Source organism: Salmo trutta, chromosome 5, assembly GCF_901001165.1.
Source record: "Salmo trutta chromosome 5, fSalTru1.1, whole genome shotgun sequence".
NCBI lineage: Eukaryota > Metazoa > Chordata > Actinopteri > Salmoniformes > Salmonidae > Salmo > Salmo trutta.
The window spans coordinates 41,421,442-41,539,689 of record NC_042961.1 but is presented as its reverse complement, the minus strand read 5'-3'; the positions used below and the strand labels follow the sequence as shown (position 1 = coordinate 41,539,689).

Below are 118,248 nucleotides of genomic sequence, written 5' to 3'. Positions count from 1 at the left end.
TCACTTAGAAATGTCCTTGTTTTTGAAAGAAAAAATAATTGTCCATTAAAATAACATCAAAATGATCAGAAATACACCATAGACATTGTTAATGTTGTAAATGACTATTGTAGCTGGAAACTGCAGCATTTTATGGAATATCTACATTGGCGTACTGTAACGTTGTCGTCGGGAATGGAGGACCAAAACGCAGCAGGAATGTGGATGCTCATCTTGATATTTATTTTTAATAAAAGAGAACGCCAAAATAACAAAAACGAAGAACTCAAAACAACAAAAGTCGTCAGGCACACTCAGCAAAACAACAATCTCCCACAAACAATTAACCAAACACATATAGGACTCTCAATCAGAGGTAACTAGAAAACACCTGCCTCCAATTGAGAGTCCAACCCCAATAAACTAGACAAATAAATACAAAAGACTAGAGACCACAGAAATACAAACCTAGAACATAACCCCAAAAACCTGGAAATAATAAATCAAACACCTTACTACATAAAACACCACCCCGAACCACATAAATATAATACCCTCTGCCACGTCCTGACCAAACTACAATAACCCTTATACTGGTCAGGACGTGACACTTACAGAGGCCCATTATCAGGAACCTACACTTCTGTGTTCCAATGGCACGTTGTGTTAGTTAATCCAAGTTGATTATTTTAAAGGCTAATTGATCATTAGAAAACCCTTTTGCAATTAGGTTAGCACAGCTGAAAACTGTTGTCTGATTAAAGAATCAATAAAACTGGCCTTTTTTTAGACAAGTTGAGTATCTGGAGCATCAGCAATTGTGGATTCGATTACAGGCTCAAAATGGCCAGAAACAAAGAACTTTCTTCTGAAACTCGTCAGTCTATTCTTGTTCTGAGAAATTAAGGCTATTCCATGTGATAAATTGACAAGAAACTGAAGATCTCATACAACGCTGTGTACTACTCCCTTTCACAGAACAGCGCAAATTGGCTCGAACCAGAATAGAAAGAGTGGGAGGCCCCGGTGCACAACTGAGCAAGAGGACAAGTACATTAGTGTCTAGTTTAAGAAACAGACACCTCACAAGTCCTCAACGGGCAGCTTCATTAAATAGTACCCGCAAAACACCAGTCTCAACGTCAATAGTGAAGAGGCAACTCCGGGATGCTGGCCTTCTAGGCAGAGTTTCAAAGAAAAAGCCATATCTAAGATTTGCCCATCTTAATCTATTTTTATTGGCCAAAGAACAGACAGCCTACCCGACCGCTCAAAGGCGTTCACATGGTCCTAAATGTTACGCACGCCTCTAGAAAGAGGGAACGCAACACCCTGCTACAACTTAACTCTCCGTGTTGTGAAAAAGGTAGGGAAGTGTAGGTGTGAGCAAGGATGACAAATAGGCAGAGAATACCGTTAACAGGGAATTTATTCCTTCACGTGGTAAGGTTGGGGAAAAGGGGCTGGACGGAACCAAAGCAAAGAAACTAAATATCAAAGCCCCCTCTCCTACCTTACCTGCCTACCCACTACTTACCTAACTAGCACCACCTGGTGCACTAACCAAAATACAGGGGATGGTCCACCCAGGTCTTTCCTAGTGTGTATAGACAATAAATTACTACGGGTATATGTATGCCCGCAGGCCTCTTGCCTAAGCACTCCCTAGGTGCCTTCCCCTTCCCCCCTGGGAACAAATGAAACAGAATATGCCAAATGTCTTCACAACAAACTGAGAAAAAAACTTAACTCAGGACATTAAAGAAGCTCTCGCTGAGCAACAAACTAACACAGAAAATGTACAACCAGCTCTCACAGCAACAACTTCACAGTACATACCAAATGTCTTAGCAACAACCAACATGCTATAACTCTTAGCCATTAGCTCTGTGTCTCCCAGCAAATATCTCTCTGCAATCATCTCTGTTTCTCCTCTGAGCAACAGCACACTGGCTTATATAGCTTTAGGTGGGGTTGTTAATTGGAGACAGCTGCGTCCTGACGAGGGGGCGGGGTCAGCTCTCCAATCAGCAATGGGGCCGACCAATCAGCTGCTTGGAGAATTTCAAACACACTCACAAATATACAAACTATAACACAGAAACTGGGGAACGTAACACTAAAGCACAACGTTGCCTCGTTTTGTAACACATTACAATGATAAAACTGGGAGGGACAAAAATTCAATTTCAGACATGTCCCCCCTGTCCCCATTGAAAGTTGCGCCCTTGACACATTAAGTTGTTGTATATGTACAAAATATTTGAAGTTTTAACTGTCCTTTTAGATGGTTGAAAGGATAGTGATAACACATTGGAAATTAAACAAACTTCTGGCTGTCTTTTTAAGTGGGTGAATAAAGGTTGAATTTTCAATGATCAACATCTCAACCAAATATTACCCACATTTCCACGTTGAAATGATATGGTGTACCCAGTGGGTAGTTACTTTGTGTTGTGACATACAGATCACATTTTTCACTTTTACAGTGTTTTTTTTGTGTGCAAAAATGACATAAAACTCAAAATCAGAATGTTGACTGCACTGGGCTTTTAAGCAGTCATGAAGTAGTGAGAATACGCAGTTGGAATTGAGAAAGAGTAAGTGCTGTACTGAAAATCTGCAAGAACGATGCTCTGAAACCATAGCAACCCACAAGGCTGAAGTGTCAAACTGCAGTAAACTGCAATTGAGCACCAGTGGGAGTGACCATGCTGAACCCATTTGTTTCAAACAGACACATTACCAGACAGTTTCACAATGTGCCTACTGAAAAAAAAAAGCCCAACTGCCTTCCCCATGGTCTCGCATAAAGTCGTAGGTTTGCCTGACCAATATAGAGATGGATTATGAATGAGACACCGTATTGCTGAATAAGTAGCTATAGAATTAGACCGCTTGAAATGACGTGCAGCTTATAAAGGCCTCAATAAGCCTTCATAAAGTCTTCATAACACGACATAAATGTGTCAGAAATCATCTATAACCCTATGTCATGCTCTACAAAGGGTTAATAAATGTGGCATAACTGTGTGACATAACCACCAATGTCAAATGTGACATAACCCACTATATCAAAAATGACATAAACCTGTGTTTTACAAAGGGTGACATAAGCACTGCTTAATAAAGGTTTTATAAATCATATTAAATTGAGGCGTCACAAAGTATTTATAACCTTGTCATGCATCTTGGTAGAGCATTGCAACATCAGGATAGAGGGTTCTATTCCCAGGACCACCCATACATACAAATGTTTGCACACATGACTGGAAGTTGCTTTGGATAAAAGTGTCTGTTAAATTGTATATATGATATTATATTCCTCTAAAACATTTCAAGGATGGCCCAACCTATTTCCCTCTTAGGTGCATAGCAAATAATGGACCGGACCTCAACTTCCCCCAAAATGCTGTGCTGCAGTATGAAAACAATCACAGGAAGGTACTTCATTGTTACCTAGAAATAATTTGATATTGACCTTTAAGTTTACATCCTTTTTTGTACTTAATCAATTTAAGGGATTCTGTATACATGTAACGCCCTGGCCATAGAGAGGGGTTTTTGTTCTTTATTTTGGTTAGGCCAGGGTGTTACATTGGGTGGGCGTTCTATGTTCTTTTTTCTAGGTTGATTTGTTTCGTTGATTTTGGCCGTCTGTGGCTCCCAATCAGGCACAGCTGTAGTTCGTTGTTGCTGATTGGGAGTCACACATAAGTAGCCTGTTTTTCCTTTTGGGTTGGTGGGTGATTGTTTTCTGTTTTGTTCATGTAGGACCAGACAGGACTGTTTGCTGTCGTTTCTGTCGAGTATTTTGTTTATAGTGGTTCATTTGATTAAATCTTTAAAATGAATACACATCCTCCGCTGCATCTTGGTTTTCTTACGACTACAGCCCTTACAATACATTTTGAATTATTGTTGGAAAATAATAACAGGGTGGAAAGTCTTCATAAATTTCGCTTTGTGGATTAAAGATTTTGCAAGATTTATTACTACATTGGTCAGATATTCCATATTTTAATATTTTATAATAGCACCATATATTATATAATTTCTTGAAAGCTCAATCTCTGGTAGCCAAACCAGTCTTAAAGTGCAGCCCAGAATTTTTGGGTGAAGGTACAGAAGAAGAATATATGGTCCATAGATTCGATTTCAGTAGTACAAAATACGCTCAAGTTTTGATCAAGGTTGAAAGGAAGCCTTAGAAATTCACTGTCTGGATAAATATTATTGAGAATTTGAATGTGCACTTCTTTAGCTTTTGGGGGAATTGGAAAGCTAAGGTAATTATTTCTCAATTTATTTAATGATGCTTTATCAAACATACAAAGGATAAAGTTGTAATTTTCTAATAAACTTGTCATGACAACCTTTCTCAAGGATATTAGTGTATTTGCTTAAAAGAGAAGGCAGATGTGGTCTTACTAAGTTACTCATAACTATGTTGCTAATTAACAAAATAAGGGCCATAGCATTAAGGTATTTCCTGTACTGCAAAGTAGGGGGTAAAAAAGAGCTAAAGTTGTAAATTAAAATCAGTTTATTGTTGGGGTGCGATTCGTCAAGCCTATTGGTTTTAATGATGTTTGATGACTTGCTCCCGACATTTGTAATGCTGGGGTATGTGAGATACGCGGTGAGATCGTGCCCAAGTCGTTGCAATGTCGCAAGTGTCAAGTGGTTGCAGACGTGTAAAGTGGTTGCGGAGACACTGGAAATAGTTGAAGAACCGAATGGAGATGAGGAAGACATGGGAGTGGATGCACCGCAGAGTGATGAGAATGTTCAGCAGTTGAGGGATATATTTTGTTGTGTTTATTGTACAGGTGAAAATGATGAGTGTTTTTCACTCTTCCCCCTATTTGGGCTACCGAATGGTACAGCGGTCTAAGGCACTGCCTCTCAGTGCTAGAGGCATCCCTACAGACCCTGGTTTGATTCCAGGCTGTATCACAACCGGCCGTGATTGGGAGCCTCATAGGGCGGCGCACAACTGCCCCAGCGTTGTCCGGGTTAGGGTTTGGCCGGTGTAGGCCGTCATTGTAAATAAGTACTTGTTCTTAACTGACTTGCCTAGTTAAATAAAGGTTAAATATATTTTTTTAATTTTTTTTTAGCAATTTCCCTTTTTGCGTTTCTCAGTTTTCACCCCACACAGTAGGTGGCGACAAAATAACATTAAAGGATATAGTCCGCTGTAAAACCTCACCGAAGAAGAAGGAGGACGAGGGAGGAGGAGTACAGTCGTGGCCAAAAGTTTTGAGAATGACACAAATATTAATTTCCACAAAGTTTGCTGCTTCAGTGACTTTAGATATTTTTTGTCAGATATTACTATGGAATACTGAAGTATAATTACAAGCATTTCATAAGTGTCAAAGGCTTTTATTGACAATTACATGAAGTTGATGCAAAGAGTCAATATTTGCAGTGTTGACCCTTCTTTTTCAAGACCTCTGCAATCCACCCTGGCATGCTGTCAATTAACTTCTGTGCCACATCCTGACTGATGGCAGCCCATTCTTACATAATCAATGCTTGGAGTTTGTCAGAATTTGTGGGGTTTTGTTTGTCCACCCGCCTCTTGAGGATTGACCACAAGTTCTCAATGGGATTAAGGTCTGGGGAGTTTCCTGGCCATGGACCCAAAATATCGATGTTTTGTTCCCCGAGCCACTTAGTTATAACTTTTGCCTTATGGCAAGGTGCTCCATCATGCTGGAAAAGCCATTGTTCGTCACCAATGTCACGACTTCCGCCGAAGTCGGTTCCTCTCCTTGTTCGGGCGGCGTTCGGCGGTCGACATCACCGGTCTTCTAGCCATCGCCAATCCACCTTTCATTTTCCATTTGTTTTGTCTTGTTTTCCCACACACCTGGTTTACATTTTGTCTCATTACTTGTCGTGTATTTAACCCTCTGTTCCCCCCCATGTCTGTGTGTGAAATTGTTTGTTGAAGTTGGCACGCTTCCGGCTGGTTTGCGCCGGGTTTTGTTTTATACCTGTGCTTTCTGGCAGCCTGTACTTTGTACTTGGGTTTTTTTGTACTTTGTGCTGCCTCACTTGTTCGTTGGGCATTTGTTTTGGGATGCGGTTGCGTTCTGTGCAAATGATTGCCTAAGTAAAGTGCTTTGTCTACTCATCTCTGCTCTCCTGCGCCTGACTTCTATGCACCACTACACTCACTCCTTGACAACCAAACTGTTCCTGGATGGTTGGGAGAAGTTGTCCTTGGAGGATGTGTTGGTACCATTATTTATTCATGGCTGTGTTCTTAGGCAAAATTGTGAGTGAGCCCACTCCCTTGGCTGAGAAGCAACCCCACACATGAATGGTCTCAGGATGCTTTACTGTTGGCATGACACAGGACTGATGGTAGCGCTCACCTTGTCTTCTCCGGACAAGCTTTTTTTTCCGGATGCCCCAAACAATCGGAAAGGGGATTCATCAGAGAAAATGACTTTACCCCAGTCCTCAGCAGTCCAATCCCTGTACCTTTTGCAGAATATCAGTCTGTCCCTGATGTTTTTCCTGGAGTGAAGTGGCTTCTTTGCTGCCCTTCTTGACACCAGGCCATCCTCCAAAAGTCTTTGCCTCACTGTGCGTGCAGATGCACTCACACCTGCCTGCTGCCATTCCTGAGCAAGCTCTGTACTGGTGGTGCCCCGATCCCGCAGCTGAATCAACTTTAGGAGACGGTCCTGGTGCTTGCTGGACTTTCTTGGGTGCCCTGAAGCCTTCTTCACAACAATTGAACCGCTCTCCTTGAAGTTCTTGATGATCTGATAAATGGTTGATTTAGGTGCAATCTTATTGGCAGCAATATTCTTGCCTGTGAAGCCCTTTTTGTGCAAAGCAATGATGATGGCACGTGTTTCCTCGGAGGTAACCATGGTTGACAGAGGAAGAACAATGATTCAAAGCACTACCCTCCTTTTGAAGCTTCCAGTCTGTTATTCAAACTCAATCAGCATGACAGAGTGATCTCCAGCCTTGTCCTCGTCAACACTCACACCTGTGTTAATGAGATAATCACTGACATGATGTCAGCTGGTCCTTTTGTGGCAGGGCTGAAATGCAGTGAAAATGTTTTTTGGGTGATTCAGCTCATTTGCATTGCAAAGAGGGTCTTTGCAATTAATTGCAATTCATCTGATCACTCTTCATAACATTCTGGAGTATATGCAAATTGCCATCATACAAACTGAGGCAGCAGGCTTTGTGAAAATTTATATTTGTGTCATTCTCAAAACTTTTGGCTACGACTGTACAGGGTCACAGTTTCTTAACCAATAGGCGCTACATCTCAAGACTTTCGGGAACGCTTCCGAAACAGACCAGGCCTGGGTTGTAGTGTTTGAGAAGTCAATGAAAGAAGTGTAAAATGATTGCTGATTTTCTCGAAATCTAAAGGCACAACCTAGATTCAAGCCAATGTCTTAAGTAGTTGAACATGTTGTTACTCCAACCTCGTGAAAGTGACAAACTGACACGTTTTAATTTCCGTCAAAACAACTTTATATAGGAGTGCCTTTGATTGACTGCCAGCACATGGGCAGTTCGGCGTCAGACGACCGTTAGACCCGATGACGTGTTTCTACGCATGGGCTTTGATAGCCAACGTCGCCATGATCTCGCCAACAAGTGTGATCGGGGATTTCTATTGGAGAAGCAGTTTTGGTCTGTACTGTTTGACAGGGTCGTCCCTAGTTACCACAGCCACAAAGACGTAATTATGGCTAAATCCCGCTAATTTATCTTCCTAAAATCAGATTGTAAACCTAGCCCTAAACACACTGCTAACCTTATGCATAACTCGAACTTTAAATAAACCAAAAGCAATTTGTTGTTGTCATGAATTTGTACGATATAGCCACTTTGTGGCTGGGGTAACTATCGACATCAAAAGGACAGTAGCTAGCTAGACCTATGTGGAGCTAGCCACAATAATGGAATTTGCGGTTCCCCTTCAAAATAAAAGTAAGTAATTGAAAGTGATGCAAATGGTTACAAATAGTGGTATCATGACATATTTGGACTAGACAATGCTAAACAAGATTGTAATGTTGTTATATACATTCAACAAAAGACAATAATTAGTTCATTTGACAAAAAAAGTCACATCAGTTGAAATCTCACTGTATTATACTTCAGAATTGGGGTCATCCTTATATTTCACTCTGCAGCCTTGCCTATAGATTGTGAATCAATAAAATTGAGTATCAGTCTACTCAGTGACACCCACAGTAGACAACTAAGAAGAGATTACACAAATATTAGCGTTGTAGCTCTTATTGCTGGACTCTAACCGTGGGAAATCACCTCCCCATTCAGCCTATTGTGCGTATTGACATTCATATTGCACTGTAAAGCCTTATCTATGGATTGTGGATCAATAAAATGGGCTATAGGTTTACTCAGTAACACCCACAGTAGACAACTGTGAAGAGATTACACAAATATTAGCATCAAAGCTCTTATTGCGGGACTTTGACTGTGGGAAATAACCTCCCGTCAGACTATCGTGAATATTTACATTCACATTGTACTTTACAGCCTTACCAATGTATTGTGGATAAATGAAATGGGCTATCAGTCTACTCAGTGACAACCACAGAACACAAATGAGAAGAGATTACACAAATTGTTTCTTGAAATAAATACTGATTAAACATTATTTCTGTTGCAATTTGTCATTATTCAGAATTGTGTTCTCTGGGTGTCACTGAGTAGGACTTCTAATAAGACAAAGGACAAGTAGTAATCACTTGTATTTTCTCACAAATGACAATTTGGAGAGATGGGCTATATGGGCCATGAATCTGTCCAAAACCCAAGTATAAAAAGCAAACCTTTTGATTGATTGCGACCAAGGCGGGTTTAAGAAAATTGTTTGAAGACAATGCATACTTGGGGTAATATAAACCTATAACAACATGATTTTACTAAGATACTGCCCGTCAAAAATATTTTATTTGTTAGGCCAAGAGATTGACCTGATTTATTTTATGTCATGGCTGGCCAAGCTTGGGCTGATTTTAATGTGTAAAATACACAACTGGCTCATTATCATAAGGTTAATCTAGGTTGTTCTATGGGGTTCCATATGTGCCAATACTGTATTGTATAATGCATTTGCTGATGTCTATTGTTTTGTCGCTTGCTATTCACCATGTACAGGTTGATGCCATTTGCTATTATGCACAGATTGATCACATTGTCTATTGCTTCGTTTCATGCTATAGCTTCCTGACCTGTCCCATTGTCGACTGCTGTTGTCGATCGCTTGTTCCAGACGTTCAAGACCCCAGTGGCGTGTATTGATGGAAGCCAAGGGAAGCCAGGCTTCCCCAAAAAATGTAGTAAGAAAAAAAACAAAATAATTTATCTTTTGTCTGTTTCATATTTTTTCTTCAATTCACAAGAGGCTGAATGTATCTCACCGGAGAAAGCATCCGAGTGAGTGAAACAGCGCCCCTCTGTCTCAGTATGTGTTGCCCATCTATCTGATGCTGTCTTGTCAAAAAGAGTGACATTTTTGCCACCCGTAGCATTGAATGTAAGGGAAGCCAGTAAGCATTTGGCCTCCCTTGATAATTTCAAATAATAATAAAATAATAGCCAACCAGCGTTGAGCTAAACTGAGCGAGCTCAACTGTGAATGGTCCTGGTGCATCAACAACAACAAAAAATGTCAAGGGAAGACAGTTTGGATTTAGCCTCACACCAATCACATAACATCAAAAGCCAAACGTCATTGATTGAAAAACTTGAATTGTTGCATCTTGTTGTGTTGTTGTCCTCTGGTGGCTAGCTAGCTAAAATTGACCCTTCCTTAAATTAGCCATGGATGAAGATAGGGATTTGGACTTATAATGGTGATTCTGATCCAACCATAATTTTATACATTGTGCCCCTGGCCTGAGAGGATGGAAGTTCAATATGTAGCTAGATGTAGCTAGTAAGCTAATGTTAACTAGCTAGCTTATCGTTGCCCATGAAAGGAAGTTAGGCTAACGAGCAACCAGTTTTAGCCATGTAGCCTAGGACAACAAAAACGAATAGTGTGTACTGTATGACAGAGTCATAGACCGTTTCGGCAACATGAAAGAGAGGAGGATGGCATTGGCATTTGTGCATGCATTTCTCTACAAGTAGTGTGAGTCAACATGTTTTTCTACTTGCACATAAATCAGTACCATGGATAGCCACATCATATTTAGCTTACGTTGATTGGACTAAATAGTTTTGGGTATCTTTTAATGGTGCTGGAATAGTGGACGCAGCTCCTGTTTTCTTTGCTAGTTGCGGTAACTCTCCGTGGTTCTAAATCAATAGTTAATTAAACATGAATTATTATCTCCTAGATGTAAAGTACCCTGTTTGGGGACCTTTGTGCTTCTGGTACCTGTTCCGATTTACATTTTTGCTTATAAATCGATCTGTGGACACTGTATTGAGCGCTAGCCCTGGTTCCCACACAGAGTATATTTTCTGAGCCTGTGATATCTGAAACACTTGAGGCTGGAATGTCCCTCTTCCCATTTCATTCGCTCATCCGACTGTCCATCAACACCTGGCTGAACCCTACATCACAGCCACTGACAAAGCGCATGCCTGCAATAGTTAAATCGTAGCGCAGCAGGAGAGAGTGTTTTCATCATGGTAGCACATTCAGAGAACGATTTATAGCCATTAATCTAAAATAATTCATAGATTTTAAACAAAAAACACTTTCTGTGTGTTATACATGGACATAAACTCAGCAAAAAAAGAAACTTTTTCAGGACCCTGTCTTTCAAAGATAATTCGTAAAAATCCAAATAACTTCACAGATCTTCATTGTAAAGGGTTTAAACACTGTTTCCCATGCTTGTTCAATGAACCATAAACAATTAATGAACATGCACCTGTGGAACAGTCGTTAAGACACTAACAGCTTACAGACGGTAGGCAATTAAGGTCACAGTTATGAAAACTTAGGACACTAAAGAGGCCTTTCTACTGACTCTGAAAAACACCAGGGTCTCTGCACATCTGCGTGAACGTGCCTCATGCTGCAAGGAGGCATGAGGACTGCAGATGTGGCCAGGGCAATAAATTGCAATGTCCGTACTGTGAGACGCCTAAGACAGCGCTACAGGGAGACAGGACGGACAGTTGATCGTCCTCGCAGTGGCAGACCACGTGTAACCACACCTGCACAGGATCGGTACATCCGAACATCACACCTGCGGGACAGGTACAGGATGGCAACAACAACTGCCCAAGTTACACCAGGAACGCACAATCCCTCCATCAGTGCTCAGACTGTCCGCAATAGGCTGAGAGAGGCTGGACTGAGGGCTTGTAGGCCTGTTGTAAAGCAGGTCCTCACCAGACATTACCGGCAACAGCGTCGCCTATGGGCACAAACCCACCGTCGCTGGACCAGACAGGACTGGCAAAAAGTGCTCTTCACTGACGAGTCACGGTTTTGTCTTACCAGGGGTGATTGTCGGATTCGCGTTTATCATTGAAGGAATGAGCGTTACACAGAGGCCTGTACTTTAGAGCGGGATCGATTTGGAGGTGAGGGTCCGTCATGGTCTGGGGCAGTGTGTCACAGCACCATCGGACTGAGCTTATTGTCATTGCAGGCAATCTCAAAGCTGTGCGTTACAGGGAAGACATCCTCCTCCCTCATGTGGTACCCTTCCTGCAGGCTCATCCTGACATGACCCTCCAGCATGACAATGCCACCAGCCATACTGCTCATTCTGTGCGTAATTTCCTGCAAGACATGAATGTCAGTGTTCTGCCATGGCCAGCGAAAAGCCCGGATCTCAATCCTATTGAGCACGTCTGGGACCTGTTGGATCGGAGGGTGAGGGCTAGGGCCATTCCCCCCAGAAATGTCCGGGAACTTGCAGGTGCCTTAGTGGAAGAGTAGGGTAACATCTCACAGTAAGAACTGGCAAATCTGGTACAGTCCATGAGGAGGAGATGCACTGCAGTACTTAATGCAGCTGGTGGCCACACCAGATACTGACTGTTACTTTTGATTTTGACCCCCCCCTTTGTTCAGGGACACATTATTCAATTTCTGTTAGTCACATGTCTGTGGAACTTGTTCAGTTTATGTCTCAGTTGTTGAATCTTGTTATGTTCATACAAATATTTACACATGTTAAGTTTGCTGAAAATAAACGCAGTTGATAGTGAGAGGACATTTCTTCATAACGAGTTCAGGAAGCCAAGCTAGATCTCTGTGAGACATTCACAGTGATGGGGGCAGACATTTTCATTAAGAGAGACCTTTAGAAAATATGCACAGTCTCCAACACTAAACATACAAATATGAATTTTGCAGTCATAAGGAAGGTGAAATCTTATAGTTAGTCATTTTATAATTTGATTATACTATATTTCGAAAGCATATAAGTAATTTCATGCCTTATTCCTACAGTTTGGTTGAATAGGAAATACATATGAAATGTTATTGTTGTCTCATGATAAATAATTTATTTTGGAGATTACATAGATTACATTTAGTTACATTTAACTGGTTTTAACTTGCTTGACCATGCTGTAGACCATGTAACTGTTTGTTACATGCAATATGCTTTGTGGACTTCACCGGACAGATTTTGCTCAGGTTTTGTGATGAAACAAAGATGTGGTTGAATTTATTCTGCCACTGTTTCTTCTTATTTGCTCGGCCTTAGGCCTATCACAGTGACAAGGCATATGAACTAACAGGTTATAAAGCAAACAACGCAATTATTACAGCACATTGGTTGTAATGAGGCTGTAATGTGGCTTTTTTTAGGTTGTAATATGGCATTTTTTCCCCCCGGGGCTTGGCTTCCCAGTGATCTTACCCTTCTAATTGCCTTAATTTTGTGGCTAGAGTCAAAAACTTTCTGTGGCACACATCAGAGTCAAATACTTTCTATAGAACAAACTTCACGTCAGGACAGGCAACCGAAATGACTAATTAATGTATGTGTGTTTGTTATATTAAACATAGAGGAGGGAGTCAAATGTAGGCAAGCAATAAACATCTCAGTACAACTACTAGTCTAATAAGACATGGGAGAGATGACGAATTTTGGCAAACACATTTATTTATAGACTAATACACTTGAAACAAATAGCCAAACCCGACAACTGAAGACGTTACTAGTGCCTCCCCGCCATCATAAACAAGTAACAGAATCGATCTTCTCAGTACCTGTTAGTGTATTAAGCTGACACAGACCAGAATCATTATTTTATGTGGGTTCCTTTACTTGCATATTGGTTGACCTCCTGCTACAGCGTTGTGAACGTATGACAGGTATTGCTTGCAGTTGCATGCATGTTACAAAGGTTTAAGCTAAACATTTAACAAATAGATAAATCAGCTATTTTGCTTACTGTTGAAGAATGATAAATAGCCAGACTTGTCGCGTTTTACTGTAAAGCTAATATTGCATGCATTGGGACTGCTGGTGTTTTATTTCTAATGATCAGGCTTGCATTGTATACATTCATACAACTATAACACCCATTCATATTATTAAATGACTCTGATGTTCAAGATAGCTTGGTTTTATATTCAACTCATGCATTGATAACTAATATTGCTAGGCGATATGATGCAATATAACTAGATTAGAAGGCCTAGGCTACTTCATCCTAATGTAAGCTAAATGCATTGGACACAAAACAATCACTGGCATATTGTAAAGGATAACTTGTCCAATTTAATTATTTGCATGCATGTAAAACAATAATATATTACATTAAATGAATACACTATTGTAATATTATTCATGCCTTTCTCTCCTTGAAGGGAATTAGACAGATGAACTACAGCCCCCAGATGCCCAAGCTTCAAAACCAAAACTTTGGGGAATGGCGAGACGTCAACACTTGTCATTTTTTATAAATATTAACACTTATTGGTTTTCCTGTATCTGTGCATGAATCCTTAGAACACAGTCCATTGTACAAAATAAGTCATCCCCAAGTGGGGGACATATGAAGGAGATGAACCTCCAACATTGTTGTCTCAATTGTTAGACCATGGATAGTTGAACAAGGTGTTCGTGCTGGGCAGGAATAAAAACTTGCACACACTCCAGTACCCTGGGACACAAATCGCCCACATCTTTATTTTAGAATGAGCTGACAATTCTGCATGATAGAAGTAGATCCACACTTTATTCTCTATCTAACATAGGGATGTTGCACACTGCTGAAAGAACTCCCGACTAAACTCACTGCTCCGATTCGAGTGCTGGTTCAAGTTGTGAGAACCACAACTACCTTTATTCATGTGCAATGGTTCTGTAAACAGTTTTGCATATTCATAGGCTTGATCAAGTTGTCACCGATTTATTTTTAATTGATAATTGAAAAAAGTGTCTTCATATGCAATGGTGCAACAAGCTGGGAGGGGAAAATGACAACAAGAAAGTTAGCAAACAGACACTGCATGCATGTATTTACTGATCACATAAGAATGCATAAATAACCTGGCTGGCTGGCTAGCAAGCCTAGATTGAACCAAACACAGCCAACTGCATTTCCTACGTTTTTACTCAGATGTTAAAACATCGTACCTCCAAACCAGTCGGACACGACTGTTATGTACTGCCAAGCCGATGCCATGGAGTGAAATGAACACATCAGTTGCCAGCTGTCCTTGAAAAAAATGATTTGCTAGATTTGTCTTTAGCTGGCTAGCAAATTCACGAATTCAGGATTATAAAACTGTTAAGTGTCTTCACAATTGACACAATGCTAACCTTAAAGATCGCCTGCTAGCTAGCTATCAAGTCAGACTTAGCTTGGCTAGTGGGCTGATAAATGTCACCAGTGATTCAACATGTTAATTCAAAATTAGAAAGTAATTTGTTGAACTTTAACATAATTTGGTGAATAAATAGACGTAATAATTACATTTCACAAGGTTATTCCAAGTGTGAACTTCTGTCCATCGTTAATTTTAATTTACATTTTTGTGTCGCAATAAGTTATGGGATACGGGTCCCAGGCGAAGGGTTTCGACCTGAAAGAATACAGCCAAAGACAGAACAGTATGAAGATAAGCAAAAATTGAAATCCCCGATCTAAACTCATGCGTAAAAACACGTCATCAGGTCTAACGGTAAACTGCGCATGTGTAGGCTGTCAACTCAAAGGCAGTACTTTGATATAAAGTTGTTTTTGACAGTGAGGGCTTTTGCATAGGTGCTTTTTTTTGCGATTTTTGTGGTACAGAAAAAAAAAGCCCTGAATGTAAATTAACGTTATTAACTGGTTCCCATGCTTTTAAAATAAAGGTCCTGTTCTGGAACAGTATAGATCACTTTTGTTTTTCGGTTCGGGTGCTGTTCCTCAAATAATTTCTTTATTTTCATGTTTTTGGTTCTGTTCCCTGAATCGGTTCCAACCCTACACTTAAGACATTGGCTCGAATCTACAAAGCGAACTATAAAATATGGTTCATGTGTGCTTTGTTTTCCAGATCTCCCAAGTATCCTTGTAGAACTTCCGGTAAAGTAAGCACATACTTATGTTTACAGAAATATATGGAGATCAATGAAACTCTGGAAAATCATCTGAACACGTGCATACTATGATTGACAGTCCATGCTGTAGGATGGTTCATGAAGTATATTTTTCATTGTGTCGACCTAACTTTTTCAATGCATTTGTCCTTAGGAATGCAGTCTTTTTTTGTGTACCCCACACGGTCCCCACGTGTTTACCCAAGAGGGTTTCATCTACAATAGGTTAAAGATGGGTAGATGCGCGTGAGGGCCCCCACCGACCCAGAGGACTGGGTCATCTCCCTCTCCAAGGCCAACAACAGTAAGGACTTTAATCAGGTCGACACTAGCAAGGACAGACGGTATTCCAGGGCGCGTTCTCGGAGCATGCGCAGAACAGCTGGCAGGGATATTCATGGTCATTTTCAAACTTTCCTTGTCCCAGTCTGTAATCTCCACATGTCAAGCTGACCACCATCATTCCTGTTCCCAAAAACCTCCCTGTAGCACTCAAATCTGTAATCATGAAGTGCTTTGAAAGGCTGGATATGGCACACATCAACTCCCTCATCCCAGACACCCTAGACTCTAATTTGCATACTGCTCCAACAGATCCATAGATGACACAATCTCAATTGCACTCCACACTGCCCTCGCCCACTAAGATAAGAGGAATACCTATGTGGGAATGCTGTTCACTGACTACAGCACAGCGTTCAAAACCATTGTCCCCTCCAAGCTCGTCACCAAGCTTAGGACCCTGGTACTGAACACCTCCCTCTGCAACTGGGTCCTGGACTTCCTGACGGCTGACTCCAGGTAGTGAGGGTAGGCAACATCACCTCCGCCACTCTGACCCTCAACACGGGGTGTGTGCTTAGTCCCCCTGTTCACCCACAACTGCATGGCCACTCACGACTCCAACACCATCATTAAGTTTGCTAACGACACAACATGGTAGGCCTGATCACCGGCGGCGATGGGACAGCCTACAGGGAGGAGGTCAGTGACCTGGCAGTGTGGAGGCAGGACAACAACCTCTCAGTGTCAGTAAGACCAAGGAGCTGATCGTGGGCTACAGGAAACGGAGGGCCCAGCACGCCCCTATCCACACTGATGGGGCTGCAGTGGAGCTGGTTGAGCGGTTCAAGTTTCTCGGTGTACAAATCACGTACACTTGATATGGCAACAGCACCGCTCTCGATCGCATGGCGCTACAAAGGGTGGTGCAGAAAGCCCAGTACATCACTGGGGCTGAGCTCCCTGCCATCCAAGACCTCTATTTCAGGCGGTGTGAAAGGAAGATCCGGAAGATCATGTAACTCAGTAAAATCTTTGAACTTGTTGCATGTTGCATTTATATTTCTGTTCAGTATATACACCTCGTTCAACTATTCATGGTTTACAATTGAGTCCACAATGAGTTGAGGTGTTAGTGAAGGGCTGGAACAAATACCTGTAAACTCCTGTCCTGTGTAAAAACAACAACTGGTAGTTGTCAGGACTAAATTTTCCCTCATGTACTAAACAAGCTTTTGAGGTTCCTCCCCTTGTTTTGTCCCCCACTTGGGGATGACTTATTTTGTACAATGGACTGTGTTCTAAAGACTCATGCACAGATACAGGAAAGCCAATCAGTTAATATTTCTTCCAATTACAAGTCTTGTCTCCCCACGGTTCTGGTGTTGAGGCTTGGGCAACTGGGGGCTGCAGTTCATCTGTCTAATCCCCTGCAAGGAGAGAAAGGCATTAATAACATTAGAATGGTGTATTCATTTCATTTAATATATACTGAACAAAAATATAAAAGCAACAAGTTCATAGATGGACATCAGTCAATTTAAATAATGTCATTAGGCCCTAATATATGGATTTCACATGACTGGGCAGGGGCTCAGCCATAGGTGGGCCTGGGAGGGCATAGACCCACCCACTGGGGAGCCAGACCCAGCCAATCAGAATGAGTTTTTCCCACAAAAAGTCTTTATTACAGACAGAAATACTCCTCCGTTTCATTAGTTGCCTGGGTGGCTGGTCTCAGATGATCCCGCAGGTGAAGAAGCCGGATGTGGAGGTCCAGAACTGGCGTGGTTACACGTGGTCAGCAGTTGTGAAGCCGGTCGGATGTACTGCCAAATTCTCTAAAACGATGTTGGAGGTGGCTTATGCTAGAGAAATGAACATTAAATTATCTGGCAACAGCTCTGTTGGACATTCCTGCACTCAGCATGCCAATTGCATGATCCCTCAAAAATGATTCCTTTTATTGTCCCCAGCACTAGGTGCACCTGTAACAATTATGCTGTTTAATCAGCTGTTTAATCAGCTTCTTGATATGCCACACCTGTCAGGTGGGTGGATTATCTTGGCAAAGGAGAAATGCTCACTAAACAGGGATGTAAACACATTTGTGTGCAACATTTTAGAGAAATAAGCCTTTTGTGCATATGTAATATTTCTAGGATCTTTTATTTCAGCTCATGAAACCAACACTTTACATGTTGCGTTTATATTGTTGTTCAGTATATATTCCTGTTTGATATGCATGCATATACACTGAGTGTACAAAACACTAAGAACACCTTTGTAATATTGAGTTGCCTTCAATGAAGGACTTTTATTTTAAAAACGAACAACAAACTCCCCTATTGTGGCTAGCTTCACATAGGTGCTAGCACTATCACCTTCAAACTACTTAGCACGTTCAGATACTTGTCATTGTATAAAGAAAGAGACGACCATGGCGAATTGTGACTATTTACAAACTCAGCTAACATCTGTTTTGAACTCGCTCGTTAAAATTGCGGTCGTAGAACTACTGCGAATTGTAGAGGATAGCGCCGTTGAACTTCGTCTGGAGGTGTCCAAGAGTAAATTTGAGAACGAAGCACTGAAAATTGAGAACGAATCTAACAAAAATAAGTTACAGAGTTTGGAAGCAGAACTGTGGACAGCGGGAAATCGACCATGTTCAATATGTTATCGTTGTGTTGGTATTCCAGCTCGCGGTAAAGGTAGTTCAATTTGCTAACATAGCTAACGTTAGTTTATTCGCTTGCAATGATGGAGGTGTTACAAACTGGACAGTGCATGGATAAGCAAGATACAGTATCTAGCTAGTTAACGTTCGCTTGCTAATGGTGTTTCTTCTGTTTGTGGCCCAGGTGGATGCGTCAGTACCAAAAGAGATAGAGATGCTGCTGGTCCTCCTAATTCTTCAGAGGACAATGCATCATCATGGCTGCAACAATCTGCTCATACCATGGAAGAGGTACAGTAGCTAGCTGTCTAACCTATATTGCTACCTAGCAAATATCATAAAAGCAGTCTGTTACCTAATATATTTAGCTAGTTAGATGCTAGCCCTTGATCATTATTCTGTTCTATTACACATAAGTCGGACGAAGGCGTGTTATGTACAGTTTTGTTAAGAGTTTATGAGCCCGACACTCAATCTGAACATTGAGACGCATTGCTTGCGGTACTGTTACGGTTTTAGAAGCACAAGGACCTTATTTTTCATATCAGATAGAAATAATTTCCAATAAACATAAGGTTAAATTGATACACACCTTTTTCTAGGGTTATCTCCATATTACAGCGTGTGTTTATGAAAGACAGAGCGACCGCCTGTGCTAATTAGCTGTCTAGCGTTCTCTGAACACCTGTGTGTAACGGGAAAAGGCCGCTAGAAATTCACGTTTATAAGAGTACATCTAGCCCAAGAGTAAATCTTGGACTACGTAGATGCATCATTTGCATCCATGTGCATATTCTTTCATGGTCTGTATGCAAACATGTGGGACTTCATTCCACTCTACTTGATTCAGACTACAGCGGCCATGGAGCGGGATGGGATTCACATCGTTGTCATTAAGAACGAAGCTGGGCATGATGGCACACATCGGAAGAAAGACACACAGGCTGGAAGTTCAACAGAAGGTAACAATTCATATTTGTCTCACGTAGAAAGTATTGTTACATCAGATTGTATCAGGCCCCATTGTCGACGATTTGAAATGATGTACTTCAAACTGTCCTACACCTCATTTACAAAGCTTGTGTCTGTTTGCAGGTGAGCAGCCGTGTCCCAAAGTGGACATGGTGTACGGCAAGGAGTGGAGCCAAAGCCTGTGGCGAGACAGAGATGCTGTCAAGGAGGACTCTGCAGGACCATCGGTGACCCAGCGACAGGTCAGTTCTCTTTCTAAGGCAGAGGTCCTTATCTGATAAAGGCATGTAGGCTTTACATACAGAAGCTGTTGACACGGTTGGGAGTGTCCGATTGAGACCTACAGCCACAGAATTAGATTAGAAAATGTTCCTCTACGTCTTCAGTGCAAAATGTGATGACGCAAGTGCATCATATGATAACACTTTTAGATATTAACTTCACCGCTGGCATGCAAAATCATTTGGGGACCATTTCAACAGTGGACTAATGAAACAATACCACACGGTTCTTTTGAGTAAAATATCCCAATTAAGTAGATAAGTCTCTCATACCTTCTCTTGCTACTTCACTTGACTGAGTTCACATTCCAATCGCAACAGACTAAGAGCCTTTGGCAATGAATGGGAAAGAAAACGAAAGGATGTAACGCAAACTCAGAGTTGACAGAAGTGAACTTTGGAGGAGTATGATGGCAAGAACAGTAGGGATGTAATAATTCACTTAAGTGTACAGGTCCCCGGTTCAAATGTTTTAAGAGGAGCCAAACCGATTGAACATTGTGAATCACCGGTTCACTAATGATTTTTAGTCATTGTTATATTCTGAAAATATCTCTTATCTGTTGTGACTGAATTGATGCTTCCTCTCCTTCGGTTCAGTAGCCTATGAACTTTTTATGCTTGTAAACGTATGACTGTCAGATAACAACTGTGCGCACAGTTCGGGAGACAGCTGCTCGAGCCAACGAGAGGTAGGCCTATCCCTGTACCAATGGGCTATTCATACATCTGCGTGGCATCTTTAACATTCAGACGCTTATAAAATGTCTTTCACAATGTCAAATCATAGGCTTTATTAGTTGAGTGACAAGCAATGTCATTTGCTTGTCACTAAACTAATTGTAACTCAACTAATTGTTACCAAATGCACTGTAGAAAATTGTGTTTTACCGGAGTTGTGTGGCCTAGGGGCGTGGACGCAACTCACTTCCAACTGCAGATTGGGGCTTTAGATCAGATTTTATTTAGATTACTCCGGTTCACCTTAAGAAATAGTATTGGTAGTTTTTTTTACCTGAACAGGGTAAGACGGCAACATTTTTTGGAGCTGCGCATGGTCTCATTCATTGGTCAAAGTATACAATTCCAAACGGTCTAACCATTCGAGTTTGAGACCCCGTAAAATCCAAAGCTTTGTTATATTAATTGGCTAAATGCCAGGCTAATTTCTAAAGATAAATATTGTCATAGGACTAGCTCACAATATTTTTTTATCCGTAAAAATTAGAAGTTAATCAATGGGTGATGGTGATTTCAGATTTAAAAAGTGGGGGGACAAAAAGCATAAATTGCCCACACCCCTAATCTGATGCTCAGTCTGCCCTATGGCTCAGGGGCAGTGCTATCTGGGATCCTTGGGATGTCCCTACCCTAATTTTGTTATTATTCTTTTAATAAAAAGTTAACTGTACAATCTGCTTCCTGCTGTTTAGGGAAAGGCAAGATCTATTTCTAAAAAAAATAAGCTCACTTTAATTCTTAGCTTTTTAATTAACTAGCCCATCAGTATGTTTTTTTTAAACTTTAAATCCTAGTCAATCCAAAAGCCCAGATTTTTATAGGTGGGAACCCGATCAATGGGAGAACCATTCAATTAATAAATAAATTGAGTGTACAAAACATTACGAACACCTGCTCTTTCCATGACAGCTTTCACCTGGTGAGTCTATGATCCTTTATTGATGTCACCGGTTAAATCCACTTCAATCAGTGTAGATGAAGGGGAGGAGACGGGTTAAAGAAGGATTTTTAAGCCTTCAGACAATTGAGACATGGATTGTGTGTGTTTGCCATTCAGAGGGTGAAGGGGCAAGACAAAATATTTAAGTGCCTTTGAACGGGGCATGGTAGTACATCCCAGGCACACCAGTTTGTGTGTCAAGAACTGCAACGCTGCTGGGTTTTTCATGCTCAACAGTTTCCCGTGTGTATCAAGAATGGTCCACCACCCAAAGGACATCCAACCAACTTGACACAACTGTGGGAAGTATTGGAGTCAACATGGGCCAGCATTGTTGTGGAACACTTTCGAGACCTTGTAGAGCCCATGACCTGACAAATTGAGGCTGTTCTTAGGGCAAAAGGGGTGGGTGAGTGCAACTCAATATTAAGGTGTTCCTAATGTTTTTTACACTGTGTATGTAGTCCATCAGATTTTTTTGTTGTTGTTGCAAGAATTAGAGAACAACATATATTTAATCTTGGCCAACCAGGGCATTTCGTGAGGCAACAAAGTCAGATTGCAGCTCTAACAACGCCTGGTCTACAGTTGGGGCAATGACATACATTACAGTATAGTCTGCATGTAGATTAATATTACAAGTTAACAGACCAATATTATTTCTATAAATAGTAAAGAACATGTCCCAGTACCGAACCCTGTAGTACACCTTCGTTAATATCCAGGAACTTAGACGTAACACCATCAGAAATCAGTGTTCTGTCTGACAATTCTCAAACCACTTGCAAGAAGCCAGATACAGGCCTATTTTAGTCAACCTCTGAATTAAATTGTGATGGTCAACCGTGTCAAAGGCTTTCGAACGGTCTATAAATAAGGCAGCACAATGGTTTTTATGATCTAAGCAATTGAACACATCTAAAACAAGAGTAGCAGCTGAAACTGTTTTATGTCCAGGTCTAAAACCAGACTGGTGCACATTAACCATAACCCTAACCATTTTTAAAGTTAAACTTCAATGGGGTAGGGATGTCCCAGGGATCCCAGATAGCACGGATCTGTGGCTCAGCTCCGGTACTGACACACATTCTCTTTATTTGTTTTATTTCTAACACGCTGATTGAAAAACATAGCTCTCTCTCCACAGTGGCTTACACCTGGGCAGTCAAGTTCTGTGGACTTACGAAATCTGCGCCGGCGCCGAAGAGTAAGAACTCAACCGCATCCGCAAAGGAGAGGGACCTACCTCAGGTACACCCCCGAGCAAAGGGCCAAGATTGCGCGGATGTGCATGGAGGTGGGTGCACAGATGGCCGCAGCCATGATGTCTGAGGAATTGGGACGACGCATCAGCCCCAACACTGTGAGGTCCATGAGGATCAGCTACGAACAGACGGTCGAAAGCATGGGCGTCCAGAAAGTGGAAGACCTACCCCATTTGAGGCCATTCAGAACAGACATGTTTGATGAGGAGATTACTCGCTTCGTAATGGTGAGGAGAAGAGCTGGAGGTCAGGTTAGCCCGTCCATGCTGATGGTAGCCACGCGAGACATTGTGATGCGCAGAAACCCGGAGATGCTGGCAGAGAATGGCGGTCATATCCTAATCAGCACAAATTGGGCCCGTTGTTGGCTCCGGCGGTTGGCAGGAAATAGAATCACGTCAAAGAGGTAGTGAAGATATTGCAGGAGTCCTCTACTGTTAGGACAGTGTTTTTACATGAATGAGAATTCCTCATGTTTGTGTGTTGAAGTTAAGGAAGATGTGTAACATTCCATGTTGACTGGTGTCCGGTGTGATGGTGTGGTTAGGAGAATCTGCATGCAGCATGTAACCGGATGCCATTGTGCTGTGTTCTCAGAAGTTGGTGTTGGGAGTTCATATCTTTAGTATTTACATTTTCTGAATATTCAAACTTTTTGAAGCGAACTATTCAGATCAATGCTTTTCATATATTTCATAAGGGGATGGATGGGTTTGGTGTTATAACAATGGTATGTAACTTGGCTAATGTCTTGTATGAGGTAACCACATACGGTTTTGTTAGCTTTTTATATTGATGTGTATTGTGTATATTGATGTGTGTAGTGTATATTGATGTGTGTGTGTATAGTGTAATTGATGTTATCATGCAGGGCTCACCTGCAAAAGAGACCATGGTATCAGTATGACTCCCTGTTTAAATAAAGGTTAAATTAAATCAACTGTATTAGAAGTTTTTGAAAATAAATATATATATACACCTCACAATCCTTAGTGCCTCTTATGTTTTATTCATTTAGTACCTTAGCGTGTGTGAGCGAGAATGTGTTTATGCGATTGTGCTACCACTACAGAGAAGCATCGGCATGTGCCATGAAAAAAGTAACAAATGAAAGCTGTAACATGTAATATGTCAAACACACAGGTCAAGACTGTTTCGGCTCAGAAAAGGCGGAGTGTATGTGTAAAGAAGTCGGTCATAGAAGATGAACCTGCTGACTCATCAGATGCTGGTACCCAGGTACATCAAAATGGACCTCTTTCAATTATTTGTGGTATAAAATAGCTGCTTGTTGCACTCAGTGTGAGAGGAAAAATGATGCTTCTGATCAGTCAAGCCCTGAGAGAGGCTGATTACTCCATCAGAATCAAGTACATTTACATATACCTGGAATTTGACTTAGTGAATAGGTGCTGCCAGCAATGGACAATGTACAAACAGAATACAGACAGTCGACATACAGAATATACAGTAAACGTAAAGCTGATTTACAGTGAGGATATACAATTTACAGAGGGGATGGATATCTTTATATGCAGAGGAAGGGATGCTACCATTACACACACATAGTGTTGTGTACATAGTGCAAATGCAGTATAGTGCAGTTATTAGTATGAGGTAATTAATGGAAAGGTGCAGTGTTGGGCTCAAATGCGTTGTATCAGGTACAACTTCAGTATATGGAAATGTGTAGACAGTGTGACAAACGTACCTCTTGGTCTTTCTCCACAGCACCAGAACACCACTGAATCCTGTGATGTGGAGAAAAGTTGTGCATTTGGAAGTTTTGAACCAGAAAGTTGTTTGAACTTTGAAGAAAACCACTTCTTGACTTCACCAGTCAACATCATGGTCCCGAAATGTGTGAAGCTACCAGGTGCAGCAGCTGTCATGGACACCCAATTAGACAAGTCCAAGGACTTTGACAACATGAACAACTCCGGAAGAAAGAAGAGAGGGAGAAAAAATGGCCCTTGTAAAGGCAATGTAAATTACTGTTTTGTATGTGGAGAGCCTCAATCGAAGATCTCCCGCCACTTGAAACAGCACGAGAAGGAAAATGTTGAAATTGCTTATGTCTTAAGTCTTGACATAGCTTCAAGACAGCGGAAAGTGTTGCTGGAGAAACTGAGGAACAAGGGAAATTTCCAACACAACACTAACGTCGTAAACAAGGGATCCGGGTGTCTCAAAGTAAAAAGGAAACCCAAACCGAATAGTGGCGCGAAGAGATTTGAACCTTGTCTTTACTGTAAAGGGATGTTCATTTGGCAAGATGTGCGAAGGCACATGGGAAGATGCCCTTGTAGACCTGAGGGTGGAGATAAAAACCAAGAGCATCATTATGGCAAGAAGCGGTTCCTACAGAGCTGCTACACTGGACGAGTGAGCAGCATGTTTAATAAAATCGATGTGCAGCTCACGCCTGACGGGGGCGATTAACTAGCACTTGTATTTTGCCTTGCCACGCTGGCTAAGCCCTCGTGTGGGTGCTGTCAAGCATGCTAGGCATCAACAGCCAATCCATTAGGGTCTAGAAGCTATAGTGAGCTTCAATTGGTCAATCGCGCTGCGTAATCAATCAAATGTATTTATTAAGCCCTTTTTTTATATATCAGCAGATGTCACAAAGTGCTATACAGAAACCCTACCTAAAACCCCAAATAGCAAGAAATGCAGAAGCACGGTGGCTAGGAAAAACTCCCTAGAAAGGCAGGAACCTAGGAAGAAACCTAGAGAGGAACCAGGCTCTGAGGGGTGGCCAGTCCTCTTTTGTCTGTGCCGGGTGGCGATTATAACAGTACATAGTCATTAAGGCCAGATTGTTCTCCAAAATGTTCAAACGTTCATAGATGACCAGCGGGGTCAGATAATAATCACAGTGGTTGTAGAGGGTGCAACAGGTCAGTATATTAGCAGTAAATGTCACTTGACTTTTCATAGCTGGGCATTCAGAGGTTGAAATAGCAGGTGCGGTAGAGAGAGGGAGAGGTGAAAACAGGAGGTCTGGGACAAGGTAGCACGTCCGGTGAACAGGTCAGGGTTCCATAGCCGCAGGCAGAACAGTTGAAACTGGAGCAGCAGCACGACCAGGTGGACTGGGGACAGCAAGGAGTCATCAGGCCAGGTAGTCCTGAGGCATGGTCCTAGGGCTCAGGTTCTCCAGGAGGGGAAGGAGAGGGAGAATTAGAGGGAGCATACTTAAATTCACACAAGACAAGAGAATAATACCAGATATAACAGACTGACCCTAGCCCCCCGGCACATAGAGTATTGCAGCATAGATACTGGAGGCTGAGACGGGGTCAGGAGTCACTGTGGCCCTGTCCGATGATACCCCCAGACAGGGCCAACCAGGCAGGATATAACCCAACCCACTTTGCCAAAGCACAGCCCCCACACCACTAGAGGGATATCTTCAACCACCAACGTACTATCCTGAGACAAGGCCGAGTATAGCCCACAAAGATCTCCCCTGCACGAGCCCGAGGAGACGACAAACGGGACAGGAAGATCACGTCAGTGACTCAACCCACCTAGGGATGGCATGGAAGAGCACTAATAAGCCAGTGACTCAGCCCCCGTAATAGGGTCAGAGGCAGAGAATCCCAATGGAGAGGGGAACGGGCCAGACTACACTCAATCATAGGACCTACTGAAGAGATGAGTCTTCAATAAAGACAAAGGTCGTGACTGGGTCTGCGTCTCACATGGATAGGTAGACCATTCCATAAAAATGTATCTCAATAGGAGAAAGCCCTGCCTCCAGCTGTTTGCTTAGAAATTCTAGGGACAATAAGAAGGCCTGCGTCTTGTGACCGTAGCATATGTGTAGGTATGTACGGCAGGACCAAACCTTGAAATCAGCCTTAGCCTGAGTATTCAAAGAGTTTTTGCTTAAAGTTCAGCTTTCCCCAACTAAGGTCCCGCTCTGTTCACGCTCCCTTGCCCATGCTCACATTGCCCAACGCTCCCTGCCCAATTTCACTTCTCTTCCACTGAAAATGATTGGCTTACCGTAGTTTAATTGTCCACATTGTCTTTAGTTAAAAGGTACCGTGAGAGCGTTTGATGAAGTGGCTCAAGCTTTCTCCAGGATACATTCTGTAGCAGCTAAATGCCTACAATGACGGTCTGCTTTCGTTACACCAACGCTACCCAGTATAGCAGCTCTGTTAGGGGCTGAACTCAAATCGCTAAGCTCATAAACCAGGTTGCAACCATAATGTCTAATACTCTATAAATGATCCCAACACTGTTCAGAGTGGACTGTCAGATTTTTGTTTTGTCCTGTTCTTTTATAGAATTTCCTGATTTAGCCTCGGTTTAAATTCTCCTCTCTAGGAAATGCGACAGAACGAGATTTGGTGTGTGTGTGTGTGTGTGTGTGTGTGTGTGTGTTTGAACATGGGAAGCGTTTGTACTTTCACCCTGCCAAAACATTAGTCACTCACCTTTCTAGATAAGGTGTTGTCTTGAAGTAGCTTAGACTAGCTAGCAAGCTTTCCAACTTCTTTCGCCAATTAGCTTCAGCCGGCAGGTGTGCGACCGTGGCAGTTGGTTTGAATTTGGTTAGCCTATCTGTGAGGCTAGCAGGAGTTAAAGTTCTCAGTCACTGCTGGTTTGGAGATGACATAGCCTAATACAGACAGAAGCATGTCTGTTCTACAAAATGTATTCCCAAATAAATGTATTCTCAAATATTTTATTTTCTCTGTTACGCTGTGTGCACCGAACTGACACGCATGATTGTTGATGACAATGATGTTCAGATGAAGGGAATTAAATAGTCTATAATGTGCACCAAAGCAGAGCTTAACTCAAACAGCGGTGTGTAGCCTACCATAGCTGGTAATTCAAAGCTTATACTTTATCACTCAGTTTGTAACTTTCCAGTGCTACTATTTTTGCCATGTAATGTTATTAAAATGTAATCAGACAGCACCATAGTAGGATAGTTTACCTATTTACTTAGTTGGCTTGTGTGTTCTGTATGCAAGATAAATATTCCACTCGAGCACAGTAGGTTGGTGGTACCTTAATTGGGGAGGGTGGGCTCGTAGTAATGGCTGGAGCGGAATAGGTGGAATGGTATCAAACGTATGGTTTCCATGTGTTTGATGCCGTTCCGGCCATTATCATGAGCCGTCCTCCCCTTAGCAGCCTCCTGTGCTCTCAAGATGCATTCAAGTTGCTAGAGCCATAGGAGGGAAAAGTATTCTGACAAGTCAATGCACAAAAGTTCTTCATGCAATCGCGGGAAAACACTTTTGGCCTTTGTTGCTAAAACATGTTTAATTCACACAAACTTACACTGAAAGTTTCAGTATTGATTATTTTAAACGGAAGAACATGTTAATTTGCTTTCATGAGTTTATTCTCTCACTGCCCTGAGTTTAAGACAAGGGTTTTGCTATCTTGGAATTAAGAATATTTCCAATAACTTATTTTCAAGAATCTAATTTCTTAACTTTTTGCTTTGTGCAATACATTTTTCAACAACTTTTTTGAGGAATACCAACTTTGCTAAATTTTCTTAAGTCTATAGTTAAGAAAAAAATGGTAGTTAACAAATGTCTTATGAAGGTTTTGTGAATCTGGGCCCTTGAGTTTTTCCACATTTTGTTACGTTACAGCCTTATTCTAAAATTGACGGGGGGGAAAAAAACAATTTAATCCGTCTACACACAATACCCCCATAATGACAAAGCAAAACTGTTTTTTTGAAATTTTTGCAAATTTATAACAAACTGAAATATCACATTTACATCAGTATTCAAACCCTTTGCTATGAGACTTGAAATTGAGCTCAGTTGCATCCTGTTTCCATTGATCATCCTTGAGCTGTTTCTACAGTTGACAGTGCATGTCAGAGCAAAAACCAAGCTATGCTGTTCCTAGGCTGTCATTGTAAATGATCTCGAAGGAATTGTCCATTGTCCAAGACAGGATTGTGTTGGCACAGATCGGGGGAAGGGTAACAAAAATTGGCAATGGAGTAGAATGTCCTTTTTACAAGTAATCAGAACTGAGCTTCCCAATTCATCCACATAAAAATTATCCTGGGGAGGACCCTGTACCCTCTAAGCAAGGGGACTGGAATTGGTAAAACTCGCAGTTTAACACACATACACAATGAACCTCTTTCCCTAAACAGGGGCGGTTCTGGGAGGGGGGGGCAGTGCCCCTGTGACAACAATTTTGGACCCCCTTACATTTTACATTTTAGTCATTTAGCAGACGCTCTTATCCAGAGCGACTTACAGTAGTGAATGCATACAATTCGTACATTTTTTTCTCCGTACTGGTCCCCCGTGGGAATCGAACCCACAACCCTGGCGTTGCAAACACCATGCTCTACCAACTGAGCCACATGGGACCAAGTTGAGGGAGTGTGCAATTGGCATGCTGATTGCAGGAATGTCCACCAGAGCTGTTGCCAGAGAATTTAATGTTCATCTTTCTACCATAAGCCGCCTCTGTCATTTTAGAGAATTTGGCAGTACGTCCGTCCGGCCTCACAACCGCACACCACGTGTAACCCTTGTGAGGTATGAAATAATTTTTACATAACTCATTTTTTGCTATCTTTCTATTATTAGACAGTGGCAACGCGAAACACTAATGATTATGAACATGGTCTTTTGCCTGCTAATGCCTGCAATGCAGTGAAGAAAACGATATGACAACAATGTCTAATGTAACTGGCCCCTCTAACAGTACAACTGGCCCCAGCTTGGCCCCCCCCCCCCATATTAAATGGTCTAGAACCGCCACTGTCCCTAAAGTATGAAAGGGGAGGTAACTTGGCCCCAATCAATAAAAGATCGACTAAGTTTCAGTCGTGAGATTTTTTTGTTGCTTTAACCAGTTAGGTACCGTCAATAAATTACACAATGTGACAATATTTTCATGTTGCACACCTTTTAGTTGTCTAATTTAAATGCGTTCAATATTTGTATATGCATTTTTACAATTTAAAGTTGGTTTGAAGTTGTCATTGAAATTTAGAGCTACTGACATTTTACAATATTGTCCCATGTACATTGTGTAATTTGCTGATGGTTCTTAACTAGCCCCATGGGGATATCAAATGCCACAGCAAATTGACAATGGGCATTAAGCGTCTATCATAGTCCTAAACGTGTATGCGTACACACTGCAGTGTTGTAGAACAATGGACCGTTGACTTTCATACTTTTTAAATTCTCGGCACAACTCAAACATTTTCTCTAACTTTCAACACATTCAAATTAGTAGAGGACGCATACCGGAGCTGTGTTGGTTGGGAATTGTGGGGAGGTGGCGTTTAGTGTTTCAGAGCAGTGTATCTATGTCACAATGGGATGCTGGACTATCGCGTCTCAGCGTCTGGACTAGGATTTGGGATCGGGTCGCGTACAGCAGCACAACGAATTTATGATTTACTTGGATGCTGCCAGCAGGTTTGAAATAAACCCAAACCAATGGAGATTTCTGGTATTCTTTATTCTGTGACGTTTTTTTCCACCTAATCTTTAAGACGTCATTTGAGAGACATGTGTAGCACATTAAGTAAACATAATATTCACATTTGCTTGTTGTATAGTTGAATTTTTGGCAATTACATTTTAAATGAATCTCAAATTAAATGAATTCAATTCGAAATGAATTTTGTATTTGCACAACTGATACTTATTGCGTGACCTCGTGATAAAATCTCGTCAATAGCTCCGCCCCAAATAGGAAGTCATGCACAACCATTGTTCAACCATTTGTTTTGCCAGGGAAAAGGTAAACGTGGAGGATACGAGTAGATTTAGATAAAGTCTAAACACTTGCGTTCTAAACAAAGTTAAAGATTTACTAGCAAATGACAATGGAGAATGCTGCCCACCTTCAAAGTCAGCTAACCTCTCTCATGAACGCGGTAATGAGGGCAGCGGTCGTGGAAATAGTCAGACTTGTAGAGGGCAGCGCCGTGGCCCTTCGCGAAGAGTTGTCCAAGAGTAAACGGGAGAACGAAGCACTGAAAGCCGAGAACGAGTCGAATAAAAATAAGATGCAAAATTTGGAAGCAAAACTAGCTGCAGAGCAGCGTTCTGTCGGTTGTCATGTAGCCGAAGCTGGTGGCGGTAAGGTAGTGTGTGTGGATAGTTGAAAGCTTTCTATTATATTGATTTTGTTAACGTTACACGATTTCTTTCCGGGCAAATAAAAATGTCATGGTTTCTGTTTATGGTAATTATATAGATCCATTTTTCCAAACAAAGGAAGATGTTAAGGCTTGTGCAGAGAAGACCCGTGCAAGGCTGCAATCTTTGGAGCCAGCAGGCCAATCCCAGGTTAGTATATTGTATAAGCACAGATGGAACAATGAGCCAGATATTTCACCGGATGTATATTCAATACCAAATCTGGTAAAGAGGAGTTACTGCACACGCGCTTCAGAATAGGCGTTCACAAACGGAAATATGCAAATACAAGCTAGAACGCGCCAATAGGATCTGGCTAGATCGTACTTGGCTCTGCCCCACCCTCCTTGTTTGTTCTGCCAACTATGAATAATTTGTTCCCATTGGAAATGACAGGCTGTGGTCCGTCTTGTTAGTTATAAAACATCTTTGGTATAAGGGCTGTTCCATGGTAACGGACTGATCCTTGGGAAGGCCCTATACCATCAAAGTTCACATTTTTAAATGGTAAGCTTAGGGTTTTGGTATGTGCGCTCTAGCCAACAGCTTGCAGCTACACTGCAGGTTGAGAGCTTGAAGTTCCTTGGTGTACACATCACCAACAAACTATCATGGTCCAAACACACCAAGACAGTCGTGAAGAGGGCACGACAAAGCCTTTTCCCCCTCTGGAAACTGAAAAGATTTGGCATGGGTCCTCAGATCCTCAAAAAGTTATACAGCTGCACCATCGAGAGCATCCTGACTGGGTGCATCACTGTCTGGTATGGCAACTGCTCAGCCTCCGACTGTAAGGCACTACAGAGGGTAGTGCGTACAGCCCAGTACATCATTGGGGCCAAGCTTCCTGCCATCCAGGACCTTTATACAATGCGGTGTCAGAGGAAGGCCCTAAAAAATTTAAAAAGATTCCAGCCACCCTAGTCATAGACTGTTCTCTCTGCTACCCCACGGCAAGCGGTACCGGAGCGCCAAGTCTATGTCCAAAAGGCTTCTTAACAGCTTCTACCCCCAAGCCATAAGGCTCCTGAATAGCTAATCAAATGGTAACCCAGACTATTTGCATTGTCCCTCCTCTTTTACGCTGCTGCTACTCTGTTTATCGATGTATAGTCACTTTAACTCGACTAACCTGTTCTCCCGCACATTGACTCTACCGGTACCCCCTGAATATAGCCTCGCTACTGTTATTTTCCGGCTGCTCTTTAATTATTTGTTATTTTTTACTTATCTATCTTTTACTTAACACTTTTTCTTAACTGCATTGTTGCTTAAGGGCTTCTAAGTAAGCATTTCACTGTAAGGTCTACACCTGTTGTATTCAGCGCATGTCACAAATTAAATGTGATTTATAGCCTACTACATGGTGAGATTGTTATGGACAAAAGTGAGCATTTTTTTTGTCAAACGGCAGCCAATCATTGATCGTCAATGTCACCAGAATAAGACCCACTATTTATTGGAATGCAGCATCAAGCTCATCACTGTGCACTTTCATCACCCTGTGAAGTTCATCATAACTTATGTCATCTGTAGCCTAATAAACTTCATGCTTTCCCGAGTCGTAATGGGAGGACCACACAACATATCATAGTGTTTACTTCGATATGGTTGTTATACACTGCTCAAAAAAATAAAGGGAACACTTAAACAACACAATGTAACTCCAAGTCAATCACACTTCTGTGAAATCAAACTGTCCACTAGGAAGCAACACTGATTGACAATACATTTCACATGCTGTTGTGCAAATGGAATAGACAACAGGTGGAAATTATAGGCAATTAGCAAGACACCCCCAATAAAGGTGTGGTTCTGCAGGTGGGGACCACAGACCACTTCTCAGTTCCTATGCTTCCTGGCTGATGTTTTGGTCACTTTTGAATGCTGGCGGTGCTTTCACTCTTGGTAGCATGAGATGGAGTCTACAACCCACACAAATGGCTCAGGTAGTGCAGCTCATCCAGGATGGCACATCAATGCGAGCTGTGGCAAGAAGGTTTGCTGTGTCTGTCAGCGTAGTGTCCAGAGCATGGAGGCGCTACCAGGAGACAGGCCAGTACATCAGGAGACGTGGAGGAGGCCAACAACCCAGCAGCAGGACCGCTACCTCCGCCTTTGTGCAAGGAGGAGCAGGAGAATCACTGCCAGAGCCCTGCAAAATGACCTCCAGCAGGCCAAAAATGTGCATGTGTCTGCTCAAACGGTCAGAAACAGACTCCATGAGGGTGGTATGAGGGCCCGACGTCCACAGGTGGGGGTTGTGCTTACAGCCCAACACCGTGCAGGACGTTTGGTATTTGCCAGAGAACACCAAGATTGGCAAATTCGCCACTGGCGCCCTGTGCTCTTCACAGATGAAAGCAGGTTCACACTGAGCAAATGTGACAGACGTGACAGTCTGGAGACGCCGTGGAGAACGTTCTGCTGCCTGCAACATCCTCCATTTCAGTCATTTAGCAGACGCTCTTATCCAGAGCGACTCACAGTAGTGAATGCATACATTTCATACATTTTTCCCCCCGTACTGGTCCCCCGTGGGAATCGAACCCACAACCCTGGCGTTGCAAACACCATGCTTTACCAACTGAGCCACACGGGAGACCACCAGCATGACCGGTTTGGCGGTGGGTCAGTCATGGTGTGGGGTGGCATTTCTTTGGGGGGCCGCACAGCCCTCCATGTGCTCGCCAGAGGTAGCCTGACTGCCATTAGGTACCGAGATGAGATCCTCAGACCCCTTGTGAGACCATATGCTGGTGCGGTTGGCCCTGGGTTCCTCCTAATGCAAGACAATGCTAGACCTCATGTGGCTGGAGTGTGTCAGCAGTTCCTGCAAGAGGAAGGCATTGATGCTATGGACTGGCCCGCCCGTTCCCCAGACCTGAATCCAATTGAGCACATCTGGGACATCATGTCTCGCTCCATCCACCAACGCCACGTTGCACCACAGACTGTCCAGGAGTTGGCGGATGCTTTAGTCCAGGTCTGGGAGAAGATCCCTCAGGAGCATGCCCAGGCGTTGTAGGGAGGTCATACAGGCACGTGGAGGCCACACACACTACTGAGCCTCATTTTGACTTGTTTTAAGGACATTACATCAAAGTTGGATCAGCCTGTAGTGTGGTTTTCTACTTTAATTTTGAGTGTGACTCCAAATCCAGACCTCCATGGGTTGATAAATTGGATTTCCATTGATTATTTTTGTGTGATTTTGTCAGCACATTCAACTACGTAAAAAAAAAAAAGTATTTAATAAGATTATTTATTTTATTCAGATCTAGGATGTGTTGTTTAAGTGTTCCCTTTATTTTTTTGAGCAGTATATCAATATTTGCGCATAAAGGCATTTCAACCACCATTTCTCACGTAATTAATTTTACAGACATAAAAAGATCCCACCTTGTTTAGCCTATTTTACTTTTGTCGACATTTTAGAAAGCTAACTCACAAATTAGCTGTTTCCATCAGGCCTGTCGTGACATTTTTGTATCCGCCATGTACTTTACAAACATAAAAAGGTTGGATGGAAACCTGGTTACTGAGACTCAGATTTTTCACTTTAAAATGTACATGTACCAGTCAAAGGTTTGACACTACAGCCTCCTAGCGCTGTGCCACCAGAGATTCTGGGTTCGAGCCCAGGCTCTGTCGCAGCCGGCCGCGACCGGGAGGCCCATGGGGCGGCGCACAATTGGCCCAGCGTCGTCCAGGTTAGGGAGGGTTTGGCCGGCAGGGATATCCTTGTCTCATCGTGCACTAGCGACTCCTATGGCAGGCCGGGCGCAGTGCACGCTGACCAGGTCGCCAGTTGTACGGTGTTTCCTCCGACACATTGGTGCGGCTGGCTTCCGGGTTGGATGTGCGTTGTGTCAGGAAGCAGTGCGGTTGGGTTGTGTTTCGGAGGACGCATGGCTCTCGACCTTTGCCTCTCCCGAGTCCATACGGGAGTTGCAGCGATGAGACAAGACTGTAACTACTACCAATTGGATACCACTAAATTGGGGAGAAAAAAGGGGTAAAAAAAAACAAAACAAGTTTGACACTACTCATTCAAGAGTTTTTATTTTTACTATTTTCAACATTGTAGAATTATAGTGAATACATCAAACTATGAAATAACACATGGAATCATGAGGTAACCAAGAAAGTGTTAAACAAATCAATTTAATTTTAGATTCTTCAAAGTAGCCACCCTTTGCCTTGATGACAGCTTTTCACACGCTTGGCATTCTCACAACCAGCTTCACCTGGAATGCCACATATGCTGAGCACTTGTTGGCTGCTTTTCCTTCACTCTGCGGTCCAACTCATCCCAAACCATCTCATTTGGGTTGAGGTCATCTGATGCAGCACTCCATCACACTCTTTCTTGGTCAAATAGCCCTACACAGCCCGGAGGTGTGTTGGGTCATTGACCTGTTGAAAAACAAATGACTGTCCCACTAAGTGCAAAACAGATGGGATGGTGTATCGCTGCATAATGCTGTGGTAGCCATGCTGGTTAAGTGTGCTTTGAATTCTAAATTAGTTACTGACTGTCACCAGCAAAGCACACCATCACACCACCTCCTCTATGCTTCATGGTTGGGACCACGCATGCGGAGATCCTCGTTACCCGACTCTGCTTTTTACAAAGAAACAGCGGTTGGAACCAAACATTTCAAATTTGGACTCGCCAAACCAAAGGACTGATTTCCACCGGTCTAATGTCCATTGCTCGCGTTTCTTGGTCCAAGCAAGTCTCTTCTTCTTATTGGTGTCCTTTAGTAATGGTTTCTTTGCAGGAATTTTACCATGAAGGCCAGATTCAGAGTCTACTCTGTTGAGATGTCTGTTACTTGAACTCTGAAGCATTTATTTGGGCTGCAAATTCTTGTAACTCTAATGAACTTATCCTCTGCAGCAGAAGTAACTCTGGGTCTTCCTTTTCTGTGGGGGTCGTCATGTGAGCCAGTTTCATCATAGCGCTTGATGGTTTTTGCGACTGCACTTGAAGAAACTTTCAAAGATCTTAACTTTCCGTATTAACTGACCTTCATGTCTTTAAAGTAATGATGGACTGTCGTTTCTCTTTGCTTATTTGAGCTGTTCTTGCCATAATATGGACTTAGCCTTATTTGGTAAAAGACCATCTTCTGTCACCATCCCTACCATGTTACTACACAAATATATATTTTGATTAACTCTTTTTTTAGGTTGCTACATGATTCCGTATGTTGTTTCATAGTTTTAATGTCTTCACTATTATTCTACAATGTAGAAAATAGTAAAAATAAAGAAGAACCCTGGAATGAGTAGGTGTCAACTTTTTAAAGTACCACTTTTAAAATGTACTGAAGATTTTACTAAAACACATTTACTTGAACAGTGCAGATGCACAGTTTGGTAACATAATTATGTTTGTGCTGTTTGTCATCATTCTTTTGCCAAATTTTGCATCTGCACTGTTATTCTTGTGCATATATTTGTATGCTTTATTTAACTCTGCAATCATTTAATTTTTAGTTTGACACATTTTAAAGTGAAATATCTGAGTCTATTATTGTGGAATTGCCTATAATTATATACTAACCTGTATATTCAGATGTGTTCAATGCATGTACTATGTGTTCTGTGCAGTTGTTTCCGAGTGGAAATCATGTGGGATGTCATTGTGTTTGATGCAGGCTACAGCTTTCAATAAAGGGGAAGGCCTAAAAGTTGTTGCCACGGAGAAGGATGGAATAAAAGTACTTCGCATCAAGAAGGAAATAAATGAAGGCACAGAACATGACACACCATGTCCAATGACAGGTGAGTACGACAGTAAATCATCATTGCCCCATAGGTGTTGGAAATATGGATACATCACAACTCTGTTTGAGAATAGTGGATCATTATTTTTCTCCCCTAGACACACAATAAGTTAATTTGAAGAGAAAGTTGTTTTTACTGTAATGGCACCGGTCTCTGTTTGCAGGTGAGCAGCCGTGTCCCAAAGTGGACATGGTGTACGGCAAGGAGTGGAGCCAAAGCCTGTGGCGAGACGGAAAAGAAATAGGAGACCATAGCGACAGAACAGAGGAGAAAGAAACTCCAGGACCGTCAATGACCCAGCATCAGGTCAGTCCCCTTCCCCAAGGTTTTTATCTGAAAGAAGGCCTATGTAATACAAACACACGTGATGTTAACATGGTTGCGATTATCAGGTTGTTTGTGAACTATACACACACACACACACCAAGACGGAACTCACACAGTGCTTCATTCCATGATTTGATTCTATTGAGCCACGTTGTGGTCATAAAATAAAAACGAATCAGACATGACGAAGGATGGGAAAGGAAAGAGAAGTAAAACACAGCAGTCCAACAGTCAAACCAAACAATGCAAACGTTCTTCAAGAAGGAAACTTGTACCAGCTCTTCAAGTGCTTTGTGTCTCCCAAGGTCCTGCAGCATTAGGACATGAACAACAAACTCAAATCCCCTCAAATGACAATGGAGAACATTTAAAAATTTAACTCTTGAAGCTTTTTGAATGTTCAGAAATATCCCTTTGTATCAACATGGACCTCAGACTACCAGGCAGGCTACCAAGTCACTTTACGTGTTTATTTACATACAATTCGTCGTCTTCTTACAGAACGGCGGTCCACTTCAGTGCAGTAAGCTGAATCCATCCACTCCTAACTTCAAAGTCTTCTGTGATCCTGAACGAGACACGTATCTCGACTAATGACTTGAGGGAATTTCTGAATTCTGTTCTCCTTGTCACTGACTGGTCATGACAGATAGATGGCAACGTTAAAGATCCTTGTCTTTACTTACTGGTTGGCCCACGGGACCTCCTATAAAACTGTCTGAGACTTTCGGAATCCCTCTGTCCAATGCTACCTGACTCGTCCGCGACGTTGTGGACAAACTGGCCAAGCTGTCCCCTCTTCAGACGAGCTGGCTCTCATGGTGGGTTTCGGGAAACTGGCCCTTCACCGGAGGTTTGAGAAGGCTGTGGGGGGCCATAGTTGTGTGCCACGTCAGAGTCAAGATCCCCAGTGCACCATACCCCCAACAATGTCAAGGTGAACAGCCCCTCCCTGAGAAGCCCCTCCCCACCATCAACTTCCAAGGGGTCTGCGACCACACTTGCCGCTTCATCAATGTCTTCGTGGGGCTGCCTTGGTCTATGAGCGACTTGAAGGTGCTCAGGCATAGTCCCCTGTAGAAAAGTGCCCTGAAGCACGACCAGTTTAACCAGCACCATGCCAATGCTCTCTTCTACTAATCGAGAGGACCTTCGACATGAGAAAGTGCTGACACATCTTCCTCCAGCCCCTCAAGCTCCACCCAAGCTTCATCCCGAAAGTGCTTGCAATGTGCACTGTGCTGCATAACATCTGCCTCCGGTCCGGGGACGTGCTGGAGCCAGTAAAGGTTGAGGACAGAAACAAGGTGACTGAGGCTCTGAAGGAGTGGCTAGTGTCGAATGAGACCAGCAGAGAGGCGTTGAGGGACAGTTTGGCTTAACAGATCACTACAATGAAATGTATGGCCTCAGTGAATGATGTGCAAGGGACATCTGCACCGGCAAACATGGCGGCAGTGCAAAAAGAATAGGCTTACAACATAGTGGTGCTGGAGATTGATTACTTCAGGAGCCCATAAGCGGTGGTGGAACTGTCACTGCCGACCTTTTACGTTTTTCCTAAAACAATTTAGCAAAGTCACCTCTCCTATTCTAATGCTAATATACAGTTCCATGTATAAGATCCTCCACTTTATTTCAAATTGTTATACTGTACATGGTGAAGTGAAACACGATTGTTTTTTTTTTTGGTATGGTGTGAATGTGGTATTCTAACTATTAACTTGTTTTTTAAAATAATTGTTATTACTGTATGGATAATAAAAGCATCCCCTGTGGTCTGCAGTGCAGCCCTGGATGTGGTATGCATATGTCTTTGATAAAGCCTTCTTCATTGTGTCACTTAAAGGGACATTTTACCTTAGCGGAAAATACATGATAAGTTCATAATGCCAGGAGTATTTCAAACACTAATGCATTGTATACCAGTGATGAAACAGACCAAACCATCCTTGTATTCTTATGTCGTTACTGAATGCTTTAAACTTGTGTGGTGTTCGGGTCTGTGGGACCCATTTTCAATGTTTACTAAAATGAAAAACCTGAGACTCATTGGCCTTGGCTCATTTTCTGTGAACATGTAAAATAACACATTTTCATTGAGTGCACACTGTGTACTCCCCTACACATCTATATTACATACAGTGGGGGGAAAAAGTATTTGATCCCCTGCCGATTTTGTACGTTTGCCCACTGATAAAGTATCAGCCTATAATTTTAATGGTAGGTTTATTTGAACAGTGAGAGACAGAATAACAACAAAAATATCCAGAAAACGCACGTCAAAAATGTTATAAATTGATTTGCATTTTAATGAGGGAAATAAGTATTTGACCCCCTCTCAATCAGAAAGATTTCTGGCTCCCAGGTGTCTTTTATACAGGTAACGAGCTGAGATTAGGAGCACACTCTTAAAGGGAGTGCTCCTAATGCTTGTTACCTATAAAAAAGACACCTGTCCACAGAAGCAATCAATCAGATTCCAAACTCTCCACCATGGCCAAGACCAAAGAGCTCTCCAAGGATGTCAGAGACAAGATTGTAGACCTACACAAGGCTGGAATGGGCTACAAGACCATCGCCAAGCAGTTTGGTGAGAAGGTGACAACATTTGGTGCGATTATTCGCAAATGGAAGAAACACAAAAGAACTGTCAATATCCTTCGGCCTGGGGCTCCATACAAGATCTCACCTCGTGGGGTTGCAATAATCATGAGAACGGTGAGGAATCAGCCCAGAACTACACGGGGGGATCTTGTCAATGATCTCAAGGCAGCTGGGACCATAGTCACCAAGAAAACAATTGGTAACACACTACGCCGTGAAGGACTGAAATCCTGCAGTGCCCGCAAGGTCCCCCTGCTCAAGAATACATATACATGCCCGTCTGAAGTTTGCCAATGAACATCTGAATGACTCAGAGGACAACTGGTGACAAGTGTTGTGGTCAGATGAGACCAAAATGGAGCTCTTTGGCATCAACTCAACTTGCCGTGTTTGGAGGAGGAGGAATGCTGCCTATGACCCCAAGAACACCATCTCCACCGTCAAACATGGAGGTGGAAAGATTATGCTTTGGGGGTGTTTCTGCTAAGGGGACAGGACAACTTCACCGCATCAAAGGGACGATGGACGGGGCCATGTACCGTCAAATCTTGGGTGAGAACATCCTTCCCTCAGCCAGGGCATTGAAAATGGGTCGTGGATGGGTATTCCAGCATGACAATGACCCAAAACACACGGCCAAGGCAACAAAGGAGTGGCTCAAGAAGAAGCACATTTAGGTCCTGGAGTGGCCTAGCCAGTCTCCAGACCTTAATCCCATAGAAAATCTGTGGAGGGAGCTGAAGGTTAGAGTTGCCAAACGTCAGCCTCGAAACCTTAATGACTTGGAGAAGATCTGCAAAGAGGAGTGGGACAAAATCCCTCCTGAGATGTGTGCAAACCTGGTGGCCAACTACAAGAAATGTCTGACCTCAGTACTTGGTGGCAAAACCCTTGTTGGCAATCACAGTCATGTTTTGCAGAGGGGTCAAATACTTATTTCCCCCATTAAAATGCAAATCATTTTTGACACGCGTTTTTTTTCAGGATTTTTTTGTTGTTATTCTGTCTCACTGTTCAAATAAACCTACCATTAAAATTATAGACTGATCATTTCTTTGTAAGTGGGCAAACGTACAAAATCAACAGGGGATCAAATACTTTTTCCCCCTACTGTATGTGGTGTTCGGGTTCACTGGACCAGAGGGTAATAAAAGTGTGTTTGTAGGTGGAAGAAAAAAAAAGGTTTGCGACGTGCCTTCACTCCGTCTTCCTCCTCCCTGCGTGTGCTTTTTCAACAGCACCAAGACCCTATATGTCTCCCTGCCTGTCTCCCGCTTTTCTCGCACTTTGTACCCTTTTGTGGTGTGTGAAAGTACACAATGTCTTGCCTGGAACCTGCACAATGTTATTACAATACATTATTTTGATACGTTGTAAAAAATGCAGTATTTTCCTACACTCTTCCACCAGCCAGGTGCAAATTGGGGGAGGGACACAACAAATAAATAGCTTTGCATGCGTGTCTCCTTACAACGATCATTCAGTATGGCAAAAATAATCTCTGCTCAGAGGGCCTTTAGAAATCATTTTTGCAGAGAGAGAAGCTAGTCTTGAAGGAGTGTCTTCCACTTTGGAAGATTAAGAATTTTCCAAATATGAGGATCATGTCTCTGTCAATTTGGAGTCTGACATGTAGTTGGAAGAGGAGGATGAGATTGACCCGCAGCCAGCCCTAGGACCAGCCTGTCAACGGTCTGCAGGAGGAGAAATATAGATGTCAAAATTGTTTGAAATTGAATGGTCTTCTTGACCAAGGAATGAGCCACCCCGCATGGCTGCCAATGTGATAAGGATGCAACCAGGGCTGACGCGGATGGCGGATACTCATGTGCAGGACATAAAGTCTTCTAATGAACTGTTCATCCCAGACACCATCCAGAAAATCATTCTGGACTGCACTAATTTGGAGGGAAGGTATGCTTTAGGAGAGGGATGGAAGGAGATGGACCAAACTCATTTACATGCATACTTTGGGGTTCTCATCCCTGCTGGTGTTTTCAGATCGAATGGTGAATCCACAGAATCCCTGTGGGATGCTGAAACTGGCAGAGAACTTTTCTGTGCAACAATGTCTCTGGAAAACTTCCACATTATTTCCAGGATTATCTGCTTCTATAACCGAGACACCAGACCAGCTCAGCAGCAGAGAGACAAGCCAGCTGCAATCAAGTCAGTGTGGGACAAGTGGGTGGACAGCCTCCCACTGTTTTACAACCCTTGGCCCAACGTTACTGTTGATGAGCAGGTTACGCCATTTAGGGGCCGCTGCCCCTTCAGGCAGTACATACCGTCTAAACTCGCAAAATATGTAATCAAGATCTGGGCTGCCTGTGTTGCTGCTTCATCATATGCATGGAACTTCTAAGTGTATACGGAAGCCAGATGGCGCCTCTGAGAGGGACCAAGGGATGCAGGTTGTCCTGGACGTGACACAGGGATTCTGTGGCCACAACATCACCTGCGATAACTTTTTTTAAATGTTTTACTTCGCAAGCTGGGACTGGAGCTCCTCAAGAGGAAGCTGACAATGGTAGGAGGGATATGAAAAAACAAGTCAGAGCTCCCACCTCAGCTGTTGAATACACAGAACAGGCCTATCAATTCCTCTGTCTTCACGGCCGACACGTCCCTACTGTCCTACCTGCCAAAGAAAGGCAAAAATGTGGTGCTCTTGAGAACGCTGCATAGGGATGGGAGAATTTGTGCCCAGGAACATCAAACAGAAATCATAATGGATTACAATGCCACAAAAGGAGGGGTGGACAATTTAGACAAGCTGGTGACTGGCTACAGCTGCAATAAGAAGAAACCTACTCTGGCCACTTGTGATATTCTTGGACATCTCAGCATACAACACTTATGTCATGTGGATAGCGTTGAACCCAGATTGGAACAGAGGGAAGCTCCCGGCTCGTTCTCGAGGAGCTGGGCAAGGCATTGGTAAGACCACAAATCCAGAGGAAGCAACATCCCAAGGACCCTAGCTTCTGCAGCCATCGTGAGGAGGATGCTGGTGCGCCATCCGCCCAACCCACGGAATCAACTACTCCAATACCGGAAGTAAGTTTGAGTGATGATGTTGGTGTGTGTGTGTGTGACTCTCCTACCTTGGCCTGCTGTAACTATATATGTGAGTGAGATGTTTAGTAAAATTCCTGAACTAAGTGTTTTCATCATTCTAGATTGCAGCCGGTAGCAACAAGAAGAAGCGCTGTGATGTATGTGGACCCAAGAAGGACAGGAAGACACAGTACACATGCGTCAAGTGCAAGAAATACATTTGCAGCACACATACAGTAAAACTCTGTCCCTCATGTGGTGTGTAGACCGGCCTTAATTTGTGTTCAATGTGGCTCATTTATCATTTCCATAAAAAAATGTATGTAAAATTTGTCCTTCCAATTTGTTCAGTTCAAAGCATTAAACATCGATAGTGATGAAAACCCATGTTTCATTTATTTGTTCAGTATAACCTTGATTTATTCCACCCATGTCTTGATTATAATAGATTTTCTTCCTAGATTTAAAAAAAAAACGAATAGCGCTTTTATTGATAAATGTGATCTAGCAGAGGTAAATGGCAAATATTAAACATTTATGCTGTCTATATTGCTTGTAATTAATATAAGTCAACACTTAAAGTATTTTTACGTAAATTAAGGCTGCATTGTTTTAACCCAATAATGTTGTGGGTCCATCAGACCCAAGAACATTGGGTGAATAACAAAAACATGAACCACCACACAACGGTTAATATGCTACTTGACTTTTTCCATATTATGTTGTTACAGCCTGAATTTAAACTGGATTAAAGATGCAATATGCACAAAACGCTACACCATTTCCTGGTTGCTAAAATTGTAATAGTTCGCCTTATTTCAGTTTGTGACAAAACTAGCAATACAGTGTATTCAGACCTCTTGACTTTTTCCACATTTTTGTTACATTACAGCCTTATTCTAAAATGTATTAAATAGTTTTTTCCTCATCAAGCAATATCCCGTAATGACATAAGTATTCAGACCCATTACTCAGTACTTTGTTGAAGCACCTTTGGCAGCGATTACAGCCTTGAGTCTTCTTGGGTATGACACTACCTGTATTTGGGGAGTCTCTCATTCTTCTCTGCAGGTCCTCTCAAGATCTGTCTGGTTGGATGGGGAGCGTCACTGCACCGCTATTTTCAAGTCTCTCCAGAGATGTTCGATCGGATTCAAGTCCAGGCTCTGGCTGGGGCCACTCAAGGACATTCAGAGACTCCTGCATTGTCTTGGCTGTGTGCTTAGTGTCGTTGTCCTGTTGGAAGGTGAACTTTTGCCCCAGTCTAAAGTCCTGAGCGCTCTGGAGCAGGTTTTCATCAAGAATCTCTCAGTATTCTGCTCCGTTCACCTTTCCCTCGATCCTAACTAGTCTTCCAGTCCCTGCCGCTGAAAAACATTTAAGAATGATGGAGGACACTGTGTTCTTCAATGCTGCAGAAAGTTTTTGGTACCCTTCCCCAGATCTGTGCCTCGACACAATCCTGTCTCGGACCTCTACGGACAATTTCTTCGACCTCATGGTTTAGTTTTTGCTCTGACATGCACTGTCAACTGTGGGACCTTATCTAGACAGGGGTGTGCCTTTCCTAATCATGTCCAATCAATTGAATTTACCACAGGTGGACTCCAATCAAGTTGTAGAAACATCTCAAGGATGATCAATGGAAACCGGATGCACCTGAGTTCAATTTCGAGTCTCATAGCAAAGGGTCTGAATACTTATGTAAATAAGGTATGTTTTTTGTATTTGTAATAAATATGCAATAATGTCTAAACCTGATTTTGCTTTGTCATTATGGGGTATTGTGTGTAGATGGATGAGGAAAAAAATGTAATTTATTCCATTTTAGAATAAGGCTGTCACGTAACCTAATGTGGGAAAAAGTCAAGGGTTCTGAATACTTTCCAAATGCACTGTATATAGTGTACAGAATCATTGTACCATCTAAACCGCTGTGATATTTTCAATAACCAAAAATATTGTATTTTCAGCTGTTTGAAGCTGGTGTACAAAACCGAAAAGTAAAAGACTCAAAAAGGAGATGGGAAGCATAGAAATAGAACACATAACACATCTACAGCTTCTTAGACCTGCTTTCAATGAGTGACAGATCTTCAACTCACATTTCTATTTGAATTTGATCGGGTCGCCTAAAAAGTTATATATTGCAGCTTTAAATAGGGCTTGTTGGTCACTGGCCAACACAATACCCCATAATGTCAAAGTGGAATTGTGTTTTTAGAATATTTTTACAAATGATTAAAAAATGCCTTGTCATTCAACCCGTTTGTTATGGCAAGCCTAAATAAGATCAGGAGTTAACGTTTCCTTAAGTCACATAAGTTGCATGGACTCTGTGTGCAATAATAGTGTTTAACCTGAATTACTAGCCTCATCTCTTTACCCCACACATAATTATCTGTAAGGTCCCTCAGTCGAGCAGTGAATTTCAGACAACGATTCAAGCACAAAGACAAGGTAGATTTTCCAGTGCCTCGCAAAGACGGGCACATATTGGTAGATGGGATAAAATAAAAAAGCAGACAAAGAATATCCCTTTGAGCATGGTGAAGTTATTAATTACATTTTGGATGGTGTATCAATACACCCAGTCACTACAAAGATACAGGTGTCCTTCCTAACTCAGTTGCTGGACAGGAAGGAAACCACTCAGGAATTTCACCATGAGGCCAACGGTGACTTGAAATCTGTTTTAATGGCAGTGATATGAGAAAACTGAGGATGGATCAACAACATTGTAGTTACTCCACAATACTAACCTAAATGACAGTGAAAAGGAAGCCTGTTCAGAATAAAACATATTCCAAAACATGCATCCTGTTTGCAACAAGGCACTAAAGTAATACTGCAAAAAAGGTGGCAAAGCAATTCACTATTTGTCCCGAGTACAAAGTGTTATGTTTGGGGCAAATCCAATACAACACATTACTGAGTACCACTCTCCATATTTTCAAGCATAGTGGTGGCTGCATCATGTTATATGTATGCTTGTAATCCGTTAAGGACTGGGAGTTTTCCAGGATAAAAAATAATCAAAATGGAGCAAAAAATCTTAGAGGAAAACCTTGTTTTCTGCTTTCTACCAGACATTAGGAGATTAATTCACCTTTCAGCAGGACAATAACCTAAAACGAATGGCCAAATCTCTACACTGGAGTTGCTTACTAAGAAGACAGTGAATATTCCTGAGTGGCCGAGTTACAGTTTTGCCTGAAATCTACTTGAACATTTATGGCATGACCTGGAAATGGTTGTCTAGCAATGATCAACAACCAAATTGACCGCTTGAAGAATTTGTATTTTTTTGTGTGTACATTTTACACATTTTCTCCCCAATTTCTTGATGTCCAATTAATAGTTAAAGTCTTGTCCCATTGCTGCAACTCCCGTACGGATTCGGGAGAGGTGAAGGTCGAGAGCCATGCTTCTTGACACACTGCTTGCTTAACCCGGAAGCCAGCCACGCCAATGTGTCGGAGGAAACACTGTACAGCTGGCAACCGAAGTCTGTGTGCATGCCCCCAGCCCACCACAAGGAGTCACTAGAGCGCGATGGGACAAGGACATCCCAGCCAGCCAAACCCTCCCCTAACCCGGACGACGCTGGGCCAATTGTGCGCCGCCTCATGGGTCTCCCGCTCGCGGCCGGCTGTGACACAGCCCGTGATCGAACCGGATCTGTAGTGACGCCTCTAGCACTGCGACGCAGTGCCTTAGACTGCTGCGCGACTTGGAAAGCTTGAATAATTTTTTTAAAGAATAATGGGCAAATGTTGCACAATCCAGGTGTGGAAAGCTCTTAGAGACTTACCCAGAAAGACTCACAGCTGTAAATGCAGCCAAAGGTGCTTCTACAAAGTATTGACTCAGGGGTGTGAATACTTATGTAAATTTGATTTCTGTATTTAATTTTCAATAAATTTGTAACAATTTCTAAAAACATGTTTTCACGGCGTAATAGGATATTGTGTGTAGAGGGGTGAGAAAAAAAGATTGAATCCATTTTGAATTAAGGCTGTAACACAACAAAATGTGGAATAAGTCTATGGGTATGAATACGTTCTGAAGGCACTGTATATTATTTTGACAACTGATCATTTTGATTATTTAGTTAATTATCATTATTTGGACTTTTCACAGAAAAGGAGAATTGTACATTATGCGGATGATTGGATTGAAGAGGACTGGATTAAAGAGGAGGGCGTACCAGTGGAAACCAATGAAAGTGTAAGTGTTTGCCGAGTAACCATATTTAGTGTTGGTGAAATGAATGTTAAGGTCACTTAGTAGCACAACATTTACAGTCAAAACCAAAATAATGTTATTTTACAATTGAAACCTTGTTTATAATAAACAAATCATTGTTTATAATAAACAAATCGTTGTTTATAATAAACAAATCATTGTTTTCCATGTTTTTGCAGATTGATACTTCAGTCATCCCATTCATGGCGGACAGTGATTTGTCAGAGTATGGAGACGGACTGTCCACACTTTGCAGCCAAGCGAATTACATGGATGCCATGACAGAGAGCTTGAAAGGCAGATTAGGGTCTGTTAGGGATAAACAAACCACACGATTAAAAACTGGATTGTTGGGGAATACCAATGCCAAGAAGAAACAGAGAATAATTGAACTAGGCTGGATGGACTTCAATGAAAAGGGGCAAGAGTTCAAGCAAGTCAGGACAGTAAACGGTGGCGGTACAAGACACCTCTATGTTGACAAAAAGAAATCTGTTGAGGAAATCAAAGTAATGGCAGAGGAAATGTTTTTCCCAAATGGACTTTCAAAGAAAAACACCCAACTGGAGGACTATCGCAGAGAAATCAGATGGAGGTACTCTCAAGTAAACAATTCAAGCACTGTGGAAGAACTTTATGAGGAAACCAAAGTGGGATGTCTACGACTCTATCTTTGCACAAAGGCACACAATGTCCGAGATTTTGGGGTTGTAGTCGGTGCCGCCTCCGCCTATACCCAGAGTACGCGCTGCGCGTAGGGCCCCGCCTATACACAGTACACGTTGCGCTTAGAGCCCCGCGGCCCCTAGAGGGCTCCCCACGCAGGGACTTTAGGAACTCAGTCGGGGTTTCAACTTACTGTTGGGAGTTAAAACAGCAGAATACATATGGTTGCAATTCCAAATGTGGTTGTGCATCAGCAGTTTTCTTTTCGTGTCTGTCACTGACAGTCACTCAATTAGCCCATGTCAACTAAAATGTTATAGATTGCTAGGTAACTTAGTCTGGCCAGCTTGTAGTAATCATGGCTGAATTACATGGAGGGGGGGCCCTCCAGCCAAATTATTTGATCAAATTTGGTCTTTACTACTATAGCCCATAGAAACACGTTGAATAATACATTCATAAATGGCAAAAAAAATTGTCAAAAATAAATCATAAGGTTTTGTAGTGTCTTTCCGATGTCTAGGAGATATAAGAAAGCTCAGGAAATATTTTAGTTTTTTGGACACATTTTAACCCCTTATTCTTGTTGGCGCAACTACCTCCGTTCATTTGTATGGTTTACCTTCAGACGAGTCCCGAGACACTTGTGTTGGTCGTAGAGCAAAATGGAGAACACCATCGATTGGTCTGACAATCAGGGCTGTAGCTCTGCCACATTCCAGATATCTATAGTTTAAACTGACGGATTTTGATGGGGATATCTTTATCACGTTAGATAGATTGCATCAAATAGACTCAACAGCCTAATTCTTGAGGACACAATTACCATATATTTTTGACTCATTAGATTATAATGTATATACAATAATCTGGCGTGGAAATGTTTACTCAATGTATTAAAACTGTGACTTGTTTTGTTTGTACCAATGATCTCAAATGTCATTTTTTGCTGATGTGGAATTTTTTTTAGGATCCTTTCTTTAGTTAGGCGGCAGGTAGCCTAGTGGTTAGAGCGTTGGGCCGGTAACCGAAAGTTTGCTGGATCGAATCCCCGAGCTGACGAAGTAAAAATCTGTCGTTCTACCCCTGAGCAAGGCAGTTAACCCACTGTTCCCCGGGCGCAGAAGACGTGGAATGTCGATTAAGGGATTGGGTTAACCCTTGTGCTTTGCTGAAAAAAATGACGTCCATTGTGATATGGGTCAGATTGACCAGCACAGTTTAAACACTCAAGACAGTCAAAGAATCAAGTAAAAACATGACAACTTTATTTAGTCTTCCGAGACCTTTCAGAAAGAAGAAATACAATACCAAAACTCTTTATTTAATAACTATTTGTTAAACATATTTCACAAACAAGTATTTGTTTCCCCAAGTAGGCATTTTATTTTATATTTCCCAGTAACGGTAACACTTAGGTGTCATTTGACCCCGTTGTTCAAAAGTATCCCTTCAGTCTTTCTCTCCGCATGTTGAACACAATGTACGCGTGTGCTTTCTGCAGCTGTATTTATTGCATTCTACACAAGTGGTGCTGGTTTTACTGTCTTGGCGAGGGAGGCAGAGCAAATCCTGTAGGCCCTGGAACAATTTTGATTACATTGGAAGCTGACAGTCTACCTTGACTTTGTTATGGTGACGGTGACCATTCCATATTACCATCTTTAGACTTCCATGTCTTCTCTGGATGCTGGTTGTTGCATGCTCTCTCTCTCTCATCTGATGGAGGAGATGGTATGGCAGAGTCCTCCTCTGAATCCTCTTCACCAAAGAAAAATTCACAATCTGGATCATCAACAGCATTGTCCTCATCTCTGAAACCTCTTCTTCTATTTCACTGTCACAGTCCAGAATTTGTGACAAGGCTTCATTGACTGAAAATATTTTGGAGCTCATTTTTGACTGTCTGTGTCCAGGGGCGAAAATCTGATATCAACTTTGGAGGGGACAATTACATGAAATTTTCTCAAGAGCAATTCCTGAGGGGGACACCAAAAGTAGTGCTGTAACACATAGCCTACATTGTAATATGGTAAATGTATATTGAGGAGCCAAAGAAATAAGGTGTTTGCCGTACTCCTAACTACCGTTACCCAAAACTACACAACTAATCACAACATCAATACCATTGCCTTTAACAAATCTTAGTTCAGTCACCAGTTTAAGTTGAGAGTGGGGGTATCCATGGCATTTTCCAATTATGTTCCTATTTTACAAGTAAAAAAAATTGACAACCTTTCATAATGTTGCCAAACAAAGACTCAACAAACTTACCTGAGACTCCCTGTCTCTGCCAGTCTGTCCCTGCATATCTGTCCCCAACTCTGCTGTCTGTGTGCCATCTTTGCCTGCTCTGCCTAATGACATCATTGTGAAACATTTCCATTAGAATTTCATTTCTTTCTTATGAACATTTTATAAACTAGTATTTGAGATATTAGGCTACTAGGGTTCTTACTATGCGTTTTGGTGTATTGAAAAATACAATGATGTCCGTCTTTTATTTTTCTGCCATTTTTCTACCTGGCTGGCTGGCTGGCTACACACACAGTGTGTAGGTTATTTACAGTAGGAGATGGGCTTCTATCATCTTCAATCATTCTATTTGGGCTTCGATCTAAAAGGTAGCTAGCAAATGTGAAAATGATTAAAATGACAAGAGTTGACAGCTGTATGAGTTCACCATTTAAACAACATATGCTGCAACCTTTTGTAATTTTAATAGTTTGTTTCATATTGGCTGGCTTCCAACAATAGCTGAATTTGCAAAGCTAGCGAGCACCAATTCAGTTTCAGTGGTGTTTGCTATAATCTTTGCTACCCGGGTTAAATAAAGGTGAAATAAAATAAATAAATAAAAGTTCACTTGCGACAATTTAGCTTTTGCAACGAGACCAATAAATATATTTAAGACAATGGTAGAAGAGAGTGTAGTTCTGTTCAGTTTGGATTTCAGTTTATCGCTAACCTTATCACAGGGACTTTGAAGCACTAACTTACATCATCTGCATGCTGATTCCATCTTTGATGAGGTACTAGCTAGCTTAATAGTTAATATTTGCGCGCTAGCTCTGCATAGTCAGCTAGTGTGTGTGCGCGATTGACTGGATTAACCTCACGTCAGTTACGTGCATTGAGTGCCATTCAGACAGTAGATACGACCTCTCTGTTACCTTGCAAACTAAGGAACTGGCAGTGGATCAAACCATTGTGAGGCAAAGGGTGGGGGGGTTGCAATCTTTTGAAACTTAAAAACACGCTATTAAGTGTCTATAATCAGCACAATTGCTTTCATTGCGTATTATTAATATTATTTAAATTACATAGTTATGTTTCAGTGATATATTGGGGGGGACAAATCATATTTTCCCCAGGAAATCGCCCCCGGGATTTCCGCCCCTGTCTGTGTCAGAGATCTGCTGCTCTCGCACTGAGAAAGAGAAGCTTTGGAAACTCCCTTTCACCCAAACATAATCATAAAAGTGCAAACAGAACCAGTCAAAGCAAAATACATGAAAGACACTTGTTTATTTTGGACCCGTGCAAATATCGATACATATGAAAGCCTCCGGGTCGAAATGACCCACAACATCATGTTTGTACATAGAATATACACAGACATTCCACAACATATCAGTGTCCACATTTTGAAGTTAGGTTCATGACCCTAAATGAGGAAAAGGTATTTCATTTCATGAAGAAAAAGACAGGGTAACTAGTATTTTAGACAACTCAAACGTGGAAATGGGTCAAACTGACCCGCAACATTAAGACACATTTCAGTTGAATGCATTCAGTTGTACAACTGACTAGGTATCCCCTTTCCATTGCCCCTGTGTGGGAAGTTGAACACAACAGTTCATTGCAGCCCTACCATTATCACTTCATATTGCCGAAAACAAATAGTAGGTTATGATTTGCATGGGGAGGAGCATCACAGCAATATGCTATGCTGTTTTTGATTATACCGGTATCACGGAAAATGAAGGTTACGCTCAACGTTAGCTTGTTACTTCCGTTCTTAACGATTTGACGCTCGGGCCACGTGGAGTGATACATTTACCGTGTAACATTTTTTAACTATGACCTTCATTTTATCGCTTTGGTATTCACAACGACATCAGCTTTGTTTACCGTCGCGACAGTGAAAACATTGAGCTGACTACCACGTTTCTCGTCGCTACAAGGTGAGTAGGCGCAATATGAGTCTGGCCTCTTCTGCGGCTTGATACCGAAGGCGCGAATGAATTAGTACAATTGTTTCAGTTAATTGTAGCAATCAATTGTTTGGGAGTATAATCGTGTGAATTGGTTTTCTTCATTGTCGGTCTTGCCGTTAGGTGATGCGACAGACAAAGCCGCTCTTGTTCGCCTGGCTTCTGGGATTTATAAAGGGGCCCCGTTTTGTAGTGTTGCTAGAATACTGTTGCCTGCTACTGTCAAATGGGTTGTTTAGTGAAATTAGATAATTGGTACTTAATATGCTGAAGGGAAATATACATCACATTCCCCGACATCTTTAGGCAGAGTACAAGTAACGTTACTCAAGTTTGCTCGTAATGCATATGCCAACGGAGGCATGCTGTAATTCACAGAAGTCTACGTCTAATTCTAAACTGTATTTTCAATTAACTAGATGTATTTAATTCTATTGAAATTGCATATCTGTTGAAGAATGGCGCGGCAGGTGTATTACAGCATGCTCTCAACATTCAGCCAGTCAGCCTTTACAAACGGAGTCTTTCGCATCATGCGCCATGACGGAGTGCTTGGAAATCGTCACCAAAGGACACGCAGTTTTGAAAATTCATAATGGAAATTTCTGTAAATCGCCATGCGACATGCTTGCTTTCTGGACACCACATGGCCAAGACTGACGCCGTCGAGAATTACTCGTAATCCCTGATAAGAGATTCAGTGATAAACTGCGCGGCCTTTAGGCTATCTCTTCTGGAAATTCTGGGTGATCGATCAGACGGGTTTATTTTCTGTACTGGTGTCTGCCATATGATTTGGAAGTGAAAATCAACAGTTCCACTGAGAAGGGCTCTTTAATTATTTGTTACTTTTATTTATTGTATTTTTCTTAACCGCATTGTTGCTTAAGGGCTTGTGAGTAAGCATTTCACTGTAAGGTCTACACCTGTTGTATTTGGCGCATGTGACAAATACAATTGGATTTGATAGGCTATATTTACATCTAGGTTAATGTTTCCCTGCATAGCCTAAGTAAATAAATCCTAATCTTTCTGTTTTGGTTATGACAGTAACAACTAGGCCAGTTGGTGTTCAGACACACTGATAAATCTGGAAGTGGAGCAGCGCCCTATCTAGTTTACACGCGTGTGTGAGTGAGATGGAGAGAAGAAAGAGCAAGAGAGTATGTGTGTTGCCCATGAAAGTAATTTCACAATTACACAGTGCTATGACACATCTATAGCTTGGGAAAACTGGTAAAGATCTCTTTGTAGTCCTGCTGTTCAAGCGAGCCCATGTCCCCATTAAATGCCGCTTTAATCTGATGGACAGCAATTCTGTATGCAAGACGGCCCATTCGCAGTCATGGAATTAAAAACCTAAAATGATTGTCATTTATCCTACTGTACCGTTAATAGGCTACTGTCTGTGTGGACTAGTCTGCTAGTGTGACTTCTAGTCTAGAGGAACAGCAAGGTGCTGAATTGGTGCCTGGGGACTAGTTTAAGGCAGTGACAGAGCGTTCCCAGAAACAGCACAGAATCAGCGCTACAAACACTTTACTTACTAATTCACGAGACAAAGGGTGTCCTGTTCATGAGGATCCTGAGTGCTGTGCTTCCCTCATCACAGAGCAGCAGCATATTTACAACCCCACTCCGGTGGCTCTGGGCCCTGTTTCTCAAAAGCTTCTTAAAGGAAAACTCTACCCAAAAACAATATTTTGGTATTTGTTTAATTAGTCCATTGTTGATATAGTCCCAAAATATTTTGCATGTTAGCAATCAGGTTTTCAAGATGTATAGCTGTAAAAATACAGAAATACAGCTGGTATATGATGCAAAACGCATCATACTGACAGAGCAATGGGACAAGGACATCCCGCCGCCTCTTGGGTCTTCCGGTCGCTGCCGGCTGCGACACAGACTGGGATCGAACCCAGGTCTGTAGTGACCCCTCTAGCACTGCGATGCACACGAGAGGCCCAATGAATCGAAGTTTAATGCTAGTATTATTTTCTCCTTCATGGCATGAGGAGTGGTGGCTCATAAACCAAATAGAATTTATGCGATAAGCTTGATTGGCTTTTTTCTCCCATTGATACCTTTCACACCTTCCCAATCCAGACCCAAACACACATTTGCGTTACACACACGGGGACTTCATTAACATAATGTGGGATGTGAGGGATATATGGTCTTCTCTATTCGCTGTAGAAAATTGTAGAGGAATAATGTTGGGAAACAAGAATCTCAACCTACAGCGGTCAAATGATTTGGCATAAATAGAAGCAGGCACCAACAGCTTGAGGAAAAGTCTAAAACACAAATGTCAAAGCTTAATTACAATATTAGTGGGAATATGTCCATTAAAAACAAGAGCAAGGAATATAATTGGATAAATTAGAAAAAAGATTAGAGATGCAGCCAGATCTGTTTCTAAAATCAATATGGACAGCGGCCAGTGCTGAAAGTTGAGTCGGCACATGTTACTAACAAGAGGGCTTTGTTGGAGCACTAAGAAATAAGAGGTATGCTTACCTATTTGACCGACGCAATTATGTTTATCCATATATTTGTCGGTATAGCTATTTCCTCCAATACTGTCACCATGCACTCCTTAAATAGGCCACCTACCTCCTTTCTGCGTCGGACTCGGGCCTCATGTCTGGGGTGGAAAATGTATGTCTGAAAGTACCATGCTTAGATTCATAATTACATCTCAGAATGAATTCCTTGCAAACAGTGAGAGTTTCGTTGCAAACAAGACACACTGGTTTGGCATTGGAGAAATGTGGTAAGATGAATATAGCTAGACCTATTAATAGAGACATTGGTGATTTTACCACTGTCATCAGATCTAAATTATTATTGTCATTGAATTGATTATCCCACTAACCATGTGTTAAATGTGTAGTGCTATGAATTGGGCAGCGAGGTGACTTGCTAGTAGTCTAATTATGTTCTGGCCTGCCAACTAGCTACAAGCTCAGGAACAATTTGGCTGAAGGCTAAACCTAGTTACCACACCCCCCCCCCCCCCACCTCCCCCTCCTCCCCCTCCCCCCCTCCCCTTGTATATTGAAGCAATAAGGCCTGAGCAGGTGTGGTATTAGGCCAATATACCACAGCTAAGGGCTGGTCTTGTGCAAGACGCAATGCGGAGTGTGGACCACAGCCCTTAGCCGTGGTATATTGGCGATCTATCACAAAACCCTGAGGTGCCTTATTGCTATTTTAAACTGGTTACGAACGAAATTAGAAGAATAAAAATAACAGTTTTGTCAAACCCGTGGTATGTGGTCTGATATCCTCTACGGGATTGGTGACCCTATACCGGGATGGTTGATGCTAATGTGCGCTAATGTGACTGGAGTGACGTTGTAACTCACAGCAAACTTTCCAGGACATAGACATGTCTTATATGGGCAGAAAGCTTAAATTCTTGTTAATCTAACCGCGCTGTCCAATTTACAGTAGCTATTACAGTGAAAAAATACCATGCTATTGTTTGAGAGTGCACAACAACAAACTTATCACTTCAACTGGTTTGATACATTCACCTCTGAAGGTAAATAATGTACTTACATTCAGTAATCTTGCTCTGAAATGTCATCCTGAGGGTACCAGAGATAAAATGTAGCATAGTTTTGTTTGATAAAATCAATTTTTATATTCAAATTGGGAACTGGGTTTCTAAAGTCTGAACCCCTGCTGTTTCTGGCTCCACACCCACCCCGTCCGGCCATCAAGATGTGTGGAAGTTAGTGTATAAGCTAATGATCCATCATGTGTGACATTCCTGGGAGTGTGTAAACTTACATTTTGTATTACCATGTTCTCTATAGTTATGTACTTGAAAATGAATCAATTGATCAATTCGGCACATTTGGACAGACTTGATAAAACATTTTGTGCGGTATTGCAATGCTTCACTGGAACAGTCTGAAACTTTGCACATACACAGCTGCCATCTAGTGGACAAAATCTAAATTGTGCCTAAACTCCAATATTATATTATGGCTTTTCTCTTGCGTTTTCAAAGATGAAAACACAAACCAAAAAACATGCATTCTTTTAAGATGTAATGTGTTATTTTCTCCTACATTTAATTTCACATTTCCACAAACTTCAAAGTGTTTCCTTTCAAATGATATCAAGAATATGCATATCCTTGCTTCAGGTCCTGAGCTACAGGCAGTTAGATTTGGGTATGTTATTTTAGGTGAAAATGTAAAAAAGGGTACGATCCTTTAAGAGGATATACCATGGCTGTCAGCCAATCAGTATTCAGAGCTCAAACCAACCGGTTTATAATGTAAATTCAATCACCCCGTTCACCACCATCATCATTCAAAAATGTGTGGATACACTGCTAAACCAAGAGAACCAGGAGTTCTTCAAGTTAAGTGAAATGATGTTGTTGCTCGCCAGTTTGCTCTGAAGTAGAAACAACGATACAATGTGTCCTAACATCGCCTGCAAACTGCAAAGATGTGAGATTTGTTTCAGTATAGAAGCACTGGTCATCTACATTTTTTATTCCAGGTTGCTTCGAAGTATTTAAGGGCATATCAGATGATCTCCTCTTCCCATAACAGTCATGCTTAGGTTTGCTATAAGATTGAAATCGGAAAGTAATATACCCATGAAAAAACGATGAAATATCGCCACAATACCGTTTGACGTATATACAGTGCCTTCTGAAATTATTCAGACTCCTTGACTTTTTCCACATTTTGTTAAGTTACAGCCGTATTCTAAAATGGGTTAAATGAAGCTGTCCAGTGAAACCACAAGTGGCCATTTGATTTGCGAACTCATCACATGTGAGCTTAATGCGCTAAAGAAACACCGCAAACCAAACATGTGCACTGAATTAAAGGGCAACTAGATTTTTCCCAGAACTCAAAAGTCATCCCGATGTGGTTTAAGCATGGTTGTGAACACAGGAAATCAAATGTTGTTTTTCTATTATAAAGGTGTGAAAACTGGGGGGAAACTAGAAAAAAGGGGGAAATCCGAAACCTGTAAAAACAAAACCGAGAAAATGCAATTTGGGGGGGGAATGAATTAGGATAAAAATTTATTTTAAAAGGCCTTAGTGTTATTTGCTGTACATGACTGCACTTTAGAGTGTGTGTCATCCTGCAGCACAGCATTTTGGGGAAATTTGAGGACCTGTCCAATATTTGCTATGCACCCAAGAGGGAAGAGATTGGGTCATCCTAGAAATGTTTTAAAGGAATATAATATATACAACATAGCTGACACTTTTATCCAAAGCGACTTAGTCATGCGCGCATACATTTTTACGTATGGGTGGTCCCGGGAATAGAACCCATTATCTTGGCATTGCAATGCTCTACCAAGATGCATGACAAGGTTGTAAATACTTTGTGAAGCCTTAATTTAATGATTTATAAAGCCTTTATTATGCTGTGCTTATGTCACCCTTTATAAAACACAGGTTTATGTCATATTTGACATAGTGGGTTTCAACAAAGAAACCACTAATTTGCTCATGGCAAAATGCTATAAATTGGAAGGGAAACAGAAGAAGGGGTGGAAAAGCAGATGAAAAGCAAGGAAATCAGTAAAAAATAAGCTAAAAACCTACTTGGCTTGTGAGACGTATTATTTTGATATAGTGTGAAAACATTAGTAGACCATTATTGGTATGTTATTAGCTTTTATCGTAGTGTTCAAGTGTTGAACTTGAAAGTGCGATGGGGGAAAATGCTGAGAAGAACATTGTCCAAGCCTCATCATATAGCTAAAAGTCCAGTATTTTTTTTTTATAGAAAGCATATCATAAGGTTATATAACCTTCAAGTACCAGTCCTCCTTACTTACCCATTCTTTGCATTAAGTCATAATGCATTTATAATCCCTAACATCACCTGGCATGTGATTGTGTGCTGATAAATCATCTCGATAGCCAGCTGATTCTGCGTTTTTCATTTTCCTCCCAAAACCTGTTTGACAGCAGCCAATGCCAAGTTATGTGAATGTGGGAGTAACATTTTGGTGTTCTTTTTGACAGATTCCATTAAACGTTCCCAAGGTCTGTTATCACACGACTACTGGCCACAGTGAAACCTTCCCCTAGTGTGACCTTGCCTGTCTCTGACCTTCTGTGATTTGTCTTGAAAAAAATGACAAGTAGCCTGAAACCCTGAAAGGACAACTTTACTGAAAGGACTCTTTCATGCCACAGAATCAGGTTTCCCTGTTTTGTTTTTTTCTTCTTCAGAGCCCTCGGTATATAGGTGTTTTCTAATGTCTCTTTCAGGAATTGTAATATTAGTCTGTAATAAACTTTTTTTTTTTTTTTTTTACATATTACCCAACCCATCAATTCTTAGCCTCTAGTCTGCGAAAATAAGTACACAAGAATCCTCAGTCTCCAAGTTTCTGCTTAATCAGCTGATTAAATTGTCATGGGGCAGTGATTTGTGTACGTGCTATTCTCTTGATCGTCTAAAGCTCCCCTTCTCTCTGGGTGATGAGGTTGAGCAGGTCTCTCTCTCACTCCTTCGTAAGGTAGCGTTGTCCATGGTTTACCCAGTTTCATCAGTTCTGCTTGACTGCTTGTCGTGTAGTTAATTATGTTGAAATGACTTTGACCAGACAGATTCACAGCATGGCCGAGCTATAGGCCTACCTCCGGTCTATCACTAGAGGACTGGGTGATCTCGGTCTCCGAGGCCGAGGTGAGTAAGGTCTTGAATCAGGTCAACACTCACAAGGCTGCAGGGCCGGACGGTATTCCAGGGCGCTTTCTCAGAGCATGCGCAGATCAGTTGGCAGGCGTATTCACTGCAATTTCACATGTAATCCCCACATTTTAAGATGGCTACCATCATTCCTGTTCCCAAGAACTCTAAGGCTTCATGCCACAATGACTACCCTCCTGTTGTACTCACATCTGTAATCATGAAGTGCTTTGATAGACTGGTTATGGCACACATCAACTCCATCATTCCAGACACCCTAGACCCACCCACCTAGATAAGAGGAATACCAATACAGCTAAGCGTTCAACAGCATTGTCCTCTCCGAGCTTGTCACCGAGCTTGTCACCAAGTTTAGGACCGGGTGACTGAACCTTTTTTATGTCACTGTACTTGTGCACGTGACATTAAAAACTTGAAACTACTACAGTGCCTGGTGGAAGTCTACACACCCCTTGCATATGGAACCCGTTTTGGTCTTTACGTGTCAAATAACACTTTGACGCGTTAAATAAACTGGTTGACCAATCAGGACCTGAATATGACGTCACATAATAATTTAACACATTCATAAAAAAAAATTATAGTGTAATCAATGTGTAATAACTATCGCTCGTATTTCATATGCACAGCGATTCACCGATACGTATGCCATGATGCTGGTAAAGTTTTGTCTCGTGCACCTGGCGCTGCCGCAGAAGCGCAGACACTTCCCCAAGCTCTGGACAGTGCTGGTCATAAAAAAAAAGCTAGCTAGCTGATGGATACAAACCAATGTTCTAACCTTATCATAGCAAAACGACAATCTAGTTCAGTAGCTACATCTAAAATACCCCTAATTGATAAGACTGTTCTTATTTGATTGATGGTGGGCGGATCCACCTATGTGAAGCTAGCCACAATAGGGATTAGCCACAGTAGTGGACTTTACGATTTGCCTTCAAAATAAAAGGCTGTCATTGACAGTGCTACTTTTAGTAGTGGTGGAGCTTGGCTTGAACATGCAAATTCAGCACACACAACATTCTATAATAGAATTATGTTATTTGACGTGTGAAATGAAAAGCTTATTTGATACAGTTCAAATAACACTATTTGACGCATCGTTTTTGACACGCAAAGACCCAAACAGCGTTCCATACTTGCAGTCTTCACATTTTGCTGCCTTTAAATTAAATTGGTTAAATTCGTTTTTTTTTCTACAAATCTACACAACGTACTCCACATATTCAAATTGAGTGAAAGTTAAATTAAAAAATTAAATTAAATAAAAAATAAATTGAAAAAAATGATTGATTGCAGATGTTTTTACACCCCAGAGTAAATAGTTAGTGGATTACCTTTGGCAGACATTACATCTGTGAATAATATTCTACCAATTTTGCACAACTCTTATGGCAACATACAGTGCCTTCGGAAAGTATTCATACCCCTTCACTTATTCTACATTTGTTGTGTTGCAACCTGAATTCCATATGGACACATTTTTCCTCACTTATCTACACACAATACCCCCCAAAGCGAAAACATGTTCTTAGAAATTGTTGCTAATTTAATGAAAATGAAATATCTAATTTATATAAATATTCACACCACTGAGTCAATATGTTAGAATCACTTTTGGCAGCGATTACAGCTGTGTCTTTCTGGGTAAGTCTAAGAGCTTTGCACACCTGGATTGTTTAATATTTGCACATGATTATTTCTACAATTCTTCAAACTCTGTCAAGTTGGTTGTTGATCATTGCTAGACAGCCATTTTCAATTCCTGCCATAGATTTTCAAGAAGTTTTCAGTCAACTGTAACTTAGGCCACTCTGGAATATTCAATGTCGTCTTGGTAAGCAACTCCAGTGCATGTTTGGCCTTGTGTTTTAGGTTATTGTCATGCAGAAAGGTGAATTTGTCACCCAGTGTCTGTTGGAAAGCAGACTGAACCAGGGTTTCCTCTAGGATTTAGCCTATTCTTAGCTCTGTTCCGTTTATTTTTGTCCTAAATAAACTCCATAGTCCTTGCCGATGCCAGTGATGTGTTGGATTTGCCCCAAACATGACGCTTTGTATTCAGGACATAGAGTACATTTCTTTGCCACCTTTTTTGCTTTACTTTAGTGCCTTATTGCAAACAGGATGCATGTTTTGGAAAATGTGTATTCTGTACAGGCTTCCTTCTTTTCACTCTGTCATTTAGGTTAGTATTGTGGAGTAACTACAATGTTGTTGTTCCATCCTCAGTTTTCTCCTATCCTTGCCATTAAACTCTAACTGTTTGAAAGTCACCATTGGCCTCATGGTGAAATCCCTGAGTGGTTTTCTTCCTCTCCGGCAACTGAGTCAGGAAGGATCATCTATGAACATTTGAACATCTTGGCCATGTTCTGTTATAATCTCCACCCGGCACAGCCAGAAGAGGACTGGCCACCTCTCATAGCCTGGTTCCTCTCTAGGTTTCTTCCCAGGTTCTGGCCTTTCTAGGGAGTTTTTCCTAGTCACGGTGCTTCTACACCTGCATTGCTTGCTGTTTGGGGTTTTAGGCTGGGTTTCTGTACAGCACTTTGTGACATCAGCTGATGTAAGAAGGGCTTTATAAATACATTTGATTGATTGATGCCTGTATCCTTGTAGTGACTGGGTGTATTAATACACCATCCAAAGTGTAATAATTTCACCATGTTCAATGCGATAGTCAATGTCTGCTTTTTTTTTACCCATCTACCAATAGGTGCCCTTTCTTGCGGGCGTTGGAAAACCTCCCTGATCTTTGTGGTTGAAACTGTGTTTGAGATTGAGTGCTTGACTGAGTGACCTTACAGTGCTGTTGAAAAGTATTTGCCCCCTTTCTAATTTTCTCTACTTTTGCGTATTTTTTTTTATACTGAATGTTATCAGATCTTCAACCAAAACCTAATATTAGATAAAGGGAACTTGAGTGAACAAATAACACAACAATTACATACTTTTTTCCTTTATTTCATGAACAAAGTTATGCCCCTGTGTGAAAAAGTAATTGCCCCCTTACACTCAATAACTGGTTGTGTCACCTTTAGCCAAACGCTCCCTGTAGTTGTTGCTCAGTCTCTCACGTCACTGTGGAGGAATTTTGGCCCACTCATCCATGCAGAATTGCTTTAACTCAGCAACATTTGTGGGTTTTCAAGCATGAACTGCTCGTTCAAGTCCTGCCACGACATCTCAATTGGGATTAGGTGTGGACTTTGACTATGCCGTTCCAAAACGTAAAATGTGTTTCTTTTTAACAATTTTCACGTATACTTGATTGTGTGTTTTTTATCATTGTCTTGCTGCATGACCCAGCTGCGATTCAGCTTCAGCTCACAGACGGATAGCCTGACATTGTCCTGTAGAATTCTCTGATACAGAGCAGAATTTATGGTTCCTTTTGTTGAGGCAAGTCATCCAGGACCTGAGGCAGCAAAGCATCCCCTAACCATCACACTACCTCCACTATGCTTGACCGTTGGTGTGAGGTTCTTACTGTGGGAATGCAGTGTTTGGTTTTCACCAGACATAATGGGACCCATATGTCATCCAAAAAGTTGACTCAAGTTTGCCAAAAAGCACCTGGATGATCATGAAGACTCTTGGAAGAATGTTCTATGGACACGTGAGTCAAAAGTATAACTTTTTGAACGACACGGGTCCCATTATGCCTCGCGGATTTTGTGTTTCTTAGTAATTTGGAAAATGTACAAAAATATTATTTTACTTTGAAAATGTGTCGGCTGTGTCAATCGCTAGGGAAAAAAATCACATGCAGCCATTAATTTTGAGGGAGAAAAATGTGAAGAATATGTGTAGAGTTTCGCTCACGTCTTTTTGTCGAGCAAAACTTTTTGTGGAAGGTACTACGGCGCGCTCGCATTTGTCCCACCGACTGATGCAGGCGAAAGCTTGGAAGACCTGCTGGATACCCGGTTCTTTCAGCGCCCGGAACGTCACCTGGTGGAGTTTCTGACATACTTTCAGGCAACATGGGTGGGGGAGTCGGTCGGACACGTTCGAAGAAAGCCAATGTTGCCCATAGGCATGTCTTGTTTAACATAATCATATCTTTATTATTCTTATTCTAATTCTTATTATTGATGACAGCATCCCCAAGGCCAATAACATGGTTGCTAATCTTCTTTTTATTTTTTATTATGGAACTGCTACGATGCTGTCCTGCAAGACTTGGCAAAGCCAAACAGTCGAGTGGAGAGCTGGCATCGACAATTTTCTGCAAATCTTGGCGCTACCCACCCCACCATTTGGAAGAGGTGATATGGGAATGGAGCAGCGACTTGCTGGCATTCCACCACCATGGCAAAGACCCCGCTACCGCAAGCAACAGAAGGATCTGAAGTCACTGGTTGAGTACACGACTCAATGGCTGGAGACTTACCTGAAGAGCGTTGCCTACACTTTCAAGTTGCAGTTGTGAATGCTCCAAAATCCATTCAAGGAAAAATTAGTACCTAGCCTAGTTGGACACTTCTTTGTGACTCTTATCAATTTCAACCCTTTCAATGACTCCCAAATCCTTAGTACACCAGAACACAGCACATTCTTGGACGATGTGTTTGTCAACTCGTTTTTATGGTGCTGCATTTTCATGTAGTCTACTCTTGTTTTTCTTTTGGTTATTTGAAATAAATGTTTTAGGTTTCCTTATTTTTGCCCCATTTTTAGGATTTTGCTAATCTTATTTGTTAATAAATACATTTTTTATAGTGAATGGTTTGTGTTAATGGATGGTGTAAAAAATATTATTTTAAATAGATGTTTTAAGCACTTATTTTTTCCCCATAATTCTTTGTATTTTGCTAAGCTTTTTTGTTGATAAATAAATGTTTTCTAGTGAATGGTTGGCGTTAGTGGATGGTGTAAACACTAGATACAATTAAAATACAATCTTTAAAACGAAAATACAATGTAAAAACTAGAAATAGGCCTAGATATAGTATAGTCTGTTTTTAGCCTTCAGTCTTTATATAACCATATGAATGAATTTATATACAATATTCTGCCCATATTAATGAATTTATATAGCCAAGGGGTTCCCAGACCTTTTCACCCCTTCCAGCACTGGGGAACTTCCCATGGCCCTCCCCTGCGTGCTCACACCACATCTATTTCTATGGGCACAATTATTCTTCATGACAAACACCTCTCTTCTTGGTGGAGAGAATTTGGAGAGAACTTTGCTGGTTTTAAAGCGTATTTCCTGCAATTCTACACATTTTGTCATGGGGTGCAAAGAAAATGTTGCAGTTTTTTAAAGCAAATGTTCATGCACTTCTATTCACTTTGCCATGTCTAATGTGTATTCATGTGATATTTGAGTGAGTAATAAATTATAACAATATCTATAGGCTAAAAAACCTACCTTTAAAAATAAAATAAAAAAACTGTTGCTGATATGGGCTAGTTGATCTGGACATTTCTTTTTTTTACCCCATTTTTGTGGTATCCAATTGGTAGTAGTTACAGTCTTGTCTAGTCGCTGCAACTCCCGTACGGACTCGGGAGAGGCGAAGGTCGAGAGCCATGCGTCCTCCAAAACACAACCCAACCAAGCTGCACGGCTTCTTGACACAATGCCCATCCAACCCGGAAGCCAGCCGCACCAATGTGTTGGAGGAAACACGTACACCTGGCGACCTGGCCAGCGTGCACTGCGCCCGGCCTGCCATAGGAGTCGCTAGTGCGCGATGAGACAAGGATATCCCTGCCGGCCAAACCCTCCCTAACCCGGATGACGCTGGGCCAATTGTGCGCCGCCCCATGGGCCTCCTGGTCGCAGCCGGGCAACAGAGCCTGGACTCGAACCCAGAAACTCTGGTGGCACAGCTGGCACTGCAATGCAGTGCCTTAGACCACTGCACCACCCCGGAGGCTGATCTGGACATTTCTGACAAGTTATAAATAGCTCTCTAAGGTATGCAATGACTAACATGACGAGGAACTGATGAAGCCTTGTACATTCTACTATTACAACTTTCAAAACTAAGTTTAAAGCACAGCAGGGAAGTGCGGCAAATTGCATCTAATTTGCGGAGTAGAGTGTTGGAGGCTATTTTATAAATGACATCGCCGAAGTCAAGGATCGGTAGGATAGTCAGTTTTGCGAGGGTATGTTTGGCAGCATGAGTGAAGGAGGCTTGAGAAACAGATGCCTCACAAGTCCTCAACTGGCAGCTTCATTAGATAGTACCCGCAAAACACCAGTCTCAATGTCAACAGTAAAGAGGCGACTCCAGGACGCTGGCCTTCTAGGCAGAGTTCCTCTGTCCAGTGTCTGTGTTCTTTTGCCCATCTTAGTCTTTTCTTTTGATTGGCCAGTCTGAGATATGGCTTTTTCTTGGTAACTCTGCCTAGAAGGCCAGCATCCCGGTGTCGCATCTTCACTGTTGACGTTTAGACTGGTGTTTTGCGGGTACTATTTAATGAAGCTGCCAGTTGAGGACTTGTGAGGCATCTGTTTCTTAAACTAGACACCAATGTACTTGTCCTCTTGCTCAGTTGTGCACCAGGGCCTCCCACTCCTCTTTCGATTCTGGTTAGAGCCAGTTTGCGCTGTTCTATGAAGGGAGTAGTACACAGCGTTGTACGAGATCTTCAGTTTCTTGGCAATTTCTCGCATGGAATTGCCTTCATTTCTCAGAACAAGAATAGACTGACGAGTTTCAGAAGAAAGTTATTTGTTTCTGGCCATTTTGAACCTGTAATCGAACCCACAAATGCTGATGCTCCAGATACTCAATTAATCTAAAGAAGGCCAGTTTTATTGCTTCTGTAAATCAGCACAACAGTTTTAAGCTGTGCTAACATAATTTCAAAATGGTTTTCTAATGATCAATTAGCCTTTTAAAATTATAAACTTGGATTGGCTAACACAACGTGCCATTGGAACACAGGAGTGATGGTTGCTAATGGGCCTCTACACCTATGTAGATATTCCATAAAAGAACAGCCGTTTCCAGTTACAATAGTCATTTACAACATTAACAATGTCTACATTGTATTTCTGATCAATTTTATGTTATTTTAATGGACGAAGAATGTGCTTTTCTTTCAGAAAAGTGTAAATACAATATTTATAGCCGTACATGGTTTAATGAAACGTAGTAAACATAACATTGTTTCACATTCTTTAACAGACTAATAAACACAATCACGCCTATAGACTACAGCTCGCTTCAGATTCCCCGGCGCTTCACAGCTTCCCTGGGGAAACTCAATGTATTGTAGCCTCATGTGGAGAAAAGAGTAGCGGTGGAAGGTTAGCTTCTGTTGCAGTGTTCTTGGTAAAATATTAATGGTTGTGGTGGTGCTTCAAGACCTTCACTAGCGACTGTTTCATAATGCTTCTGTGACTTTCATGCATTGGTGAGCACTTCAAAGGAAATGGAGTGTATGAATCAGACATCACACCAATAGAAAGCTTGGCTTTTAACTCAGCCTTAGTGTGAACATGCTGGCAAGTGGTTGGTTCTTGGTGAAAACATGTCTCCTGGCAGACATGTTGCTCTCTGTGAAATGAAATGTAACAAAGCAAAGAGTGGAAGGGTTGTTTGCATGAATGCCTTGCTTGTTCTCACCCACTCACGTTCTGAATTGAAAAATCACTCCAACTTAAATTCTTAATTAATATTCTCCTGGTAGGCCACAGGTGTGTGTGCATGTTAGAGCTGGGCGATATGGCCAAAAATCCCTATCGTGATAAATTGCCTGAATTGATAAGTAACATTAATGTGCACTGCAGATTTTTTTTAAATGATCCTTTAAACTACTACTACTAGTGTGATAGTTGAATGGGTGTAACAATCACTTATTTTTATTTATTTTTATTTCACCTTTATTTAACCAGGTAGGCAAGTTGAGAACAAGTTCTCATTTACAATTGCGACCCGGCCAAGATAAAGCAAAGCAGTTCGACACATACAACAACACAGAGTTACACATGGAGTAAAACAAACATAATACGGTAGAAAAATAAGTCTATATACAATGTGAGCAAATGAGGTGAGATAAGGGAGGTAAAGGCAAAAAAGGCCATGGTGGCAAAGTCAATACAATATAGCAAGTAAAACACTGGAATGGTAGATTTGCAGTGGAAGAAAGTGCAAAGTAGAAATATAAATAATGGGGTGCAAAGGAGCTAAATAAATAAATAAATATAGTAGGGGAAGAGGTAGTTGTTTGGGCTAAATTATAGATGGGCTATGTACAGGTGCAGTGATATGTGAGCTGCTCTGACAGCTGGTGCTTAAAGCTAGTGAGGGAGATGTGTTTCCAGTTTCAGAGATTTTTGTAGTTCGTTCCAGTCATTGGCAGCAGAGAACTGGAAGGAGAGACGGCCAAAGGAGGAATTGGCTTTGGGGGTGACCAGAGAGATATACCTGCTGGAGCGCGTGCTACAGGTGGGTGCTGCTATGGTGACCAGTGAGCGGAGATAAGGGGGGACTTTACCTAACAGGGTCTTGTAGATGACCTGGAGCCAGTGGGTTTGGCGACAAGTATGAAGCGAGGGCCAGCCAACGAGAGCATACAGGTCGCAGTGGTGGGTAGTATATGGGGCTTTGGTGACAAAACGGATGGCACTGTGATAGACTGCATCCAGTTTATTGAGTAGGGTATTGGAGGCTATTTTGTTAATGACATCGGTGAAGTCGAGGATCGGTAATATGGTCAGTTTTACGAGGGTATGTTTGGCAGCATGAGTGAAGGTTGCTTTGTTTGCGAAATAGGATGCCAATTCTAGATTCAACTTTGGATTGGAGATGTTTGATGTGAGTCTGGAAGGAGAGCTTATAACACCTAGGTAATTGTAGTTGTCCACATATTCTAAGTCAGAACCGTCCAGAGTAGTGATGCTGGACGGGCGGGCAGGTGCGGGCAGCGATCGGTTGAAGAGCATGCATTTAGTTGTATTTAAGAGCAGTTGGAGGCCACGGAAGGAGAGTTGTATGGCATTGAATCTCGTCTGGAGGGTTGTTAACACAGTGTCCAAAGAAGGGCCAGAAGTATACAGAATGGTGTCGTCTGCGTAGATGTGGATCAGAGACTCACCAGCAGCAAGAGCGACATCATTGATGTATACAGAGAAAAGAGTTGGCCCAAGAATTGAACCCTGAGGCACCCCCATAGAGACTACCAGAGGCCCGGACAACAGGTCATCCGATTTGACACATTGAACTCTATCAGAGAAGTAGTTGGTGAACCAGGCGAGGCAATCATTTGAGAAACCAAGGCAATTGAGTCTGCCGATGAGGATGTGGTGATTGACAGAGTCGAAAGCTTTGGCCAGGTCAATGAATACGGCAGCACAGTATTGTTTCTTATCGATGGTGGTTACGATATTGTTTAGGACCTTGAGCGTGGCTGAGGTGCACCCATGACCAGCTCTGAAACCAGACTGCATAGCGGAGAAGGTGCGGTGGGATTCGAAATGGTCGGTAATCTGTTTGTTGACTTGGCTTTTGAAGACCTTAGAAAGGCAGGGTAGGATAGATATAGGTCTGTAGCAGTTTGGGTCAAGAGTGTCCCCTCCTTTGAAGAGGGGGATGACAGCAGCTGCTTTCCAATCTTTTGGAATCTCAGACGACACAAAAGAGAGGTTGAACAGGCTCGTAATAGGGGTTGCAACAATTTCGGCAGATAATTTTAAGAAAGAAAGGGTCAAGAGTGTCTAGCCCGGCTGATTTGTAGGGGTCCAGATTTTGCAGCTCTTTCAGAACATCAGCTGACTGGATTTGGGAGAAGGAGAAATGGGGAAGGCTTGGGCGAGTAGCTGTGTGGGGTGCAGTGCTGTTGACCGCAGTAGGGGTTGCCAGGTGGAAAGCATGGCCAGCCGTAGAAAAATGCTCAATTATAGTGGATTTATCAGAGGTGACAGAGTGTCCTATCCTCAGTGCAGTAGGCAGCTGGGAGGAGGTGTTCTTATTCTCCATGGACTTTACAGTGTCACAGAACTTTTTGTGAGTTTGTGTTGCAGGAAGCAAATTTAATTTCCTACATCACATTTCTCTAGTATAGGCTATCGTAATGAATGATATCATCAGAATGCTTGAGATAAGTGATAGGTATGGTCGGTTTATCTTCCCAGCTCTGGTGTGCGTGCGTGTGCATGTAGTGTTTGTTTTTTTGGAGACAGGGCGTTGTTGATGACTGAGGTCAGCTATGTCTAAGAGGGCAACAAAGCACATCTGAAATGCAACCCACGCTTTGTGTACTAGCGACCAAGCTCAGGCAATATTTGGGATGTGTGGTGTGGGTTACAAACACACTTTTCATTGCCGGGTAAATGATGAGACCCAAAACCCAAGAGCTTTCTGTCAAATGACAGCCCTTTTAAAATGTTAATCCTACCTCAACAACTGGGATTTGTAAATAAAAATGTAAAAAAAGTTTCCCCCCCTTCAATTTATGGATTTCTGCATTGAAAAGCATATCTCTGTTTGACGCTCACAGATATGGTTTCTCCCAGTCAGCACAGGTAGGGACTTGCCAGCCCAGCCCAGCCCCTCACACCCACCCTGCCACTGTTCCACACAGACTAGTCAAAACATGTTGGGTAGCCATGTTTTTCTCCCACAACAGAGCTCAATGGCAGACTCAGATGATACGTTTCAACTGACGGGTTTGTCAATGGGGTACAACTTTCAAATAGAGTTACGTTCTTCGTACGGCAGAAGCACTAGGACCTAAACAACGTTTGGATAGATTTTTGTCAACTACGCAGCTGTGCTACCTGGGCCATTTCTATTTGTGTTGGGTCGTAGTGCGGGGCCTATCAGTTTGTGTGTGTACAGAACCAAGTGTGTACATAGGGAGTGGACTCTTGCTTAATCTACAGCTTTATAGAACTGACTGTTCCTATTGAAATCAATAGAGTGTGAAGTTGTTGAACTGGGAGAGGGGTCAGGTCTCTCTCTATCCAGCTAACAGCCTCACAGTACAGGCTACTATCAAGTGGCTCTTGAACTAGGCTTGGGCCGTATACCGTATACCGGGGTATTTGGAAAAAGCCACAGGAAGCTTTTTCAATAACGTCAGTGCCGTCAACTATTTCTTTTGAAGTTTTTCAATAAATTAGAATATTTGTAGCTACTTTAAGTTACCACCTGCAGTCAACTTGTGTAATACGCTAGGAGGTGAAGCAGAGTGTGTTCTTCATTTCACCTGTCACATTATTTTACATTATGAAGCTTACCGTAGTTCACCAGAACAGTTGAGCCAGTCACGTGTTTGTAAATAGCACAACGGGAGAAAGCGGGAGCTGGCGAGTCCAGCTGTGTCTTTGGTTTAATTTGCTAGTTAGCTACAGTGCATTCGTTAAGTATTCAGACTGCTTCACTTTTCCACATTTTGTTATGTTACAGCCTTATTCTAAAATGGATTAAATTGTTTCCCCCTCATTAATCGACACACAATACCCAATAATGACAAAGGGAAAAACTGTTTATTTGAGAGAGAAAAAATACAAATACTTTCCGAATGCACTGCAAGTAAGTGGCTGAATATACAAGGAGACAGGGCATTTTATTTATTTATATATGTGTGTGTGTGTGTGTGTGTGTGTGTGTGTGTAGCTATTTGCCTTGTTTGAGAAGTCAAAGCGCTTTGGATGAGTGATCTGTACAGCTGTTAACTTGATTTCCTGTTTTTTTCTCCTCCGTTCTCAGCCCATCTGCTCCTCCCTTTTCTTAGAGCAGAGCAGGCAGGCCTGTTGCCCTAGCGATTCCACACAGACACAGCATATACACATACTGCTCCAGAACCAGCCCTGTTCTTCCTTCAGACAAGCATGCGTCAAAATATTGTTCATTTGCACAATCTCGCTTGTTCACATTCGCTTGTAAATGTCCAAACTCAGCTACTACCTATACTTGTATTTATTTATTTAACCTTTTATTTAACTTGGCAAGTCAGTTAAGAACAAATTCTTATTTACAATGACGGCCTGGGAACAGTGGGTTAACTGCCTTGTTCAGGGGCAGAACGACATATTTTTACCTTGTCAGCTCAGGGATTTGATCTAGCAACCTTTCGGTTACTGGCCCAACACTCTAACCACTAGGCTACCTGCCGCCCCCTGCCGTATAACTTTATGAGCTGGATTGCCTGACTTTGCGCTTGTTAGCATATTTAGCTAGCATCCTCTATTGAAATTCTCTATTAGTTTGTGACAATTTTGTTAGCATTCTGTTTATAGATGCCCAATGGGCTTTTTTGCGTTTTTAGAGCCCCTTTTTATATACTAAGACTGTAATACCATAAATCCCGGGATGAGAGAAGGCCGGTATCACAATATGAAAATCTGAATACCGCCCAACCCTATCTTGGACATACTGTCGTGTAGTGGGAATGGCTCCTACTCCTTGCCGCAATGTTCTAGAATGTGGAAAATGAACTGTATTTTTATTCTGTAAATAAAGTGCTTAGAGAGGATAGACAAATCTACACTTGGTCTTTATGTTGACTATGTTCCCCTTTCTTTTGCCCCTAGTTTCAACCGAACCCCATAGCACAGGATGAAGGACCGGACAGACGCCCCACGTGATAGGTGAGTCTCTGGCGCCGCTTCCTCTTGCAAACTATAAGTATCTACTCTCATTTCTTTCTCGTTTCTGCTCTCACTCTCAACCAGAGTCCTATTTTTATATTTTGAGTTTAAGTGAAATGCGCTCCAAGTAAAGCAGTGGTGCTGAAAAGGAACTTTGTACTGTTTTTAATCAATTTACGTAGTGAATTGATTTTAATTTCTGATGTACTTCTATAAAGTTCACTATTGTTGCATTTTATCTCCCTGACTGGTCGCACTTTATTTCACGGTACATAAACTACCTGCTATTTTTTAAGAAATAACATGGTAAATACATATAAAAAAACCTAAGAATGACATGCTTGTTTCTGATCTTTTCATATTATCCTCCCGTTCCCAGGGGCTGGTTGGTGGGGATCACCTTCTTCATTCTGGGCCTTGGGACGCTGCTACCATGGAATTTCTTTATGACCGCCTCCATGGTAAACCCAACCTCATGTCTTCATAACAACAGGTCCAGGGTCAGATAGTTATTCACCACCCTAAAAGCTAGTCAGGATTAGGGCAAGGTAGATCTGATCTTAGATCTGTAGCTTTGGGGAAACTTTTGTATTAAAGTTTCCCAAAGCTACAGATCGAAGAGCAGATCTACTTTGGCTCGGGTTCAACACTTTATGTATCATGCCAAAGTAGAGCATTGGCTTCTTAGGGAATTATCTCGGAAAAGTAGTTTTTAAAAAGCAGCCCCTGAAAGTCAGATGTTTGTATTTGTTCTGTGTGTGTATTGTACATAGAGGATTAGCTGAGTTGTTGGTATGTTCAAGTCAAGTATTTTGTCCGAGAGGGATTTAGTGTGACTGGCCCCCTGTTGTTATGTAGTCTTGGTGTCCACTAAGTATCTGTATGTTGAAGTTAACCCCTTATGGTGTGGTTGGAGGCCCCTTAAGCTATAGAACATCACGAGTTTTCCACTTTGGAGGTGTGTGTGTGTGTGTGTGTGGCCTAGCCTCTAAGGCTAAGCTCTCCCCATGTTCAAATGTCAAAGCCCACAGCTCGTAGGGTTAGCTCAGATTCTTGGTATACAGTACACGTTTGTAGAATGACTAGACCTATTTGTATAGGAACAAGTGACGTGTGACCACTGATGTACTGTATGTACTTAGCCGATAGCAACTAACAACATATTGATTGTTGATCTAAACTGGGTCATCTCTTGAGTCCTGTGTGGCTCAGTTGATCGGGCATCCTTGTAACCTACCAAAATGTGGATAAGTGTTTGCAAAAATACCATTTTATCTCTTCTGTCAACAGTATTTCAATAGACGCCTCAACAAGGTAGAATGGAGCAACGGCACGGTGGTGGTCCAGAAAGAGTACTACTTCAACAACTGGATGACTCTGCTGTCCCAGCTCCCCCTGCTGCTCTGCACTCTGCTCAACTCCTTCTTCTATCAGCGGTGAGACAGCACTTCTCCCTCAGGTTTACATGTCATCCAAATGCTAAACACACACCTTTTCTTTTTACTGTATACTTGGCTGACAGTCTAGTGTGTGTGTGAACAACCCTTTTGTAACGGCTGTCGTGAGAGAGGGTAGACCAAGGTGCAGCGGAGTTAGTGTTCATCATTGCATTTAATAATAGAAAGCACACTATACAAAACAAAACAAGAAAACCGACAGCCAAACAGTCCTGTCAGGTGCAAACACTAAACAGAAACAATTACCCACAAAACCCAAAGGAAAAACATGCTCCTTATGTGCGACTCCCAATCAGCAACAACACTCTACAGCTGTGCCTGATTGGAAGCCACACCGCCAAAATCAATGAAACAAACCAACATAGAAAAATGCATATAGAACGCCCACCCAATGTAACACCCTGGCCTAACCAAAATAAAGAACAAAAACCCCTCTCTATGACCAGGGCGTTACAGTACCCCCCCCCCCCCAAGGTGCAGACTCCGACCGAAAAACCTGACTCTGAAGGGGAGGGTCCGGGTGGGCCTTCTTACGGCGGCGGCTCAGGTGCGGGACGTGGCCTCTGCTCCACCCTCGGCGTCGCCCTCTTAGGTGGCGCACCTGGCCGCGCCAAAGTGGTGGGCGATCCTGACTGCGCCCGGCTGGCGGGCGGCGACAGCAGCGCCCGGCTGGCGGGCGGCGATGGCTGTGCCCGGCTGGCGGGCGGCGATGGCTGTGCCCGGCTGGCGGGCGACCCTGGTTGCTCCCGGCTGGCGGGCGGCGATGACTGCGCCCGGCTGGCGGGCGGCGATGACTGCGCCCGGCTGGCGGGCGGCGATGACTGCGCCCGGCTGGCGGGCGGCGATGACTGCGCCCGGCTGGCGGGCGACCCTGGCTGCGCCCGGCTGGCGGGCGACCCTGGCGGCTCCGGCGGCACTGACCCAGGATTCACCAGGCTGAGGAGACATGTAAGAGGCCTGGCCCTAGGCGCAGGCACAGGACTCACCGGGCTGGCGGGCGGCTCTGGCGGCTCCGGACTGGCGGGCGGCTCTGGCGGCTCCGGACTGGCGGGCGGCTCTGGCGGCTCCGGACTGGCGGGCGGCTCTGGCGGCTCCGGACTGGCGAGACCCACTGGAGGCCTAGTCCTAGGAGGTGGCACAGGACGGACCAGGATGGGGAGACCCACTGGAGGCCTGTTCTGAGGAGGCGGCACAGGATAGACCAGGCTGGGGAGACCCACTGGAGGCCTGGTCCTGAGAGGAGGCACAGGATAGACCAGGCTGGGGAGACATGCAGGAGGCCTGGCTCTGGGCGCAGGCACAGGACTTACCAGGCTGGGGAGACATGCAGGAGGCCTGGCTCTGGGCGCCGGCACAGGATTCACCAGGCTGGGGAGACATGCAGGTGGCCTGGCTCTGGGAGCAGGCACAAGACGTGCAGGGCTGGGGAGGCACACAGGAGGCCTGGTGCGTGGGGCTGGCACAGTCTTCACCAGACGGCTAGCACGCACCTCAGGACGAGTATGGAGAGCTGACTCAGGTGACATCAAATTGAGGACACGCTCCGTAGGGCAAATGTCGTGCCTCATGCACCAACACAGCAGCTCTCTCATATCTCTCTCCTCCAATCTCCCCATCAACTCCTTCACTGTCTCTGCTTCGCTCCCTTCGCTCACCTCCAACTTCACCCTGACTGGCTCTGGTTCCATCCTCGGCACCGCCGACCGTCCTGTGTGGCCCCCCCCCCAAAAAAAAAATCTTGGGGCTGTCTCTCCTTCTTCCCGGGTAGGCTCCGATATCTTTCGGTCACCTGGCCCCATGTCCAGTCTTTCCTCTCCAGCCACTCCTGACGAGACCAGGTGTCCATCTCCTCTCGAGCACGCTGCTTGATCCAGTTGTGGTGGGTAGTTCTGTAACGATCGTCTGGAAGAGGGGACCAAGATGCAGCGTGGTAAGTGGTCATAATGATTTTTAATTACACACTTCAAAAAACAAACAGGGAAACGAAAGCCAACAGTTCTGTCGGTGCAAACCACACAACAGAAACAACTACCCACAAAACCCCAAAGGAAAACAGGCTGCCTAAGTATGATTCCTAATCAGAGACAACGATAGACAGCTGCCTCTGATTAGGAACCCTACTCGGCCCAAAACAAAGAAATACAAAAACATAGAAAAAGGACCATAGAACGCCCCAAAACACACAGAAAAACACCCCCTGCCACGCCCTGACCAAACTACAATAACAAATAACCCCTTTTACTGGTCAGGACGTGACACCTTTTGTGTTGGCCATTTTATTCAACTGCAAATAGGTGCAAAAAAGCCAATATGCTTTGTGATACAGTGGATTTTAGGTTGGCCTCAGTTTAAAGTAAAAATTTGTAATATTGCGTGAAGGTGGTGTTGCTGTCTAATCCAGTGAGATTGTGAACTAACCTTTTTAAATTTGTGCGTAGGATATCGGGGATGGTGCGGATAGCGGGCAGCCTGGTCTTCATCCTCGTCCTCTTCATCCTCACTGCCATCCTGGTCAAGGTCCCTATGGAGGAGGACTGCTTCTTCTCTGTTACCATGGCTACCATCTGGTTCATCAACTGTGAGTAGGACATGGTTGTCTGTGTATGTGGGGGGGGATCATTGTGGTTTGTGTGTGTGAAACAGAGAAACCATTTGTCACAAGATGTGTGTGATGGCATTAATATAGTGTGCATGAGTAAGGTGTGTGTGTGTGTGTGTGTGTGTGTGTGTGAGCGGGGGATGGTATCATGAACTGTTTGTTTATGATCATGATGATGTGCGCTATATTATTAACCCTCTCTCTCTCCTTGTAGCGTTTGGAGCGGTGCTGCAGGGCAGTCTGTTTGGCCTGGTGGGCTTGCTGCCTCAGAGGTACAGCGCTGTGTTTATGAGTGGCCAGGGGCTGGCCGGCACCTTCGCCGCTCTCGCCATGCTGGTCTCCATAGCCAGTGAGTCACACACACAAACCGATATATCAAATATACAAAGAAATATTTGGAAATAAACACGCACAGCTCCCATCAGATATGCTCAGTGGCTGACCAGCAAATCATTCAAATGAGGCAATTAGTCAAAAGAGTACAATGTGGCCTTTGCAACCCCACTTGGAATTGACCTCTCCTTTTTCTTTCCTGTGTGTGTGACAGGTGACACAGACCTCGAGACGGCTGCGTTGGGTTACTTCATCACTCCTTGTGTAGGAACCCTGCTCACTCTCCTCAGCTACCTCCTCCTGCCTCGCCTGGTGAGTGGCTCAGCCCTACGAAGCCCCAGGACTGGGATGTAATAGAATCATTTGATAGATATCACACGTTGGGCCTCAGAACAGACCCTGTATCCCTCGGGACTACAGCCGAGTTTTATTTTGTAACGTCGACGCAGGGAGACAGGAAGCAGGTGCAGTTAGTGAGTTAAATAACAACGAAAATGGACCGATAACAAAACAAGAGCAGCGTCTGACATGGAAACACAAACATACTACCCGATGACTGATAACAAAAGAGTGCTATATAAAGGGTGCGTAATCAAGGGAGTAATGAAGTCCAGGTGTGACTGATAATGAGACGCAGGTGTGCGTAATGACGGTTGCCAGGTGTGCGTAAAGGCGGGTTGCCAGGACCGGTGGTTAGTAGACCGGCGACGTCCAGCACCAGAGAGGGGGAGGGGGAGTGGGAGTAGGCGTGACATATCTAAAGAATCTGTGTCGCAGGTTGGGGCTCAGAACAGACGTTGTGTCCCCCAGGGCTGTAGCTGACCAGCACAGCATTACTATGTTTCATCAAAGGAATCCGTGTTCGAGTTCAGCGAATGTTCTGTCTGTCTCATTTGGCCTCTGCTCCGGTCTTATCTAGGAGTTTGCCCAGTTCTACTTGGACAAGAGCAGGAGCTATGAGGTGGAGACCATAGACGAGCTGCTGAAAGGTGAGGCTGCTGAAAGCTCTGAGAGACCTATTCATTTTGTGCTCCTATACATCTCAATGACCATCCAGTACAGTGCGGTCTGTCACTGCTAGTATTCCCCTTTAAACTCAGGGGGGCTGTATGCATCAAGCATCTCAGAGTAGGAGTTTCAATCTAGCATCAGGTCCCCCTGTCCATGAGGGTCATTGGCTGCCACCTGCCCTCCATCGAGATCTGCACGACTCCAGGGCAAGGAAGCGTGCAGGAAAGATCTTTGCCGACCCCCTTCCACCCCGGTCACCCCCTCCTTCAACAATTCCCTTTTGGCAGGCAGTTCAGATCACTCATGACCAAAACCTACCCACCACCTGAACAGTTTCTTCCCCCGGGCTGTGGCCCTCACTAACCGTAGTAGTCTGGTGGGCACATGCCCCAGAAACTAGTGTCACAGATGGCGCTGCATCCCTCCCTCCCTCCCCCCAACATTGGCCATTACTCCCTTACACATTTACACATGCCTGTTGATTTATCAATGTGAGGTCAAGTTGACCGTTTTCCCTGGCATTTTCCCCGTTCTTCCTCACCTGGCAGAGAGTGGCACGGCGCAGAACGGCAAGCTGAATGGCAAGGCCAACGGCTCATTGGCCAATGGTGATGCCAGCGGCGAGGAGGTGGAGGTAGAGGGGGGCAGTCCCAAGCATAACTTCCTACCCCTGGAGCAGGCTGAGGACAGGGACCGGAAGTCCACCGTCATGGAGGTGTTTAAAAAGGTAACGCTGACCTCTGTTATTACTCAGCTGTGTCTATAGCGGAGATATATAAATAAGATATATTAAATAAATAAACTCAGCAAAAAAGAAACGTCCCCTTTTCAGAACACCGTCTTTCAAAGATAATTCGTAATAATCAAATTAACCTCACAGATCTTCATTGTAAAGGGTTTAAGCACTGTTTCCCATGCATAAACAATTAATGAACATGCACCTGTGGAACGGTCGTTAAGACACTAACAGCTTACAAACGGTATGCAATTAAGGTCACAGTTATGAAACCTTAGGACACTAAAGAGGCCTTTCTACTGACTCTGAAAAACACCAAAAAGAAAGATGCCCAGGGTCCCTGCTCATCTGCGTGAATGTGCCTTAGGCATGCTGCAAGGAGGCAAGAGGACTGCAGCTGTGGCCAGGGCAATAAATTGCAATCTCCGTACTGTGAGAAACCTAAGACGGCGCTACAGGGAGACAGGCCGGACAGCTGATCGTCCTCGCAGTGGCAGACCACGTGTAACAACGCCTGCACAGGATCGGTACAGCCGAACATCACACCTGCGGGACAGGAGCAGGATGGCAGCAACAACTGCCCGAGTTACACCAGGAATGCACAATCCCTCCATCAGTGCTCAGACTGTCCGCAATAGGCTGAGAGAGGCTGGAATGAGGGCTTGTAGGCCTGTTGTAAAGGCAGGTCCTCACCAGACATCACCGGCAACAATGTCGGGCACAAACCCACCGTCGCTGGACCAGACAGGACTGGCAAAAAGTGCTCTTCACTGACGAGTCACGGTTTTGTCTCACCAGGGGTGATTGTCGGATTCGCATTTATCGTCGAAGGAATGAGCGATCCACCGAGGCCTATACTCTGGAGCGGGATCGATTGGTCTGGGGCGGTGTGTCACAGCATCATCGGACTGAGTTTGTTGTCATTGCAGGCAATCTCAACGCTGTGCGTTACAGGGAAGACATCCTCCCTCATGTGGTACCCTTCCTGCAGGCTCATCCTGACATGACCCTCCAGCATGACAATGCCACCAGCCATACTGCTCGTTCTGTGCGTGATTTCCTGCAAGACAGGAATGTGAGTGTTCTGCCATGGCCAGTGAAGTGCCCGGATCTCAATCCCATTGAGCACGTCTGGGACCTGTTGGATTGGAGGGTGAGGGCTAGGGCCATTCCCCCCAGAAATGTCTGGGAACTTGCATGTGCCTTGGTGGAAGAGTGGGGTAACATCACACAGCAAGAACTGGCAAATCTGGTGCAGTCCATGAGGAGGAGATGCACTGCAGTACTAAATGCAGCTGGTGGCCACACCAGATACTGACTTTTACTTTTGATTTTGACCCCCCCCTTTGTTCAGGGACACATTATTCCATTTCTGTTAGTCACATGTCTGTGGAACTTGTTCAGTTTGTCTCAGTTGTGGAATCTTGTTATGTTCATACAAATATTTACACATGTTAAGTTTGCTGAAAATAAACGCAGTTGACAGTGAGAGGACATTTATTTTTTTGCTGAGTTTATATAATTTTTATTTTATATATATTTTTTATATATGGCTCTGGTCTATAGTTGCGGTCCAATTCCCTACCCTTTTCCTAAAGTGTACACTTGTTCACTCCCCTACATGCATTTAGAAGTAGTGTAAGCATGGACAAACATTTTCCACCATATTTTTTACCTTGTCCCTGTCCCCCTCTCTTCAGATATGGGTGATGGCGTTCTGTGTGGTTTTTGTCTTCACCGTCACTCTCTCTGTGTTTCCTGCCGTCACTGTGGACGTCAAAACCATATACCCTGGGAAATGGGGTATGTATACTCTCTTTGATAAATAGGTTTCAAAAGGGTTCTTTGGCTGTCTCCATAGGAGAACCCTTTCTCGTTCCAGGTAGAACCCTTTTTGGTTTGAGGTAGAACCCTTTTAGGTTCTATATAGCACCTTTTTGTATACTGTATGTTTAGTATGCATGTCATGAGACTTAAAACCACCTATTAACCACCTCTTCCTCCCCATCAGAGTCCTATTTCATCTCAGTGTGTTGCTTCCTCATCTTCAATGTGTGTGACTGGATCGGTAGAACCGTCACCACCCTGTTCCAATGGGTAGGTTTCTGATTCATTTGATTCATTTTATTACACACTTGATAGGATCATTTTTCCAAGTTTCTCAGTGTTTTATAATCCTCTACAAATTGAAATTCTCTCACTTTCTACCCCTGCACGAAAGCTTCGGTTATTACTCGTATTGCATTTAGTTGCTATTATTACTTTGTCTTATTAGTGTCTTACTAGTAACATTTCTCTCTGTATTTGTTCCGCAGCCTCCCAAGGAGAGTCGTCTGTTCCCGGTGCTGGTGGTCTCCAGGGTGGTGTTTGTTCCCCTGCTGATGTTCTGTAACGTCCAGAGGCGCTCCTACCTCCCCGTCCTCTTCTCCCACGACGCTGCCTTCGCCTTCATCATGATGCTCTTCTCCCTCTCCAGCGGCTACTGCGTCTGCCTGTCCATGACCTACGCCCCACAGTGAGTAGAAGTAACACACACACACGGCGGCAGCTTACACTGCAGGTAGCCTAGCGGTTAGGGCTGCTGCTTCAAATCCCCGCGCAGACAAGTCGAGAAATCATGCCGATGTGCCCTTGAGCTAGGCACTTAACTAATTGCTCCAGGTGCGCCGTTCATAATGGTAAACCCCGGCTGTGACCCTACTCTCCAAGGGTGTCTCAGGGAGAGTGGGATATGCAAAAAAACACATTTAAATCACACACTTGGCAACGTGTGAAATAGGACAAGTTCAAGCATACACATGCACGCTCCGTACGTGACAGTCCACTGTCATAACACTACGCCAGTTATGCACATATTAACTCCTTCAATCTCATTTTCATGGCTTGTTTACACACAATCTCTCTCTGTGGCATGTCACTCTGTTGACTTAATCAAATTAGTCTAATTAGCATAATAACAAAGTCTGTTTAAACTAGCTATATTTGTTTTTTTTTTGCGTGGGCTGTGTCTCAATCCACCACATCCGCTGATGTCGGTCTTCCACATCTACGGTTGAAGGTGGCTGAGCTACAGCAGTGTTTTTCAGACCAGGAGACATAGCCAAAATGGGTCTTCTCACGAAAACGTCTGCAGTGTCTGAACGGTTTGGCCTACAAACTAATATGCACAAAGCGAGCTCCATATAGAAATGGTTTGTCGAGATCGGTGTGGAAGAACTTGACTGGCCTGCACAGAGCCCTGATCTCAACCCCATCGAACGCCTTTGGGATGAATTGGAACGCAGGCTGTGAGCCAGGCCTAATCGCCCAACATCAGTGCTCGACCTCACTAATGCTCTTGTGGCTGAATGGAAGCAAGTCCCCGCAGAAATGTTCCAACATCTAGTGGAAAGCCTTCCCAGAAGAGTGGAGGCTGTTATAGCAGGAAATGGGGGTACCAAATCTATATTAATGTCCATGATTTTGGAATGAAATGTTCAACAAGCAGGTTTCCACATACTTTTGGTCATATAGATATAAGAAAGATCAGGAATATACACCATCTCTCAGATATAGGACAGATGCTTCAAAACAAACTCCTTTTTGATAAAATATTTTACTATCTGTTTTGCCATGTAATAATGTTATTCAATGTGTTTCTAATCGCTAATAGCAGTAAGGCCAAATTCAATGTTTTATAAAATATTTTATATAATTCAGGGATGTTTTTAAATGTTTTACTTTTTAGTAGTTACAGTCTTGTCAACTCCCGTACGGACTCGAGAGAGGCGATGGTTGAGAGCCAAGCGTCCTCCAAAACACGACCCTACCAAGCCACACTGCTTCTTGACACACTGCTCGCTTAACCCGGAAGCCAGCTGCACCAATGTGTCAGAGTCAACACCGTCCAGCTGGCGACCGAAGTCAGCGTGCATGCGCCCTTCCCGCCACAAGGAGTTGCTAGAGTGCGATGGGACAAGGACATCCTCGCTGGCCAAACCCTCCCCTAACCCGGACGACGCTCGGCCAATTGTGCGCCGCCTCATGGGTCTCCCGCTCGCGGCTGGCTGCAACACAGCCTGGTGTCGAACCCGGGTCTGTATTGACACCTCGAGCACTGCGATGCAGTGCCTTACACCGCTGCGCCACTCGGGAGGCCCCATAATTTGAGGTACTTACAGGGGTCCCAAAATTCAAAATCAAATAGCTAAATGATCCTTGGTATGACCATCTTAAAACAATTCCATATGTTATCTTATTAGAAACCCAGTCCCCACACATACACACTCTTTTTCTGAAATTACATTTTCTATCTCAGGCCAACTTCCGTGTTTACTTCCTGTATAACCTGTAAAACCAGAACCATGTACTGACTCCACACACACACACACACATACAGTACCAGTAAAAAGTTTGGACATACCTACTCATTCAAGGGTTTTTCTTTATTTTTCATATTTTCTACATTGTAGAATAATAGTGAAGACATCAAAACTATGAAATAACACAGATGGAATCATGTAGTAACCAAAAAGGTGTTAAACAAATCAAAATATATTTCATGTTTAAGATTCTTCAAAGTTCCCACCGTTTGCCTTGATTTGCACACTCTTAGCATTCTCTCAACCAGCTTCATGAGGTAGTCACCTGGAATGCATTTCAATTAACAGATGTGCCTTGTTAAAAGTTAATTTGTGGAATTTCTTTCCTTAATGCATTTGAGCCAATCAATTGTGTTGTGACAAGGTAGGGGTGGTATACAGAAGATAGGCCTATTTGGTAAAATATCCAGTCTATATTATGTCCAGAACAGCTAAAATAGGCAAAGAGAAACAAGTTCATCGTTGCTTTAAGACATGAAGGTCAGTCAATCCAGAAAATGTCAAGAACTTTGAAAGTTTCTTCAAGTGCAGTCGCAAAAACCATCAAACCATGAAACTGACTCTCATCAGGACCGCCACAGAAAAGGAAGACCCAGAGTTACCTCTGCTGCAGAGGATAAGTTCATTAGAGTTACCAGCCTCTGATTGCTGCCCAAATAAATGTTTCAGAGTTCAAGTAACAGACATCTCAACATCAACTGTTCAGAGGAGACTTTGTAAATCAGACCTTCATGGTAGATTTGCTGCAAAGAAACCACTACTAAAGGACACCAATAAGAAGAAGAGACTTGCTTGGGCCAAGAAACACGAACAATGGACATTAGACCGGTGGAAATCTGTCCTTTGGTCTGATGTGTCCAAATGTCTTTGTGAGACGCAGAGCAGGTGAACAGATGATCTCCGCATGTGTGGTTCCCACGTGAAGCATGGAGGAGGTGGTGTGGAGGTGCTTTGCTGGTGACACTGTCAGTGATTTATTTTGGAATTCAAGGCACACTTAACCAGCATGGCTACCACAGCATTCTGCAGCAATACGCCATCCCATCTGGTTTGCGCTTAGTGGGACTATCATTTGTTTTTAAATAGAACAATGACCCAACAATCCTCCAGGCTGTGTAAGGGCTATTTGACCAAGAAGGAGAGTGATGGAGTGCTGCATCAGATGACCTGGCCTCCACAATCACCTGACCTCAACCTAATTGAGATGGTTTGGGATGAGTTGGACAGCAGAGTGAAGGAAAGCAGCCAACATGTGCTCAGCATATGTGGGAACTCCTTCAAGACTGTTGGAAAAGAGAATGCAAAGAGTGGCTACTTTGAAGAATCTCACATATATAATATATTTTGATTTGTTTAACACTTTTTTTGATTACTACATGATTCCATATGTTATTTAATAGTTTGTCTTCACTATTATTGTACAATGTAGAAAATATAAAAAAATATATTTTAAAGAAAAACCCTTGAATGAGTAGTTGTCCAAACTTTGGGCTGGTACTGTACATACAATCATCATATACGCTGCTGCTACTCTGTTTATCATATATCCTGATGCCTAGTCACCTTACCCCTCTACATATCTACCGCTATTTACATTTACATTTACATTTTAGTCATTTAGCAGACGCTCTTATCCAGAGCGACTTACAGTAGTGAATGCATACATTTCATACATTTCATACATTTTTTTTTTATTTTTTTTTCTGTGCTGGCCCCCCGTGGGAATCGAACCCACAACCCTGGTGTTGCAAACACCATCACTCCAGTATACCTGCGCATTGTAAATATGGTATTGGAACTGACCCTGTATATAGCTTACTTACTTTGCTGTGTTCTTATTTCTATTTCTTGTGTTTTTGTTCTACTTCACTTTATTTAATAGTACTACTGATATTGAGTACTGCATTGTTGAGCAAGAGCAAGAAATACATTTCACTGTACCTGCATACTGTATCTATGTGTATACTGTGTGGCTCATCATATCTATCAGTATGTGTCATCCTCTATTTCTCCATCCCTGTAACCCTTTCTCTCTGTCCTCCCAGGCTGGTGGCGTCCAAAGATGCAGAGACGGCCGGGGCCCTGATGGCTTTCTTCCTGGGCCTGGGCCTCTCCATCGGGGCTGGCCTTTCTTTCCTGCTGCGTCTACTGGTCTAGACAGGCACACCAGAGGGACCACCGCCATCCGTCACCAGTCCCTGTTGTTTTCGAACAACGGTCGCCTCCATGGTCATTCAGAAATTGATTGACCACTGCCACCAAATGCCATTTTTATTCCTAGAAGGACCTAGGCTGGGAATAGAGAGCTGCCTGCATCAAAATGCATTTAGTACTGACCACAATAGATATTATACAAGCGATTTGAGTATTACCTCTCCATCTGCCACATACATACACTATACTCCCTGAAATAACTGAGAGAATGGCCTTAAGAGCCGACTTTAAGGGAATAATGCTACATGAATGCTAGCTACCTACTTCACAAGTGGTTTACAGTGATAAGAAGGCATCACTGGTTGCCTCTCGGAATAATGGACACAGTCAGTACCAGACTGCTCTAAACCTGGGTCGTTTTCGTTATTTTTGAGTTGGGCCATTTAAAGAATCTTGTTGTTGTTGTATAAAGTTATTTGTTTTCTTAGCTTTAGAGCTTTTTACGTAAGACATTAACTTTAGTCAAGTACTGTCGCTGTGAGTTTTTCGAGAGCTAATCTATTGTTACACTAAGTAGTTCCATTCATTATAATCCTCTCTGGAAACGACATTAGAGTAAATCATACAATTACCAGCTCTGAAGTTGATTTACTTATTCTTTTCAACTACCGTAATTTCCGGACTATTAAGCGCACCTGAATATAAGCCGCACCCACTGAATTAAAAAATATATATTATTTTGAACATAAATAAGCCGCACATGTCTATAAGCCGCAGGTGCCTACCGGTACATTGAAACAAATGAACTTTACACAGGCTTTAACGAAACACGGCTTGTAACCAAAATAAATAGGCTTTAACGAAACACGGCTTGTAACAAAAATAAATAGACTTTAACGAGACACGGCTTGTAACAAAAAATTAGCAGTAAGCTTTAGTTTTCTTTTTGTACTGAGTCAATTCCTCACGCTGCTGTTTCCAACGTCTTTTCATCGACTCATTAAGACCAAGCTCCCGTGCAGCAGCTCTATTTCCTTTTCCAACAGCCAGATCAATCGCCTTCAACTTGAAATCTGCATTATATGCATTTCTCCGTGTCTTTGCCATGATGAGGGCGACAAAATGACTACCGTAATCAGAATGATGGGAAGTTTGAGAGCGCTCGATTTAATCTAAACAGTAAACAAAAAAGTTGTTTGACCTTAACCCGTTCGGCGATTTCATTGGTCTAATGAAAGCTTCATGCCGGCAAAAAACTGAGCACGTCACAGAATGTGTTTTTTTGAAGAAAAAAAAATTGAAAGCGGGAAAAATCCATATATTAGCCGCGTCATTGTTTAAGCCGCGAGGTTCAAAGTCTGGGAAAAAAGTTGCGGCTTATAGTCTGGAATTTACGGTAAGCCTTTTATTTGATTTAAAACGTACGTTTCGGTTTTATTTACACATCAGAACAAAGTTACCATATTACACAGAAAACGTGGCCATTAGTCTGTCGACATCAGCACAGTCGTAACTTTTTAGCCCATCGGAGTGGAGAGGACCGCCTATGGCGTGTTCAGTAGAGTAAAACGGATGTCATGGACAGGAAAAAACCCTATTCACCATTCCACATTTAAGATTATCGTGTCTGCTCAATTATGTTACCTTTCTATCTGTGACTCATCGTTTCAACCACCTGACTTAGGTGTCACAGTCATCCGATTGCCCTGTGTCTGACTCACTTCTTGTTTACGTGAGGATAATGACCCAGTAGGACTGGTTTTAGAAACAAAATATGTTTATTGATAGGACCACTCCAGCCCCGTTAGCCAAGCTGCTTCTGTTTCGATGTATTTTTACGAGAGGGCAGGCAGGTACTGTAGCTGTGAGTGGGTTAGGAATAAAAATATTCCTAACCCATTCCTGTCCTCTGTTCTAAGGGTAGTGTCGAGTCTGACCTTAACACCATTCCGCTTGGCCAACCTACCCAGTCACTTTGTTTAAATAGAGCTTTTGCCTTAGGTGCGGTGTACAAAGGCGTGCTGTTCCATCTAACTCAAAAAGGAAAAACCTAGGCTTCATGCTTTGTCGTAAGCAAGGGTGTGTTTGTCTCTATGTAATTAAATGTTTCACTTCTGACAATGACCACGAAAAAGTGGCAGCTATTCTGTAGGGTTGATGAGGTGAATTGGTTGGATTTAAAGTGACGGTTTTGTTTCGCTGTTGGTCATTTTACTAGAGTAAACTATAGTGTTTGAAGTAGGATCACAGACTAGAATGGCTTCTAGCTGTCATTGATTGACGAGTTAGCTCTGGGCAAGGTGTCTGTATCTGCAAATCTTTGAGCTTCATACTTCATAGAGCGTCACACAGACAGTGGGACTACTAGCTAAACTGCATTACAGTAGGCCATTATAGGGCCTTACATTTTAAGACATTACCATAACACTAAATCACAATTCGAGACACAATTCTCTGCCAATTTTCATTTATTGAATGTGTCATGGCCACAATGACTGACTTGGAGTCAGATTTTACATTTTTAAACTGCCAGTATTAAGAGTGCCATGAACACAATAAATGACAACAAATCACTTTATTTTCTAAAACTGGGCTTTCAAGCTATAGATTTTTAGGACTATAAATGTATTTATTTTTGCCCATTTCCAATTTTGTTCTAGAAATGAACGCAATGATTAGAACCTTACAAACTATTGCATGAACCATTTTGTGTGTGTGTTTGCTCTTTTTTGGTTTCTAGACTTTCTCCATTACTCTTGTTTTATTCTCCATTGTTTTATTGTTTAATGCTCCGGAACTTGTGACTTCTAAGTCTTTTTTTAACCTTCCACTTTGGGCTGTGTCAAGGTGTAATTTATACATGCGTAGTCTATGAGCAGAATTACTGTCTTACCTCAATTAGCAACAAAATCCCTAGTTGGAAAGCCACTTTTTCTAGAAGCCGTTTCATTTTCCCGACATTTTCCCCCACGTTGGGCCAACCTAGCAATTCGAGTTATATCCATTTGAGTGGCCGCTAGCGAGATGCGCACACAGCGGAGGGAGAGCCATGACGTGGTGGACATATCTGCACGTGACGTAGTATGCAATTTTCGGAAACCATTTTTGGCTCATGAGCGCTACTTTCAGAACTACTAGCTAAAAGGTATACAAAAGTACCAGAGAATCTCTTTATTCTAATTTCCCTCTCATGAAATCTTTGCTTTTGATTTGATCAAGGTGTATGAGTGAGTTTTCGGAATGGAGTGAACTAAGTCATAAACGAGGTACCTGTGCATAAAGTGTTGTTGAGTGAAACAGCCGTTTGGTTTCAAAAGGGCTGGATGAAGGGCTGATGAGAACAATGGCCCTGTTTGAATACACCCCAATTCTCCACCCTTCTCCCATAGTGTACACTTTCTTGCATTGATGTTAACAATAGTGGAAAGTGTAAACTCCCTCCACACTAGCGGTTCTGGGGGGGCAGGGGGTCCAGTGCCCCTGTGACAACAATTTTGGACCCCCTTGTGGCCCCCCTAAATGTGGAGTATGAAATAATTTTTACATAACACATTTTTGCTATCGTTCTTTTTTTTTACATCCGTTATTAATGTAACTGGTCCCTCTAGCAGTACAACTGGCCCCAGCTTGGCCCCCCCAGTTGAAATGGTCTAGAACCACCACTGTCCCTCCAACCAATGCTTTTAAATCCATAGCGAGGAGTGTGCACACTTCAGGAAAATGGTGGAGAATCGGAACCATAACTATGACTTATTTCTGGCAGGAGTCAGGACTCTGGGTTATGACCTTATCTGAATGATTTAACATGGGATTGTCGTCACAGTGAGGTCGTATACTGTAGATCACCGTTGACAGCCTAGAGTTGCGTAATAACACATTACTTGAGTAGGAAAGGCTGAAAAATAGCAAAGGCCAAGAGTCCGACATACTTTTGAATAACCTCTTTTTAGGAAGCGAGACCAGATTGAGGCAATAGTGATTCAATTATTAGTTGTAGATAGTTAAATGATAGCTGTTGTAAAAGTACTTTAGGCACAAAGCCTTAACATGGTTTTTGAGACCCTGGTTATGAGAAGAGAGTCTTCTCAGGAATATAAATGCCATTGTTGCATACATGTATACGGTACAGTGTTATAATACAATTTCAGCTTTGTTTTATGGAACCACAATGGTGCCAATCAGTTTTAGGTTGTGGCTGTGAGCAGGGCTTTGCTCTGTCAGGGTCGTACTGTATGATTGTGCAACAAACATTTAACATGCGCTACTACAGCAAAGGGAATCGTGGCTATGTCTATGTACATGTTTTGCGTAGTTATTCTGTGTTGAGGAATTTGACTTGCTGTTGGAATAGTTTTTGATGCCATTAAATGGATTGTTTTTAGATTTTGGTTCATGTCTTTGTTCAGTACTTGAGTGGACATCGAAACAAACAAGGATTAATGGATTAGGTGTTCTATTTGTTTCTGCATCGAAGGCACGATCAATAAAATAAAAAACCGCAGCATCTAATAAAAAGGTTTATTCCCCATTTGAATTTATTGAAAACCCAGCAGTCGTCATTAACACCTGTTCTTACTGTATAGGAATGAAATGCTCAACTGGAACTAGTAGCCCGTCATTCTGTCATAAGCCCAAAAACGCAAGAAGGGAAACAATGAAGAAGAAAAAACACTTCTGCAAACAGAATGACTACTTTAAAAACATCAAGTGTGGTTGGTTACACAGTTGCTAAAAATGCCTTTTTCAGGAGAACGGTGCGTGACAAAAGTTCAGAGGGGAATTAAAGTAAAAAAAACGGGTGGGGGTGGCGGGGGGGCATAAAATCAAAAACTTTGCTTTGGGTTTTATCTACTTTCTCTAACAAGTGTTTCTCTTGTGGAAAGCGGATGAGGGACCGTCGCTCGTCCACGACGTCCGTTCACCTCCTTCCTCGCTCTCGCTCCCGCCTTCACCGTTTCTTTGGCGGGACAGCTGTGCGGGGCGGGGTGACGGGTCGGCCGGAGTTCATCCCTCCGTACTGGTACTTGGCCTTCTTCTCAGATGGCTTCAGGATCTGCACAGTTACAGTGGACAGATGCAGATACACGGGTCATACATCTAAATCCCAATCAAAGGCATATACCACCTGTATAATTCTACCCAATTCTTTAATATGTTTGGGGAATCATTAATACTAATAGACACAATAAGAGACTAAACAGTATAATTATATCACACCTAAGGGTTGTTCGGCCCCAGGTGTATCCGAGTGGTAGTCGTGATATAGTTACAATATAAAATGGACAAGAGGCTTATTGCTGAAACATTGTACAAACTTCACTGTGTGGAATGATACATTTTAGGGACTTATGAGAATGTTCGCAGTCGGTGTCTCCGATTTTTACATCCGCACCAATTGTACGCCATACAGACGGAAGCCAGCTGTGGTTGTCAGTGGTGCCAATGGCGCTGCTTTTACCTGGAAGGAGCACATCAGGGTCTCGTCAACACTCATCATGCCGCCGGCATTGTCAAACTCTCCACAGTAGTTAGGAGCTGAGAACAGAGTCACCAGCTGCCGCTTGGCAAAGAACTCGTATCCATCCTCCACCACCTGGTGGAGACACACACACACACAGTCAGCACATCAGAGGACCCGCAGTATCACAGTCAAGATAGTCAATGTATTTTACAGAGTTAAGTTGTAGTATTGCAACAGCAAGTGAGGTGTATGATACTTTTCATGTGCTGTTGTCTGTGTGTATCAGTTCTTTATCTAAGAGTGAAGGTAGTAAATGTATTTTTTTTAAGGAGTGGCTTATGAGCCTGGAGGGTAGGAGCGTTGGGCCAATAACCAAAAGGTCGCTGGATCAAATCCCCGAGCTGACAAAGTAATAATCTGTCGTTCTGCCCCTGAGTAAGGGAACCCACTGTTCCCCCGGGCGCCGATGACATGGATGCCGATTAAGGCAGCCCCCCGCACCTCTCTGATTCAGAAAGGTTGGGTTAAATGCGGAAGACACATTTCAGTTGTACAACTTACTAGGTATCCCCCTATCCTTTATGGGAAAGATAGACCGTTGGAAAGACACAGGAAAGGTAGAATAGGAAGGGCAAAGGTCACTGGCCATGAATGTTTGATTGATGATTGATGATAAAAGCGATAAAGTACGGTCACATTTAATTTGCTCTGTTAAATATACCCTTTGAAATGACGTATAGCAACAGTGAATCTATTTAGTTTTTAAGTGAAGCTCTCAACAGTCATTCTCACGATAGCACATTGGTAATAGTCAGTGTCAAATATCATAGATAATCAGGGCTGGGCTTGGTTAAAACCCTGGATGGGAGACTGTAGATATATCAATTCTTTAGTAGGAGGTGCTGACCCAGCCTATTGTTTTTTCTGATAGTGGATATAACATTGAAGATCTGACATTTTTTTTATAGGTACAAATTCAACATATTTTATACAAGGTTTGTCTATGTTGAAATTTGGTTACCATGATGACACAATCGTGTGGTTGAAATGTTACCGTCAAAACAACAGTTTATGTTGATGACTTTTTTTCCCCAATAAAATGTATGTTCCACGCAGATTCCACGTCACAATGCGTTGACTAATTATGTTGAAACAATGTTGACTCAACCAGTTTGTGCCCAGTGGATAGTGCTTTTTATTTCCTATCAGAATGACAGGTCAGTTCAGTTGTACCTGGTGGGCTCTGCAGATGAGGTCCAGATCGTGACGGTTGAGGAACTTGCTGACCACATCAGCCCCAAATGTGAACGAGACCCCACGGTCGTTCTCCCCCCAACCCTGAACGTCTTTGTCTGGGTCCGACCACAGCAGGTCACACAGCAACCCTGGAAGACACACACACACACACACACACACACACACACACAGCAGGATCTGAGACATGAACAATGGCTTCGGTGGTTCACATCGCTCCCATATAAGGAGATGTGTTCTAGAAAGGTCTGATGAGCCGATACTGGACTTGGTCAAAATGTACTTCTCTTTAAAATGAACCAGATAGTCAGGTTTTCTGTGACTTATACAGTGAGTATCAGAACCTTATTTAGATATAACTATACATAGGTCTACTGTAGTGACCATAACAATAGGTTGATCCTGGACACATGAACAGTCTTTTAAATAATTTTTAAATAACCCATATATGGTCATGTCAAAAGTCAATTGATTTAGAGAATCTGAAAATCTTTAAAGAATTAGCTACATTGTACAGTACAATAATCTGGGATCACACTTTACTGTGGGCAATTCAATCACCTTTTGCTTAGGAAATACTGACCACTACTGTCCGCTAAAGGAAATAGCACTTGTTTTTGTAATGTTGGAGAGGTGTGTGTGTGTGTGTGTGTGTGTGTGTGTGTGTGGACCTACCCGTGTCAGGGACGTCTGTGGGTCTCATGATGCGACGGATCTGCTCCATAGACTGCAGGTCTGGAGAGAGGCCTGGTAGGAGACAGAGGAGCACAGAGACAATAGCACTCAGTCACAGTAATCGAAAACACATCCATTTAAAATCCACACACTTTCAAGGTCACTTTTCCTGCCAGAACCAGCATGTTGTAGGATACTGCTCTACACAGAGCCTTTAACAATTTTTTTGCACCTAGTCATAGTCATGACTCATGTCCAATGCCTGCTTGCATTGTTATTCCATTGTACACACGTTAAATACATGCGTAGTATGTAATAATTATTGTAACGCACAAAATAATGATGTGACTTATTAGTTCTATAGGGTGTTCGTTTGACTGACAGTTAGGAGAAAAGGTTTGCTACATCAACTTTCACATTCATTTGCTGAGCAAGGCGATGATCGTTTAACAGCCAAGTCATCGACAGGGAGTTTGAGTGACAGCTCCTCCAGCCGTGCCGTACCTCCATGGCAACAGAAGATCTTCTCATCCACGATGGCAGCGATGGGAAGGCAGTTGAAGCAGTCAGTAAATGTCTTCCACAGCTTTATGTTGAATCTGCGCTTACCTGGAGAAACAGTGAGACAAAAAAACACACTTTATAACATCATCTGGGATCTTGTAATTCCAGCAACTTGACTCTTGTAACAGACGCCGCCCTGTGTTGAATGGCTGCATTTTGTTTTTCCAAATAAGCATTCGTTAGTGTGCGTGCCGCGGTGGGGTATTTGGCTCAGTTACTTGTATGAAACGCAAACAATTGCACTAGGCAATGTATTGAAGTTTATGTGTGTGCGGAGCGTGCGCGCAAGCAGGCGTGCTACTCACACTCGTCGTAGAAACCGTAGATACGGTTGATGGAGGCACACTCGTGGTTGCCCCTGAGCAGGAAGAAGTTCTCTGGGTATTTGATCTTGTAGGCCAGCAGTAGACAGATGGTTTCCAGGGACTGCTTCCCTCGGTCCACGTAGTCCCCCAGGAACAGGTAGTTGGCCTCGGGCGGGAAGCCCCCGTACTCAAAGAGCCGCAGCAGGTCCGTGTACTGGCCGTGGATGTCACCTGAGAGAGGGAGGAGGGGAGAGAAAGGAGGAACGTAAACTACCCTAGCCTAGCTATCCACAGTCAGGGCAATTCATGAATGACAGGTGCGGAACTGGACATGAGGGGAAACGATGTGTGTTCGAGATGCGCAGACCAACAGATCTTCATAATCCCCCGGAGAGGCTTTGACTCAATGCGCTAGACAGAGATCCTATACTAATGTAATTGTATGGCGCTATAATAATCACACTCGATGTGACGGGGTTAGAAAGTGGAGGGGAGATGTAGTGGGGATTCATCATCACTGTCGTCGTCATCACCACCTACCACAGATTTTGAGGGGAGCCTCCAGTTCCAGGAGGATGGGCTGGCTGAGGAAGATCTCTCTGGACTTGATGCAGAGGCCCCTCACCTCAGCCTCTGACATCTGCACGATCTTCCCAGGGCGACATCCCCGCACTGACACAGAGACCGACAGAGACAGTTAGATTTGATGGCAAAGGGTACTGGAACTTAAAGACACATTTTACTCAAAATTCAACTGTCAGATGTTTTCAGACCTCAAAATGTAGAGTGGGGTCAAGATTATACCACAGCCCACGGCATCAGTTGTGGTTTCATCTTGATATTAGAATACTTCAGAGGTCTGAAAACGTCTGACAGACTTTGATTTGAAAGTGTGATGTCCCTTTAAGAACTGCATCTCATCTGTAGTGACACTTCATCTTTCTGCCAAGTGCAACAGACCTACATTCTATACGTGTCGTTCTTTTCGGCTTCTCAGTAGTCAGCGTGATAGTGCAGTACTACCGAGGCCTGCCTGAAGTGATGACTGAAGGGGGTTGGAGTGGAGAGTGTGGGACTAATCCAGTTCAGGTTAAGAGCGCAGGACCAACACTCTACTAAGCAGGTACCGCCTACTACCCCCGAGCACGCACCCCTACTTCCTTTTACTTCTTTTTCACGTTTTTAAAATCTGTGTTTATAACCACAACAGGAACACATGGCAAGTCAGTCCGGCCCAATGTCCCGAGGGTGAGGTTTTCATGAAACAGCCAAAGAGGGTAAATATGAGGGCCTGGGTTGTGTCAACACAGTGGTCCAAATAGACTGACAGTCTATTTGCCCTCACAACGCCAGCCATTCAGAATAACTGGGGCAGGGCTGGGACTGTGTACAGTAAGTGCCTTTTCTCACACTATGGCAGCTACAGGTAGACCTACTCCTATTGTAACAGTAAAACAGTACTGGCTGTGGTTGTTGTTGTTGTTGTTATTTTACATGACATTAAGTACATTTGGAAAATATTCAGACCCCATGACTTTTTCCACATTTTGTTACGTTACAGTTTCCTCCCCTCATCAGTCGACACACAATACCCCATAATGACAAAGCAAACACTGGTTTTTAGAGATGTTAGCAAATTGATAAAAAATTTAAACCAGAAATATCACATTTACATAAGTATTCAGACACTTTACTCAGTACTTTGTTGAAGCACCTTTGGCAGCGATTACAGCATCGAGTCTTCTTTGGCATGACGCTACAAGCTTGGCACACCTGTATTTGGGGAGTTTCTCCCATTTTTCTCTGCAGATCCTCTCAAGCTCTGTCAGGTTGGATGGGGAATGTTGCTGCACAGCTATTTTCAGGTTTCTTTCTTCCCTTTTTCTCCTCAATTTCAAGGTATCCAATTGGTAGTTAGTCTTGTCCCATCTCTGCAACTCCCGTTCGGACTCGGGAGAGGTGAAGGTCGAGAGCCATGCATCCTCTGAAACACGAGGATCCAGCCGCACCAATGTGTCGGAGGAAATACCGTACACCTGGCGACCGTGTCAGCATGCATGCACCTGGCCCGCCACAGGAGTTGCTAGAGCACGATGGGACAAGGACATCCCGGCCGGCCAAACCCTCCCCTGACCCGGACAAAGCTGGGCCAATTGTACGCCGCCCCATGGTTCTCCCGGTCAAGGCCAGCTGCGACAGAGACTGGACTTGAACCAGGATCTCTAGTGGTATAGCTAGGACTGCGATGCAGTGCCTAAGACCACTGCACCACTCCGGAGGCCTCTCCAGAGATGTTCGATCGGGTTCAAGTCCGGGCTCTGGCTGGGCCACAAGGACATTCAAAGACTTTTCTCGAAGCCACTCCTGCTTTGTCTTGGATGTGTGCTTAGGGTCATTGTCCTGTTGGAAGTTGAACCTTCGCCCTATTCTGAGGTCCTGAGCGATCTGGAACAGGTTTTCATCAAGGATCTCTGTACTTTGCTCTGTTCATCTTTCCCTCGATCCTGACTAGTCTCCCAGTCCCTAATGCTGGAAAACATCTCCACAGCATGATGCTGCCACCACCATGCTTCATCATAGGGATGGTGCCAGGCTTCCTTCAGAGGTGACACTAGGCATTCAGGCCAAAGAGTTCAATCTCGGTTTCATCAGACCAGAAAATCTTGTTTCTCATGGTCGGAGAGTCTTTAGGTGCCTTTTGGCAAACTCCAAGCGTGTTGTCATGTGACTTTTACTGAGGAGTGGCTTCCATCTAGTTACTCTACCATAGAAGGCCTGATTGTTGGAGTGCTGCAAAGATGGGAAAAACTTCCAGAAGGACAACAATCTCCACAGAGGAACTCTGGAGCTCTGTAAGAGTGACCATCGGGTTCTATGTCACCTCCCTGACCAAGGCCCTTCTCCCCCGATTGCTCAGTTTGGCCAGGCAGCCAGTTCTAGGAAGAGTCTTGGTGGTTCCAAACTTTTTCCATTTAAGAATAATGGAGGCCACTGTGTTCTTGGGGACTTTCAATGCAGCAGACATTTTTTGGTACCCTTCCTCAGATCTGTGCCTCGACACAATCCTGTCTCGGAGCTCTACAAACAATTCCTTCGACCTCTTGGCTTGGTTTTTGCTCTGACATGCACGTCAACTGTGGGACCTTATATAGACAGGTGTGTGCCTTTCCAAATCATGTCCAATCAATTGAATTTACCACTGGTGGACTGCAATCAGGTTGTAGAAACATCTCAAGGATGATCAATGGAAAAAGGATGCACCTGAGCTAATTTTCAAGACTCATTTACAAAAGGTCTGAATACTTACAGTAGCAGTCAAAAGTTTGGACACACCTACTCATTCAAGGGTTTTTCTTTATTTTTACTATTTTCTACATTGTAGAATAATAGTGAAGACGTCAAAACTGAAATAACACATGGAATCACATAGTAACCAAAAAAAGCGTTAAACAAATCGAAATATATTTTATATTTGAGTAGCCACTCTTTGCCTTAATGACAGCTTTGCAAACTCAAACCCTTGAATGAGTAGGTGTCCCAACTTTTGACTGGTACTGTATGTAAATAAGGTATTCCTGTTTTAATAAATGTGCAAAAATGTCTAAAAACCTGTTTTTGCTTTGTCATTATGTATTGTGTGTAGATTTGATTGTGATTTTGATTTTATTTAATCCATTTTAGAATAAGGCTGTAACATAAACACTTTTAGAAAAAGTCAAGGGGTCTGAATACTTTCTGAATGCACTGTAATTGGGTCACATTCATTTAGGTAGCTATATGTAGACACGGGTGTCCCTAAAGTTTTCCAAATGAAAAAGTCAATTGTGAACAATGGGCACAATTCATCATAGATTTTAGCAAACTAGGTTTCTTCAGTTATAACTAAGAGAAAGGGTTTTCATAGCATGCATTTGGGAGGAAAGAAAGCACAAAATATTCAGTCTGTTAGAAAATAGCACATTGTAGATGGCAGATTCCCAAAGTCATGCACAATGGATTAGTTGCCATATCCCTAAGCATGTATACCATTTAGCAGTTTCATTGATACCCATTTAATGACAGACTACAGTTCCGGCATGAGCCAGAGAACCAGAGATTCCTAGAAGTGACTGAGCCACTGCCTAGCACCCCACCCATAGCACTGGGGTAAATCTATTTGACTTGAATGAAACCTTCCAAACATATTTTCCCTTTATAGAACTGCACAGAAAGCAATACACGTTTAAAAGCTTACAAACAGGGTTGTCAAACTATTTTATAATTTATTCAATTAAAAATAAAATCATGTAATTTTTTTTAATTTTTAATTTTTAATTATCTAAAAACGTGTAGCTTATTTTATTTTATTTTAGGTTTTTATGTTGTGCCCGCCAACGGTTGAGACAAAAAATGCTCTTGAATACAGGGTGGGTGTCATGTTTTGGCTGATAAATGTACTAAAATGGGAATAAAATTACAATTTCAACTTTCAATGGTTGGAGGTCCACACATCAGAGAATATCTGTTGTTTTAAATTATACTGTCAATCCTCCATAGGAAACCTATTGAAATCATAGAAATATAGATAATAGAATGGACATGACCATTTAAGTTGACATTTGATGGTGGGAGTACCGGTGGCCATCTTTGTGGTAGTAATTAGAAGTTACAATTAAATTAAAATGTAAATGGTGTACCAGCTAAATTGCAGTGGTCTGATGGGATATGACCATTCTATGATTTATATTTCTATGATTGAATTGACACCCACCCTGTTGTATTCAAGAGCATTTTGTGTCTCAACCGATAGCAGGCACAACCCCAAAACCTCAGATGATGTAAAGTAGGGTCTAAACTTTTAAAAAAAACAGAGTTTACGCGTTTAGATAATTGAAGTCAAAAGTTTAAAAAAGGCATAATTTATAAAATAGTTTGACAACCCTGTTTGTAAGCTTTTAAATGATATCAAACTCAACCGTTTATCTTTTCCAGTGATAAAGACACGAATGTCTCAGTATGTTGCGGTTTGCAAAATGGGTCAACTTTGAGCACCTTTTATGTTTTGGCATTCAGATCCAAAAGTCATTTTCTGACCACTTTTTCCACGGGCAAACATATGAAAAGTTTTGTTTAAATCAAAAGGAATGCTGTCAAAAAGAGATTTTGAATTCAAATGGATTGACCCCCTGTCGACTGGTACTTTGTGTGACCCGGCTATTTCTGCATTGAGACCTTAAATCAAGCTGTATAAACATTCCCTCTTCTCCTCCAAACCCACAGGAGAACGTTATCTAAACACATATCATATTTCTAGTATCCCAAAGAGAGTCATATACAATGAGGCCAGGAGGTAGACCAAAAGTGGACCTAGCCTCCCTATTGAACAGTCTGCCTTCCTAGTTGTTGATTTAGACGGGGGTCTCTATCAGAAAATATAATCACATTCAGAAATATAAACAACACTGTCTGACTTCCAGCACACACACACACACACACACACACACACACACACACACACACACACACACACACACACACACACACACACACAAACTCCAGTGAGGATGAAACCCGAGGAGGATGGGGTCAGCGAGGTGTGTGTATGTCTCTGTGTGTGTTGTCCTCAGACCCTCCACACACCTCCTCCACCTCAGACCAGTGGTGAGGTGTTTGCAGAGAAAGCGACTGGGAGTCCCAACATACGAGAGGAGAGAATCAACGCAGACTCCACAGCCGGGCCACCACCGCACTGCAACACTGGACCGGAGTGGATCGCCTTACATGTAATGGAAAGGTCTACATGACAGACATGCACATTCGCAGCCGAAGCCACAGGGCAATTCTACGATGACGGAATTACACGTTGACTCAGATTTCTCACTTTAAAAATGTCTGCCACAAAAGGATTACATTGATTTGTACCGTCAATTGCACACAAGGTCCAACCCAAACTTGACTTCCACGTTTATACCCAACCCCTCTGAATCAGAGAGGTGCGGGGGACAGCCACATTGGTCATCCGGGAGTTGTTGTTGAGGGGGGTTAACTGCCTTACTAAAGGACAAAACGACAGAAACAGATGTCTATGACTGGGCAGACTGACCGAATTTCGACTACTTTTCAGAGTCCATGGACGTCCGTTGTGGGTCAGTGCTCAATGGGTGAGGATGCTCGTCACAGTAAATGGAAAGAGGGTACATTCTTAGAATGGTCCTACCTTCCACAGAGGGTTCTACATGGAACCCAAAAGGGGTTCTACCTGGAACCCAAAATGGTTCTAGCTGGAACCACAAAGGGTTCACCTACGGCACGTGTCAAACTCATTCCACAGAGGGTCGAGTGTCGGCGGGTTTTCCCTCCTTCCCTTGGACTTGATTGATGAATTAAGGTCACTGATTAGTAAGGAACTCCCCTCACCTGGTTGTCCAGGTCTGAAAAACTAAAAACCAGCAGACACAAGGCCCTCCATGGAATGAGTTTGACGCCCCTGTCCAATGGGGACATCCGAGAAATCCTTTTGGAAGCATTTTTTCTAAGAGTGTGGGTGGTAGGTGTCATGGCAGGTGTCAGAGGTGGCATTAACTGGAGAGAAATAGGAGAGAGAGAGAGAGAAAGTGAGAAGGAGGGGTTGTCCAGACTGTTTTCGCAGTCTTGCTTTGACAACAGAAAGAAGGCAAAAAAAACAGTTATGAGCTGAACATAACAGTATGCCAGTGGAAGGGAGGACAGTAGCAGGTGACCCAACTGTAGTTTGTGACTATTATCATTTCCCAATGTTGCCAGTTCAATTGCAGTAATTTCGTTACTGATTTGGTAACATAACTGAGTTTTAATCACTTAATAATGAATAAACTTGACTAAACTGGACAACACCATCCACCTTAATCGGAATGGCCGATTAATTAGGGCCGATTTCAAGTTTTCATAAAAATCGGTAATCTGCATTTTTGGACACTGATTATGGCCGATTACATTGCACTCCACGAGGAGCCTGCGTGGCAGGCTGACTACCTGTTATGCGAGTGCAGCAAGGAGCCAAGTTAAGTTTCTAGCTAGCATTAAATTTATCTTATAAAAAACAATCAATCTTAACTTAATCACTAGTTAACTACACATGGTTGATGGTATTACTAGTTCATCTAGCTTGTCCTGCGTTGCATATAATCGATCCGGTGCCTGTTCATTTATCATTGAATCATAGCCTACTTCGCCAAACGGGTGATTTAACAAGCACATTCGCGAAAAAACACTGTCGTTGCACCAATGTGTACCTAACCATAAACATCAATGCCTTTCTTAAAATCAATACACAAGCATATCTTTTTAAACCTGCATATTTAGTTAATATTGCCTGCTAACATGAATTTCTTTTAACTAGGGAAATTGTGTCACTTCTCTTGCGTTCTGTGCAAGCAGAGTCAGGGTATATGCAGCAGTTTGGGCCGCCTGGCTCGTTGCGAACTGTGTGAAGACCATTTCTTCCTAACAAAGACCGCAATTAATTTGCCAGAATTGTACATAATTATGAAAGAATAAACGTTTTGGTTTCGAAATGATAGTTTCCGGATTTGACCATATTAATGACCTGAGGCTCGTATTTCTGTGTGTTATTATATTATAATTAAGTCTATGGTTTCATAGAGCAGTCTGACTGAGCGGTGGTAGGCAGCAGCAGGCTCGTAAGCATTCATTCAAACAGCACTTTCCTGCATTTGCCAGGAGCTCTTCGCTGTGCTTCAAGCATTGCGCTGTTTATGACTTTAAGCATATCAACTCCCGAGATTAGTCTGGCAATACTAAAATACCTATTAGAACATCCAATAGTCAAAGATATATGAAATACAAATGGTATAGAGAGAGAGAGTCCTATATGTTCTGAGCAAGGAACTTTTTTACATGGCACATTTTGCACTTTTACTTTCTTCTCCAACACTTTGTTTTTGCATTATTTAAACCAAATTGAACATGTTTCATTATTTATTTGAGACTAAATTGATTTTATTGATGTATTATATTAAGTTAAAATAAGTGTTCATTCAGTATTGTTGTAATTGTCATTATTACAAATATATATATATAAAAACCGTCCGATTAATCGGTAGCGGCTTTTTTTGGTCCTTCAATAATCGGTATCGGCGGTGAAAAAAATCATAATCGGTCAACCTCTAGTCCTTTTAGATGGAAATGCCACACACACACACTACCTCCCGTGAATCCACCAGTGGTTGCATCTGAAGTCAAGGTCACAAGACTGTAACGCAAACACACATGTACACATCATTGTAAAACACACAAAGGTGTACACACACACACACACAAACACACAGAAAAAGACGTGTTCACTGACACGTACACCGCCGCCTGACACCCACAGTCTTGTGACCTTGACTTCAGATGCAACCACTGGTGGATTCACGGGAGATATCAACCCACTAATCCTGCCCCTTTTCTCTGCACTGCAGCGTTTCGACGGCGAGGGGCGGTACCACAGGCAGTCACCATGGCAACACACCAGGGAGGTCATCTGCGAGGCAAGGCGTTGATGAGCGTTGGTTGCTAGCTGAAGGCATAGCTGATTGGCAGACACAGAGCCTCCACCACTCCACCTACCCCATGGTGTGAATACTAATGTGTCATGTCATGGCCACTGACTGACGTGGCGAGCAGACTAGAACAGCACACCCTAGGCCCTGGATGTTTATGAATAAGGGTCACCACTTGTTTGGTTGCGCCGAGTCAAAATGAGCAAGAGCCCTACAAAATAAACTGTAATTTTGACAAATGTGCTTGAGTTGAAAAGACATTGAAGTGTGTTGTGGATTTCTATTGCTTTGTATGAGAGGTTGGTACGGGTTACAAGTTAAGTTTTTCTTTAGTTTTGTTTGAAAAGGGAATCTCTCGCGCCAACATCCAATTCATTACTCCTAATTTGGCCATGTTCTGACAGTGTGTGTGTGTGTGTGTGCGCGCGCACATGTACAGACTGTACGGGGGTAAGAGGAGAATAGGGGTACAGAACCTGACCTTTCGTACGCCAGTACAAAATGTCCTTTCCAGTGCCCTGCAATCTTCCCTCTGCCAGATCAGATCACTGCTATGCAGCTCTCCCATCCAGACCCTCTCCTTCTATCCTCTCCTCTTCTTTCCCCCTTTCTCCCTCTCTCATCTGTTTATCTTATGGTTCTTCTAAAAGCTGTAGAATCCTGCCCAGCTAGCGCATAACGTTCTGAGAACCATATGTTTCTTAGAGCTTGGTGAGAGCATGGTTGTCCTTAGGTTATTTTGCATACAACCTTCCCACATCTTTCTGGAGATGGTGCAGGATAGTTGCTTGGCTTTGGAACATTCTCAGCACATTTAAGGAACTTGACAAAAGAATGTAATTTTGTTTGGTATTTCATTACTTTAACCGAACGTTTCCTAAAAGTTAAAATATGGTTACATTTAATAACATTTTTGGAACGTTTTCGAACTGGTTTGACATTCAGAGAACATTAACAAACAACGTTCTTCTGTGGGGATTTCAGTATTTCATAATATTTCTTACAGGCTTCCTCATGGTTCTATTTAAAGTAATGTACTCAGAACATTAAGAAAACGTTCCATAAAAACCACAAGAAAACATTAGTAACGCTCAAAGAACGTTCTAAGAATGTTATTTAAAAACATTTAATTCTCAGCGTCAACAACTCTCTCTCTATCCGCTATCTTGTTAAGTGTGTTCAGCTGTGTTGGCTGCACCCACTAATTGGCCACACCTGATCTTAATGGGTGTTTGTTTCATTTGAAATGTGGTCAGTTTGAATAGACTAAAATGAACAGCTTTGTATGAGTAAAAAAACAATCATGGCGTGCTAGCTCCATCTTGGTGGTGCAGTGGACTAATTCATGGATAAAGAACAAAAGATCATAGATTCAAATCTCACCAACGCCGTGCCACAATAAAAATACGTGTTTGCATTAATGTCTAAGCAAATTAATTTCCATGTGTCCTGTGTTTGAAGTTCCAAACAGTTAATCCAAACTAAGCTAGCAGTGTTATTAAAAGTCTTATTGAAACATTGTTAAAGTTAAGTTATTCAACAACCTCCAAATAACCTAGAATTTCTGTTCCAAGAACGTTAATAAAACCTCCAAGGAAAACTCAGGGAACCATTGTAAAACGTTCTCAGAATCTCCCTGCAACCTAAAAATGTAAGTTTCTAGAACAGGCAAAATTCTCACTACCGTTCTCAGAACATTCTGTTTTACCGGTCAGGAAACTGATGGCTTCGTTCCCAGAACCAACGGGAAACCAAAAACGTACATTCCCACAACTTCCAAGAAACCAAATGTGCTAGCTGGGTGGTCCTTCCACCCCCTCCCTTCTATCTTGTATCTGTCTGTGAACTGTGTGTGACTTCACAAGACAGCCTGGCCCTGCCCCTGCCCTGAGAAACAACATTCCACATGACCTATACACACACACACACACACACACACACACACACACACACACACACACACACACACACACACACACACACACACACACACACACACACACACACACACACACACACACACACACACACCCCAGCTAGCGCATAACGTTCTGAGAATCGTGTTTCTTAGAGCTTGGTAAGAACATGGTTGCCCTATGCTTATATTGTATACAATCTTCCCACGAGTTTCTGGGAATGATGCAGGATAGTTGCAACATAGAAACAACAATCTCCTGTGGGAATTTCAGTACTTCAGCATAACGTTTCCTACAAGTTTCCTCAAAGCACAGACACACAACACAGCAGAACACCTCCTGAGGGCTAGCTTGTCTTGTCTGGGCCGAAGAGGAGTCAGTCACGTTTCTACACTACACCCTGATGTAACATGCCCAACCAGAGAGAGAGAGTTGTGCCACAAAGCGATCCCTGGTAGATGATGAGCCTGAAAGGAAGGTGTGGAGAGGGAAACTAAAGCAGAGTACATATCTAAGGGGCTTAGAGCAGAGAGCGACAAAGGCGAGCTGTGTTCATTTGAGAGCGCTGTTATTCAGAGACAGGGCTGAAGGCATTGGAGTTAGAGAAACATTTTTTCATTACTTTTCCCCTGCTATTGTTGGCTTGTGTTTTTAGTGTTTGGACAACGGTCAACATTTTCACATTTAGCAAAGTAATGAAAGGCTGTCTAGTTGGGTAAAATATAACATTAGGGATTTACCTTAAAAAGGGGTGGTTTTATGCAATTCAACAACATTTGGAACATGGAAGACTTAATAAACATTTGTGTGGGGGGGATTGTAATTTCAGTTTGTGTACGTATGTGGTTGTATTCTAGACAACACAAAGATGGTCTTGTGGTTAGTTGTAGGGCATCTTGTAGCCTACTTAGCCGTCATCTTTTTCACTTCCTTGCCTGTGTTTTATTTAGTAACGGAGTCAGGTGGGTTGAGAAGTTTCCGTTAATGTTGGCATAGAAGGAGAGAGAAACTGATTCACAGAGTCAGACCGTGCTTCTCCCAGCATTACCATATATGGGGTGCTGTTTCGGAGGAGAGGAAGTAGGAAGTAATCGCTCAGGACCAATGAGGACAGAAATACATGTAAAAAAGTTTGCTACAGATGCAGTTAGTATGTTCTAGAGCACTTCAAAAGTCTTCAGCCACGACCAACTGATGCTAAGTGCACTAGCTAGCCACTCGGGGCTGTAGCCAGGGTCTGGGTTTTAGTGTGGTCTGGAGAACAGCAAAAATAAGCTAAAATGACCCCAGCCATTATCACATTGGCTGCTGTAGCTTCATTAATCTCAGTCGATCTACAAACACATAGCGGTCATAGCCTATTAGCTATACAGTTAGCCGCTACACATTAACTCACATTAACTCAGCACTGGGATTAAAAGCTACAGTTTAATACGTACAGAGGGATCTGTTAGCAGAACAAGTATTTTATAAACAAAAAGGTAAATAAATACATTTGCTTTTACATGACTTTTTGTTGTTGCATTTTTACAACTAATTTCCTGCAATTCTACACATTTTGCCATGACTTTTTGCCAAGTTACAGTAATATGATATCTAAGTGAGAGTGACTAAGAAAATCAATGGGGGCTCCCTGTAGGTCAGGGCCCCTGGGCCTGGTTGGTAATTCGGCCATCATTACTACAAGTTAAGATTCCTAAATTAGTCTAGTTCGTCTAGCCAGCTATCTAAAAAAAAATGTTTTACTGACATGGGCTAATTGAGTGACTGTCAGTGAGTGACATAACAAGAGGAAAACTCCTGATGCACTACCAAATTTCGAAATTTCACCTTGTGTATTCTACTATTCCAACTCGCAACAGTAAGTTGAGACCCCGACTGAGTTCCCAAATTGTATTTGATTTCATTCAAATAAATGACGAGGTCCGGACCTCGGCGTCCTCATAGGTACTGTAGCTACGGCCCTGTAGCTACGGCCCTGTAGCCACTAGCTAGCCTGGTTCACTTAACAACAATCTGACAAGAACAACAACAAGTCACACCACTGGCAGCCATGACGACCGAGGCCCATAACAATACATCCCCTGTCAGCTGCAGTCAGCCAATCACAACGTCAGCCCATTCACTATGTGGCAGCAAGGGCAACTCAGACGGATGTCACAGTGACATACAGCACTGAATGGGAATGCTTTTTAGTGTGGTTTTAACAGAGAAGTTTTAACAGTATATTGCCAGATGAAATATATTAGCTTTTTCTACATCCAATCCAGCTAGAAATATTCAAACTCCAATCAAGGCTTAAAAGTCTCCACAAAAACATTGCAGTCTCTTCACACGAGTGAACAAAACTCGTGAATTTCAAGCAGCTTTTTCCAGGACCCCCACAGGCGTAATGACTCAACTATGGTAATAGCCTGTGTGGCCTTTCGCCAGTCTCCATCTCCATTCTACTTTGTTGTTGTCATGCATCTCGCTTTCTCCCATCGGGCACCAGGCCAGGCTGGCTCAGCTGCCCCCCCCCCCATCCACTCCCGCCATACCTCCTCCGTCCTCCTCTCCCACACACAGGGGATGGAAACCAGTGACCCCACAGTGGACACGCAGTGGCTCGAATCTGGGTCCGAGAACAGGAGAGAATGTCAAGCAGAAATCCCAACTGCCTTCCATGGCATTTCAGAAATGTTTTTCTCCTTAGTTTTTCTTCTGAGTGCTTTTTTTGTTCTTTGCGAAGTGTCGTGGTGAATGGCCGTCATTGTGGAGCGAAAGAAAGTAAGAAGGGGAGGGAGAAATGGAGAAAGAGAGGGAGAGAAAATAGAGAAAGAGAGAGTGAGGGAGAGAGAAAAAGATCAAGTGATGGAGAGAGAGAGAGAGAATGATGGATGGAGAGAGAGAGAGAGAGAGAGAGAGAGAGAATGATGGATGAAGAGAGAGAGAATGATGGATGAAGAGAGAGAGAGAGAGAGAGAGAGAGAGAGAGCGAGATTAGAGAATGAGAACAGTTTATCTGAAAAGCTCTCGGGCTGAAAAGCCTCCATGAGCTCAGTGCTGTGCCATGGCTGGTGCCAGGGGGAGACACTCCGCGCTGCCCGCCCCGGGCCACACACACAGGCACCACCATTGTTGTTTCCAGAACAGTGGAGCGCCACCCTCACTGTCATTGCTCGACATCCATCCATCCTCTACCCCTTCACAGAGGGCACCATCATACCCATCAACAACAACAACACCTTAACAAACATAGCTATACTACGTATGCTGTACTGCGCTCAGTTCAGGAATGGATTTGGACACGTAGGGCCTAATCCCAATTTGTGATCCATGAGCATCATTTATGCGCGTACATTTTCGTGTAAATCTTCCATTGACATCAACTCAAGATAACAAGTAAGTAAGGATCTCAAGTAGGTGTTGGTCCAGAATGACACAAACAGCATGGCTTGCTTCTCAAATAGCACCCTATGGGCCCTAGTCAAAAGTATTGCACTATCTAGGGAATAGGGTGTCATTTTGGACACAACCCCATAGCTGTACTGTGTCGCCACAGTGAAGGCTCTATCAACTCAACTCAGTTCACATGAATAGAAGAAAAAAAAACGGCCACCTAATGCCCCGTAAACAACAATAACACAAAACAACTCCAGCTCTAACTGCAGGTCGCCATGCTCATGTACGGCAGAATGGTGTTGTTTGTGCCCTATAAAATCTGTACAAAGGCCACGGGCCACCTGTGATGGCAACGAGACAGAGGGGCTGTTGTTGGGATGTTGTTGGTAAGCTAGGGCATGTGGGCATACAGAGAGAGAGAGAGAGAGAGAGATGGGGGCGAGAGAGAGAGAGAGAGAGATGCAGTGGAATAGTTAGGGCTGGCTCCCTTGCATATTACACTAATACTAACAAAGTTAACGAGAAGGGGGGGGATGTAAAACTGAAACAAACATAAAGACACACTAGATGAAAATGAATGGTGGTATAGGAAACTGGTAGTATAGACAACTGGTATAGGAAACAGTTAAATTACATTTTGTCCTTTGATACGCTTCCTAGCAGGCATGCACTAGTGGCTGGAATTCCAATGACTTTCTCTCATGCTCACGTTCCTGTACAAAAGCCAGGCACTAAATAACACAGAACAGAGTGTGACAAGAGAACATATTGTATATGTACGGTATGGAGAATGAGAGAGACCCCCTGAGAGATAGAGAGTCCATCTATCAGAAGACCGTACTATACAGACAGACAGTAAAGCAGATGGAACAAATGTCAAACAACCTCGGTCCTTGTGTGTGGCCGTGACATCAAAGACCACAGGCATGGGACTGATGTAAACAGTTCATCACACACACACACACACACAGACAACACACAGACGGCTTATAATAATGGCTGGAACGGAGAATTGGAATGGCATCAAACATACGGAAACCACGTGTTTGATGTATTTGATACCATCCCAGTCATTACTACGAGCACGTCCTCCCCAATTAAGGTGCCACCAACCTCCTGTGACAAACAAGTACACAGACCCACACAGACAGACAGAAACACAGAGCAAAGTCGCTTATTTTCAAGTATTGTTACATTACTCCTGCCGCTTTCTTCACCTCCGCATGATACGGCCAGAAGGCTTTCTCTGGTCATCAACAGGAGGGAGGGCAGACTATGCTCTTATCACTAGATCAGTTAGGCAGCTATGCAGTAGAAACACAGGCTCCCCCTGTTCCTGCCTATTGCATATCACCATCAATAAACCACAACGTGTTCTGTCTGTCTGTCTGTCTGTCTGTCTGTCTGTCTGCCTGCCTGTCTGTCTGTCTGTCTGTCTGTCTGTCTGTCTGTGAGAGAGAGACACAGAGATAGATAGAAGTGGGTATATGTGTGTGAGAGAGAGAGAGAGAGAGAGAGAGAGAGAGAGAGAGAAGTGGGTATATGTAAGAGAGAGAGAGAGTCTTCGAAAGCCAAGTTAACAAACAGATCACTGACCATTTCGAATCCCACCGTACCTTCTCCGCTGTGCAATCCGGTTTCCGAGCTGGTCATGGGTGCACCTCAACCACGCTCAAGGTACTAAACGATATCATAACCGCCATCGATAAAAAACAGTACTGTGCAGCCGTCTTCATCGACCTGGCCAAGGATTTCGACTCTGTCAATCACCACATTCTTATCGGCAGACTCAACAGCCTTGGTTTCTCAAATGACTGCCTCGCCTGGTTCACCAACTACTTCTCAGATAGAGTTCAGTGTGTCAAATCGGAGGGCCTGTTGTCTGGACCTCTGGCAGTCTCTATGGGGGTGCCACAGGGTTCAATTCTCGGGCCGACTCTTTTCTCTGTATATATCAACGATGTCGCTCTTGCTGCGGGTGATTCCCTGATCCACCTCTACGCAGACCACACCATTCTGTATACATCTGGCCCTTCTTTGGTCACTGTGTGAACAAACCTCCAAACGAGCTTCAATGCCATACAACACTGCTTCCGTGGCCTCCAACTGCTCTTAAACGCTAGTAAAACCAAATGCATGCTTTTCAACCATTCGCTGCCCACACCCGCCCGCCAGACTAGCATCACTACTCTGGACGGTTCTGACTTAGAATATGTGGACTACTACATATACCTAGGTGTCTGGCTAGACTGTCAACTCTCCTTCCAGACTCATATTAAACATCTCCAAACCAAAATTAAATCTAGAGTCGGCTTTCTATTTCGCAACAAAGCTTCCTTCACTCATGCTGCCAAACAAACCCTTGTAAAACTGACTATCCTACCGATCCTTGACTTCGGCGATGTCATTTACAAAATAGCCTCCAAGACTCTACTCAGCAAACTGGATGCAGTCTATCACAGTGCCATCCGTTTTGTCACCAAAGCCCCAAATACCACCCACCACTGCGACCTGTATGCTCTTGTTGGCTGGCCCTCACTACATATTTGTCGCCACACCCACTGGCTCCAGGTCATCTATATGTTTTTGCTAGGTAAAGCTCTGCCTTATCTCAGCTCACTGGTCACCATAACAACATCCACTCGTAGCACACGCTCCAGCAGGTATATCTCACTGGTCATCTCCAAAGCCAACACCTCCTTTGGCCGCCTTTCCTTCCAGTTCTCTGCTGCCAATGACTGGAACGAATTGCAAAAACCGCTGAAGTTGGAGACTTATATCTCCTTCACTAACTTTAAGCATCAGCTATCTGAGCAGCTTACCGATCGCTGCAGCTGTACACAGCCCATCTGTAAATAGCCCACCCAATCTACCTACCTCATCCCCATATTGTTTTTATTCACTTTTTTGCTCTTTTGCACACCAGTATTTCTACTTGCACATCATCATCTGCACATCTATCACTCCAGTGTTCATTTGATAAATTGTAATTACTTCGCTACTATGGCCTATTTATTGCCTTTCCTCCTCACGCCATTTGCACACACTGTATATAGACTTTTTCTATTGTGTTATTGACTGTACGTTTGTTTATTCCATGTGTAACTCTGTGTTGTTGTTTGTGTCGCTCTGCTTTGCTTTATCTTGGCCAGGTCGCAGTTGTAAATGAGAACTTGTTCTCAACTGGCCTACTTGGTTAAATAAAGGTACAATTTTAAAATTAAAAAAGAGAGAGAGAGAGATAGAAGTGGGTATATGTGAGAGAGAGATAGAAGTGGGTATATGTGAGAGAGAGATAGAGAGAGAGAGATAGAAGTGGGTATATGTGAGAGAGAGAGAGAGAGAGAGAGAGAGAGAGAGAGATAGATAGATAGATAGATAGATAGATAGATAGATAGATAGATAGATAGATAGATAGATAGATAGATAGATAGATAGATAGATAGATAGATAGATAGATAGATAGATAGAAGTGGGTATATGTGTGTGAGAGGGAGAGAGAGAGAGAGAGAGATAGAGAGGTAGAAGTGGGTACATGTGAGAGAGAGAGAGAGAGAGAAAGAGAGAGAGAGAGAGAGATAGAGAGGTAGAAGTGGGTATATGTGAGAGAGAGAGAGAGAGAGAGAGAGAGAGAGAGAGAGAGAGAGAGAGAGAGAGAGAGAGAGAGAGAGAGAGAGAGATAGATAGATAGATAGATAGATAGATAGATAGATAGATAGATAGATAGATAGATAGATAGATAGATAGATAGATAGATAGATAGATAGATAGATAGATAGATAGATAGATAGATAGATAGATAGATAGAAGTGGGTATATGAGAGAGAGAGACACGGAGACAAAGAAGAAAGAGAGCAACAGATGTGAACCATAGGAGGGAATTTCCACAACTGTGTAGTATGCTGCTGCTGTGTGTTTGTGTCACCAGAAGAAGTGTGTGGGTAATTCCTCAGAAGGGGGACAGCTGCATCTGTTGACATTTAATGGTGGATCAGAGAGGGGTCGGGAGGAGGGGAGCTGAATGGCACTAGGGCTCACCTTTAAAGAGGGGAGGCAACGATTTGAGGGAGTAACCCGGAACCTCCAACCCTGGGATGTGTTCATTAGGTGTGTGTGTGTGTGTGTGTGATGAGGGTCTATCCATGGCCCGACGTTTTGATTGTGCGCCTATTAAAAAGGGGTATTCTGCTATTGGTACATACATTTGAAGACGTTTAAATTAATGATAAATACCCATTGATTCTTGAAGAATAGTACTTAGGTCAAATGAGCTTAGGTCAAATGTCATACTCCATCATAACCCAAAGTATGAATTGGTTTGAAAACAATGTAATTGTAATCAAACACTGTATAGCCTCAAAACGTGGTTGAAAATATAATTTTGACATCGTGTATGGTCAGTCCTTAGATCCATAGCTCTGTTTATGAACTTAAGAGTGGTTACATTTCTCCAGCCCCATCCTTCAGCTGTTTACAAAAACAGTGGTAGGGTGATCGCTTTGTTGGAGTTTGATCGGTTTTGAAATTTTAACTACAGATTGCACCTTTAAGGCTTGACGTTCAGTGTTTTTCCTGCCAACAGGATAGAAAGTGGACCAGCAGTAGTGCATGAAGCTAGCTCTCCTAATTCTCCTCCTGCTAGGTCTCTGGTGGGACACACACACACACACACACACACACACACACACACACACACACACACACACACACACACACACACACACACACCTGGAAGCCTTTAGGAACAGATCAGGCACATTTCCCCATCTGAGGTTCCTCAGTGCTACAGAGCGCTTGGCCAAAAATGCAGCCTGCATCTGGCTCAGTCTCTGGGCACAACTGGCTCTGTTCTGAAGGCATTCATCCTCTCCACTGCTGGCTCTCTCTCTGTTTGTCCAGAGACTACATTCCACTAAGTGTGTGTGTGTGTGTGTGTGTGTGTGTGTGTGTGTGTGTGTGTGTGTGTGTGTGTGTGTGTGTGTGTGTGTGTGTGTGTGTGTGTGTGTGTGTGTGTGTGTGTGTGTGTGTGTGTGTGTCCGTCCGTCCGTCCGTCCGTCTTCTGGTCTGTGTGTGTGTGTGTGTATTCAACGTTTGTACATCAGTACTTCGGTCCATATACAGGTTTACAAAACACACAGGAAGAACAGTATCTTTGACGGTCGTTCCTAAGAGCACATAGCCACACCTATCTGGAAATCTCTTATTTAGCCTTGCTTCAGTGAGACATCATCCCCAGCTAACTCTGCTCATAACACTGGCTATGGGCACAACAGGCTTTCACTGAAAGGTAAAAGGTTATCTACTGGGTCAGGAGCACTTAAGAGTATTCTTATTGATGTAGTAGCTTTAAGGTTAAAACTCTAATGCTGTGTTGCATTAATAATACGACATATTTCATTTTGCCATGTTTAGGAGATCAGCTTCTTAACTTTAGGAAAGAACTGCCAAAATGTAGCCTTCTGAACAAACAGAGACTTTCCAAATGGCTGAGACCTAAAGTCTGTGTAGTTATGATGTACTTTACAGTGTGAAAAGTGCCTACTGGTGAACAGAGAAGCCTGTCCATCACTCTGTGGCTTATACAAAATAATTGGCATGCAAGAAGGGGAGCACAACCCTCCTTAAATTCTTTATGATGACTATACATAAGGTAATTTCTCAACTTACTTAGTGACATAATACTAGGCATCTGACTCAGAGTACAGTTGAAGTCGGAAGTTTACATACACTTAGGTTTTCAACCACAAATTTTTTGTTAACAATCTATAGTTTTGGCAAGTTGGTTAGTACATCCACTTTGTGCACGACACAAGTAATTTTTTCCAACAATTGTTTACAGACAGATTATTTCACTTATAATTCACTGTATCACAATTCCAGTGGGTCAGAAGTTTACATACACTAAGTTGACTGTGCCTTTAAACAGCTTGGAAAAGTAAAGAAAATTATGTCATGGCTTTAGAAACTTCTGATAGGCTAATTGACATCATTTGAGTCAATTGAAGGTGTACCTGTGGATGTATTTCAAGGCCTACTTTCAAACTCAGTGCCTCTTTGTTTGACATCATGGGAAAATCAAAAGAAATCAGCAAAGACCTCAGAAAAAAATTGTAGACCTCCACAAGTCTGGTTCAGCCTTGGGAGCCATTTTCAAATGCCTGAAGGTACCACGTTCATCTGTACAAACAATAGTACGCAAGTATAAACACCATGGGACCACGCAGCCATCATACCGCTCAGGAAGGAGACGCCACACGTTCTGTCTCCTAGAGATGAACGTACTTTGGTTTGAAAAGTGCAAATCAATCCCAGAACAACAGCAAAGGACCTTGTAAATATGCTGGAGTAAACAGGTACAAAAGGTACAAAACAGGTACAAAAGTATCTATATCCACAGTAAAACGAGTACTATATCGACATAACCTGAAAGGCCGCTCAGCAAGGAAGAAGCCACTGCTCCAAAACCACCATAAAAAAGCCAGACTACGGTTTGCAACTGCACATGGGGACAAAGATCATACTTTTTGGATAAATGTCCTCTGGTCTGTTAAAACAAAAATAAAACTGTTTGGCCATAATGACCATCGTTATGTTCTGAGGAAAAAGGGGGATGCTCGCAAGCCAAAGAACACCATCCCAACCGTGAAGCACGGGGTGGCAGCATCATGTTGTGGGGGTGCTTTGCTGCAGGAGGGACTGGTGCACTTCACAAACTAGATGGCATCATGAGGAAGGACAATTCTGTGGATATATTGAAGCAACATCTCCAGACATCAGTCAGGAAGTTAAAGCTTGGTCACAAAAGGGTCTTCCAAATGGACAATGACCCCAAGAATACTTCCAAAGTTGTAGTAAAATGGCCTAGGACAACAAAGTCAAGGTATTGGAGTGGCCATCACAAAGCCCTGACCTCAATCCTATAGAAAATTTGTGGGCAGAACTGAAAAAAGCGTGTGCGAGCAAGGAAGCCTACAAACCTGACTCAGTTACACCATCTCTGTCAGGAGGAATGGGCCAAAATTCACCCAACTTATTATGGAAAGCTTGTGGAAGGGCTAACCGAAACATTTGACCCAATTAAACAATTTAAAGTGAAACAATTTAAAGTCAATGCTACCAAATACTAATTGAGTGTATGTAAACTTCTTACCCACTGGGAATGTGATGAAAGAAATAAAAGCTGAAATAAATCATTCTCTCTAATATTATTCTGACATTTCACATTCTTAAAATAACGTGGTGATCCTAACAGACCTAAGACAGGGCATTTTTACTAGGATTAAATGTCAGGAATTGTGAAAAACTGAGTTTAAATGTATTTGGCTAAGGTGTATGTAAACGTCCAACTTCAACGGTATATGCAGTGTATTATAAGCATTATATGGTGATATAGACAAGCATTTTTAGAATAGTTCTTTGCAACAGTTGAATAGGTAAATGAAGTTGTAAAGTCCAACAATTGTTTATTTTTTTAAACCGTTAATAGGGAAAGATATTTGGTGGTTTGCTTCTATGTTGTGCTTTTAGTAGGAAGGCTACTTCAGAAAGAGACAGTAACTTACCTAGGCTAGACTGTTCACTTTTCTGCACATCATAACAAATCGAGATCGAGATCGATTGACTGCTGTTCTACCTCTTATCATATGTGAGTAGCAGTTGTGTAAAGCACTTAAGTAAAAATACTTGAAAGTACTACTTCAGTATTTTTGGGGGGTATCTGTACTTTACTATTCATATTTTTGACAACTTTTACTTTACTACATTCCTAAAGAAAAGTATGTACTTCTTACTCAATACGTTTTCCCTGACACCCAAAAGTACTCGTTACATTTTGAATGTTTAGTGGACAGGAAAATTGCCTAATTCACACACTTATCAAGCGAACATCACTGCTGCCTCTGATGTGGCAGACTCACTAAACACGTTCTGTGTTGGAGCATGCACCTGGCTATCCGTAAAAAATAAGAGGAAATTATTTATACTTTCGATACTTAAGTATATTTAAAACCCAATACTTTTATACTTTTACTCAAGTAGTATTTTACTGGGTGACTTTCACATGAGTCATTTTCTATAAAAGGTATCTTTACTTTTACTCGAGTATGACAATTGGGTACTTCTTCCACCACTGACTGTGTGTGTGTGTGTGTGTGTGTGTGTGTGTGTGTGTGTGTGTGTGTGTGTGTGTGTGTGTGTGTGTGTGTGTGTGTGTGTGTGTGTGTGTGTGTATATATATATATATATATATAGAGAGAGAGAGAGAGAGAGAGAGAGATGGATTATTGACCTAATACTCAGTTTGTTTTCCTAAAATAGAGTATATCCTTTCATTCAGCCTGACAGTAACAGTCTATATATACAGTACAAGTCAAAAGTTTGGACACACCTACTCATTCAATGGTTTTTCTTTATTTTTTACTATTTTCTATAATAGTGAAGTCATCAAAACTAGGAAATAACACATATGGAATCATGTAGTAACCAGAAAAAGTGTTAATTAAATCAAAATATATTGTAGATGTTATATTCTTCAAAGTAGCCACCCTTTGCCTTGATGATAGCTTTGCACACTCTTGGTATTCTCTCAGCCAGCTTCATGAGGGAGTCACCTGGAATGATTTCAGTTAACAGGTGTGCCTTGTTAAAAGTTAATTTGTAGAATTTCTTTCCTTCCTAATGCATTTGAGCCAATCAGTCGTGTTGTGACAAGGCAGGGTTGGTATACAGATGATTATGATTGGCCAATTTGGTAAAAGACCAAGTCCATATTATGGCAAGAACAGCTCAAATAAGCAAAGAGAAAACAACAGTCCATCATTACTTTAAGACATGAGGGTCAGTAAATCCAGAACATTTCAAGAACTTTGAAAGTTTCATCAATAGCAGTCGCAAAACCATCAAGCGCTATGATGAAACTGGCTCTCATGAGGATTGTCACAGGAAAGGAAGATCCAGAGTTACCTCTGCTGCAGAGGATAAATTCATTAGAGTTAACTGCACCTCAAATAAATGCTTCACAGAGTCCAAGTAACAGACACATCTCAACATCAACTGTTCAGAGGACACTGTGTGAATCAGGCCTTCATGGTCGAATTGCTGCAAAGAATCGCATGTGTGGTTCCCTGTGTGGTTCCCTGTGGCTCAGTTGGTAGAGCATGGTGTTTGCAACGCCAGGGTTGTGGATTCGATTCCCACGGGGGGCCAGTACGGAGGGGGAAAAAAATGTATGAAATGAAATGTATGCATTCACTACTGTAAGTCGCTCTGGATAAGAGCGTCTACTAAAATGTAAACCACTACCAAACGACACCAATAAGAAGAAGAGGCTTGCTTGGACTAAGAAACACGAGCAATGGACATTAGACCAGTGGAAATCTGTCCTTTGGTCTGATGAATCCAAACATAAGATTTTTGGTTACAACTGCTGCGTCTTTGTGAGACACAGAGTAGGTGAACGATTGATCTACGCATGTGTGGTTCCCACTGTGAAGCATGGAGAAGGAGGTGTGATGGTGCTTTGCTGGTGACACTGTCAATGATTTAGAATTCAAAGCACACTTAAACAGCATGGCTACCACAGCATTCTGCAGTGATACGCCATCCCGTCTGGTTTGCGCTTAGTGGACAATAATTTGTTTTTAAACAGGACAATGACCCAACACACCTCCAGGCTGTGTAAGGGCTATTTGACCAAGAAGGAGAGTGATGGAGTGCTGCAACAGATGACCTGGCCTCCACAATCAAACAACCTCAAACCAATTGAGATGGTTTGGGCTGAGTTGGACCGCATAGTGAAGGAAAAGCAGCCAACAAGTGCTTAGCATATGTGGGAACTCCTTCAAGACTGTTGGAAAAGCATTCCAGGTGAAGCTGGTTGAGAGAATGCCAAGAGTGAAATAGAAAATGACTCAAGTAAAAGTCACCCAGTAAAATACTACTTGAGTAAAAGTTTAAAAGTATTTGCTTTAAAATATACATAAGTATTAAAAGTAAATGTAATTGCTAAAATATACTTAAGTATTGAAAGTAAAAGTATAAATCATTTCAAATTCCTAATATTTCACAAACCAGACTGCCCCTTTTTCTATTATTTATATATATATATATATATATATATATATATATATATATATATATATATATATATATATATATATATATATATATATTTACATTTACAGATGGCCAGGGACTTTATCTTGATAAGTGCGTGAATTGGACCATTTATCTGCCCTGATAAGCATAAAAAATGTAAGAGTACTTTTGGGTGTCAAGGAAAATGTATGGAGTAAAAAGTATATTTTCTTGAGGAATGCAGAAAAGTAAAAGTAGTCAAAAATATAAATAGTAAAGTACAGATTCCCCCAAAAACTACTCAAGTAGTACTTTCAAGTATTTTTACTTAAGTACTTTGCACAACTGCAGAAAGAGGGGGTGTTAAACGTATAGGTGTGCCTGTGTTTCTGATAAGTGACGGATAGTCCTATACAACTCCGGGCTCTCCTTCCCTCGAACCAGGGCCTCCTGTTGTAAACTAACCACGCTGGCCATTGCGTTGCGTTTCAGACCGCAACGCAATGGCCAGCGTCTTGATTTGAAATGTGAAATAAAGAATGTAAAGGCTTTGATAAACTCACCCTCTAACAGCCGGGCGATCAGCGAGTCGACGTCCAACTCCCCCTCCGCCATTTCTATAGTGGGTGCTGCTGACAGACAAGGCTCTCTCCACTGTTCACTGCTGCCACAGACCCTGGCAGGCACCGCCTGAACACGGGCGCCGACTCACAGCCGCGGAATGCATGCTCCCGGGTCTCTCCGCCCGAATTTTTATTTGTACTGGGAGGGAATCAAATGTATGCTATAAGCCGATATAATACAACAGGTTCATGATAATAACACCGTTCCAATATGAACATGTAGGCTAGTGTATGTTTTATAGATCAATAACAATGCAGTCATAGTCTAATAATAGTACTGAATTAAATCCAATATGCCCAAAACCCATGCGTAATATTCAGTAGGCTATAGGTAGGTTATAGGAAATTGCAATAAGCGATTTCAATAAGCGACTTGGAAGAGGTCGGTCCATTAGACTAGCATATGTTAACTGAAATTCACAAATTACATGACGCTATAAAGAGCTCTGATTATTCACTATTAAGGGTTCATACACATTTTGACAGATGGAATGTCATGACTTTTCCATGACTTCTCCATGACTTTTAACATTTCCATGTCCAATAATTGATGGCGTCCCCATGTAGCCTATAAATGAAAAACGAACGTCATGCCCTTGATCAAGGCACTTAACCAAACTATAATAAATGCACTGTTATGTTATTCTTGATTAAAGCAGAAAACATAAACAAATGAGTAAATAATTCAGTAACAATGAAATACATCTCACAGGGTAGCCTAGATTTGTAAATCACTTCAAAATCAATGGTGAATTTCTTTGGTTTAAATACTGGCAGTCTTATAGACTGGCCTGTTTTTATTCCTCCTGGAATGAAACATTTAATCCCTCTTGGAGTTGAGTTGACTTTCTGAGAGGGTGATGGGGCAGCTCCCGCTTCTAAACTTGGCTTTTGGCGCTCTCTCTTGGCCTTTTGGCGCATGATCCAAGAGCGCACGAGGATAAATGCGCACACTGGTGACTTTCCCCTTTTAACTCGCTCGAAGACAGTACCAATTTATGTTCTATAAAGAACTTATACAGGTACATGTACTTTAGCACACTACATATAGGTACAATAAGGACTTTACCTTTTTTGTTTTATAGTATAGTGATAGCACATGACAGTAGATCTACTGGCCCAGTTGTATATACAAAACCACTGTATTCTGCCTTGCTGACCTCGTCTCTGACGTCTCTACTCAGCTTCAACATATTAACAGGCCTTTAATGTAGGGTAAAATAATAAAATAGAATGGAATAAATGGGTTTATGAGTAGAAATAGAATGTAAAATACAACTAATATGGCTGTAAATTCACTAGCGGTTCTGGGGAGGGGGGGGCAGTGCCCCTGTGACAACAATTTTGGACCCCCTTGTGGCCCCCCTAAATGTGCAGTATGAAATATTTTTTACATAACTCATTTTTGCTATCGTTCTTTTTTTACATCCGTTATTAGACAGTGGCAACGATGATGATTATGAACATGGTGTTTTGCCTGCTAATGCCTGCAATGCAGTGAAGAAAACGATATGACAACCACAACGTCTAATGTAACGGGCCCCTCTAACAGTACAACTGGCCCCAGCTTGGCCCCCCCAGTTGAAATGGTGTAGAAACGCCACTGTGTAAATTGCACTAAAACATGACCTATTCACTCCGCTAACATCCAGAAGGAGGAGACGGTACAGGTCCATCAAAGCTGGGACCTGGAGTCTGATAAACAGCTTCAATCTCCAGGCAATCAGACTGTTAAACAGTCATCACCAG

The 118,248-nt window shown here is 42.6% G+C and overlaps 4 protein-coding genes and 1 long non-coding RNA gene across 11 annotated transcripts; 4 read left to right on the top strand and 1 right to left on the bottom strand.

Moving 5' to 3' along the window:
- The first annotated feature begins 18,160 nt into the window (after window positions 1-18,160).
- LOC115194163 (uncharacterized) lies at window positions 18,161-25,333 on the top strand. Of its 2 annotated transcripts, XM_029753611.1 has the most exons (6): window positions 18,161-18,523; window positions 18,674-18,780; window positions 19,340-19,451; window positions 19,585-19,703; window positions 23,832-23,927; window positions 24,420-25,333. In XM_029753611.1, exons 1-6 carry the CDS (start codon window positions 18,250-18,252, stop codon window positions 25,128-25,130), a joined length of 1,419 nt encoding a protein of 472 aa, XP_029609471.1. In that variant the 5' UTR covers window positions 18,161-18,249; the 3' UTR covers window positions 25,131-25,333. The 2 variants fall into 2 exon arrangements, with proteins under 2 accessions (XP_029609471.1, XP_029609472.1); XM_029753612.1 differs by lacking the exons at window positions 23,832-23,927; window positions 24,420-25,333 and adding an exon at window positions 22,571-23,796.
- Window positions 25,334-30,381: 5,048 nt separating this feature from the next.
- On the top strand, window positions 30,382-48,492 carry LOC115194164 (uncharacterized). 6 transcript variants are annotated; one of them, XR_003878307.1, is made up of 7 exons: window positions 30,398-30,802; window positions 30,921-31,012; window positions 36,532-36,658; window positions 36,825-36,967; window positions 42,778-42,913; window positions 46,799-46,885; window positions 47,083-48,492. XR_003878307.1 is itself a non-coding variant. In XM_029753616.1 (6 exons), exons 3-6 carry the CDS (start codon window positions 36,652-36,654, stop codon window positions 47,659-47,661), a joined length of 816 nt encoding a protein of 271 aa, XP_029609476.1. In that variant the 5' UTR covers window positions 30,382-30,807; window positions 30,921-31,012; window positions 36,532-36,651; the 3' UTR covers window positions 47,662-48,492. The 6 variants fall into 6 exon arrangements, 5 of the variants coding, with proteins under 5 accessions (XP_029609476.1, XP_029609475.1, XP_029609474.1 ...); XM_029753616.1 differs by lacking the exon at window positions 42,778-42,913 and having other exon boundaries at window positions 30,382-30,807; XM_029753615.1 differs by lacking the exon at window positions 42,778-42,913 and having other exon boundaries at window positions 30,384-30,807; window positions 30,941-31,012.
- Window positions 48,493-51,474: 2,982 nt separating this feature from the next.
- LOC115194162 (equilibrative nucleoside transporter 2) lies at window positions 51,475-84,449 on the top strand. Its single transcript, XM_029753610.1, has 13 exons — window positions 51,475-51,756; window positions 71,014-71,070; window positions 71,450-71,531; window positions 72,361-72,506; window positions 74,966-75,105; window positions 75,341-75,475; window positions 75,674-75,771; window positions 76,379-76,448; window positions 77,019-77,197; window positions 78,907-79,009; window positions 79,218-79,303; window positions 79,522-79,721; window positions 83,613-84,449. The coding sequence occupies exons 2-13, from the start codon at window positions 71,039-71,041 to the stop codon at window positions 83,722-83,724; spliced, it is 1,383 nt and encodes a 460-aa protein (XP_029609470.1). The 5' UTR covers window positions 51,475-51,756; window positions 71,014-71,038; the 3' UTR covers window positions 83,725-84,449.
- Window positions 84,450-86,171: 1,722 nt separating this feature from the next.
- On the bottom strand, window positions 86,172-116,577 carry LOC115194159 (serine/threonine-protein phosphatase PP1-beta catalytic subunit). The gene is made up of 8 exons (XM_029753609.1): window positions 116,440-116,577; window positions 92,521-92,652; window positions 91,981-92,211; window positions 91,616-91,720; window positions 91,112-91,183; window positions 90,416-90,567; window positions 89,180-89,314; window positions 86,172-88,774 (listed from the first exon to the last, which is right to left on the bottom strand). Exons 1-8 carry the CDS (start codon window positions 116,489-116,491, stop codon window positions 88,670-88,672), a joined length of 984 nt encoding a protein of 327 aa, XP_029609469.1. The 5' UTR covers window positions 116,492-116,577; the 3' UTR covers window positions 86,172-88,669.
- On the top strand, window positions 97,598-100,762 carry LOC115194160 (uncharacterized). Its single transcript, XR_003878306.1, has 2 exons — window positions 97,598-98,120; window positions 100,422-100,762. It is a non-coding gene; the product is annotated as an uncharacterized LOC115194160 (long non-coding RNA).
- Window positions 116,578-118,248: the final 1,671 nt, after the last annotated feature.

What these genes read in the sequence shown, in the direction of transcription:
- LOC115194163 (XM_029753611.1), top strand. Translation starts at nt 18,250, where the DNA reads ATGGCGAATTGTGACTATTTACAAACTCAGCTAACATCTGTTTTGAAC. An exon ending in CTGCTCATACCATGGAAGAG is followed by an intron (nt 18,781 to 19,339) that starts GTACAGTAGCTA and finishes TACTTGATTCAG; the next exon opens with ACTACAGCGGCCATGGAGCG. An exon ending in GGCTGGAAGTTCAACAGAAG is followed by an intron (nt 19,452 to 19,584) that starts GTAACAATTCAT and finishes GTCTGTTTGCAG; the next exon opens with GTGAGCAGCCGTGTCCCAAA.
- LOC115194164 (XM_029753614.1), top strand. Translation starts at nt 30,541, where the DNA reads ATGACAATGGAGAATGCTGCCCACCTTCAAAGTCAGCTAACCTCTCTC. An exon ending in AGCCAGCAGGCCAATCCCAG is followed by an intron (nt 31,013 to 36,531) that starts GTTAGTATATTG and finishes TGTTTGATGCAG; the next exon opens with GCTACAGCTTTCAATAAAGG. An exon ending in CACACCATGTCCAATGACAG is followed by an intron (nt 36,659 to 36,824) that starts GTGAGTACGACA and finishes CTCTGTTTGCAG; the next exon opens with GTGAGCAGCCGTGTCCCAAA.
- LOC115194162 (XM_029753610.1), top strand. Translation starts at nt 71,039, where the DNA reads ATGAAGGACCGGACAGACGCCCCACGTGATAG. An exon ending in ACAGACGCCCCACGTGATAG is followed by an intron (nt 71,071 to 71,449) that starts GTGAGTCTCTGG and finishes TCCCGTTCCCAG; the next exon opens with GGGCTGGTTGGTGGGGATCA. An exon ending in CATAGACGAGCTGCTGAAAG is followed by an intron (nt 76,449 to 77,018) that starts GTGAGGCTGCTG and finishes CTCACCTGGCAG; the next exon opens with AGAGTGGCACGGCGCAGAAC.
- LOC115194159 (XM_029753609.1), bottom strand. Translation starts at nt 116,491, where the DNA reads ATGGCGGAGGGGGAGTTGGACGTCGACTCGCTGATCGCCCGGCTGTTA. An exon ending in GGCTCCCCTCAAAATCTGTG is followed by an intron (nt 92,212 to 92,520) that starts GTAGGTGGTGAT and finishes TCCCTCTCTCAG; the next exon opens with GTGACATCCACGGCCAGTAC. An exon ending in GATCTTCTGTTGCCATGGAG is followed by an intron (nt 91,184 to 91,615) that starts GTACGGCACGGC and finishes GTCTCCTACCAG; the next exon opens with GCCTCTCTCCAGACCTGCAG.